Below are 144179 nucleotides of genomic sequence, written 5' to 3' on the forward strand. Positions count from 1 at the left end.
GATCTAATGCCAGTTTTTAACATTTTTAGCTGGGGTCATCTCAAAGCCTGTACCCGACCCAAAGGGCCTGGAATGGATTTGGAGTGACATTAGGCAATTTTTTGGGGGGGTTACATGTGAGATCCCCCATAAAATATATACCAAACCCAAAGAGTCTATGAATTAGTATTGTGTAATTCTACATGTAGACAGTGTGCAGTTTATTGGATTTGTTCCCAAATCAATAGCTATAGTGGGGTTTGTTCTGGAGATCAAAGTTAAATGCTAGGAGGGCTTGAGTGGAAGCTGGAATATTGCAATGCAGAGCTTCAGAATGTCCATTGATTTGATTAGAGATGTAGGTCATTGAAAGAGAAATAAAGTTACAATTGGCAAAGAGACTACTGGCATATCAAAAACCAAATGAAATTTCATGGTTGTTAATTTTTCATATCATCAGTGTGCCATCTGCGACACGTGATTTTCATGTCGCAATCAAAAGTGCCTGATCCAACATGCTGGATTTTGTTTCAAAAAATGAAATAAATTATAGCACAATCAGAGGCGCCATTTTCTTTTTTCGATCGACAGACTGTTCGGTTTTCGACTTGCCTACCAGCATAACCTACAACTCATAGTCCTTAATATTAACCAGAGATATCAGGGTTGTTTCTGAGATTGTGAGTTTATTTATGAGAGCAAACAAGGTGGAGATAAGAAGCATCCTTGTTCCATATCTCTTCTGATATCAGAGGTCCATCTGTATGTGCTTCTGCCTTACTTCTCAGTAGGCACCAATGGACTGCGTATGTTACACAAAAGACCCTCCATGCATCTGTAGCCTTTCATTTTGAGGTTTCTCCTGCATCTTTGCCCACACTTCATAGCCTTTCCTTCCTTTGTGTATGCTCAGTGCAGTCTCATCAATAGGTACAGTAGATACCTGGGCATGCTCTGTTCAGTGCAGTATATCTTGTGATTTGATCTCTGCTCAATACTGATCCAATTCTAGCTTTATAAATAGTAAGTAAGTAGAATAAAGAACACCTGTCATAGAGGTTCCATCCTTTGCTCTAGGCTCTTTACAGTGGTTGTAAAGGTGCAAGGTTTTTTTATCCTAATGCATTCTCAGAATTAAGGTAAAAAACCTGAGCCTCATCTCAATCCAGAAATGTGCATGAGAGCAGAGGCACACCCAGGCCTCTATCTCCTCATTTACTGAGTCAATCATAGCCAGTAAGGAGGGATAAGGGGGCGGGGTCCAGCCATGTTTTTTGTGTCTTATCTCCCTTCCCTCCCTTTTACCATATCCCAGTCTACTGATGCGAATATATGTGTAGCACTGCCCCTTGGGACAAGCTGGAATATATTATGGGTCCTGCGCTCAATAGATCCAACCCTAAGCAAACCCAATCCCTCTGGCACAACTGGTAATGAATAGCAAATACCCCGCCAAGAAATTTGCTGACACAGGGTTAAATGAAACAAGAACAATTTTATGGAGAATGAAATGCAGTGTAGAGGGGTGGGGTTCCCCTTTCAACTTCAAAACCTACTTTTCTTCTTTTATGCAATGCAGTAAATTTGGTCTGCCACTAGAGGGCTTCACAGCCAAGAGTCTCCGGATGGCAGAGTTGCACTTTAAGCAGAATACAACTGATATCAAACAAATAAACTTACTTATACTCTATCAATGAAATGTATTACCCACACCGGGGTATGATTCTGCTTCTGAGGGGCGTTAGCCAAAAATCACCTCAGAGTCAGAACAGAATGCAATAAAGAGGTAACTCTAATAAGGCTACTAAGCCAGATTCCCCCACTCTAGTCCTTGTAACGGTGGAGCTCTAGTTGGTGCACGTTTAGTCCTTACAATGAAGTAAATAGCAGCTGAAGGCTTCTTTGGAGTTTCAGCTGGTGTGGGTTACATCCGATTTCACTAGGTTTCTGGGCTGAGAGGGTCCAACCTCAGTGTCTAAACGCAACACAAAGCACCCCAAGACCAGGGGCAGTTGCAGGATGCAATCTCCCAGTATGTGTCAGTCCCCGGGGCAGACAGTCTCAATTACACTGGTGGTGAGGGGCAAAGCAGGCAGAGGGATCTGTGGCTTGCACAGGGCCCCGGATGGGTGAGATCCCAGCAGTGGAGTGCGGATGTCCCAGTCTATATGCAAAGTGTAAATGGTGTGTCTTACTTTCTCCAGTGGGACAGCTCACCAGACTCTGAACACACAGCAGGGTCCCTCTATCCACGCTGAGTGCTGTAGTGCCTCCTCCTCTGCTTGGACGGGCTCCACGTGTCCCTGTCTTTTCTCCAGCCTCGTGTCTCTCTGTTCTCCCTTTCACTTCCTGCTTCCTCCCCTTCCCAGCGTTCTTTGCTGTGTAGTGGATGAGTCATGAACTTGGCAGAATGCCCAGGTTTTACAAATAGGGGAGAGAGAGGAAGGACTGACTGCTGAACATGTGATTCCTTCTGAATCCTCTTGTACAAGGAGCCTGCTACATATGTCTCAAACTTGCTTCCATATAGAATTTGACTTCACACAATTCTATCAAATGGCCAACAAACTGAATACAATCAGACCTGCTAATCATTATTAATAATTCAGCATTAGATCTGTTTAGACAAGTTGGGCTCCCTTATGATTTTTTTTTCAGTATGTTTATATTTGGTTTATACTTCATAAAATATTTTATTTAGCCAGCTATCTTTGCTCTTTTTTTTTATCTTTTTTTTATCTTTTTACTGTAGTTTAATTTTTGAGCTACTCTAAATTAGTTAAATTTTTTTTTCTGAATTTTTCATTTTGGTGATACCAACATTTTTAGCTTTCCAATGAATTTTCAATAAGGGACATGAGGGTTTAGTTTAGATTAATTCTGTATTGAATGTGAGACATTTTTTTTTTAAAACATCTTTAAATGCCGTTCTGAAATCTTGGTTCCTTAAACTGTAAATCAGGGGATTGAGAAGAGGAAGGATCACGGAGTAAAAGACAGACACCACTTTGTCTCCGACAAATGAATAGCTAGGGCTTGGGCGAAAATAATTAAAGACAACAGAGAAATAAAATATGAAGACCATAGTCAGATGAGGGGTACATGTAGAGAATACTTTACTTCTGCTGCCTTTAACTTGCATTTTCAGAATAGTTTGAAATATATAGACATAGGGCAGGAAAGTCAATATCAGAGACCCACCTCCGAGGAAACAACCAATGAGAAAGATGAGCAAAATATTGATGTAAATGTCACTGCAAGAGATCTTAAGCAACTGGGGCAGGTCACAGAAGAAATTTTCTATAACACGTGACCCACAAAATGTTAATCTGAAGGCAAAAAGTGTGTGGACTAAAGAATTCACAACACTGAGACAGAACACGAAGGACATCAACTGTAGGCACACTCTCCAACTCATGATCTGCACATAATGCAGGGGCTTACAAATAGCAGTATATCGATCGTAGGACATGACAGACAACAGAATCACCTCAGCGGCATCAAAGAACATAAAGAAGAAGATTTGGGATATGCAAGCTGATGTGGTAATCTTTCTTCTCTGGGTGTGAAGGTCGAATAACGTTTGTGGGACAGTGACTGAAGAACAACAGAGGTCCAAACCAGCCAGGTTCCCAAGGAAGAAATACATAGGAACATGGAGGTGAGAGTCGGTAACTATGAGGACAATGATCAACAAATTCCAAATTATTGTCAGAAGGTAGATGAGAAGGAAGAAAAGAAACAGAGGAAGCTGAAGACCTGGAAGGTCGGACAATCCATAGAGAAAAATTTCATTTAAAAATGTCTGATTTCCCATGCAAATACTTGATATTACAAATGAAAAGTGTAAAATGTTCTTGCTACTGTTAACAATGTTAATTATTATAAATTCTCCGATATTGGCCAAAGCATCACAGTCACTGCAGAGGGTATTAAGCAGATTGTAATTTAGATTGATCATCATTAATTAGATTGTAAGCTCCAAGGATCAGGCCCTGTTGGCACTATATACAGTACATCCTGTATAATAATAATCATAATAATAACACTGGTCAACAAAAAAAAACTAACATTTTCCGGCCTGGACGTTTGCAGCTGTTTTAGACTAATTTCAGGGTGCTGATTCCAAATCTGACCTCAGATTTGCTCTATCCCATCTAATTTTTAGGCTATCGGCATACCCCATTTTCATAGATTTTACCCAAAATTAACTCTTTGTCACTTATGATTGCAAGTTGTTGCGAGTCAGTGACTGCTTTAGTGTTAAAATATGGTGCTGTATTTTTAGGATAGCGTGTTTATAATATCATTTTATGTAGATATCCACATTTATTTAATATTTTCCTTCTGCGAGGAGGTCACACTAAATACCCTTGTTTCCTGTGCTACTGGGACAGTAGGGCTACATTAGAACACTGGGTTAAAAAGAACTGGCCACCAAGAATCAGTTTGATACCTGGTGACAAGACCATCAAGAATGAGCTTCTAAATCCTTCACCAATGGTACTTAACTCCAGTCAAGCCCTCTATATACTATCCAAACCTTCCCTCTTCTTGCTGGAGACAATGTGGTGAAACCGGCTCAACGCTGCACATCCTCTGGTCCTGAAAAACAATTAGATCCTACTGGAATAAAGTCTTCCACTTAATTTCTGAAATTTCTGGAACTCTGATCACCCCAAATCCCTCTTTAGCACTTCCACACATCGGAATTGAACAATTTTCACCTAACTCTCGCACCATCATTATACATACATTACTTGCAGCCAAAATTAATATCACAAGATTGTGGATTACCTCCAACGCTCTTTTCACATCCCTGATCCGCGATATTAACTTCCAATGTGACATGGAGAAGAGACTGGCATTAAATAACTCTTCTCAACATAAATTTAATCCCCAATGGGCTCAATGGTTTTGCAATCCCAATTGCTCCATACAACTTTGAGACATAGACTACCATCAACACCATTAAACAATCCCAGACTGGCACTTCCTCCCCCACCAAGTTACATATCCCCCCCTTCCCTTCTTTTCTTCCCTTCTTTTCCCCCCTACCATCTCCTCCCTAATATTCCCCCAATACCCCATACACTCCACCAAGTTCAACACACTACCCAGAATACCTCTGATGACATCATCTTAGAGACCTTACTAATACCCCCCAGTTCCGATGGGGTATAATGTTAATTTCTATATTGTATTATATCACTTCAGTTGAACCGTATACCTCTACCCTGTTATGTCGTAAAAATCTTCAGTAAAAATTATTGAAATTAAAGAATGAGCTTCTGGTTGATAGGAATAAAATTGTATTTTCCCCACTGCACATAAAACTTGGGCTAATTAAGCAAATTTGTCAAAGCTCTTGATCACACTGGAGACTGCTTCAGCTACATATGTTCAACCTTTTCAAGTCTCAGTGACGAGAAGAAAAAGGCAGGAATATTTGATGGCCTTCAAATAAGAACAATCATCAGGGATCCACACTTTGTTACAACAATGACTGCTAGAGCATGGAATGCATTCTCTGATGTGGTGCGGAATTTCCTTGGGAAAAGGAGAGCGGACAACTATCGAGAGATTGTGGAGGAGCTGCTCTTGAGTTTCCAAGCACTTGGATGTAGAATGAGCATCAAGGTTCACTACTTACATAGTCACTTGGGCCAGTTTCCATAGAACATGAGTCACGTGAGCGAAGAGCAAGCTGAACGCTTCCATCAAGACAAAGTTATGGAAGAACGTTACCAAGGCCAATGGGACTCAAACATGATGGCAGATTACTGCTGGTCCTTGATGAGAGACATTCCACAAGCTGTACATTGGAGATCGTCAAAGAAGAGGTTGTTTATGCAGATGCAACATCACTATAGTGATTGACCTTTTTGTACATATTTGTCTTATCTTCACAATTCAATTCTTACATGGTAATATGCATTCACTCACATTGATATGCAGTCACTCACAACTTTGTGCTACGGCTCATTAAATGTTTGTTTCATTATTATTGTATATTGTATCTTATTCTTATATGTATGTCTGTATAGCTATTCGTATATGAGCATAAATTTGCTGTTTTTCTTGAAAATGAAATATTTGATATCTCAAAAACCTGATGTGATACACAAAAATTGATGCCAGATTTAGAATCAGAACCCCAAAATTACCTTAAAACAGTAGGAATACCTTATGCCAGAAAAAGTGGGTTGACCAGTGTAAGTAGACTAAAAAACAATTGTTCTTATAGCACCGGAAAGAAAAACTATGACTGTCTTTTGAGTCAATCTCCAGACAGTTCAGCCCATATGATTAGAACCCCCAAATGAGGTGTTAGCTTTATTTGACTGAAAGGCTCTGATTGTTCGGTCTTAGAAATTAGTGTATTAGTTCATTTAGTAAATTAGTATATATCATATTTTCTTCTCTATAAAGAGTGCAAGTGGCATCTGACAACAAATGATCTTTTACTTTACTGAAACTATTATCAGTATTATACAGGATTTATATAGCACCACCAGTTTGCTCAGCACTTTACAATATCAAGGGAGACAATACAGCAACAATACAGTTCAATACAAGAGGGTGAGGAGCAGGGGTGGACTGACAGCTCATGGGGCCCCCGGCAATAGGGGATCATGGGGCCCCTGTGTCCTTGCCCACATCCAAAAAAGCCTATGAAAAAGCCAATGAAAGGTACCAGGGGCATCTCATGGGACCCTCCGGGCAATAGGGGATCATGGGGCCCCTGTGTCCTCATCCACAACCAAAAAAGCCTATGAAAAAGCCAATGAAAGGTACCAGGGGCATCTCATGGGACCCTCCGGGCAATAGGGGATCATGGGGCCCCTGTGTCCTCATCCACAACCAAAAAAGCCCATGAAAAAGCCAATGAAAGGTACCAGAGGCATCTCATGGGGCCCCCTACAGAGCCTGGGCCCTTGGGCAGTGCCCTAGTGGTTGAATGGTCAGTCCGCCCCTGGTGAGGAGTAAAGGATTTAATTCATCAATGTGCAATCTGTTACATGTGTAATATTTCCTTTTTCAGGCCTATTCCTTTCACCCGATGATACTGCCAATAACAAACTTCATGTCCAAGGTGACCACTCACTCCTCTTACTGTATCAGGACAACAGAACCACCCCCCCTCCACAAAATAGCAGTGCTGGGATCTGTTGTCCTCAGAGGTAGATTTATTTATTTATTCCTGGTACTTATATAGCACCATCAATTTACGCAGCACTGTACATATATATTGTACATTCACATCAGTCCCTAACCCTCAAGGGGTGTAAAATCTAATGCCCCTAACTCACATTCATACATACACATACTAGGGACAATTTAGACAGGAGCCAATTAACCTACCAGCATGTCTTTGGAGTGTGGGAGGAAACCAGAGTACCCGGAGGAAACCTATGCAGGCACAATGAGAACATGCAAACTCCAGGCAGGTGGTGTCGTGGTTGGGATTTGAACCAACGACCCCAGTATTGCCAAGTGGAAGTGCTAACCATTTAGCCACTATCTAGATATAACTAGATAAAATGACAATATAGACAGAGAACATAGGAGGATGCCAACTCACAAAATTTCTTACAGGACCAACAGGTGTAATTTGTGAAGTTGTCAAAAGCTAGGCAGACAGCTATAATAAAATTCTTTCAATGGTATATGTAAAGGGCTTTACCCACATGCAGGCAAACTACTGGTGAGCCATTGGATGCAGACAACCGTTCCCACCCTACAGACCTGGTTGACTGAGGTCAATTCCACTCTACCGTACAAGAAACTTATTTATATGCATAGAGGATGTCCATCGAAGTATAACAAAATATGGGATAGATGGCTGTTTTCCCTCAATACCTAGCTGGCTTGACAAGACAGGGTTGTTGGAAGAGGGGGTTCCTCATCCCTCCTCAAGTCCCGTCCTTCTATAATACTTTCCTGGGCCCCTGGAACTTTGATATTTATTCCTTTTGTCTGACCTGTTTTGCTGTTCATACATTATATTTAAGATGATAGTGAAGCGCTATGCATATAAAACAATTAATTCAATACATACGAAATAAACCGTGATTATATAAAAAAAATATATATAATTCTACTAAAAATATATATGACCATAAATGCACATAAATAAATAAATCAATTCACAGTGACTGGTGCTAATAAAACACACTTAAAATCTCTAGTAGTGGTATTGTGCAAACCCCCAGGTCACATAATGACCTAAAATTGTGCCAAGAAGAACCCCCCAATTGCAATTAGGAGATATAAAGGTGATGTGTCACTCAATATACTCTATATAAAGTGATTGATGCTCAAAACATTGAATATATACACATATCAATATGGCAGAAAATATAGTCCACAATGTAGTGAAAAAATTGGTGTGCAAATATAAAGTGCTTTTGCACTCCAACCATATGTGCTCGTGCGACACTCTGGTGTATCTCAATCCTAAAATGGCTAGAGTGCCTCCTCACCTCCTTATCTCGACCCCTAAGGGCCACAACTCTTTTATCAGCAGGTACTCCACACCATAAGGAAAACAGCTGGCTCCAATGGCTCCCCTTAGTCTCCACTGACAGATCAGGTTCGCCCCTCAAGTACTGGTCCCCGTAGTACAGCTCAAGGATGCATAATATATAACAAGGTCATAGAGGAGTAGACAAAAAAGACCTCCATAGTGTGATACGATATATTTAAATGTCAGCAAAAATAGCCAGATGAACACTCACGGATAGGCAGGTACAAGCAAGCGGTTTCAAATGTTCTATCATGCATTGCTTGTTGTTCTACTCACCCCCTGGACTTGTATCCAAATTGTGACCCAGGTATCTATTTGTGCTGTACTATATGTTCTTCATGTACCATGCTGGTTGTGCTTTTTTCACTCTGTATTGTTTTTTTTTTAAATGTGTTATGTCCTGTCTCTGCTTTTTCCTTTCAATAAAGTGTTTATTTTCAATGTTTAAAAAAAGGGCTTTACCCACAACAACTTGGTAAAAAAATGTTCTATTAGTAAGGAACATATACCCCACATTAATAATTATACTACCAATATTAGTGTGCACCGTAAATTGGCTCTGGCATTGATACAGTTTCTTCTTGCTAGAGGTGGCCATTTTGCTGAAGCCCAGAGCCCCTGAGCAGCAGTGAATCTTTAGGCTGTCAGCAGATCGGCCTCTATAAATCCAACACAGTGCCTACAAATAGAGAGCAATTGAGCATGTGCAGAGCAGGGTGAGAATGTATTTCTGGATTTTAAACAGTATAAACACTTATTTTTAATGTTTTAAATAGCTATACCTACAAAAGGGGCCGGCCTGAAGGGATCTAGCAGGACCTTTTTTTGTTTAACTAGCTGCCGACCGCAGATAGCCGAATGACGGCTGCACTTCGGCCGGCCAGTTCTGAGTGGACGTCATATGACGTCCTCCCAGAACGCGCTCTCCTGCGCGCCCCAGGGGGCGCGCACCCGGCGATCTCCGTGATCGCTGTGTCCTACGGACACAGCTGATCACGTGATGTGGTAAAAGGCCAATCACAGCGGCCTTTTACCACGTGATCAGTGGTGTCCAATGACACGCTGATCAGAGGGAAATGCAAGTGCCGGTTCTCGGCTGCACTTTCCTCACGCTGTCAGATCGTGAGGAAAGTACTGCAGAGAACCGGCAGTTGTCAGAGCGAGGATCGGCACCGATCATCAGGGCACTGATGATCAGTGCCCTGATGATCGGTGCCCAGCAGTGCCACCCGCAAGTTCCGCCCACCTGTGCCCAGCAGTGCGCCCACTAGCTCCGCCCACCTGTGCCCAGCAGATCACCCACCTGTGCCCAGCAGTGCACCCACCTGTGCCCAGCAGTGCACCCACCTGTGCCACTCTGCAGTGCCACCTACCTGTGCCCAGAAGTGCAACCTACCTGTGCCCAGCAGTGCCACCCTACTGTGCCCACCCACCTGTGCCCACCAGTGCCACCCACCTGTGCCCACCCACCAGTGCTGCCCACCAGTGCCACCCACCAGTGCATCCCAGCAGTGCTGCCAGTCAGTGCCACCAGTCAGTGCCCAGGGGTTGTGCCGGTCAGTGCCGCCAGTCAGTGCCCAGCAGTGATGCCAGTCAGTGCTGTCTATCAGTACCCATCATCAGTGTCACCTATCAGTGCCGCCTATCAGTGCTGCATATTAGTGCCGCCTATCCGTGACACCTCATTAGTGCTGCCTATCAGTGCCGCCTATCCGTGCCACCTCATTAGTACTGCCTATCAGTGCCCTTTAGTGCTGCCTATCAGTGCCCATCAGTGCCGCCTATCAGTGCCCATCAGTGCTGCCTCATCAACGCACATCAGTGAAGGAGAAAAAATACCTGTTTGAAAAATTTTATAAAAGAAACTTTTTTTTTTTCAAATTTTTTGCATTTTTTTATTTATAGTGCAAAAAGTAAAGCACCCAGTGGCGATTAAATACCACCAAAAGAAAGCTCTATTTGTGAGAAAACAATTATCAAAATTTCATATGGGTACAATGTTGCATGACCGCGCAATTGTCAATCAAAGTGCGGCAGCGCTGAAAGCTGAAAATTGGCCTGGTAAATAAGGGGGTGTAAGTGCCTGGTAGGCAAGTGATTAACAGGCTGAAAATGGAGCAAATAAGAAAAGTACATTGTTCTGGTTCACCTGAGGCCAGGGGCGGACTGAACATTTGGAAACTCGTGCGCTGCCCGACGGCCCGTGGTCAGTAGGGTGCCCCATGAGATGCCCCTGGTACCTTTTTTCATAGGCCCCATGTGTTGTCAGTCCACCCCTGCCTGAGGCACGATTCAATGACAACCAATATTTTTTAGAATGTGTTAGACATCATTTAGCACAATTTGCAGCTTTAGGAAACAAGAGAAAAATATTACTTTCACTAAATGTAATTTTGATGACGTATAACGCATAAATATTAACACAACCTCTTTTAGTGCGACTACATAACAATTTCCAGTTTAGTCATCTAAACAATTCCTATACAAATTTGACATTTTTGTCATGAATTGTAATGTATTAATGTTTGCTTCCTTATTACAAAACAATGAAGAGTCTATTCGTGACTAAATGACCTCCTGTATGCCTATAACACCAGAACAAGTCCTTCCACAGAATATATATTAAAATACACAGCACAAAATCCCGTGGAATATCCCAGAAAAGTGATCCACCTCCACCCTTGAAGGCTGAACAAATAAAAATTATAAACTTTTCTCTTTATCTAACAATCAAACATCACAATCAAAATTTGAACCAACAAATGTCCAAAACAAATAAACCCCACAGGTGTAAACAATTGTCCAAAATCGTCTTTTTTTCTTTCTTTTCTTTCCAACAACAAGTCTTTTTCTCAATACCCGCAAATCCTGATGGCAATATACCTCAAAAAACAAAAACTTAACATAGTGTCATACCTTAAATAATAAATACACACGTGCCACTCAATGTGCAACATGCAAAAAATAAATAAATAAATATATATATGTGTTCACTCTGTGTACTAATCTCTACACACAAACAAATATTCCTTTGTGTGCCAAAAATATATAAGTAAAAACACTCACACAACGTGTCTATTGCACAAACTGTGAAAAAACAACATGTAACAATGCAGGAGTGTATCACCACACTCTATATTCATCAGTGAACACCTTTAAACCCAAACCAACACTCTCCAACTTATATATTTTTGGTACACAAAGGAATATTTGTTTGTGTGTAGAGATTTTTTCTCACAAATAGAGCTTTCTTTTGGTGGTATTTACTCCCCTCTGGGCGCTTTACTTTTTGCGCTATAAACAAAAAAAGTGCAAAAAATTTGAAAAAAAAAAAAAGTTTCTTTGTTTCTATTATAAAATTTTTCAAACAGGTAATTTTTCTCCTTCACTGATGTGCGTTGATGAGGCAGCACTGATGGGCACTGATAGGCGGCACTGATGGGCACTGATAGGCAGCACTGATGGGCACTGATAGGCAGCACTGATGGGCACTGATAGGCAGCACTGATGGGCACTGATAGGCAGCACTAAAGGGCACTGATAGGTAGTACTAATGAGGTGGCACGGACATATATATATTTATTTATTTATTTATTTATTTTTTTTATTTATTTATTTTTTTGCATGTTGCACATTGAGTGGCACGTGTGTATTTATTATTTAAGGTATGATACTAGATTAAGTTTTTGTTTTTTGAGGTATATTGCCATCAGGATTTGCGGGTATTGAGAAAAAGACTTGTTGTTGGAAAGAAAAGAAAGAAAAAAAAGACGATTTTGGACAATCGTTTACACCCGTGGGGTTTATTTGTTTTGGACATTTGTTGGTTCAAATTTTGATTGTGATGTTTGATTGCTAGATAAAGAGAAAAGTTTATAATTTTTATTTACTTCCACAGAATATACTGTCCCAAATGAGTCTGTAAAATGATTGAAAAGAGTGAGAGTGGTATAATATTTATCAGCTTTGGCCTATCCCTTTACCCACCCCCCCCCCCCCCCGACATTCAAAAGACAAACACATATTACCTAAATATAAAATGACACAACGTAACTGATGTCATCCTATAGTTGCAATTGTTATGAAACAATTTTACTCTAAGCAAGAAAAAGATTTATATTTTTCAATTCTATGTTAACAAACTCTGAGAAACCAACAGTACCTATAAATCAAATAAAACGATCACGCCGGTATACATTTCGAATATACCAGGTAAATTGGCTCCACGTTCATATATTTATAATGCAGACATTTCCCCTGACATCTCTGGAACACACAGGAGAGTGGCTCTGTATACATCTGAGAGTAATCTGAAACACGAATCCTTAGGAAAATTAATCTCTACAGAAAAGAAAGCGTCACTCAAACTAACCGATCCCTAACTGACATTAAATAAATAAATAAATGTGTTTTGCTTTGCTACCTAAAGTGTAACAAAACCCACAACAGTACAATCAGTCTGTAGATGCAGTAAAGCGTGCTTGTTATGCTCACTGTGGAACCTAAGGGGTTAATCCTCTGCATTGTGTAAAAAGGCTGTTTGATCCTGTCTTCTCTGATCCTCCCCTTCTTCTAGTGCCTCCTAAACATCTCCTGATAGAACAGGACAAGCTGCACATGCTCAGGGCCAATCAGCACTCTCCAGACAGAGGTCATGGGTCCTGCATCCTCCTATTGCAGCATGAAAACTCCTCCAATAAGCTTTAACACGTTCTTTGCTGGACACTGATAGAAGTCACAAGGCTGCTATATACTGCTGATGAGAAAAGCTATTTAGCAGTTTATATTTACAAAAATAATTGCACTTCTATGTTCTCTGTACTGTGGGAGAATGGATATAGTGAATGCAGGGTCCAGGGACAGCAGATATAGTGAATGCGGGGTCCTGGGAGAGCGGATATAGTGAATGTGGGGTCCGGGGAGAGCGGATATAGTGAATGCGGGGTCCTGGGAGAGCGGATATAGTGAATGCGGGGTCCGGGGAGAGCGGATATAGTGAATGCGGGGTCCGGGGAGACCGGATATAGTGAATGCAGGGTCTGGGGAGAGCGGATATAGTGAATGTGGGGTCCGGGGAGAGCGGATATAGTGAATGCGGGGTCCGGGGAGAGCGGATATAGTGAATGCAGGGTCCGGGGAGAGCGGATATAGTGAATGCGGGGTCCTGGGAGAGCGGATATAGTGAATGCGGGGTCCGGGGAGAGCGGATATAGTGAATGCGGGGTCCTGGGAGAGCGGATATAGTGAATGCGGGGTCCGGGGAGAGCGGATATAGTGAATGCGGGGTCTAGAGAGAGCGGATATAGTGAATGCAGGGTCCAGGGAGAGCGGATATAGTGAATGCGGGGTCCAGGGAGAGCGGATATAGTGAATGCAGGGTCAGGGGAGAGCGGATATAGTGAATGCGGGGTCCGGGGAGAGCGGATATAGTGAATGTGGGGTCCAGGGAGAGCGGATACATTGAATGCTGGGTCCGAGGAGAGCAGATATAGTGAATGCAGGGTCCGGGGAGAGCGGATACGGTGAATGCAGGGTCCGGGGAGAGCGGATATAGTGAATTCGGGGTCCGGGGAGAGCGGATATAGTGAATGCAGGGTCCAAGGAGACCAGATATAGTGAATGCGGGGTCCGGGGAGAGCGGATATAGTGAATGCAGGGTCCTGGGGGACTGGATATAGTGAATGCAGGGTCTGGGGACCTGATATAGTGAATGTGGGGTCCGGGGAGAGCGGATATAGTGAATGCAGGGTCTGGGGAGAGCGGATATAGTGAATGTGGGGTCCGGGGAGAGCGGATATAGTAAATGCAGAGTCCGGAGAGAGCGGATATAGTGAATGCGGGGTCCGGGGAGAGCGGATATAGTGAATGCAGGGTCCGGGGAGAGCGGATATAGTGAATGCGGGGTCCTGGGAGAGCGGATATAGTGAATGCGGGGTCCGGGGAGAGCGGATATAGTGAATGCGGGGTCTAGAGAGAGCGGATATAGTGAATGCAGGGTCCAGGGAGAGCGGATATAGTGAATGCGGGGTCCAGGGAGAGCGGATATAGTGAATGCAGGGTCAGGGGAGAGCGGATATAGTGAATGCGGGGTCCGGGGAGAGCGGATATAGTGAATGTGGGGTCCAGGGAGAGCGGATACATTGAATGCTGGGTCTGGGGAGAGCAGATATAGTGAATGCAGGGTCCGGGGAGAGCGGATATAGTGAATTCGGGGTCCGGGGAGAGCGGATATAGTGAATGCAGGGTCCAAGGAGACCAGATATAGTGAATGCGGGGTCCGGGGAGAGCGGATATAGTGAATGCAGGGTCCTGGGGGACTGGATATAGTGAATGCAGGGTCTGGGGACCTGATATAGTGAATGCAGGGTCCGGGGAGAGCGGATATAGTGAATGCATGGTCCAGGGAGTCCGGCTATAGTGAATGCGGGTCCGGGGAGAGCAGATGTAGTGAATGGGGGGTCCGGTGAGAGTGGATATAGTGAATGCGGGGTCAGGGGAGAGCAGATATAGTGAATGCAGGGTCCAGGGGAGAGCAGATATAGTGAATGCAGGGTCCGGGGGAGAGCGGATATAGTGAATGTGAGCTCCAGGGACACCGGATATAGTGAATGCGGGGTCCGGGGAGAGCATATATAGTGAATGCGGGGTCCGGGGAGAGCGGATGTAGTGAATGCGGGGTCCGCGGAGAGCGGATGTAGTGAATGCGGGGTCCGGTGAGAGCGGATATGATGAATGCGGGGTCCGGGGAGAGCAGATATAGTGAATGCGGGGTCCGGGGAGAGCGGATATAGTGAATGCAGGGTCCGGGGAGAGCGGATATAGTGAATGCGGCGTCCAAGAAGAGCGGATATAGCAAATGCGGGGTCCGGGGAGAGCGGATATAGCGAATACGGGGTCCGGGGAGAGCCGATATAGCAAATGCGGGGTCCGGGGAGAGCGGATATAGTGAATGCGGTGTCTGGGGAGAGCGGATATAGCAAATACGGGGTCCGGGGAGAGCGGATATAGTGAATGCGGGGTCCGGGGAGAGCGGATATAGTGAATGCAGGGTCCGGGGACCTGATATAGTGAATGCAGGGTCTGGGGACCTGATATAGTGAATGCAGGGTCCGGGGAGAGCGGATATAGTGAATGCAAGGTCCAGGGAGACCGGCTATAGTGAATGCGGGGTCTGGGGAGAGCGGATATAGTGAATGCAGGGTCCAGGGAGAACGGCTATAGTGAATGCGGGGTCTGGGGAGACAGGATATAGTGAAAGCAGGGTCCGGGGAGAGCGGATGTAGTGAATGGGGGAGTCCGGGGAGAGCGGATATAGTGAATGCGGGGTCCGGGGAGAGCGGATATAGTGAATGCGGGGTCAGGGGAGAGCGGATATAGTGAATGCAGGGTCCGGGGGAGAGCGGATATAGTGAATATGAGCTCCAGGGAGACCGGATATAGTGAATGCGGGGTCCGGGGAGACCGGATATAGTGAATGCAGGGTCCGGGGAGAGCATATATAGTGAATGCGGGGTCCGGGGAGAGCGGATGTAGTGAATGTGGGGTCCGGTGAGAGCGGATACAGTGAATGCGGGGTCCGGGGAGAGCGGATATAGTGAATGCAGAGTCCGGGGAGAGCGGATATAGTGAATGCGGGGTCCGGGGAGAGCGGATATAGTGAATGTGAGCTCCAGGGAGACCGGATATAGTGAATGCGGGGTCCGGGGAGACCGGATATAGTGAATGCAGGGTCCGGGGAGAGCATATATAGTGAATGCAGGGTCAGGGGAGAGCGGATATAGTGAATGCGGGGTCCGGGGAGAGCCGATATAGTGAATGCGGGGTCCGGGGAGACCGGATATAGTGAATGTGGGGTCCAGGGAGAGCGGATACATTGAATGCTGGGTCCGGGGAGAGCAGATATAGTGAATGCAGGGTCCGGGGAGAGCGGATACGGTGAATGCAGGGTCCGGGGAGAGCGGATATAGTGAATTCGGGGTCCGGGGAGAGCGGATATAGTGAATGCAGGGTCCAAGGAGACCAGATATAGTGAATGCGGGGTCCGGGGAGAGCGGATATAGTGAATGCAGGGTCCTGGGGGACCTGATATAGTGAATGCAGGGTCCGGGGAGAGCGGGTATAGTGAATGCATGGTCCAGGGAGTCCGGCTATAGTGAATGCGGGTCCGGGGAGAGCAGATGTAGTGAATGGGCGGTCCGGTGAGAGTGGATATAGTGAATGCAGGGTCCAGGGGAGAGCAGATATAGTGAATGCAGGGTCCGGGGGAGAGCGGATATAGTGAATGTGAGCTCCAGGGACACCGAATATAGTGAATGCAGGGTCCGGGGAGAGCATATATAGTGAATGCGGGGTCCGGGGAGAGCGGATGTAGTGAATGTGGGGTCCGGTGAGAGCGGATATAGTGAATGCGGGGTCCGCGGAGAGTGGATGTAGTGAATGCGGGGTCCGGTGAGAGCGGATATGATGAATGCGGGGTCCGGGGAGAGCGGATATAGTGAATGCAGAGTCCGGGGAGAGCGGATATAGTGAATGCGGGGTCCGGGGAGAGCGGATATAGTGAATGCGGGGTCCGGGGAGAGCGGATATAGTGAATGCGGGGTCCGGGGAGAGCGGATATAGTGAATGCGGTGTCTGGGGAGAGCGGATATAGAGAATGCGGGGTCCGGGGAGAGCGGATATAGTGAATGCGGCGTCCAGGAAGATCGGATATAGCGAATGCGGGGTCCGGGGAGAGCCGATATAGTGAATGCGGTGTCTGGGGAGAGCCGATATAGCGAATGCGGGGTCCGGGGAGAGCGGATATAGTGAATGCAGGGTCCGGGGAGAGCCGATATAGTGAATGCGGTGTCTGGGGAGAGCCGATATAGCGAATGCGGGGTCCGGGGAGAGCGGATATAGTGAATGCGGTGTCTGGGGAGAGTGGATATAGCGAATGCGGGGTCCGGGGAGAGCGGATATAGTGAATGCGGGGTCCGGGGAGAGCGGATATAGTGAATGCAGGGTCCTGGGGGACTGGATATAGTGAATGCAGGGTCTGGGGACCTGATATAGTGAATTCAGGGTCCAGGGAGACCGGCTATAGTGAATGCGGGGTCTGGGGAGAGCGGATATAGTGAATGCGGGGTCTGGGGAGAGGGGATATAGTGAATGCAGGGTCCGGGGAGAGGGGATATAGTGAATGCGGGGTCTGGGGAGAGCGGATATAGTGAATGCAGGGTCCAGGGAGACCGGCTATAGTGAATGCGGGGTCTGGGGAGACCGGATATAGTGAAAGCAGGGTCCGGGGAGAGCGGATGTAGTGAATGGGGGGGTCCGGGGAGAGCGGATATAGTGAATACGGGGTCCGGGGAGAGCGGATATAGTGAATGCGGGGTCAGGGGAGAGCGGATATAGTGAATGCAGGGTCCAGGGGAGAGCAGATATAGTGAATGCAGGGTCCGGGGGAGAGCGGATATAGTGAATATGAGCTCCAGGGAGACCGGATATAGTGAATGCGGGGTCCGGGGAGACCGGATATAGTGAATGCAGGGTCCGGGGAGAGCATATATAGTGAATGCGGGGTCCGGGGAGAGCGGATGTAGTGAATGCGGGGTCCGGTGAGAGCGGATATGATGAATGCGGGGTCCGGGGAGAGCGGATGTAGTGAATGCAGAGTCCGGGGAGAGCGGATATAGTGAATGCGGGGTTCGGGGAGAGCGGATATAGTGAATGTGAGCTCCAGGGAGACCAAATATAGTGAATGCGGGGTCCGGGGAGACCGGATATAGTGAATGCAGGGTCCGGGGAGAGCATATATAGTGAATGCGGGGTCCGGGGAGAGCGGATATAGTGAATGCAGAGTCCGGGGAGAGCGGATATAGTGAATGCGGGGTCCGGGGAGAGCGGATATAGTGAATGCGGGGTCCGGGGAGAGCGGATATAGTGAATGCAGAGTCCGGGGAGAGCGGATATAGTGAATGAGGAGTCCGGGGAGAGCGGATATAGTGAATGCGGGGTCCGGGGAGAGCGGATATAGTGAATGCAGGGTCCGGGGAGAGCGGATATAGTGAATGCGGTGTCTGGGGAGAGCGGATATAGCGAATGCGGGGTCCGGGGAGAGCGGATATAGTGAATGCGGCGTCCAGGAAGAGCGGATATAGCGAATGTGGGGTCCGGGGAGAGCGGATATAGTGAATGCAGGGTCCGGGGTGAGCCGATATAGCTAATGCGGTGTCTGGGGAGAGCCGATATAGCGAATGCGGGGTCCGGGGAGAGCGGATATAGTGAATGCGGTGTCTGGGGAGAGCGGATATAGCGAATGCGGGGTCCGGGGAGAGCGGATATAGCGAATGCGGGGTCCGGGGAGAGCGGATATAGCGAATACGGGGTCCGGGGAGAGCAGATATAGTGAATGCAGTGTCCGGGGAGAGCGGATATAGTGAATGCGGGGTCCGGGAAGAGCTGATATAGTGAATGCGGTGTCCGGGGAGAGCGGATATAGTGAATGCGGGGTCCGGGGAGAGCGGATATAGTAAATGCGGGGTCTGGGGAGAGCGGATATAGTGAATGCGGGGTCTGGGGAGAGCGAATATAGTGAATGCGGGGTCCGGGAAGAGCGGATATAGTGAATGCAGGGTAGGAGCTTGTACTGCAGCCCACAGAGCAGGTGAGCCACAGCACCACCAGTGCTGAGTCTTTTCCTGACGGGTGTGGTCGCAAGGTGGAAAGCTCTGCTGAGCTCCAGGAAGGCCCGAGAAGCCTGGGGCTAAAGTGCCCTGCTCAAGCCCATGGAGAATGGCGGATCCTGGGCCTGAGTCCAGCGGTGGGAGACCCCTGGACGGGCCTAGTACCGGTCCTGGCTTCCCATCTGTGGAGGACCTGGGAACAGCCCCAAAGAAGGGGGAAGGATACGCAGAGTATAGAGGCCAGGTAGCTGCCCGGATAAAGACCGTGGAGAAAGAGGAGGCCAAGCTGGTCAAATTGAGCATGGAGCTCAAGAAGATGCACTCCAGTTATGATCGGGTCTGGAGCTCAAAAAGACAGGCCATGAAGCCTGGTCTGGAGGTCTTAAAGCAGCGGGTCTCCTTCCAAGAGAAGTATGTGGCGGCCCTCAAGAGAAAGAGCGGAGTCTTGACGGAGAAATATGCAAACGATAGCCGCTTTAAAGCAGCTAGGAGCAAGTGTGTGGCGGTGGCAAGAGGCCCTGTGGACGAGATCTCCTCCATGGAGGAGCTGTCGGATGTATCAGTGATGGGAGGTGAGCCAGTGCAGGGGCTGGCTTAGCCCGCTGTAGTGATTTCCGAAATGGCGCCGGCTGATACGGAGGACGCCGAGGCCACGAATGAGTCGGGCTCCCTCCCCCTCGGGCAGCAGAGCTCAGATTGGGGAACGCAAGTGGAGGAGGCGGAGACCACGGGAAAGCTCAGCTTCATCCGGGAAATGGAGCCGGCGTTGAGAAGTGATCACTTCCGTTTCGCTTCCGAGGATTCCGGAAATGAGGAAGAAAATGTGCCGCGTAAGCGGGTGTTTTTTGTCCAACTGGGGAGCTCTGTGTCAGTAAAAGATGGCGTGCTGATGGCCGAAGGTGTGCTGCAGGACTCTGCAAAGTCTGGTGGTGACGCACCAATGGACATCCCTGCTGGTAATATGTCTGGGGCTATACCTGTAGTGCAGGCTCCTCCTGCAGTGCATGGTTTGGGTGGTCCAGGTTCCTCTGTCCCCCTGGTGCAGGCTCCCATTGGCTCCGCCCCCTTGAAGGCTGTGGAAGGTGTTGGGGTTGTGTGTGTCCCGTTGGGGTCCCCATCTGGTGGGCTGATTTCCCAAACCCTAGTTCCTGTGGGTCAGACACTGCTTAGTTCCCCTGTAATTGTTTCTGAGGTACAGGTGCAGGCCTCCCAGGGCTCTGCTTTGTCCAGTCCCCCTTCTGGTAGTCTGGGTCCCCAGGTTCAGGGGTCTGACCCAGTGGTCCCTGGTCCTCAGGTTCAGGCTCCTTCTGTTGCCCTGGCTGCGGTCTCCCCGGACCCTGCTCCCTCTGTTGTTAGTATCCCCGCAGTTTCATCCGCTTTAAGCTACTCGGCGGTGGTTAGGGGTGGGCAGGGGCCGGCCAGGCCAATGCAAGCTAGGGCGGGCAACTTACCGACATCAGCTGCCCGCAGAAATGTCGTCCAGTTAAAATGGACAGGGCAGGGCCCCCCTTTAGGTCGGAGGGAAGTAATTGATCGTATTCTTGACATGGGCTATAAAGCAACAGATTTGTTTGCTTTCATTGCCCCAGTCGGTACGGGCAAATACAATGTATCTTTTATGCGGCCGGAATTGCTAGATCTTTTTTGGCAAAGATATGATTCCATCTATGCCCATAGCCCGAGGTGGGTTGGTCTGTCCCCAAAATTGATATCTCGCCAGAACGTGGTCAAGAAAATCACGGTTCTGGTGAGAAATGAGTTGATCCCCCTGCAGATATTGTGGTGTGGCTGGGAAGATATGGGAATGTTATGGCGCCCCTGAGTAAAATTACGGATGAAAGTGGGATCTGGACAGGCGGGTGGACGACCACCGTCCGCTTGAGGGTGGAGGGGAATGTGCTCCAGCATATTCCTTCCGATACCTTCCTTGGCAGGGATAGGTTCATAATTTTTTATCCCGGCCAACCGCGGGTATGTCACTGGTGTGGTGCCAAGGGGCATTTTGCCGCCACCTGTCCTGTGATGTGCTGCTCCTTGTGCCAGGAGATTGGGCACCTGGCCAAGGATTGCAGCGTAATAAGGTGCAACTTGTGTGGTTCTGTGGGGCATTCCTATAATTCATGTCCTGAAGCCCTCCGTAACATCTCAGATAGGGTGATAATAGCTGAATTAGACAGGCTGGATGCCGAGGATGCAGCGGAGGAGGTAGTGAAGGCCAACGTGCCTTCTGAGGCAGGCCTTGGGGAGGTGGAGGAGGTTTCTGTGGTCCCTGAGGTTGCCCTGGTTGAGTCTACAAACCTAGTTAGGATTCCAGTAGTACCATCCGTGGTGTCCATCCCCCTTCAAAAGAAGGGAAAGAAATTGGTGGAGGCAGCCAAAGGGGCTGGGGTGGTGGAGGTTACAGTTGGGCCTTCTGTGTCCATTCCCCTAGTTCTTCTCCCGCTGCGTCGGGATAAGGTGCCTGATAAGGTATCCCAGGCTCCTGTTCAGGGAGGTCAGGTGGGGGTCCAGGTGGAGGAAGGGTGGTCCACAGTTAAGATGGGCATTAAGCCTGTCCTTTCCCCAGTGGGGTCGGTCTCCTCATTAGAGGTAGGGGATCTGGTTCTGGGGAACAAGTTTGGGACTCTGTCTGGGGAGGAGGAGGAGTCAGGTGATCCTACTTCCCCGATGGAGGATGAGGACGAGGGGGGGTCTCTGAAGAGGTCAAGGGACCTTTCCAAGAAAACCAAAAGGAAGGTTAAGAAGCGCCATTCTCAATTTCCTTAATGGCAGTTCCCGCTCCGATAAAGGTGGCAACCATTAATGTTGCCAGCATAAAATCTGTAAGTGCTAGAGAAACGGCCTTATTTTTGCTCAGCAGTATTGATGCTGATGTTTTATTTTTGCAGGAGACCCAGTTGTGTAGCTTGGCTGACATTTATCTGGTCAAAAGGGAGTGGAGGCGTGGTCCATTTTTCTGGTCTCTTGCGGCCGAGCCTTACAGCGGAGTTGTGGTGCTTTTTACCGGTATGGTAACGTGCCGGCGGGTAATTGAGGTGGAGATTGGAAGATGTTTGATCTTGGATGTCCTTGTGAGGGGTCAGGAACTGCGCCTAATCAATATCAATGGACCGCAGTCCAAATGGGACAGGAAATGTCTCTTCACAAAGATCAAGCCTTTCCTTTTTACGTCCCGGCTGGTGGTCTTTGGAGGTGATTTTAACACCGTAACTAGGCCCAAGGACAGGAGGGGCTCCAATGACAGGCTGGGATATGATAGCGTTTTTCTGAATGCTATAGTCAGGGAAGCAGGTCTGGTGGATGCCTTGGTTAAGAGCAGCCCAGACAGCACGGGTTTCACGTTTAGGAGAGGTAATAGTCAGAGTAGGATAGGCAGGTTTTTTTTAAAGGAGGACTCTGCCTTCTCGGCTCCTGAGTGTCGAGTGGTGGAGTTCTCTGATCACCTTATGCTTACTGTGACTTTGAATGTTTCAGACACGCCACTGAGAGGGAAGGGCATCTGGAGAATGAATTTGTCTCTACTGGAAGACGAGGAGGTGAGACGATCTTTCGAGGAGTTCTCTCAGGCTCAGGTGACGTTGCTGGATTTTTGCAACAGTAAGTCAGAGTGGTGGGAGCTTGTCAAGTTGCGGATTGGCAGGTTTTTCAAGGCCATAGGGAAAAGAAAACAGCTTGATAGATATAACGCCTACCAACGGTTGCTGAGGAAGCTCGACCGCCTTGTCTCTAGCGGTGGAGATTCTGGGGCAATCTCGGAGGCTAAGCTTCTCCTCAGGAAGTTCCAATACGACCGGCAGGCCTCTTTGGTTCTGGAGAGAGATTATGGGAAATATCACTCGCCCGACCCTTTTCAGAACTGCAAACAGAGTGCAGCGGTTAAAACGGTCTCTGCCTTAAGGGATAGTACGGGGTCCCTGACAAAATCCAGGTCAGGGATCCTGGAGGTCTCTAGGTCCTTTTATGAGGACTTACTGAGTGTGAAGAGCCTTGACCGGACAAGGATGTTGAGCTTTTTGGAATCTACACCGGGTTTGGAAGGTAATGTCCTGCTGGCAAGTTTGACAGGGGTAATTACAGCAGAAGAGGTGATCAAAGCTATTGACAGTCTGGCCATTAAAAAGACTCCTGGGCCAGATGGTTTGACAGCTGAGTTTTTTAAAACTTTTAAATCAAGCTTGGCACCCCATCTTGCGGAGGTTTATAACAGCTGTCTGGATCAGGGTTCTCTCCCTCCCTCCATGAGGTGATCTGCTGTAATTCTTTTGTCAAAAGGTAAGGATCCTTCGGCTATTGAGAATTGGCGCCCCATTAGCCTTCTCAATGTCGATAGAAAGGTTCTGGCAAAGATCTTGTTCTGGCGCTTGTCATCAGTGGCGGACGGTTTGCTTTCACGGCAACAGCATTGCTCGATCCAGGGTAGGAGTACCTTTACAGTGGTGTTAGCTGTCCGGGAGGCTCTGGAGCGGTGTAAGGCTGAGGGCTGGGGGAAGTACTTGCTGGCAGTGGATCAGGCAAAGGCCTTTGATCGAGTCAATCATCCTCGAGTCAATCAATTTCCTGGTTCCCATCTTTTTGTATGTCAGCTTTGTCTGTCTTTTGCCAGAATCACTCTATATGAGGATCTACAGCTGCTTCTTCCAGATGTTATGGGGAACAGGCTGAACCTTGTCAAGCGAGATGTAACTTACTCATCCAGGCAGGAGGGTGGCCTAGGTATGGTCAACCCGATAGTTTTCTTTTCTCTGATGTTCATGAAACATAACTTTGGTCATATGCTGGCAGAGAGACCGCCTGCATGGGTAGGGCTGTTCCAGATCTGGTTCAGACCCTTTCTGAGCTGTTGGGAGAGTGTCAGGCCAGTGAAAAGCCTGCGGGTCAAGCACGGCAAGCTCCCGGCTTATGTGGCCCCGAGCCTGAAGTTACTCCGGCGGTGGCATGTGATGGCGGAGGAGATCAGATCTCTCCCTAGGAAGCTCCTGGGTGAGAGGATTGTGACAACCGCTTTCCATGCGCCGCTGGCCTTGAAAGATTGCCCAGGCCATATTATGAGGGAGGGTTTGCGCTTAATAAATCTGGAACAGGTCCCCTTAAAATTTAGGGACCAGGCCTGGCTCGCTTTCCATGGTAGGCTCTACGTGAGGGGTAACTTGAAGTACCGTCCTCCGGATGACCGTGGTTGTCCGAGGTCGGTGTGTCTGGGTGAAGTGGAGAGTATGGACCACTTCTTGCTTCAGTGCCCCTTTAACATAGATGTGTATAAAGAGGTGGGTGGGGCTCTGGGTGTTCCTTTCCTGCACCGCATGTCTTATGCGGAGTGGGTGTATGGAGCATTCCAAAGTCGTCTGGATTTTGATTTAGACACTTTGTTCTTAGTCAGTTTAGTAGTCCATTACTACACGTGGAATGCACGGTGTCAGGTCTCCATCCGGCAGAAAGTCCTCCCCGTCCAGGTGGTGGTGTGTGACATTCTTGGTGAGGTTGGGAAGATTCGGGGCCTTGAGAAAGACAGGTGGTGGCAAAAGGCTTGGATGGAGGCGTGGAGGAACATCAGGCCTGTAGCTGCTGCCTGTTGATCTCGGGTGGTGGTATCTGTCCCTATTTTCCCTTTATCACCCCCCTAGATTTTGGAAGTATGTTTCTTTTGATGGAAAGCTGCAGGTATTGAAGATCTGTGTTCCTTAATCTTCCTTAGGTTATGTATATAATGTTTCTTTGGTTTATTTTAAGTCAGCAAGCTTAGTTATTGTAAAGCCTTGTAGTGTTTGGCCATAAAGGCCATTTGTGAAGGATGGAAATTGTATATAGTTTGTGTCTTGGCCATAAAAGCCTGTTAAAAGCAAAAGTTATTTTATTTCCAGGTATGGACTTATCTGTTGCAGGCCATAAAAGCCTGGATTTCTGTGTTTTTTTTCCCAGGTATGGACTTTTGTGTTGTAGGCCATAAAGGCTTTGTTTTCTTTCAGGAAGTTCCCAGACTTTTACGTTTCCTGCATGAAGGATATGCTTATGTTTACGCTTATTTATTCATATTTATCTTTTGTATTTTTATAGAAAATTAATGCTGGTTGGTTTGTAAGCACAAATTACAAATAAAATATTACCAGATATAGTGAATGCAGGGTCCGGGGAGAGCGGATATAGTGAATGTGAGGTCTGGGGAGAGCGGATATAGTGAATGTGGGGTCCGGGGAGAGTGGATATAGTGAATGTGGGGTCCGGGGAGAGCGGATATAGTGAATGTGGGGTCCGGGGAGAGCGGATATAGTGAATGCGGGGTCCGGGGAGAGCGGATATAGTGAATGCGGGGTCCGGGGAGAGCGGATATAGTGAATGCGGAGTCCGGGGAGAGAGGATATAGTGAATGCAGGGTCCGGGGAGAGTGGATATGGTGAATGCAGAGCCCGGGATTTAGTAACACTTTAATTTTTTATTTTACAGATAAGTGTTTATCCAGCTTTAAAAGTTTGAAATCAAAGATTGCAGTGGTGAATGGAAAATAGGATGAACACATTTTTGAAAAAAATAAATAAAATAAATTGTAATTAAATCTAAAATATTTTGTGTGCAAATTCTATGCTGTTATACTGGTGTCGGTGAAGACACCCTTTTTGTGAGTGTAAATCTTTATTAAATTGTTGGATACTTTTATAAAAAAAACTGGCTGCACCATGATTTTCTCTTTCATTCCCAAACATGACCTCGGTGGAGAGATATAAAAAGAGAGAGTGATATAATGCTCCTGGAACCATTATATTGAGTGGTGGATACCTACCTTATGGATGATTGTGTAGCTATTGATCATCACACCTGAGAAGTTGATTCATTGCATCTGCTCCCAGAGCAAAAAGCGTTTTTTGCTGATCTAGAGATTGATCAGCATGGAGCTCTGGTGAGTTACCCAACTTTACTTTGGTGGTGGATTTTGGCACAATTTCTTTGAGAGCACCTGAATTTGAAAAGGATTTGTTTGGACATTTGAAGAAATTCAGAATTGGACATTTTTTTTATATTCACAAATTTAATTATTTAAATTACTTATGCACTAAAAAATAGTTTTGCACATAATTTTGATATTTTTTGATATTAATTGAGAATAGATACATCTTTTGCACTAATGTTTCTACACTAAATTAGGAATAGTTTGTGGTTTTAGCGCATTCCTTTATTTAAGTTATAGCACTAAGAAATTTATTTGGTTTCTTTGAGGTGGAATTGCTGCTTTAAAGTATTAAGGGTGTGGCGCTTTTATTACCCTTGTGATACTTCTTCTTTAACCTCCCTGGCCGTCTACTAACTAATCACTATTTTTGAATGTCAAAGCGGTAGATTGTTTTGCATGGAAATTTGTTGTTTTATATTGTAGGCCTGTAATTCTTAGGAATAACTCACTGAAATCTGTCCAAACAAGAGTCTAGTAAACATCCCGGGGAGGATAAAACTTTAAACACGAAATCATAAATTATAATATAATATAATAAATTTAATTCAATAATATAATCAAACCAAAAACACTGAAATGTGAAATATATCGCCAAGTTCGCACATCGCTGAGCTCAGTCGCAGAATCGTTTTCAGTGTCTGATGAGGAATTTCCCTCACGAATCATTATCACTCAATTCTGCAAGTGGTTCTGATTTACTATCGCTGTTCTCTAGCTGGTCTAAAGCCAGCTAGTTGCTGGATGATAGTCAGTCCCCTGTGTTCCTGGGCTCCTGTATTGCTATTGCTGGACTTCCTGTTGCTGACCCGGATTTCCTTTGACATGTCTTGTCTCTTCTCCTGGCTTGCTCTACTGACTCTGCTGCTGTCTGATTACCTGTGTATGACCCCAGCTTATCCTCCTGACCTTGCTTCTTCCTGATCACCTGTGTTTGGCCTTGGCCTGTCCCTGATCTTGCTTTTTGTACCTGTTTCTGATTGACCTTCTGTGCATGACCACTGTCCTGGCTCCTGACCCTGCTTCCTGCCTGCTGTCAAGTACTGCCTGCCACCTCTGGAGAACATCTGCTCTGCAGTCACTCCTGCTGCCCTGACATCTTCAGGTGATCATCATCTCAGCTCTTCAGGCTGCTACAGCTGACAACCCGTGCTTCTTTGGGCCAAGCATCTCCTGTCCCTACTTCCAGGGGTGTTCTGCACTCAGCCGCAAGGGGAGCCCCTCAGCATTCCAGCCATTGACCAGGTAAAAATTGTCTTGGCAGGAGGGACAAATAGTCCAGTCTTGAAGTGAGTAAATCTTCCTTGCACATAATTCGGTATTCTTTGCCAAATGAACTTTCACCACATTCAATAAACTACAAAAAAATGTACTCGCAAAGTAAACAAACTATTTGCCTTTAGTAAATTATATTCAACTTGTTTTTATTGAAGTTTTACTGGTAAGAAGATAATAAGAAACAAGGATAATATTAGGTTGACAATTGGTATACCTTGGCGAGAGTAAGCCATACGATTATACAATGTTTACAAATATTGTGTGTGAGAGATAAGTACAGATAATAATCTTGGTAGGTAAGTATTTCTGGATCTTGAAGGAGGAGGAGAAGAGGAGAGGGAGGGGGGATAGTAAGGAGGGAGGGAGATATGGGAAAGGGGAGAGAGACAAGTAACTGAAAAAAAGAAAACAAATTAACATTACCAGTCACCAGGGGCGGACTGACAACTCATGGGGCCCCCGGGCAATAGGGGATCATGAGGCTCCTGTGTCCTTGCCCAAACTCAAAAAAGCCTATGAAAAAGGTACCAGGGGCACCTCATGGGGCCCCCTACTGACCCCGGGCCCTCGGGCAGTGCCCAAATTTCCAAAGGATCAGTTGGCCCCTACCAGTCACAGTGTAAATATATAGGTGGGTAACAGGGCTAACTTTGTACTCTCAATGGTGAGTGATATCAAATCTGAGCCTTACAATTGGAATGAAGAGACCACAAGTGCCAGGATCTGTAAAATTTGGGGTAGGACAAGTGGGATATAGCAAATCTCCTTTCCATGTCACATTGGATGTTCAGGTTGGAAATGACTCTACTTATTGACGGGGAGGTTGTAGACTTCCATAGGATTGCGATATTGTTTTTGGCTGCGTATAGCATGTGTATAATAATGCTACGTAATTCGGGGAAGAGTTTGATATTGGTAGTCAATATGAAGTAAAGCTAGTGCTGGGTTAGGTTGTACTATGGTGCCTGTTATTTCTGAAATGATTATAAATATGTTATTCCAGAAGGATCTGATTGATTTACAGGACCAGATAATGTGGAGGAGGGATCCTGTTTCCCCACATTGTCTCCAGCATTGTGGGGAGTGTGATGGATGTATTTTAGTCAGCCGTAATGGGGTGAGATACCATTGGTGTAGCAGTTTAAGATAGGATTCCCATTGCATAGTGCATCGGGAGGCTTTGTATGTGGTGGTGAATCTCTGGTCAGAGATCTTTTGTGATAGTAATGACTTCCAATTCATCAATGATGTGATTTTTAAAGAGAATTTTGAATGCCTTTAGTAAATTAACCCCATTGTCAGTGCAGGTGTTTTACTAATTGATCCTTTACTCTTTTTGAAAATAGAAAGTGAATTAACTATAGTGATATTTCATCTGTTCTCAGATAAATTTGTCTTCTAGGCTTCTAGGTATCTGAATAATAATCTACTGTAGCTTCTTGAAACATTTTTTATAGGAAAAAAAGGAAAACATTTTTCCTAGAGATACATTTCAAAGTAGACAGCTTTTCTGAGTTATGGACATAGGCCAAATAATGATACTTCCGTGTCCTGCTAATAACTACAAATGAGAATTTTGTTTCAATGAATTTTCTATTTTGAGACAATCTTCCTAAAAACATTGTGAAACGCTGTTCTGAGATCCTGGTTCCTCAGACTGTAAATCAGAGGATTGAGGAGCGGAACGATCACTGCGTAAAAGACAGACGCTACTTTGTCCCCAGCAGAATGTTGGTTAGGGTTTGGCCGAAAATAATTAAACGCAGAAGAGCAATAAAACATGAAGACAACTGTCAGGTGAGAGGTACATGTAGAGAAAACTTTACTCATTTTACCTTTAACTTTCATTTTTAGGACAGTTCTGAATATATAGACATAGGACAGGATGGTCAGTGTTAGAGAGCAACCTGCAATGATGCCTCCTAAGATAAAGATAAGCAGAATGTTGATGAATGTGTCACTGCAGGAGATCTGAAATAACTGGGGAAGATCACAGAAGAAACTTTCTATAATATCCGATTCACAAAATGTTAAATTTAACCCAAAAAGTGTGTGAATTAAAGCATTAGTACAAGCAAGGCACCACACAAAGGAGGCCAACTGTATACATACTTTCCAATGCATGGTCTGTGTGTAATGCAATGGCTGACAAATGGCGGTATATCGATCATAGGACATGACAGCCAGAATTAAAAATTCAGAAGTTGCAAAAACAAAAAAGAAAAAGACTTGGGTCATACACGCTGTAATGGTAATCTTTCTTCTCTTGGTGTGAAGGTCAAACAACATTCGTGGAACAGTTAATGTAGAATAAAAGAGGTCCAAACTGGCCAGGTTCCCAAGGAAGAAATACATAGGAACATGGAGGTGAGAGTCGGTGACAACGAGGACAATGATCAGCAAATTCCAGATTAATGTCAGAAGGTAGATGGGAAGAAAGAAGAGGAACAGAGGGAACTGAAAATCTGGAAGCTCGGACAATCCAGAGAGAAATAATTCATTCAAAATTGTTAGATTTCTCATTTCAGAATTTTTCCTTTTATATGATAAGTAAATAAAAATGAACAAAAAGCAAACATAAGTAAAAAATAACACTTTTCAGTAATTCCTTGACAGGTTTAACATAAGTTGATAATATCCAAAATAGATATTCTCCTACAAAATTTAAAAAATATTGATTAATGTCTACAGAAAACATGATCCAGTTTCTTGAAAGTTACTATGAGTGGCCTCATTTCATCAGAATTCTCAGGTAGTCACTGAAAAATGCAGGATGCATGGAGCTCAGTGTAGTTTAGTTTGTTTAGCATCGAAGAGACGGACAAAAGACAATTATTTCCTAAGCATTGAGAAATGTATGCCGTTGACCAGATATCTCAGTCTGAATGATCAGGACCCCAAACTAGGCTTCCAAATATGTGATTGTAAATGTCCTAAATGCAATATATGACAATGATGACCTGTGTCAACGGGCTTTTTTTTGTATCAGAAATGCTTCTCTTCCCATACAATAAATAAGAATTCAAAAGCAGCTCAGAGCAGGCTGAGGTAGTTTAGAAGGAGAGGAAATGCCGATCAAAAGGAGATCAATTGATGTCAAGTGCACCTGTCAGCAAATTCTGAATGACCTTGGAAATGCCTCAAACTGCTGTGAAATGGCGCAAGAATGCATTTGAAACACTGCACACTGCATTTCCCCATTGACACAAGCCCAAAGCTCATTGACACAGACCCCAATTAAGTCTGGAGTATGTTTCCTCTTTTCAAAGCTTTATAGAACTTACTATTAGAAAAGCTGCCAATCATCAATCTGCAATAGAAATAATGGACCTTAGATTGTGTTAAAAGCAGGGGCGGACTGACCATTTGGAAACTCGGGCACTGACTGAGGGCCTGGGGTCAGTAGGGGGCCCCATGAGATGCCCCTGGTACCTTTTTCATAGGCTTTTTTGAGTTTGGGCAAGGACACAGGGGCCCCATGATCCCCTATTGCCCGGGGGCCCCATGAGTTGTCAGTCCGCCCCTGGTTAAAGACATGCCTAGATACTTCTTCCTATATATATACTTTAAGATACTTAATTTTTATGTGACTTTACATGGGCTCTGAGGATCTTACTACCAAGCAATTATATCTTTTCAATATTGCAGTGATATGAGTCCATCTTGGTCTTTGTAACCCCCCCTTTTTTATTGAAGGATAAGGCCCCTTCTCTGTAATTAACATTCTGGATGGCTGGATGCATTCATCACCGGGAGCATCACCTTGTTTCTAACTTGTAACACATACAAACTTGTATGCTATTTTGTGATATTGTATAATACAAATATGCTGCAATTTACATTGCAGATTACTGACCCCCTATTATTCCTGAAGAAGTGGGGGGGGGGGGGGTAACCTGATAAACACATTGAATTTTGGATATCCCAACCCATACTTGCATTGAATAATGAAAGGATACATGGTGAATGTATTAATATAGTTATTGGGGTATTGGAATATTGGTATATGCAGTGGGGCGGATTTATGCAAAGATGTGCACGACTGAAAATGTGGGGGGGGTCATATTAATTTGTTAAGCAAATCATTTTATTTCATCATATCCGTTACGTTAGAATGATTCGCTTTTGGAATTCATTTTGAATATTCTAATTTGTTTTTTTATATTCGTTTTCATCCATTCCTATTTTTGGAAGTTATTTCAGAAGATTGTCTATATTTCCTTTATTGGGGTAATTCTTTGTTTAGAAAGATTACTTATTATTACACTCTGAGTCATCCCTGCTAGTCCAACCCACAAGGAGAAATGTAATGAACTGATTGGATGATATTGACTGGAGTTGCATGCATTTGAAAGTAACAACAATAATTTCAGATTAATTCATTATGTTATACAATATATTCCCATGAGCAGTTAACCTCCCTAGCGGGAGTGTAGCTCGGGGTAAAGTTTTAATACCAAAAGTGGTAACCCTGAGCTACACTCGTGCTTACCATGCGGCGTTGCTCAGGGATTCACTGCAGCACTTACCTTGTCCTTCGCTCCCGCGATGTCCCTCCTGCAGTCATCTCCTCCGGCCGATGCCGGCATCCGGCTTCCGTGTTCCAGTCCCTGTGACGTCGGGACGTATGGGCGCCGGAACCGGCGGCAAATTTGAAGTTTTTAAAAAATGTCATTTTTTTAAAAATGATTTTTACATAGTAAAACATTGCTGTTTCAAAGCATTTCACATACATTTTGTCCCGAGTGTTTTGTCCGGCGCCCTGTCTGCATTTTGACTGTTCTTTCTGCCTGGAAACTGAGAAACATCCATGGCGTCCAAAAAGCGTCCCTTTAGGTCAGACGCGGTTTTAGACCGGCTAGAGAACAGCGATAGTAAATCAGAACCACTTGCAGAATTGAGTGATAATGATTCGTGGGGGAAATTCCTCATCAGACACTGAAAACAATTCTGCGACTGAGCTCAGTGATGTGCGAACTTGGCGCTCTATTTTACATTTCAGTGTTTTTGGTTTCATTATATTATTGAATTACATTTATTATTATTATATTATTTTTTTATGATTATTTATTCAAAAGCGGTTTTAGACCGGCTAGAGAACAGCGATAGTAAATTAGAACCACTTGCAGAATTGAGTGATAATGATTTGTGGGGGAAATTCCTCATCAGACACTGAAAACGATTCTGCGACTTTGCTCAGCGATGTGCCAACTTGGCGCTATATTTCACATTTCAGTGTTTTTGGTTTCATTATATTATTGAATTAAATGTATTATTATTATATTGTTACTTTTTATGATTATTTATTAAGTAAGTAATTACTAAGAATTGCAGGCCTACAATACATAACACCAAATTTCCATGCAAAAAAATGGTACCGCTTTTGGTACAAAATTCCTGACATAATCATACCACCAAGGAGGTTAAAAAATATGAAATCATCAATCAATAAACCAACTTATTGATGAATTAACTAAGAAAGCTGCCCACACGTGCACATACCCATATAAATGTGCTAAAGTACAAATAAATAAAATAGCAATGTCACGCTTTACTTAAATGATATACATCGCCCTTATATCATCCCCTCAAAACAAGATACTTCACAAAAAACATAAATAGTCTCTATATAATGCACTGAGTCTCTTTTTAGTGTTTCTTCTTAGCAATCCCCAAAATAATGAATTGCATTCCCAGGATTACTACATATCTTCTTAATATCACTTGTGTTACTCCACCACCAGAACACCTGATGGACCTTCACCTGGAGCTTTTGGCCTCACTCAAAGTTTGGTCCAGAAACGCTTGTGTCCCTTGAAGTGGACATAGGATTAAGATGTCTCTTGAATTTAGAATCTTCCTTCAGTGATTAATGTCCTCATTATTTCAGGTACTTATATAGCGCCATCAGTTTACGCAGCGCTTTACATATATATTGTACATTCCCACCAGTCCCTAACCCTCAAGGGGTGTACAATCTAAGGTCCCCAACTCACATTCTTACATCCACATACAATGGACAATTCAAGGGATCCAATTAACCTACCAGCATGTCTTTAGAGTGTGGGAGGAAACCCACACAGGCACATGGAGAACATGCAAACTCCAGGCAGGTATTGTTGTGGTTGGGATTCAAACCAACAAACCAAGTACAGCCAGGCAGAAGAGCTAACCATTTAGCCACTGTGCTTCTCCTTAATATCTCATCCTTCACTCAGCATACATATATCAGAAAAATAAGTAAAAAAAATAGTGTTTATCCTTTAAAAAACACTTTTATTAAAATGTTAAAATCGGCCACTCTCATTGTGTATGTGCTCCATCGCACCTGATATCATGCACATATGTTATGATTCAGATATTCTGATAGATCCAACCCAAACACAATAAGCAGGAATCATCTTGTGTCAGTGTTATACCTTACTGTGTTTTTTGCAATGTTTCCATTTCATATGTAGTGCATGTTTTATAATCTATTTATTAGAGGTTGTTATATAGCTCCATCAATTTAGGCAGCACTTTACATATGTAGTATTGCCTTCAATGGATGTACAATCTAAGGTCCCTAACTCACATTCATACATACACTCACCAGCCACCCAGGGGCAGACTGGCAACACACAGGGCCCCCGAGCAATAGGGGATCATGGGGCCCCTGTACCCTTGCCCACACTCAAACCACACCCAAGAAAACCTATGAAAAGTACCAGTGGCGTCTCAAGGGGCCCCCTAATGACCCTGACCCCTTGGGCAGTTCCCGAGTGCTGGAATGGTCAGTCTGCCCCTGGGTCCACCTGTTCAATTGCTTAGTAACACAAATTGCTAATCAGTCAATCACATGGCAACAACTCAATGCATTTAGGCATCTAGGCATGGTGAAGAAGACTTGCTGAAATTCAAACCAAGCATCAGAATGGGAAAGAAAGAGGATTAAAATGACCTTTAAGGTGGCATGGTTGTTGGTGCCAGGTGGGCTGGTCTGAGGTTTTTTTTTTTTTACTGGTCTAATAGCCAAAGGTAAAAAATATATTTTTTTTTCTCGAGGTGATTGTAGCCGTATTAGTGCACTTGTGACAGAAACAATTCTTTTTTTATTTGCAATAACATACAATAACATACAATTTTGAGGACAAGCTTTCAGGGTATGTCCCCTTCTTGTGGAAGACCTCAATGTTTTAGTTCTTAAAGGAAATTTCAAATCCATTCACGAAAGAAAAACTTTTGAACCAAGAATGATAATTTTTTTCTCATCCCCCACATCTCTAACATTCTGCTAAAACTTTGTAATAATAGTACTGCTTGGACCTTGAAGAAGGGGACACTCCCCGAAAGCTTGTGCTCAAAATTTTATGTTAGTGTAAATAAAAAATTTATCACGTCAGTACTCAGTTTTTTTCTCAAAATTGTTGGCCTTTTTTTTGTTTATAGAGCAAAAAAATAAAAAAAATGCACAGGTGATTAAATATCACCTAAAGAAAGCTCTATTTGTGGGGAAAAATGATGTAAATGTAATTTGGTTGCAGCATTGCATGACTGTTCAATTGTCCGGTAAAGTAACTCAGTGCAGTAATGAAAAAAATGGCCTGGTCAGGAAGAGGGGGGGGGGGATCCTCAGGAGGGCGAGGGGTTCAAGTCCTGCAGCTTTTTTCTCTGTTAGGGTTTCTGTGTATGCAGTACATTCAGTTCAGGATCTGGTAATATTATGCACAATGCCCTCCCATGTCACTGAGTGCAGAGAGCTGCATAGGAAGTCAATGCAAGAAGAATTCTTATGTGGTTTTCATGCGATGTGAGGAGGATACTAGAGAATGTCACTTGAGTGACAGCGCGGAGTTTGCTGGGGCTGCTGACATCACATCCAAGACCCAGCGGCAGTCTCGGGGCTTTTGGTTGCCTCCACATGAAAGACTTTTACAGACTAATAACATTCCTAGAACATGCTAAATGCACATGTAACCTTATGGAAGATTGATGTACAAATAATCGGAATGGCAGCGGGGTCTCTATGGAGGAACCCGAATGGTAAGCATTGTCTGCTATGGTGTTGTAATATTTTATTTAGTATTAATGGTTAAACTACGAGCTGAATACATTCTAAGTACCACATTCTATATGTATATAACACAGAAGGTCAGACTTTTAAAGTGTCACTAAGCCCACAACAGTCTAATCAGTCTGTAGATGCAGTAAAGCATGCTTGTTATACTCACTATGGAACCTAAGGGGTTAATCCTCTGCATTGTGTAAAAAACGATGTTTAATCCTGTCTTTTCTGATCCTCCCCTTCAGATCCTTGGGGGCAAACTGTACATGCTCATACTCATTGGTCTGTACTGCTAGAGAGTTTTTTTTTTGGGGGGGGGGAGTGCATGTGATCAGCACAGGACCAATCAGTGCTGACCAGACAGAGGGTCAGGGGTTATGCAGCCTCATAGGACAATGAGATCAGAATACAAACTCCTCTGTTGGCTTGATGTACTTGTTACTCTCAATAAATGCCTCTTAATCTTCCATCAAAAGTGCATTCTTTTGGACACCAGGCTCCTTCTTTTCTATTATTCCAGGTAAATGCATGGAAACAACCTCCCAGAAAGGCAGCAGCCCAAACTCTAAGAAGGTTTACCACCAATATCCACCATTGGCTACAACTGACTAGAGGGACATCTCCCTACTCACACATGCAACCACCCACCTACCACCAGTGACTGATTCAGACAGTCCAGTGCAGTCTTTAGCACAATGTCCACCATTGGGTACAACTGACTAGAGGGACATCTACCACCAGTGACTGATCCAGTCAGTCCAGCACAATCTTCAGCACATACATTTAAAGGATCTGGGCATTTTTTAATGTTTCACTTCATGCATTTAAGGTATGCTTTAAAGTGAAACTTTAGATAAATAATAAAAATGAGTAAACAGGCAGAAATTTTGATGCAGAAGAGACATGAAAAGACTGTCTTATCAGCATTAAAAATTAAAATTACTTACCTGCCTGTCCGCCACTATACAGTGAGCCTCGCATGTGCAGCTCACTTTACAAATTCGGCAATGCCGAATCTGACTGAACTCCCACGCATGCACAGGAGTGACATCATCCCCACCCAGCCAATGACAGCGGCCAGAGGTTGGGATCTAGAAGCCAGTCATTTGAAGATGTCAGTGGCCAGGCGGGGAGCAGAGGGACACTACAACGCTGGAACTGAGGGGAGTATCGTTCTGCTTTAAATGAATAACAGAGGAGTGTCAGAAATACTTCCCCCTGTACCTGTTATGGATCAGCAACTCAAAATCATATTCAAAGCATCATCATAATGGTCAGGGGACCAACATTTTTAACCACTTCCCGACCGGCCGTTGTATATAAATGGCCGGATGGTGGCAGTGCAGGGGTGGGTGGCCGTTTCTAAATGGCCTCCCCGCACCCTGCTTGTGCGCGCTCCCCGGGAGCGCGCAGCACTGCGGTCCAGGCCCCTGCTGTGTCCTCCGGACACAGTGAAACACCGATCGTCGGACGAGACCTCTGTACGAGGTCCCAATCATGTGATCACTGATTGGCCAATCAGTGATCACATGCAAAGTAGTAAGCAAGATGTCACTTGTGACATCATTGCTTACTACGTGTGAAATCTGTGAATGATCACAGAGATCACATGGCATAGGGCTATTCACAACAGCCTTGTACCATGTGACAAGCTGTGACCAATCACAGCTCACTCAGTAGTTTTCAATGGCTGCAAGAATGCAGACAGAGAGAAAGAGAAATGATTGCTTTTACATCCTATATGGGTGTAAAAGCAATCAGTGTAAAAAATAAAAAAAATCTTCATCACCCCCCAAAAGTAGTACAGTGTCACCATGTTGACACTGTACTGCTAGGGTGACAATATGTAAAAAAAAAATAATAATAATAAAATAAATAATAATATAAAAAAAAATGTAAAAAAAATAATTTTTGGTTATTAACTAATTTGTTTTTGTTTTTTTTACTAAAAAGATAACGGAATAAATTTTGGCAAAGATTTATGAAGAAAGATTATTTATTTGCAAAATTTTATAAGAAAAACACTTTTTTTCAAAATTTTTGGACATTTTCATTTACATAGCAAAAAAAATTAAAATCCCAGCGGTGAATAAATACCACCAAAATAAAGTTTTATCTGTCTCAAAAAATGGTAAAAAATTCATACGGGTACAGTGTTGCATGACCGCGCAATTGTCATTCAAAGCGTGATAGCACTGAAAGCTGAAAATTGCCCTGGACAGGAAGGGGGTAAAAGTGTCCGGACTGGAAGTGGTTAAAGAGGGAGCTCAGCAATGGCAGGCTCCAATATTCTCTTATGACAGGTTCCCTTTCATTTTAGAATGTCTGAAATAGTATTAATCATCAATGTTTACAATCTGGTGAGTCAGGGCCAAACTTGTATTTATATTAATAATATTTTTAAATGTATCAACACTTAACTCTTTATTAACATCAGAGAAAAATCAACCACAGGAAACAACTAGGCTAGATATAAAAATGATCTTAAATAAAACATTTCATAGATCATTCATTTCTGTTTCCTTAAATTAAAGAAACACAATGGGGTTTATTTACTAAAGCTGGAGAGTCCAAAATCAGACTCCCTTCTGCATAGAAACCAATCAGCTTCTAACCTCAGCTTATTCAATGAAGTTTTGGCAATGAAACCTGGAAGCTGATTGGTTTCTATGCAGAAGGGAGTCTGATTTTGGACTCTCCAGCTTTAGTAAATAAACCCCTGTGTGTAGAGAGTGACAACAGCATCACTTTGATCAGCTTGTACATAACACAAAATGTGACTCTACCTGCCCTGTATCTAAATATATATATATAGTTTCTTTTTTTGTTGTTTTTTTTTTATATGTAATATGTGACTTGATGCAAACTAAATTTATTTGATCAGTGTCCAGTATAATAAAATAATTTAGCTATAATTAAAAAAAAAACTATTCTGTATCCATTTTTTTTCATTCAGATGTACATGCAACTAACTATGAAGATAATTAATATATACTGTACATTATTAATGAATAAAGAAGTGATTTCTTTAACGGTGTCAGTAGTTAGCCTCTTATTAATGTAATCAGGGAAATATTAACATATTTACATATATGTATATTGTATATTCACATCAGTCCCTAACCCTCAGGGGGCGTACAATCTAAGGTTGCAAACTCACGTTCATACATACACATACAAGGGCCAATTTAGACAGGGGACAATTAACCTCCCAGCATGTCTTTGCAGTGTGGGAGGAAACTGGAGTAGTTGGAGGAAACCCATGCAGGCACAGGGAGAACATGCAAACTCCAGGCAGGTGGTACCATGGTTGGGATTTGAACCAATGACCCGAGTACTGCCAGGGTGGAAGCGCTAACCATTTAGTCACTGTGCTGCCCTTAAACAAAATGCTTCATAGATTATTAATATATGTTTCCATCAAAGAGACACATACAATGTGTCTCTTTGATGGAAACATATATTAACAATATATTAACAACAAAGATACAGGATACAATGTGTAGGATCATATTTATTGGTTTGCACAGAAAATAAAATGTGACTCTTTACCAAAATACATTTTGCCTCAATTAAGAAAAAATAAAAACAAATCAATACAATCATTGTTTTGTCATATGTAAAAATGTTACAGTAGATGTAAGGGGAAAAAATATTCTGACTGATTATATTTCATCTCTGATAAAAAAAAAAAAAGTTTACAACATTTGGAATTGGTTGGGTTTTACAAATAAATATCGTCCCTGTAAAACAAATATTGAGGGAAATAAATACCTGTGAATGGCCTGATGGGTAAAATGAAGAATTTTCCTTGTTTTAGCTCCTAGTTGTCAGTGATCCCCCTGGCAGAGGTACATTCTGATAGGAGAGGAGTGAGGGGGGGTCACCTCTGGAAGGGTCAGCTCATTGGTAGAAGTCTGATGTTGATACATTTTGCTGAAGAAACTTAAATGAATACAACGGAAAATCTATGTGACATCTATGTGGTGACAATAGCATTTCAACCTCCACACATCCATATATTTATAATACAGAAATTTCCCCTGACATCTCCGGAGCACACGGGGGTGTAGATTGGCTCTGTGTTCATCAGAGATTTATTTACAACATGGATCCTCTGGAAGATGAATCTCTAGAGAAAACCAACCATCATCTGAATTATTGATCCCTCAGCGACACACTCCTTGGGCCTTTGGAAATAAATAACTGCTTTTATATTTTCCAGACTTTGCCCTTTCATCTCTCATTTTACTAATAAATGATTCCCCAATTTTATAAAAGTTTGAAATGGGGAGTCGTGATACTGGAAAGAATCAACTATACAATGGTTCAAAGTTGAGCCATTGGAGAACAAATCTAGTAACATAAAAATTCTGGGAAAAGGTAAAAAAAAGGGAACAAAGATGACAAGTTTAGGAAGGTTTGTTCTCCAGCTGCCCCCCACATACATTTTGATCATTTTTAAATTTACAATGATATAAATTATTGTCCTAATTTTTAAATAACTAGAATAAATTTTTCTTTTTCTTTTAGTAAAACTACAGAAAAAGAGCAGAGAAATTTCTCAAGCAGCTTTGTGAAATGTCAGAACTATGGAAAACAATATTTCTCATGATAAGTAATGGTGTCAAAGTAATTCCATTCTTTTAAATAGACTTTTTTTTTTTTTACATCCCCAATCTATGGAGTGATTGACAGACACTGAACATGATGCACTGTGAAGTATACACACAATACTGGAATACAATAGATGTTATTTTTGGTGATCCCAAAATGTGAATAAATCCTAAATCTACTAATTCCAACTTTTATCAAAACACTTGAAAGGTTCTAAACTTTAAGGTTTGTGCTTGGATGTGAATGATTGAGGTGAAGACACTTTGTTTTAAATGTATAGATCATAAAGGTAATGAAAACCATTGTTGTAAACCTTCTAAAATTGTGACCATCATACAAATATTGGATTAACAACTTGACAACCGGGCTATAACCGAATTACAGCTACAACGCGGTTGTCCAGTTCTGGGAGGGCATCATATGATGTCCTCCCAGAACATGCCCTCCTCAAGCCCCCAGCAGCACACACCCGGCGATGTCTGTGAACGCTGTGTCCTATTAATGTAAATTCAGTTGCCGGTTATCTACACCACTGTCCTCACACTGTCACAGTATGAGGAAAGTACTGCCAATAACCAGCAAGTGCCACAGGGGATATCTGCACTGATAATCAGGGCACTGATTATCAGTGCCCTGATTATCAGTGCAGCCCCACAAATTCCCAGCAGTGGCACCCATCAGTGCCCAGCAGTGCCACCTATCAGTACCCAGCAGTGTCACCCATCAATGCCCATCAGTGTCCAGCAGTGCCGCCCAGCAGTGCCACCCATCAGTTCCACCCAGCAGTGCCACTCAGCAGTACCCAGCAGCTCCTCCCATCAGTGCCCATCAGTGCCGCCCATCATGTCGCCAGTCAGTGCCACCAGTCAGCACCTATCAGTGTTGCCTATCAATGCCCATTATTGCCACCTATCAGTGCCCATCAGTGCTGCATATCAGTGCAGCATCATCAGTGCCTCCTCATCAATTCCTACCAGTGCTGCCTTATCAGTGCCCATCAGTGCTGCCTATCATAGCAGCCTCATCAACATACATCAGTGAAGGAGAAAATGTACCTGTTTGCAAAATTGTATAATAGAAACAAAGAAAAACTTTTTTTTTCAAATGATTTGATCTTTTTTCATGTATAGTGTAAAAAATAAAGTCCCCAGTGGCAATTAAATACCACCAAAAGAAAGCTCTATTTGTGTGGAAAAAAATGCTAAAAATGTCATATGGGTACAGTGTTGCAGAACCGCGCAATTGTCATTAAAAGTGCAGCAGCACTGAAAACTGAAAATTGGCCTGAGAAGAAAGGGTAGGCAAGTAGCTAAAACAATGTGTTGAGGGAAACATTTGGCTCTTTAGTTTACAGTTAAACTTTAATTGTTAACCTGAAATATTGAACCATAGAGTGATTAGTAGGGATGAGCCAACAACTTGATCTGAACCTAGAGTTGGACTAAACTTGGGCATTTCGGGCATCCCTACTAATTGTCAAACGTTTGCCAATATGGAAGGTATTTCTAGCATTTCTATATATGACATCTTCACATCAACCATTGACATCACTGTTACATTGACGTATGTTACCTGGAATCCCCAGTGTAATGCAATGCTGGATGCAATAACTAAAAGCAATAGTCACACACACAGGTACGTTTTACCAGTGTTTACACCGTTAGTTATTCTAAGCATGTGAAAGACCCACTACGGGATGAACATCTGCCCTGGCACATCATAGAATTCACCCAGAACTCCAAGAAATAACAGAATCCAACTGCAATATTCTTGCACTGTCAAAACCTCAACTTTTATTATCACACGACACACAGGAGGATATATCTTATAGTCATCACAATCTGCATAATAACACACACCAGTAATAATGTGAGCATTACAGCATGAAATAGACACATCATTTGACAGCGTCGCAGCATAAAATTAATTCATTACCAAAGCTCTGGAAAGATGGGAAAGAACAGACCTCATCAGAACCATAATGCACAGGAGGTCACGGGGAAGCTGTAAACGCAACCAATCGATGAGCACATATATCCTTGGCAAGATGCCCAGTGTCAGAGTGTCCCCTTTCATATAGGAAGGCTGCTCCCGATTGATCCCGCTTAAGATTGTTGTTTTAAACACTTTTTTGGGTAGCTTTCCCGAAGTGGACGGATGCCACACTTTCCAATATCTCGAAATGAGGGTTTCGCTAAGGTGAGTTCTGTGTTTCAGTTGGAAGGTGAAAAATGTTCCTATAAAAAAACATTGTGAAAGGCTGTTCTGAAATCTTGGTTCCTTAGACTATATATCAGAGGATTGAAGAGAGGAACAATTATGGTGTAAAAGACGGACACCACTTTATCAGCAGCAAAGTGATTACCAGTGCTTGGGCGAAGATAATTAAAAAAACCAGAAAAGTAAAAAATGAAGACCACTGTCAGGTGAGAGGTACATGTAGAGAAAACTTTACTCCTTTTACCTTTAACTGTCATTTTCAGAACAGTTTTGAAGATATAGACATAGGGAAGGATGGTCAGTATCAGAGACCCAACTCCAAGGGTTCCACCCAGGAGAAAGATGAGCAGAATGTTGATGAAGATGTCACTGCAGGAGATCTGAAACAACTGTGGGAGGTCACAGAAGAAGCTTTCTATAATATGTGATCCACAGAAAGATAACCTTTGGGCACAAAGAGTGAGAACTAAAGAATAGGCAAAACCGAGACACCACACAATGGATGCCAACTGTACACACAGTTTCCAATTCATGATCTGTGTGTAATGCAATGGATTACAAATAGCAGTATATCGGTCATAGGACATAACAGCCAACAGAAAAATTTCAGAGGAGGCAAAGGATATAAAACAGAAGACTTGGGTTATGCAAGCCATGATGGTAATATTTCTTGTCTGGGTCTGAAGGTCAAATAACATTCGTGGGCCGGTGACTGAAGAACAACAGAGGTCCAAACCAGCCAAGTTCCCAAGAAAGAAGTACATAGGAACATGGAGGTGAGAGTCAGTGACTATGAGGACAATGATCAGCAAATTCCAGATTAATGTCAGAAAGTAGATGAGGAGGAAGAAGAGAAAGAAAGGGAAATGAAGAGCTGGAAGCTCAGACAGTCCAGCGAGAAAAAAATCAATTGTCTGATTCCTCATTACAATATCTGTGTTCATATTTTTCCTTGATGAAACCATACAATAATGCATCACATTTTGTGTCGTCTAATCTTTTTAGGACTTGATTTCTAACAATCTAAAGTATAAAAAAAGAGAAAAAACCCTCCAAAAGTTGACTCAAAATTTGTTGCAGAAATCCTGAACCAGTTTCCTATTATTATCAGCATTGCCAAATGATAAAATTCTTTACCAGAAATCTCAGAATTCTGCTCAAAAAAGCAACATTTCTGCAGAATACATAAAGCAGAGAGTAATTTAATTTGACCAATATAAAAGATACAGAAAAAAGTCAGCTTTTACTGCAGCATTAGAAATAAAAATACAACTTTTCATACATTACATATTTATTTGTATTTGTGTGGTAGTTCTGGGAGTCCAGGCTGTAGTAACAGGACCACAAATTAGGTTCCAACATTTTTATTGAAATACAAAATGTTCTATATATGACAATATTCAGTGTGGAGATAAAAATATATCCTATTTTTTCAGCTCTGAATTCAAGAGGCTGCAGAGACTTCCAGCAAGAAAAATATTTTTTACAGGAAAGTGAGATAAAGGCCCCGGGTCCCTGACCTGCAAGAACAGTTACTGTAACATGCAATTAAGGCATCCTAAAGTGGCCTTGTAAAGTATGCGTCCAGATAAAAACATTTTCTCAGATTTAGATCTGGGTAAGTATTAGTACCCACCTGGTATTTAGTAGTAGTATTTAGGCTGGGTAAGTATTAGTACCCACCTGGTTTTATATGCTCTTCGTGGCTACATTAGGGTAAGTAAGTGAGGGGAACTCATTATTTTGTTTTTACTATTTTAGGTGAAGCAGCAGAACTGTTTGTGAGATTGTTATTTCTGTTGCTGATATTTCCTGCAGGGTTTCCCTCATTACCTGTGTGGTACATCCATTGTCACTGAGACAAAAGGTGAGAGTAAACCTCTAATGGAGGATTGCAGGGAATCCTGAGAGGGTTTTAATTATTCTTCGACCTTATCCAAAACTGAATAAAGAAATAGTTTTGACATACTGTATACTTTTGTTCCAGGATGATGTGAAATCACCATTACCAGATGCAAATAATATTGTAATCAGGAATATATTTTAGTTAGATTTTGATAAATGTGAGTTAGTATTATGTCTTCTGATAGGTCTGTTTTCTGAAGATGGAGGGTAATTGTTCACCAGGGGGAATATTCTATTCATTACTACTGTAAGAAGGCTTTTCACAGAGAATTCGGCACCTGAGTTTGTTTATCTTAACAACGGGACCCAAACCTCTTTGTTCTCCATACATCCACTTTGAAGGATCTCCTTGTTTAGCTGCTTCCCATCCGCCCTATAGTAGAAGTACTGCTACAGGGCGGCAAGGTTGCGCAAAATCACGTATATTTACTCTGCTGCAATTTGCTGCCTTGGCTGTCAATCAACAGGTTCCGGCCGGTGATTACTCATCGGCGCCTGGTGATTGCCAATCATCTTCAATGGGGAGGAGAACTGTTTGTAAACAAATCAGTTCTCCCCTGTGAGCTCCTGCACACTGCTTTACATGGCTGTGCATAGCAATGTGCTTACAGTGAAGTACAAACACAGCCCAGTATGTAAAATGGCACACAGCACACAGTTAACCCTTTGATGCCCCCAAATGTTAACCCCTTTCCTGCCCAGTGCCATTAGTACAGTGTCAGTGCTTTTGATTAGCACTGATCACTGTATTGGTGTCACTAGGGATGTCATTGACACCAAGTCAGTTCTCCCTCCCCAGTGTCAGAATGCCCACCACAGTCCTGCTATAAGTTGCTGATCACCGCCATTACTAGTAAAAGTAAAATAAATGAAAAAATCCCAGTATATACCACCATTTGTAAATGCTATAACTTTCACCAATTCATTTACACGTATTGGGATTTTTTTTCAGAAAAAACAGAGCAGAATACATTTTAGCATAAATTTATGAAGACATTTGAGTTTTACTGAACATGTTTAATAACAAAAAATCAAAAGTATTGTTTTTTTTCTCAAAATTGTTGGTCTTTTTTTTTTTCAAACTCAAAAATTAAAAACGCACAGGCGATCAAATACAACCAAAATAAATCTCTATTTGTGGGGAAAAAAGGACGTAAATGTAATTTGGGTGCAGCATTGCATGACAGTGCAATTGTCACTTAAAGTAACACAGCGATGTATCACAAAAAATGGCCTGGTCAGGAAGGGGGGTAAATCCTCAGGAGGGCGAGGGGTTAGATATGCAATGAGGGTGGCCATCCTTTCATGAATAAGTAATTCCCATTTCTAAAAAGGTGTACTAAGATTTGCATTAAAGGGGGGTGATTTATGCTAAATACAGGTGATTGGAAATTAAGGATGAGTTGAAGTTGAATGAGTATATCTGAATAAAGGGAATAGATATGCCCACCAATCAGAGCCACTCCATGAAAGTGAATAGAGGAGAGGCCTATGACAGTACTCACACTAGAGGATGAAGTTGGATGGGGAACTTAGGAGAAGTCTTTGGAGCAACAGTTACTAGAATGGGGCCCTCACGTGCGGATTCATGGTAGTTGTGGAATATATCCTCTTGCACTTAAATCTAAATGCTTGTCTAGATAGATTGTATGCATTGTATTTTTTGTTAGTTTTAGACCTTCATACTATTTAACAATACATATCTGTTTTTCTGTTAAAGCGTTCACTCATGGTCTAAGAACTCTCATTAACCAAATCATATCAGAGAAATATTAAATCTCAGAATATACAGTGTAGACTTTGGGCAACACTTTTATGAGCTTTAGATAGTTATTGAAACATATACATTACTACACAATTTTAAGTACACATGGTGTGTGTGTAGTACATCCTATCCTTCTGTCCCATCCTCCTAATATTTGCCACAGTTCCCAGTCATTAAAATGACAGAGGGGGTTTGCTGTGTAATTAAAGCTCCTCCTGTCCAAATGGGACCTTCTGACAAAATGTTTATAAACATTGTTCAGACACAAGATAGAGAGATACAAAGTAACATTGATTATAGACATTGACCAGATGGGAGATAGAGAGATACAAAGTAACATTGTTTATAAATGTTGATCAGGTAGGAGACAGAAATATACAAAGTAACATTGTTTATAAACAATAATCAGACAGGAGATAGAAAGGTTTAAAGTAGCATTGTTTAGAAACATTAATCAGGCAGGAGACATGGAGATACAAAGTAACATTGTTTATAAACATTGATCAGACAGGAGATAGAGAGAAACTAAGTAACATTGTTTAGAAACATCGATTAGATGGGAGATAGAGAGATACAAAGTAACATTGTTTATAAACATTGATCAGACAGTAGATAGAGCTAAGCCAAAAATATTTTTTTCGAAATAAAATGCCTAAGAAAATCTTTTCCTAGTTAACGCTATTCAGTCCTAATTAACTTATGCTTCCCCTTATCCCGTCAACTTTGATATTTCTGATCCTTTTCTTGTTTATTTCTGTTTTTTCTAACCAACAATATTCAAACATGTTTGTTTTGTTTTTACTCATTTTGTTTGGTAATTTTTTTAATGTATTAAAAGTTCAACATTTAAGAATCCTTTATTTCATTTGTAAATATCATAATAATACATACATAAAATATATATATATTTTTACCAGAATCATAAAATTTTCATTTCATTTTAAATAGGCCAAAATATTATTTTTATCTACAGTATTTTGTGCTAACATTGATATATATATATATATATATATATATATATATATACATATGACATTCAATTATATTATTTGTCTATGATTTGCATAAAAATGATTATGGTTTGGCGTTAGCTGCAGCATAATAAATTTTACAATATTGCTAAACATGCTGACAAGTATGTACAAGTATAAATTCAAACACTTGTAGCATGAGCAAATATATATTTAATTGTTAATCATCTTAATACTTTACATAGAAAATAATGAACACTAATATTTAAAAAGAGGCATGTTCTTCTTAACTTAGTAATACCTTTATTCTTTATTAATTATTAATGTAATCAATAAAATATGCAGTATGGGAATCCATGTTATTAAATCATTTAATAGCTTGTTAAGTTTACTTTTCTTTCAAGGCTAAATATAGATAAACATATAAAATGCGTTTAAACAGTGACAATGTCATCACATTTACTGTATCATTACAAATTTAAATGAATACCTGAGAAATTCCAGACTATAAAAATGATGAATTTTCTTTGTTTTGGCCTCTTTCCTCTAATACTTCCAAGTAAATGCTGATACAAGAGGAGTGAGGGGAGTTTCTTATGGAAGGGCCAGTTCAGAGGCAGCAGGTCTGATATGAATACATTTTGCTGAAGAAAGTTACATTACTATGACAGAAAATCCACATGAAATTCTCTGTCACAATTAAGTTTTACTGGAAGCATAAACATATATATATATAATACAGAAATTTCCCCTGACATTTCCAGAGCACACAGGAGTGTATATTGGTTCTGTATTCATCTAAATTATTTCTACATAAACCATCACTGGGATTCATTTGTTCCCCACAGACACACAACTTTGCCCTACTGATAATTAAGTAACTTTAAGTAAAAGTAAACTTGCTCAAGTTTGAAATTGGAAGTTTTGATGCAGAAAGAAAGTGACAATAATTGTAGAAAAGTAGAAAAACTGACCAAAAATGGAAGCACATTGAAAGAAAATATACACAAAAGGTTAAAATAACAATTCTTCAGAACATCAATCTTCTTTTCTCTCTGTCAAAATTTTTCTGCATTTTGTCAAGTTTAGGATAATATAGTATTATAGAAAATCTTGATAAATAAAAAATAATGTTTTTTTTAAGTATTTGTTTTCTTTGCATATTTTGTATACTATTATTATTATTATTATTATTATTATTATTATTAATAATAATAATAATAATAATATCAATAATATTAATAAAATTATACTAATAATAATGTTAATATTATTATAATAATTATTATTATTATTGCATTGTAACTGTATTGTCTCATGTTGTAAAGCACTGCACAAACTATTGGCTCTAGATACCTTCTGAATAATAATAATAATAATTATTATTATTATTATTATTATTCAGAAGGCATATAGAGCCAATAGTTTGTGCAGTGCTTTACAACATGAGGACAAACAATACAGGTAAAATACAATTCAATAAAGGAGGGATCAGAAAACCTTGCTTGTTAGAGTTTACAGTCTAAGAGGGAGGGTCGAGAGATACAAAATGTAAAAACCGTGGGGAATGAGGTGATGGAGAAAGTGGAAATACTATTGCTAGATGGGGGTGGGATAGGCTGCTCTAAAGAGAAGGGGTTTCAGGGATCGCAGTGAACAGAGTAGGAGATAGTAGGAGATTGGGCCATCAAAATGTAAGTTTGGCCATCTGATGACCATTGGTTCTTGAGGGGATGCCACATAGAATACCTTAAAAATCACAACCTTACATAGCAATATGGGGGAGGGTTCTGTTGGATAATGGGATAGAAAAAGAAGGATGCAAAGACCACCTACATTCATACTGTATATTCCCAACCAGATAATAATGCAAGTGATTTCTAATCAAAGATTACTGGTAAAGAAAGGTTGTAGGGATACACCACAAGCACTGACCGAGTCCTCAGTTCAGATGGAGACGTTACAGTGGCATGAGACTAGTATGGGAAAATATAATATTCTTTTACTAGCCGGAGATGTGATCTAAAAACCCAAATTATGAGTTCTTTGCTTCAGGATTCTCATACATTTTCTTAGAACTGCCATCTACAGCCTTAAATGTTGTTGGGTTTGGACAACTACAGCTGATAAGCCTTTTTCCTGCTTCATTCCTGAGAGTTTATAGCAGAAACATCTCGCTGATCAGGATGTTATCCTTTACACACTGGCAATAAATCAAAATTGTTAGTCTATAAGTAATTTTAGAACTATAGATCAGCTGGTGCAGAGCTTAAAATGGATTTCAAGCATCTGATAAGAACATAGAGCACTAGCATGAGCTCTTCTGTTGTGTTTTCCTCAGAATGCACCTTATGTTACCTCTGTAAAGCAGTAGATGCGTTTCTCTCGCACAGTGCAACAATATGTAAATAAAAAGTCCACAGGGCACAGATGAGGGAGCTGTGTGTAGAGGCGTGTGTGTGCGTGTTGGGAGGGGGGCTATGTGTACAGGCTAGGGGGACTGTATGATTACAAGTAAAGAGGTATGTGTGCACAGGTGGGGGCTGGAGGAGCTGTGCGTGTACAGGTGATGGCTGTATGTGTATGCAAAAGGGAAAATAAGCTGTTTAGGGGGGGGGTTGGTGGGGGCTGTAAGGTCGGTTCCATGGAGTACAGTTTCTCATCTTCATCCCGAGCATCGTATGACCTTGCACTGGCACTGGCAAGGACCCACTGAATATCTGTATATCTGCGCTGTACTTGCTGATTAGAGGTTCGTGTGAATGCTCCTGCAAATTTCTTGAATTCATTTGGGAGTGAAATAAATCTTTTGGCTGCAAGGACACTGCACATGTAGAGCTTTTTATTGATCACATACTATTCAGACAATCCAAGGTCTTCTGAAACTTCCAGCCATGAGCTCCATCACCAACCATGTTGAGCAGGCCTTATATGTGCAGAAGGCTTCTACTGGGTTACTCTCCAGTGCTTCAAACCTGCCCTACTTATGAGAGAAATTTGTTAAAGAAATCCCTTATAATTACACCAGGTTGGTGCATTTTTCTCTTCTTTTTATGTGCAAATTGCTGACTATTTCTGTCACCTTTGAGCTGTAACACCTATGTTTCCTTCAACATTCAGCATTGGGGAAATTAGCCTCTGAGTGTTTGTTCATATAAAAAGACTGCAAAACTGCAATTTTTGGCTCCTTACCCTCCTCTTTTACATATTCCACTAACTGTAATTCTGGAGGCTTGGAGGACCACTGTACTTTTTCTGCACATTAATGATACATGGTGCCCCAGGTGAACATACTTGAAGATTCTCTATCTGCTGTGCAATCTAACAACATGCCTACTGTTTCAGTTAGATGGCAGATCAGCAGGTTTTGACTGGTTTTGCCCCCTGAACAGGCGCAGTACAGCCTCAGTTGATGAAGCCATGGTAGTTCAAGCTTTGGAAGCTAACTGCAGATATTATTTGTGCATTCAAAGCATTAGAGTTTGTGTAAGATCAGGAAGAGGAAAGAAACAGAAAGTATGTCACAGGGTCTAAGGGCATAGTTTTCAACTTTGGAACTTGATAAAGAAGCACAAAATCCAGGGAATTCATAAAGGGTTTCATAGACAGCTTTTAGAAATCCATTGAGGTGCAGCACTGAAAATAACACTGAAAGTATCAGAGACAAGTACACAAATCTGTTGATGCCAACACTGAGATCAGATGTCCATACTGGGCAAAGGAGTTACAGCACATGGCAGTTGGCGGATCCATAGTTTTTCTTGTGGATCATTTGCTGTTATTTCTTTTTCTTTAAGTGCTTTGAGAGGGTAACTTTAAAGGCGCTATACAACATAAAGTGTATTTTAATTCTAATAATAATAATTATTATTGTTGTTGTTATTATTGTTGTTATTTTTATTATTATCACAATTTCTAGGCATATATTTTCTGTGTGGACAACCCTGGAGCATAAGCTGACATTGTCTTGTATAACTGTCTATACTGTACAATGAGCAGTGGACATTTGTTAGGATTTTTAATGACCTTTAAAGGCTTCCCTTTCATAATTTTAAAAGTAATGTTTTGTATATGGGCAATGGACGTGATAATACATGTGTATTAATTATTATTGTTGGGTCTTTCAATACTGTAAGTTTATGATTCATTTTAAATTCAGAGACTGTATAACTAATTCCCTCGCATCTTCACTGCTGGGAATTATCATGGTAATTGCTAAATTAAACCTTTTATTTTGTTAATTTCAAAGTTACAAGTAGAGATAACCTCAGGAGTATGACATAGTTTTAACAAACTTCATACATCTGTTAATGAATAACTTAATTAGAGAGTTTTGTTGGTGTGCCGCCAGAGGATTGGGATCCTCTAATGATTTCTATTACATTCAAACTAATAATACAACATAAACAAGGCATATTATGCGGTTCATTGCATCAATAATGAAAAAAAGGTCTTTTAAAACTTCTACACTAGTAAAAGATGAATGAACCAGTTTGATATATAATATAAGGGAAAAAATACTGACCCTCCAATACAAATATATGCAAGCAGATATTGGCTATGAAAGGAGGCTATAATTATTGGTGTCAATTTTATTTTTCATAGTAAAGTTGAAACACAGTCATTAACTGAAAATAAACAACTGTGTAGGAGGCCTAAAACTGGGTGGGGAACAGCAAAACTCTGCTACTAAAGTGAGCATTGACCTGGGAAAGCACACATTGCCGCTCAAAGCAAATTGTATGGATTATTCCCCATCAGTGCCCAGAGTTAGGGATCAGAATGCCAAAGACAGAACACCGCTGATATAGGTCTATGGCTTAGCCCTTGTGGGTGGGGTGAAACACATCACAGGCTGGTGGAGAAGCACTGGCTGAGGCCAAGCATTGGGTTGGTTGAGTGGTGTCTTCAGCTTACTAAAGTGAACTTTTGAAGACAGTTTTATGTCACAGGTCAACCACCATGGCAAGGCGGAGCACAGCAACAAGACACAAGGTAGTTATAGTGCATCAGAGAGGTCTCTCTCAGGCAAATATCTCAAAGCAGACTGGGGTTTCATACTTTTTTTAAAAAGCACAAAGAAAAAGTCAATATTGAGGACCATAGATGCAGTGGTTGACCAAGGAAACTTAATGCAGAAGATGAAAGACACATTATGCTTACTTCTCTTTAACATTGGAAGATGTCTAGCAGTGCCATCAGCACAGAACTAGAGAAAACCAGTGGGACCAAGGTACACCCATCATCTGTCCAGCAAAGTCTTGCCACTGTGGTCTTCATGGAAAAATTGCAGCCAAAAAGCCATACCTCTGACATGAAAACAAGGCTATGTGACACAACCATGCATGAAAACATAGGAACTGGAGAAAAGAAAAATGGCAGAAGGTGCTCTGATGGAAATTTGAAATATTTGGCTGTAGCAAGAGGCAGTTTGTTCTTTAAAAGGATGAAAAGCAATACAATAATGAGTGTCTGCTGGTAACAGCGAAGCATGGTGGAGGTTCCTTGTCAGTTTTGGGCTGCATTTCTACAAATGGAGTTGGAGATTTTGTCAGGCTCAATGGTGTCCTCAATGCTGAGAAATAAAGGCAGATAGTTATCCATCATGCCATAGCATTGATCCCAAATGCATTCAGCAACAGGACAATGGTGCCAAATATACAGCCAATGTCATTAAAGGTTAAAGAGATTCTAAAGGTTCTTTTTTTTTTTTTTTAAATAACAAACATGTCTATACTTACCTGCTGTGTGTAGTGGTTTTGCACAGAGCAGCCTGGATGCTCTTCTTCTTGGGTTCCCTGCAGGCTCTCCTGGCTCCTCCTATCTGTTGGGTGCCCCCACAGCAAACAGCTGGAGCACCAGGACAGTGGAAACACCCACAAAATGACCCCATTTTGGGAAGCAAACATCCCAAGGTATATTTTATAAGGCATAATGAGTCTTTTGAACATGGTATTTTTTTCCAAATGTTTTTAGAAAATGTGGAAAGAAAAATGACAGCTTTTTTTTCACACAAAGTTGTCAATTTATAAGATATTTCTAACACATGTGAGACATTTCCACAGCCTGGCCACATACAGAGAACCAACATCCAAGTAGCACCTTCATGCATTCTAGGAGCATAAAAGGGGCATAGATTACACATCTAATTTCCTGACTACCTATCGTAGTTTTGAAGGTCCCCGGCACCAGGACAATGAAAAAAACAAACAAAATTACCACATTTTGGAAAGAAAACACTCCAAAATATCTTCTTTGAGGTATAATGAGTCTTTTGAAGATGTCATTTTTTTCCACAAGTTTTTAGAAAATGTGGAAAGAAAACGAAAAAGTATTTTTTTTACACAAAGTTGTCAATTTATTATTTACTCGAAAATACATTTTACTACTCCTCCTGAACAGGACACTACCACATGTGAAACTTTTTCACAGCCTAGCTAAAGAAAGGATAAGCAAAAGATTACCTGTGGTTTGAGGAGAGCATTGGACCAGGAAGCAGGCAACTGCCACAGAATTCTCCCAGGCAGCAGGCAGGAATATGGTGGATAAACAAGCCAGGGTCAGAACAGGCAGCAGGCTGAGATCCAGGCAGAAGGAAGAAACATGGTCCATAAAAAGTCCTGGGTCAGTACAGGTAGCAGGCAGTTATAGTCAGCACAGCCAAAGTATTGGTCTAGGCAGCAGGCAGGAACATGGTCTGAAAAATTTTTGGGTCAGTACATGTAGCAAAAGGAGATATGGTCAGCATGGCCAAAGTATTGGTCCTGGCAACAGGCAGGAACATGGTCCATAAAAAGTCCTAGGTCAGCACAGGCAGCAAGCAGAGATATGATTAGCACAGCCAAAGTATTGGTCCAGGCAGCAGGCAGGAACATGGTCCGAAAAAGTCTTGGGTCAGTACAGGTAGCAAGAGAAGATATGGTCAGTGCAGCCAAAGTATTGGTCTAGGCAGCAGGCAGGAACATGGTCTGAAAATTTTTTGGGTCAGTACATGTAGCAAAAGGAGATATGGTCAGCATGGCCAAAGTATTGGTCCTGGCAACAGGCAGGAACATGGTCCATAAAAAGTCCTAGGTCAGTACAGGCAGCAAGCAGAGATATGATTAGCACAGCCAAAGTATTGGTCCAGGCAGCAGGCAGGAACATGGTCCGAAAAAGTCTTGGGTCAGTACAGGTAGCAAGAGAAGATATGGTCAGTGCAGCCAAAGTATTGGTCCTGGCAACAGGGAGGAACATGGTCCATAAAAAGTCCTAGGTCAGTACAGGCAGCAAGCAGAGATATGATTAGCACAGCCAAAGTATTGGTCCAGGCAGCAGGCAGGAACATGGTCCGAAAAAGTCTTGGGTCAGTACAGGTAGCAAGAGAAGATATGGTCAGTGCAGCCAAAGTATTGGTCCAGGCAGCAGGCAGGAACATGGTCCATAAAAAAGTCCTGGGTCAATGCAGGCAGAGATATGATCATCACAAAGTACTGGTCCAGGCAGCAGGCAGGAACATCAGGCTTAGGGCCTTGGTCAGGTAGGACCGAGGCACAGGGGTAGAGGCCTCATCCTACCCAATCTCTTTGAAGCCTCCGGACAAACAGACCCTGTTCCGGGAATCACAAAAACTGGAGAAAACCAAAAACAGTTTTTTCTCTATTCTGAAGCCCCTCACATATGTGAGACCCCTGTGTTATCTTGAATCCCACTACCGCAGTAGCAGGGCAAAAGATCAATCCAAGCAGCAGGCAAAAAACACTGTTGATTTAACAGGCCGAGGTCAGTCCAGGAGGAAGGCATAAATGTGGTTGATAATCCAGACGGCAGGCAGAAGCATAGTCGATAAACAAGCCATGGTCAGTTTCGGTGGAGGGCAGAAATGTGGTTTAGAAGCAATTCAGACGACAAGCAGAGGCATTGTCAGTAAACAGGCCAGGGTCATTTAAGGTGGAAGGCAGAGGCATGGTCAATCAAGGCAGCAGGCAAAAGATCAGCACAGATAATAAAAATGGGGAAATTGCAGGCTGTTAAAAATATGGGGAACTAATATCTTACTAAAGTGTGATAACGTCTGAAGCAGTCTCCAATGCATAGTTCTGGTTGGGAGGGACATTGGGGACAATGAAAACTAGTGTCTCTCCTAACTCCCCCTCTGTTGCATACCTTACATTTTTTTCGGCATCTTCTTCCTGTTTCTGATGGTGGAATACTCTCAGGGAAATGGCGTTCATGAAATCTGCTGACACAATCGGAGTAAATGGTTTGTGGTGGAGATCCTTTCTGATAGATTAGGGCAGTGATGACATCTTCTATAAATTTGAGGAAGGGGTAGGTCTTTCCATTGATTTTTTTATAGGTGATGTATGCATAAAAAATGGCCATGTGGAAAAAGTATATAGCAACTTTTTTTGTACCAGTAGAGGGACTTCCTTGTTGATAAGTATGGCTGCAGCATCTGATAGTTTAAATCCATCCCCCCCATGAATTGATTATAATTGTGGATACACTCTGGCTTTTGGATGGGACCTTGTCTTCTATGAATTTCCACCATGATGTCATTATGGATAGTGGACTGGGCATAAACATCTCTCCTATCCCTCCACTTCACGGCCAGCACTTCCTCATTCCTCAGACTTGCAGATTCCTCTCTTTGTAGAATTGTGTTCACTAAATTTTGTGGGAAGCCCTTCCTGTTTGTTCGGGTGGTACCACAGGCCACCATTTTCTCAAGGTACAGGTGGCGGAAAAGCGGCAGGCTTGTATAATAATTGTCTAGGTAAATGTGATACCCCTTTTGGAAAAGTGGAAAGGCCAGATCCCAGACAATTTTTCCACTTGTGCCAATGTAGGTTGGGCACCCAGGGGGCTAGAGGTGGGAGTCTTTGACTTCATACACGCGAAAAGCATATCCCATGACACTTTCACAAAGCTTGTTGAGCTTCAGTCCATACCTGGTCCTTTTATTGGGAATATATTGCTTGAATCCTATCCGGCCATTAAAGTTAACAAGAGATTCGTCCACACAGATATTTTGGTCAGGTTCAAAAATATTTTAGAAAAAAAATTAGTTAGGGGGCAAATTTTATACAGTTTTTCATAGCCTGGCTGATCTCGGGGAGGGCACTGGGAATTATCACTGAAATGCAGGAAGCACATTATCATGTCATAACGTGACCTGGACATTACAGATGAAAAGATGGCAATGTGATGGATGGGGTAGGTGGACCAATATGAATGTAATTCATTTTTTTTGTAAGCCCCTTGTTGATCGTAAGGCCCAAAAACAATTTAAGCTCCTCTACTGTTAACCGTCTCTACTCGAATGGATGGGCATAGCATAAATTGGGGTTGTCTATGATATATTGTTGGGAAAATAGGTTAGTCTGATCTACAATTGATTGAAGGAAATACATTTAAAAAAATCAATTGGGGAAAAACTTTCTGTGTTGGGCTGCATGCCTGGTTGTGTGGTGAAAGGGTGGATTGTAGCTGATCCTGAGCTAGAAGGCAGCCACAGAGGGTTTTCCAGAGTGTCTGGGAGGTATGTTTGGGCCCAGAATCTTGGGGTCTGGAGTGATATTCCAGTGCTGGTACTGGGCCTGTCATCCTGGGGTCTAGCTCTGTTGGCATTTGCTGACTGACCATTTGGGTGTAATGGCATTGGTACATTGGCGCTGCTCATGGTTGCTTGGTCTTCAGAGGATCTTAGTCTTTTAGGAGGGACTGTTTCCTCTTCCAATTTGGTCACTAATCCACTGCTTTCTATTGGCTCTTCATCCAAATCGGAAGCGGACAGTGAGAGCTCCCCGCTGCTCTCGTCCATCACGCTGAGGATTTTGAAAGCCTCCTCATTAGAGTAATATTTTTTTGACATCTTGGCAGTATGTTAGGCAACTGTGATGGGTACACTGCTGATGGGCTGCAGTGATGGTGGCTCTGTGATGGGTACTCTGATTAGGCTGATGACAGGCTGATGACAGGTACACTGACAAGCTGCACAGGTGTATGCGCTGACAGGTGCACTGATAGGCTTCCCTTATGAATGTGCTGACAGGTACACTGATGGGCTGCTGGACAGGTACACTGCTGGGCTGCTGGATAGGTACATTGATGGGCTGCTGGACAGGTACACTGATGGGCTCTGCTGGACAGGAACACTGATGGGCTCTGCTGGACAGGAACTCTGATGGGCTCTGCTGAACAGGTATGCTGATGGGCTCTGCTGGACAGGAACTCTGATGGGCTCTGCTGGACAGGTATGCTGATGGGCTCTGCTGGACAGGTACACTGATGAGCTCTGCTGGACAGGAACACTGATGGGCTCTGCTGGACAGGTATGCTGATGGGCTCTGCTGGACAGGTACACTGATGAGCTCTGCTGGACAGGAACACTGATGGGCTCTGCTGGACAGGTATGCTGATGGGCTCTGCTGGACAGGAACTCTGATGGGCTCTGCTGGACAGGTATGCTGATGGGCTCTGCTGGACAGGTACACTGATGAGCTCTGCTGGACAGGAACACAGATGGGCTCTGCTGGACAGGTATGCTGATGGGCTCTGCTGGACAGGTACGCTGATATTCTCTGCTGACAGGTACACTAATGGGCTCTGCTGACAGGTATGCTGATGGGCTCTGCTGACAGGTATGATGATGGGCTCTGCTGACAGGCATGTGATGGGCTGTATGACAGGTACACTGACAGACTGGTGACAGGTACACTGATGGACTGGCGTCAGGTACCAGGAAAGCTGATGGGCTGGTGACAGGTACACTGATGGGCTGGCGACAGGTCCACTGATGTGCTGGTGACAGATAGGTTGATGGGCTGGTGACAGGTAGGTTGATGGGCAGCTGTGACAGGCAATCCGGGCAGTGTGGTGTACAATACTGATAGCTGTAACTCAGTGTTCCCCTTCTCCTCCTCATACAAGATCCGTGTGTGAGGAGGAGAAGTGGTAGCAGCAAGTTACCGCTATTTGTTTATAGCTGTGATTGGCCGTGATAGGACACAGCTGATCGCAGGGTAAACAGCCAACTTTATTAGCTGTTTACCCTCATCAAGGATGTGCTGTGTCCATGAGACACAGCCGACGTTAGACCGGCACGCTGCACGCCAAAGGGAGCGCACTCTGGGGTTGTGTCCAGGAGGATGCCATATGGCGTCCTCCCGGAGGGGCGAACTGTTTTGCCGGCCGCCTTTGTGCCATCGGCTGGGTTAAAAAGTAACGGTCCCAACACTGAACCTTGGGGCACATCCATGTAGGTCCTTGGTCAAGCAACTATTTTGGAGGGACAACTCTCTTCCATTTGTGTTCCTGCATTGTCACCTTCTCTCTTTGCCCTGTGGTGGAAACCTCTTTGCTGACACACATAAGACAAACATAGCCCACTATTGTGACCATCAGGATACCTGTCTAATAATGTGCATCTGATTCTGGAGTGAGTACATGAAGTCAAGAAGAGGCTAAAAGAGACCGGAGGAAACCAGAGATTAGGTTAGAGTTAAAATTGGGGTTCTTATTAAAAAACAAACATAATATTAGAGAGAATATTGATTTTAAATGAGAAAAATATGACAGCTGTACACAGTGCACATAGACATCTAAATGTCATATAGTTGGAGTTTAGATCTACATAAAGTGTGCTAAAGACGTGGCAAACTGCAGACCCAGAACAAACATGCTTTAACCGCTTCCATGCTGCCCTATAGCAGAAACACTGCTACAGGGTGGCACGAGTGCAAAAAAATCATGTATATATATATATATATATATATATATATATATACGTAATTTTGCAGTCCAGGTAGGGGGCACCTGTGCGCCGCATGCACCCTACCCGCACCGCCATTTGCGGCCTTGGTTGTCAATCACTGGGTGATTCCCCGCTGGCACCCGGCGCTCTCCAAGGATTTCCAACTGGGAAGAGACCTGTATGTAAACAATACAGATCTCTCCCTTGGCAGCTCCTGCACAATGCTTTTTATGGCTCTGCGTGATCGTCAAGAGCTGGAACATTTATTTTGGGTTGTTCTTTAGTGGTAGGTTATGACAGTAACAAGAAACACACAGCTAACTTAAGAAATATATATATTTTTTACTATTTTGGGACAGATTTCCTTTGATATTGAAAAAAAAAACAGGAGATATTCATTACCATTTACCACCAAATGAAAGCCCAATTTGTCCTGAAAAAAAAAAACTTGGTATAATTCACCTGGATGTACAAAGTAGTTGTGATGATCTGTACGGTTTTACTAACACATGTCAAAGTTGTAAAATTTTACTTAGGCTTTAAAATTTGTTTTACCCTTAGGTGTGAAGGGGTTAAAATAATACCGAGAAAGTGATCCTTAGAAATAGTTCTCTTCTGACATCCCAGCCTATGTGTCATTACAGGTCATTGTACATAATGACATGTACAGTACACACTATTATTATTTTTTTTATTATACAGTATTTACATAGTGCCAACGGTTTGCACAGCGCTGTGCATTATAAATGTACATTATACATACACATATGTAAAGGGAGCAGGCATGACATGTAAGAGATAAGTTAGGTAGAGTCCTATCCGAGATTCCCCAACACCATCTGCAGTAAGATTCAGATCTGTTTGGATATCTACTCCATTATTAAACATTTGTCTACATTATACCATATTTCACTATCACCTTCCCAGCCCTTTACATATGTGTACTGTACACATCATTATGTACGATGACTTGTGATGACACACAGGCCGGAGATGTTTGAAGAGAGATATTTAGAAAGATGGGATCACTTTGTCACCATTATTTACCTTGGAAGAAACTATTCGCACATTTTTCCAAATTAAACATTTACTCTGGGTCCGTTCTCTTCTCAGTTTTCCATATTTTGACAAAGGTAAAAACATTCCTGCAAAATGTAATATACAGTTTACAAAAGTTTAAAAAAACGTTCCTTTTACTTTTTATAAAAATCTAAATTTCTCAAGAATCAAATGTCAGCAGAGGGCAGATGGAGAATACTTTCCTAAGATCTCTCCTTTCTTTATTATTTAACATTTCTGCATTTTATTTGGTCAGTTGCTTCACTTTTTAGTCTCCCTTTGAAACTTTCTTTTTCTAACTTGAATAGTTTTCTTTTACCTAAAGTTACTAAATTATCAGTAGGACAAAGTTGTGTCTCTCTGAAGGATACATGAATTCAGCTGAGGTTTGATTTTCTGTTTTACAATAATTTCAGATTAAATCAGAGCTAATGAACACTCCTGTGTGCTCCGGAGATGTCAGGGGAAGTTTGGTATTATAAATACAGTCATGGCCGAAATTGTTGGCACCCTTGATATTTCTCCAGGAAATCATGTATTTCTCACGAAACGTATTGCATTAACACATGTTTTGCTATACACATGTTTATTCCCTTTGTGTGTATTGGGACAAAACAAAAAAAGGGAGGAAAGAAAGCAAATTCGACATAATGTCACACAAACCTCCAAAAATGGGCTGGACAAAAGTATTGGCACCCTTTCACAACTGCGGATAAATAAGAATGTTACAAGCATGTGATGCTCCTGTAAACTCACCTGGGGCAAGTAACAGGTGTGGGCAATATAGAAATCACACCTGAAAGCAGATAAAAAGGAGAGACGTTCACTTAACCTTTGCATTGTGTGTCTGTCTGTGCCACACTAAGCATGGACAACAGAAAGAGGAGACGAGAACTGTCTGAGGACCTGAGAACCAAAATTGTGGCAAAATATCAACAATCTCAAGGTTACAAGTCCATCTCCAGAGAACTAGATTTGCCTTTGTCCACAGTGCGCAACATTATCAAGAAGTTTGCAACCCATGGCACTGTAGCTAATCTCCCTGGTCGTGGACGGATGAGGAAAATTGATGAAAGATTGCAACGCAGAATAGTCCGGATGGTGGATAAGCAGCCCCAAACATGTTCCAAAGACATTCAAGCTGTCCTGCAGGCTCAGGGAGCATCAGTGTCAGCGCGAACTATCCGTCGACATTTAAATGAAATGAAACGCTATGGCAGGAGACCCAGGAGGACCCCACTGCTGACACAGAGACATAAAAAAGCAAGACTACAGTTTGCCAAAATGTACTTGAGTAAGCCAAAAGCCTTCTGGGAAAACGTCTTGTGGACAGATGAGACCAAGATAGAGCTTTTCGGTAAAGCACATCATTCTACTGTTTACCGAAAACGGAATGAGGCCTACAAAGAACAAAACACAGTACCTACGGTAAAATATGGTGGAGGTTCAATGATGTTTTGGGGTTGTTTTGCTGCCTCTGGCACTGGGTGCCTTGACTGTGTGCAAGGCATCATGAAATCTGAGGATTACCAAAGGATTTTGGGTCGCACTGTAGGGCCCAGTGTCAGAAAGCTGGGTTTGCGTCCAAGATCCTGGGTCTTCCAGCAGGACAATGACCCCAAACATACGTCAAAAAGCACTCAGAAATGGATGGCAAAGAAGCGCTGGAGAGTTCTGAAGTGGCCAGCAATGAGCCCAGATCTAAATCCCATTGAACACCTGTGGAGAGATCTTAAAATTGCTGTTGGGAAAAGGTGTCCTTCCAATAAGAGAGACCTGGAGCTGTTTGCAAAGGAAGAGTGGTCCAAAATTCCGGGTGAGAGGTGTCAGAAGCTTATTGATGGTTATAGGAAGCGACTGATTTCAGTTATGTTTTCCAAAGGGTGTGCAACCAAATATTAAGTTAAGGGTGCCAATACTTTTGTCCAGCCCATTTTTGGGGTTTTGTGTGACATTATGTCATATTTGCTTTTCTGCCTCTGTTTTATATTTGTTCCAATACATACAAAGGGAATAAACATGTGTATAGCAAAACATGTGTTAATGCAATACCTTTTTTGTGTGAAATACTTGATTTTCAGGAAAAATATCAAGGGTGCCAACAATTTCGGCCATGACTGTATATATGTGTGCAGATAATACAACTGTATTGTGACCCAGCATGTCACACGTTCTCTATTACATTAACTTCATTCTGTTCAGCAAAATGTCTTCACCTGCTGTTCCCCTCACCCCTCCTTTATCAGAATTTGCCTTTGTCAAGGATATCAGAGATAAAATCTAGAAAGAAGACAAAACAAGGAAAATTCAACATTTTTATTCTAACATATCTAGAAACCTACGGGTGATTATTCCCTCTTATTTCTTAGGTTGGTTTAGTTTGATTTTACTTTGTATTATCTCCTATTGCCTCTCTTTCTTTCCTCTTTCTTTCCTTCTTTCCTCTCTTCCTTCCTTCTCTTTATTCTCTCTCTCTCCTTCCTTTCTTTATCCCTTTCTTCTCTTTCTTCTCTCTCTTTCCTTCATCTCTTTCCTTCTTTCCTCTCTTTCTTTCTTCCCTCTCTTTCTTCCTTCTCTTTCTCTTTCTTTCCTATCTTTCTTCTCTCTCCCTGTCTTTCCTTTCTTTCTTCTCTCTCTTCCTTTTCTTTCTTTTTTCTCCCTCTCTCTTTATTTCCTTTCTTTTTCCCTTTCATCTCTTTCTTTCTTCCTTCCTTTCTCTCTCTCTCTTTCCTTCCTCTCTTTTCTTCTTTCCTCTTTCCTTCCCCCCCCCCCTCTCTCTCTCTCTCCTTTTTGAAACCCAATTTTTAAATACTGGAATGTATTCCCTAATTATTGAATAATGAACAAAATAAGCTACACTCTGATCCCTGCATCTTGCATTTTTCAGTGATTTTATGAATTTCATGAAATTATGTCTTTGATAGTAACAACAAACTGGCTCATGTTTTCAAGTTTATCAATGAATTAATGAGGTGTGTTGTTATTTATTTATTTATGTATGTATGTATTTATGTATTTATTTATGTATGTATGTATGTATGTATGTATGTATGTATTTATGTATTTATGTGTGTCTTCTTTCATTATTTTTATGAACTTATCTCATCATATAAAATGAAGATCAAGCATATTGGAATGGGAAATCAGACAATTTTAAAGGAATTTATTCTTTCTGGACTGTCTGACCTTCCTTCTTTTCAGCTCTCTTTGTTTCTATTCTTCCTCCTCATCTACCTTCTGACATTAATCTGGAATTTTCTGATAATTGCCCTCATAGTCACCAACTCTCACCTCCATGTTCCTATGTATTTCTTCCTGGGGAGCTTGGCTGTTTTGGACCTCTGTTGTTCCTCAGTCACCATCCCACGAATGTTATTTGACATTCATTCGAAGAGCAGAAGTATTAACATAACAGCTTGTATAGCCCAATTCTTCTTCTTTATGTTCTTTACCATTTTTGAGAATTTTCTGCTGGCTGTCATGTCCTATGATCGGTACACCGCCATTTGTCAGCCATTACATTACACACAGATCATGCACTGGAAAGTGTGTGTACAGCTGGTGTCCATTGTATGGTGCCTTGCTTTGACTAATTCTTTAGTTCACACACTTTGTGTCTTAAATTTAACATTTTGTGGATCAGATATTATAGAAAGTTTCTTCTGCGACCTTCCCCAGTTGCTTCAGATCTCCTGCAGTGACATCTCCGTCAACATTTTGCTCATTTTTCTCTTTGGTGGCATCCTTGGAGGTGGGTCTCTAATACTGACCATCCTGCCTTATGTCTATATATTCAGAACTGTCCTAAAAATACAGGTTAAAGGTAAAATGAGTAAAGTTTTCTCCACATGTTCCTCTCACCTGACAGTGGTCTTCATATTTTATTGCTCCTCTATGTTTAATTATTTTCAGCCAAGCCCCAGTCATCATGCTTCTGGTACCAAAGTGGTGTCTGTGTTTTACACGGCGATCGTTCCTCTCCTCAGTCCTCTTATTTACAGTCTGAGGAACCAGGATTTGAGAACTGCATTTCACAAGGATTTTAGGAAGATTGTCTTGACTATTAAAGAAAATGCATTTAGATTAAATCCTCATTATTAGCAAGATATTAGCAAGACAAAGAATAACCTTTATCTGACCCATAATTCAGTGAAAAATCTAAATGGTTTCCTAAAAACAAAGTGGTCTGGTCTCTCCTATGTGGAAGTCATGTTGTCTATGACAAAACATGTCAGAGGGGAGTCTACATGATGTCATCACGCTGGAAGTTTGAGGTCAGCCATCTTACTTGCTGTATTATGGATGGATGTTTATCCTTAAGGGGGCAATTTGTCTTTTGATGAAACAGGCAATTATTCCTGTGCACTGAAGTAGTGCACTATGTGTGTGAGTAATAATCTGTCTATTTGTTAATAAATCTGCATCATTTGGAATACTACTCTATGGGAGATCTTGTATTGCTTTCTTCTTTATTGGATAGGATACTATTTAAATTGCTGAGCTGCTGACAGGTTGGTGCTGGTATTTGGTGAAGAGTGAAGGATCATAACCCATAATATTGGGAAAGCTCATGTAGACCCTACCTTGAGAGTGGGTCAATAAGTGGAGGCAAGCGGCAGCATTGACGGGAGGAGGCGCACGGTGGTGCAACACGCGGATATTTTGAGCATGCTTATTATATATATTTGTGGGCACTGTATTACAAGCACGTGAACTAAGGATATTCACATCAAAAGTGGAGGAGTGTTCTGCAGATTTATCTAAGAACTTGATCTATGTTCACTTTTTAGTATGTGGTCACACACTTTTTTCACTATGACATTAGTATATTTTATGTTTGTGTTCAGTACATTTAGTTTTTGGGATTCTTTTTTGCATGATTTATGCATTATGTGTGGTACAATTGCACATTTATTAGATCTTGTTATCATATATCATTAACCACTTGCCGACCGCGCATAGCCGAATGACGGCTTCACCGCGGCCGGCCAGTTCTGAGTGGACGTCATATGACGTCCTCCCAGAACGCGCTCTCCTGCGCGCCCCAGGGGGCGCGCACCCGGCGATCTCCGTGATCGCTGTGTCCTACGGACACAGCTGATCACGAGATGTGGTGAAAGGCCGATCCCACCGGCCTTTTACCACGTGATCAGCGGTGTCCAATGACACGCTGATCACAGGAAAATGCAAGTGCCGGTTCTCGGCTGCACTTTCCTCACGCTGTCAGATCGTGAGGAAAGTACTGCCGAGAACCGGCAGTTGTCAGAGCGGGGATCGGCACCGATCGTCAGGGCACTGATGATCAGTGCCCTGATGATCGGTGCCCAGCAGTGACCCCCGCAAGTTCCGATCAGCTGTGCGCCCACTAGCCCCGCCCACCCATTCCCAGCAGTGCCCCCACCTGTGCCCAGCAGTGCCCCCACCTGTGCCCAGCAGTGCCCCCACCTGTGCCACTCTGCAGTGCCACCTACCTGTGCCCAGCAGTGCCACCTACATGTGCCCAGCAGTGCCACCCACCTGTGCCCACCCACCTGTGCCCACCAGTGCCACCCACCTGTGCCCACCAGTGCCACCCACCTGTGCCCACCCACCAGTGCTGTCCACCAGTGCCACCCACCAGTGCCACCCACCAGTGCTGCCAGTCAGTGCCACCAGTCAGTGCCCAGGGGTTGTGCCAGTCAGTGCCGCCAGTCAGTGCCCAGAAGTGATGCCAGTCAGTGCCGTCTATCAGTACCCATCATCAGTGTCACCTATCAGTGCCGCCTATCAGTGCTGCATATCAGTGCCGCCTATCCGTGACCCCTAATTAGTGCTGTCTATCAGTGCCGCCTATCCGTGCCACCTCATTAGTACTGCCTATCAGTGCCCTTTAGTGCTGCCTATCAGTGCCCATCAGTGCCGCCTATCAGTGCCCATCAGTGCCGCCTATCAGTGCCCATCAGTGCCGCCTCATCAACGCAAATCAGTGAAGGAGAAAAAATACCTGTTTGAAAAATTTAATTTATAGCGCAAAAAGTAAAGCGCCCAGTGGCAATTAAATACCACCAAAAGAAAGCTCTGTTTGTGAGAAAAAAATGATCAAAATTTCATATGGGTACAATGTTGCATGACCGCGCAATTGTCAATCAAAGTGCGGCAGCGCTGAAAGCTGAAAATTGGCCTGGTAAGGAAGGGGGTATAAGTGCCTGGTAGGCAAGTGGTTAATGTGGAAACACACAACACCAGCTAGCAGCAATCTCTATTTATAATTTTGATTTTGTACACAATATTCACAAATTTCAATTGGAGAGCACAGGACAGTTCGGGATAGAAAGTGCTCTAGGAACTGACTGAAAGCCATTAAAGTGAATTCAATTTCTATTACAGAAAGAGAAGAGGATTCATTAGTAAAACCGATATACTGACAATTCGGTTATTTACTAAAGGCAGTCTGTTTATTTTGCAATGAAAATTTGGCAAAGGAATTTTCTGCTTACTACATTTTGCTCATTAAATGTGATGAAAATTCACTTTGCAAAGATTATCATGTGCAAGAAAATGTTAAAAAATGAATTTCTACTTGGAAATGACTGGATGATAGAGATTAACACAGTTTAACCTCATTTGCTGAGCTATATTAAAATTACCTTGCAAAATTCAAAGTCTTTTGCAAAGTGAACAGCTTAATTGCCTTTAGTAAATAACCTGCAATATCTCTATTAAAAAATATCTAAATTACTTTCTGAATTTGGAAAATTCCTCTGACAATTCTGCTTTTTATATGTATGTTGGGTTATAATGTTGAATAATTCTGACAGTACTCGGGTTGTAGGTTTGAATCTCAACCTTTGCACTACCTGCTTGGAGTTTGCATGTTCTCCCTGTGCCTATGTGGGTTTCCTCTGGGTACTCCAGTTTCCTCCCACGCACCAAAGACATGCTGGTAGGTTAATTGGCCCGAGTATATGAATGTGAGTTAGGGACTTTAACCGCTTGCCGCCCTGCCACTGTGTATATACATGTGCAGGGCGGCAGTGGAGCGCAAAACCACGTTTTAAAACGGGTTCCGCGCTCCCGACACTTTTGCCGGCAGGGGGCGCGCGCGCGCGCTCCCGCCGACCCACGGGTGACACTATTTGATCCAGGAGGGATCAATCATTAGATTTCAGCCAGTGATTTCTGGCTGAAATCACATGATCGGTCCCTGTCCTATCCTGTCCTGTGTTGACATACACAGGGCAGGATATGATGTCATTCTTCTCTGCCTGGACACATTCCGTTCCAGACAGAGAAGAAGACATCCAAAAAGTGAGTACACAAGCACTGCACTACAGTTAGAACTCACCTAGGACACATTTAACCCCCTGATCGCCCCCCCCTCCAGTTAACCCTTCACTGCCCTGTCACCAGTGTTACTGATCAGTGAAGCGATTTTTACTGATCAGTGTCGCTGGCGACTTCCGATAGAGTTAGCGCCCCTCCCAGATAGCGCCAGATTGCCCGTCAGTACACCAGTAATCCCGTTTAACCCCTTGATCGCCCCCCCCCTCCAGTTAACCCCTTCACTGCCCTGTCACCCAGTGTCACTGATCAGTGAACCAATTTTTACAGATCACTGTATCAGTGTCACTGGCGACTTCCGATAGAGTTAGCGCCCCTCCCAGATAGCGCCAGATTGCCCGCCAGTACACCAGTAATCCCGTTTAACCCCTTGATCGCCCCCCCCCCCCCCTCCAGTTAAACCCTTCACTGCCTGTCATCCAGTGTCACTGATCAGTGAACCAATATTTACTGATCACTGTATCAGTGTCGCTGGCGACTTCCGATAGAGTTAGCGCCCCTCCCAAATAGCGCCAGTTTGCCCGCCAGTACACCAGTAATCCCGTTTAACCCCTTGATCGCCCCCCCCCCCCAGTTAACCCCTGCACTGCCCTGTCACCAGTGTCACTGATCAGTGAACCGATTTTTACTGATCACTGTATCAGTGTCGCTGGCGACTTCCGATAGTGTTAGCGCCCCTCCCAGATAGGGCCAGATTGCCCGCCAGTACACCAGTAATTCCGTTTAACCCCTTGATCACCCCCCCTCCAGTTAACCCATTCACTGCCCTGTCACCAGTGTCACTGATCAGTGAACCGATTTTTACTGATCACTGTATCAGTGTCGCTGGCGACTTCCGATAGTGTTAGCGCCCCTCCCAGATAGTGCCAGTTTGCCCGCTAGTGCACCAGAAATCCCATTTAACCCCTTGATCGCCCCCCTCCCCCCCCCAGTTAACCCCTTCACTGCCCTGTCACCAGTGTCATTGATTACAGTGAACAGATTTTTACTGATCACCGTATTAGTGTCACTGGTGACTTCCGATAGTGTTAGCGCCCCTCCTAGATAGCGCCAGTTTGCCCGCTAATGCATGGGATTTTTTTTACCAAAAACATGGAGCAGAATACATTTTGGCTTAAATTTATGACTAACTTTGAGTTTACTATATATTTTTTATAGCTGAAAGTAGAAAATATTGTTTTTTTTCAAAATTTTCGTGGTTTTTTTGTTTATAGCGCAAAAAATAAAAAGCGCACAGGTGATCAAATACCACTAAAAGAAAGCTCTATTTGTGTGAAAAAAAGGACGTAAATTTTGTTTGGGTGCAGCATTGCATGACCGCGCAATTATCATTTGAGTTAGTGCAGCGCTGTATAGCAAAAAAAGGCATAAATTACAGTATCTATACCATAGTTTGTAGACGCTATAACTTTCACACAAAGCAATCAATATACACTTATTGGGATTTTTTTTACCAAAAACATGTAGCAGAATACATTTTGGCTTAAATTTATGACTAACTTTGAGTTTACGATATATTTTTTATAGCTGAAAGTAGAAAATATTGTTTTTTTTCAAAATTTTCGTGGTTTTTTTGTTTATAGCGCAAAAAATAAAAAGCGCACAGGTGATCAAATACCACTAAAAGAAAGCTCTATTTGTGTGAAAAAAAGGACGTAAATTTTGTTTGGGTACAGCATTGCATGACTGCGCAATTATCATTTGAATTAGTGCAGCGCCAAACAGCAAAAAAAGGCGTGGTCATTAAGGGGGGGTATATCCTCTGGGGCTCAAGTGGTTAGATTGTACGCCCCTTGAGGGTTAGGGACTTTAGATTGTACGCCCCTTGAGGGTTAGGGACCTTAGATTGTACGCCCCTTGAGGGTTAGGGACTGATGTGAATGTACAATATATATGTAAAGTGCTGCGTACATTGATGGCGCTATATAAGTACCTGAAATAACAAAATAAAATAAAATAAATATGTTTTTCTTCTCACAACGTGTGAGTACCACATAAGCCAACCTCACACTTTTATTCCAGTACAATTTTCTGTCATTTCTTTGGTGTAGTATCAGTACTGACACCCGGAGATGTAAACATATGTGTATTGTTTCTGACATGCATGTGTTACATTGTGCTCTAATAAATGCCTTCTGAAAACATGTGTCTTTAGTTTTTACTCTGAAATTGTATTTGCTTTCCCGCCACCCTATAGCAGATATACTGCTACAGGGCGGCAGGGATGCACAAAATCAAGTATATACAGTCATGGCCGAAATTGTTGGCACCCTTGATATTTTTCCTGAAAATCAAGTATTTCACACAAAAAAGGTATTGCATTAACACATGTTTTGCTATACACATGTTTATTCCCTTTGTATGTATTGGAACAAATATAAAACAGAGGCAGAAAAGCAAATATGACATAATGTCACACAAAACCCCAAAAATGGGCTGGACAAAAGTATTGGCACCCTTAACTTAATATTTGGTTGCACACCCTTTGGAAAACATAACTGAAATCAGTCGCTTCCTATAACCATCAATAAGCTTCTGACACCTCTCACCCGGAATTTTGGACCACTCTTCCTTTGCAAACAGCTCCAGGTCTCTCTTATTGGAAGGACACCTTTTCCCAACAGCAATTTTAAGATCTCTCCACAGGTGTTCAATGGGATTTAGATCTGGGCTCATTGCTGGCCACTTCAGAACTCTCCAGCGCTTCTTTGCCATCCATTTCTGAGTGCTTTTTGACGTATGTTTGGGGTCATTGTCCTGCTGGAAGACCCAGGATCTTGGACGCAAACCCAGCTTTCTGACACTGGGCCCTACAGTGCGACCCAAAATCCTTTGGTAATCCTCAGATTTCATGATGCCTTGCACACAGTCAAGGCACCCAGTGCCAGAGGCAGCAAAACAACCCCAAAACATCATTGAACCTCCACCATATTTTACCGTAGGTACTGTGTTTTGTTCTTTGTAGGCCTCATTCCGTTTTCGGTAAACAGTAGAATGATGTGCTTTACCGAAAAGCTCTATCTTGGTCTCATCTGTCCACAAGACGTTTTCCCAGAAGGCTTTTGGCTTACTCAAGTACATTTTGGCAAACTGTAGTCTTGCTTTTTTATGTCTCTGTGTCAGCAGTGGGGTCCTCCTGGGTCTCCTGCCATAGCGTTTCATTTCATTTAAATGTCGACGGATAGTTCGCGCTGACACTGATGCTCCCTGAGCCTGCAGGACAGCTTGAATGTCTTTGGAACATGTTTGGGGCTGCTTATCCACCATCCGGACTATTCTGCGTTGCAATCTTTCATCAATTTTCCTCATCCGTCCACGACCAGGGAGATTAGCTACAGTGCCATGGGTTGCAAACTTCTTGATAATGTTGCGCACTGTGGACAAAGGCAAATCTAGTTCTCTGGAGATGGACTTGTAACCTTGAGATTGTTGATATTTTGCCACAATTTTGGTTCTCAGGTCCTCAGACAGTTCTCGTCTCCTCTTTCTGTTGTCCATGCTTAGTGTGGCACAGACAGACACACAATGCAAAGGTTAAGTGAACGTCTCTCCTTTTTATCTGCTTTCAGGTGTGATTTCTATATTGCCCACACCTGTTACTTGCCCCAGGTGAGTTTACAGGAGCATCACATGCTTGTAACATTCTTATTTATCCGCAGTTGTGAAAGGGTGCCAATACTTTTGTCCAGCCCATTTTTGGAGGTTTGTGTGACATTATGTCGAATTTGCTTTCTTTCCTCCCTTTTTTTGTTTTGTCCCAATACACACAAAGGGAATAAACATGTGTATAGCAAAACATGTGTTAATGCAATACGTTTCGTGAGAAATACATGATTTCCTGGAGAAATATCAAGGGTGCCAACAATTTCGGCCATGACTGTATATATGTCATTTTACATTTCCGGGTAGGGGGTAAGGCACCATCCTTTATTTAAGTTGACGGCCTGCAACACGGCGCAATTGGCAGTCCCCTCTGAAGACACATAAGGAGGAGCCAATTATACCGTCGGAGCATCGTGGAGCTCTGGTGGCCATCTTATCTTGTGGACGTACTGATCTTCTAGACGCCTAGTACCAGTCCCAAGCCTCCAGAGAGGGAGCCACCTGTTAACCCTTTGTGAGCTGCACCCATCCATTCCCTAAGGGGAGCTCTGGATGCCCCTGGATCACCCTTTAAGGCCCTGGGATCCATCCATCCTGAGAGGGAGTAATCTTTACACCTGACCTGGCCCTGATGACCCTATCGGATGACACCTGGATACATTATTTAAACTCGCATAATTACTGCGCATCCCGTGAGTGCGCATTTCTTCTGTTCACAATAGCACAACCACCGATCTGAGCCATCAGGACTTTATTAACACATTTACATCACTTTATGAACTACTTATTATTTTACCATATTTATTATTTATGTTTTATGAATTATTTACCACAATATCATTGCACTTTATTAATAATTAATGATATTCTACTATTTTAATAGCGCTGCACTTTTATATATTTTGTGTCTTTTTAAAGGGTTTATTTTGGTTACCTTAGTGTACAGCTGCTGATATACTGTGTTTATATTTTGAGAGCGCTCACATACATTTCATATTTTTTAGGGGGTGAAAGAAAGCTCTATTCGTGGGAAAAAAGGACGTAAACTTGATTTGGGTGCAGCGTTGCATGACTGTGCAATTGTCAGTTAAAGTAACGCAGCGCCGTAATGCAAAAAAAAGGCCTGGTTAGGAACGGGGGGGGGGGGGGAATCCTCAGGAGGGCAAGAGGTTAAAGAAAAAAATGCCACCCTAAAAAAAATCTATCAGTTGTAAATATCAGTCCCCTGCAAGTTCCATTGTAAAAACATCGTACTATATAGAAGCTTCCAGGTATTCATTTTCTTTCTAAGAATTATGGGTACTCCCAAACACACACCCTGCCTTCATCTTTTTTTTCTCCCTAAAAAGAATAGAACCATCTTTGTTGGATCATGATCTAGGCTCACTTCCTGGAATAAGATGCTGCATTCAGAGACCTGAAAGAATAAGAAAAAAAAAACCTCACCTGGTTTCCCTGAATGGTGGAGGACACTAAGTGCTGAATCTTTTTGCGCATATGCACTTTTCATGGTGGTTGATTCGGTTATAGGGACACTGACAGAAGATTGATTTTAGGTTTTGCACCTTTATGAACTTCCTTTTGATGAACGTTTGGACTTTCACATGAATTTGTTCATGATATATATTTATTCATGAGAGACTTTTATCTTTTGATGAACTTTTTTGCACTCCATTCCTTCGAGAGAGATTTCTATATTTTTATGAGCTTTCGATTAACATTTTGCCTTTATCTATAATTGGTAATTATTACTTATGTTAAGGCGTATTATTCCACTATCGATTTTGAAGCACGGTTGCTCTATTATACACTTTATAAAGTAACACTGTTTTTTTTTGTAGCTACTCTGTTTTATTCATCTGCAGATCAATGGATACGCCGCAGTCTGCATAAAATTTCAGTTAAAGGAACAACCTTTTGGCCACACTTTATAATAGGCAAGAAAATATCAGAACTGCATTAGCACTATGGATACAATATATCTCTTCTGAGCAAAACATAAACACCATAAGGAATCTGAAACCCTTATCCTTCCAGACCTCTCAAGCTCCCATTATTTCTCAACTCCCCCCCCCCCCTTTTTTCTCTTTATTTTCTCCTTCTCTGTTACCTCTCCATACATTCTCCCTATCCTTCTCCTCCCTCTTTCTTCTTTCCCCATATCACTTACCTCCCCCTTCTACCAACGTCCCCCTGCCCCTTAAAGATGCTACACTTTCTATATATCTCATTTCCTTCATGCATTTACAAAACCTTCATTGTAGCATCACACAACCTATCTTCCTCTAACCATTTTTGTATTTGTTATTGAACTAAAAATTGATCCAACAGGAGATAGAGAGATACAAAGTAACATTGTTTATAAACATCGATCAGACTGGAGATAGAGAGATACAAAGTAACATTGTTTATAAACATCGATCAGACTGGAGATAGAGAGATACAAAGTAACATTGTTTATAAACATTGATCAGACAGCAGATGGAGAGATACAAAGTAACATTGTTTATAAACATCGATCAGACTGGAGATAGAGAGATACAAAGTAACATTGTTTATAAACATTGATCAGACTGGAGATAGAGAGATACAAAGTAACATTGTTTATAAACATCGATCAGACTGGAGATAGAGAGATACAAAGTAACATGGTTTATAAACATCGATCAGACTGGAGATAGAGAGATACAAAGTAACATTGTTTATAAACATCGATCAGACTGGAGATAGAGAGATACAAAGTAACATTGTTTATAAACATCGATCAGACTGGAGATAGAGAGATACAAAGTAACATGGTTTATAAACATCGATCAGACTGGAGATAGAGAGATACAAAGTAACATTGTTTATAAACATCGATCTGATATGAGATAAAAAGATACAAAGTAACATTTTTTATAAACATTGATCCAACGGAAGGTAGAGAGATACAAAATAACATTGTTTATACATATTGATTAGACTGGCGATAGACTGGGGCAGCACAGTGGCTAAATGGTTCCCCCTGGCAGTACTAGCGTCATTGGTTCGAATCCCAACCACGGCACCACCTGCCTGAAGTTTGCATGTTTTCCCTGTGCCTGCGTGGGTTTCCTCCAGGTACTCCGTTTTCCTCCCACACTCCAAAGACATTCTGATAGGTTAATTGGATCCTGCCTGAACTGGCCCTAGTATGTGTATGTATGAATGTGAGTTAGGGACCTTAGATTGTACGCGCCTTGAGTGTTAGGGACTGATGTGAATGTACAATATATATGTAAAGCGCTGCGTAAACTGACAGCGCTATATAAGTACCTGAAATAAATAATTAATAAATAGATATAGATATACAAAGTAACATTGTTTATAAACATTGATCAGACAGGAGATAGAGAGATAAAAAGTAACATTGTTTATAAACATCAATCAGACAGGAGATAGAGAGATACAAAGTAACATTGTTTATAAACATTGATCAGACAGGACATAGAGAGATAAAAAGTAACATTGTTTATACATATCGATTAGACTGGAGATATAGATATACAAAGTAACATTGTTTATACATATTGATTAGACTGGAGATATAGATATACAAAGTAACATTGTTTATAAATAGAGATGAGCGAAGAAATGAAAAATTTGATTCGACTGATTCGGCGAATTCGTGGACAATATTCGATTCGAGTCGAATAAATTCGCTGTGAATTTAACTTAAAAAAGGGTGTTTCTAGGCTTCAGAGAGACTTAATATTAGTGCAGAACACTGTACCTTTAATTTAAATGCCCTTGGAGTCTGCTGGGGAAGAGAAATAATACTGTCTGTCAGTATGACATGCAGATGAGTGCCGTCGATCTTAGAATCACTGCACACTTCACTCCTTTGGCCAGTCACGGGGCCAAAACCAGTGTTTGGAGCCACAGTGTGGCGGTGGAGGCAGCAGCAATGGGAGGCCATACAGCAACCTATGACAAAATGGAAACCAGCAGGAGCGTGAGGAGACCTGAAAGTGGCACATGGCAGAGTGGGAGCAATGGGAGGCGGTACAGGGACCCAGGTCACACTGTGGGCCCAGCAGCAGCGTGACCAGGCGGTACGGGGGCCCATGGCCGATATGGGGCTTGGTGGCACCTATGGAAGGCCTGTAATCTGCCAGCAACCTATGACAAAATGGACAACCGCAGGAGTGTGAGGAGATTTCAAAGTGGCACATGGCAGAGTGGAAGCAATGGGAGGCCGTACAGGGACCCAGGTCACACTGTGGGACCAGCATCAGCGTGAACAGGCGGTACGGGGGCCCATGGCCGATTTGACCTCATTCATCCCATAGTCCTGCCGACTCACGAATAGCGTGGCCTCCTCAAAGGGCCTGAGCAAGCGCAGGTGTCACACATGAGCTGACAATGGCTGACATCTAAGTTACACAGGGAGTACCTTTATCCGCTTTTAACATCAGGAAATCTGTGATGGCCTTTAGCTGTTCGTAAAGGCGGTCTAACATATGTAGGGTTGAATTACACCTTGTTGCAACGTCACAGCATGAGGAGTCGGTACGGGGGCCCATGGCAGATTACATGTCTGGCAGCAGCAATGGGAGGCCCGTAATCTGCCAGCACCCTATGTCAAAAAATTTAACACACCAGCAGTGTGAAGAGACCTGAAAGTGGCACATGGCAGCAGAGTGTGGCGATGGAGACAGCAGCAATGGGAGGCCGTACAGGGACCCATGAGAGACTCTGGACTTGGCAGCAGCATGAGGAGGCGGTATATAGGGGCCCATGGCAGATTAGGGGCCTGGCAGCAGCTATGTGAGGCCCGTAATCTGCCTGCACCCTATGTCAAAAAATTAAACACACCAGCAGTGTGAAGAGACCTGAAAGTGGCACATGGCAGAGTGTGGCGATGGAGACAGCAGCAATGGGAGGCCGTACAGGGACCCATGAGAGACTCTAGACTTGGCAGCAGCATGAGGAGGCGGTATATAGGGGCCCATGGCAGATTAGGGGCCTGGCAGCAGCTATGTGAGGCCCGTAATCTGCCTGCACCCTATGTCAAAAAATTTAACACACCAGCAGTGTGAAGAGACCTGAAAGTGGCACATGGCAGCAGAGTGTGGCGATGGAGACAGCAGCAATGGGAGGCCGTACAGGGACCCATGACAGACTCTGGACTTGGCAGCAGCATGAGGAGGCGGTATATAGGGGCCCATGGCAGATTAGGGGCCTGGCAGCAGCTATGTGAGGCCCGTAATCTGCCTGCACCCTATGTCAACAAATTTAACACACCAGCAGTGTGAAGAGACCTGAAAGTGGCACATGGCAGCAGAGTGTGGCGATGGAGACAGCAGCAATGGGAGGCCGTACAGGGACCCATGACAGACTCTAGACTTGGCAGCAGCATGAGGAGGCGGTATATAGGGGCCCATGGCAGATTAGGGGCCTGGCAGCAGCTATGTGAGGCCCGTAATCTGCCTGCACCCTATGTCAAAAAATTAAACACACCAGCAGTGTGAAGAGACCTGAAAGTGGCACATGGCAGCAGAGTGTGGCGATGGAGACAGCAGCAATGGGAGGCCGTACAGGGACCCATGAGAGACTCTGGACTTGGCAGCAGCATGAGGAGGCGGTATATAGGGGCCCATGGCAGATTAGGGGCCTGGCAGCAGCTATGTGAGGCCCGTAATCTGCCTGCACCCTATGTCAAAAAATTTAACACACCAGCAGTGTGAAGAGACCTGAAAGTGGCACATGGCAGCAGAGTGTGGCGATGGAGACAGCAGCAATGGGAGGCCGTACAGGGACCCATGAGAGACTCTGGACTTGGCAGCAGCATGAGGAGGCGGTATATAGGGGCCCATGGCAGATTAGGGGCCTGGCAGCAGCTATGTGAGGCCCGTAATCTGCCTGCACCCTATGTCAAAAAATTTAACACACCAGCAGTGTGAAGAGACCTGAAAGTGGCACATGGCAGCAGAGTGTGGCGATGGAGACAGCAGCAATGGGAGGCCGTACAGGGACCCATGACAGACTCTAGACTTGGCAGCAGCATGAGGAGGCGGTATATAGGGGCCCATGGCAGATTAGGGGCCTGGCAGCAGCTATGTGAGGCCCGTAATCTGCCTGCACCCTATGTCAAAAAATTAAACACACCAGCAGTGTGAAGAGACCTGAAAGTGGCACATGGCAGAGTGTGGCGATGGAGACAGCAGCAATGGGAGGCCGTACAGGGACCCATGACAGACTCTAGACTTGGCAGCAGCATGAGGAGGCGGTATATAGGGGCCCATGGCAGATTAGGGGCCTGGCAGCAGCTATGTGAGGCCCGTAATCTGCCTGCACCCTATGTCAAAAAATTAAACACACCAGCAGTGTGAAGAGACCTGAAAGTGGCACATGGCAGCAGAGTGTGGCGATGGAGACAGCAGCAATGGGAGGCCGTACAGGGACCCATGAGAGACTCTGGACTTGGCAGCAGCATGAGGAGGCGGTATATAGGGGCCCATGGCAGATTAGGGGCCTGGCAGCAGCTATGTGAGGCCCGTAATCTGCCTGCACCCTATGTCAAAAAATTAAACACACCAGCAGTGTGAAGAGACCTGAAAGTGGCACATGGCAGCAGAGTGTGGCGATGGAGACAGCAGCAATGGGAGGCCGTACAGGGACCCATGAGAGACTCTGGACTTGGCAGCAGCATGAGGAGGCGGTATATAGGGGCCCATGGCAGATTAGGGGCCTGGCAGCAGCTATGTGAGGCCCGTAATCTGCCTGCACCCTATGTCAAAAAATTTAACACACCAGCAGTGTGAAGAGACCTGAAAGTGGCACATGGCAGCAGAGTGTGGCGATGGAGACAGCAGCAATGGGAGGCCGTACAGGGACCCATGACAGACTCTAGACTTGGCAGCAGCATGAGGAGGCGGTATATAGGGGCCCATGGCAGATTAGGGGCCTGGCAGCAGCTATGTGAGGCCCGTAATCTGCCTGCACCCTATGTCAAAAAATTAAACACACCAGCAGTGTGAAGAGACCTGAAAGTGGCACATGGCAGAGTGTGGCGATGGAGACAGCAGCAATGGGAGGCCGTACAGGGACCCATGAGAGACTCTAGACTTGGCAGCAGCATGAGGAGGCGGTATATAGGGGCCCATGGCAGATTAGGGGCCTGGCAGCAGCTATGTGAGGCCCGTAATCTGCCTGCACCCTATGTCAAAAAATTTAACACACCAGCAGTGTGAAGAGACCTGAAAGTGGCACATGGCAGCAGAGTGTGGCGATGGAGACAGCAGCAATGGGAGGCCGTACAGGGACCCATGACAGACTCTGGACTTGGCAGCAGCATGAGGAGGCGGTATATAGGGGCCCATGGCAGATTAGGGGCCTGGCAGCAGCTATGTGAGGCCCGTAATCTGCCTGCACCCTATGTCAAAAAATTTAACACACCAGCAGTGTGAAGAGACCTGAAAGTGGCACATGGCAGCAGAGTGTGGCGATGGAGACAGCAGCAATGGGAGGCCGTACAGGGACCCATGACAGACTCTGGATTTGGCAGCAGCATGAGGAGGCGGTATATAGGGGCCCATGGCAGATTAGGGGCCTGGCAGCAGCTATGTGAGGCCCGTAATCTGCCTGCACCCTATGTCAAAAAATTTAACACACCAGCAGTGTGAAGAGACCTGAAAGTGGCACATGGCAGCAGAGTGTGGCGATGGAGACAGCAGCAATGGGAGGCCGTACAGGGACCCATGACAGACTCTAGACTTGGCAGCAGCATGAGGAGGCGGTATATAGGGGCCCATGGCAGATTAGGGGCCTGGCAGCAGCTATGTGAGGCCCGTAATCTGCCTGCACCCTATGTCAAAAAATTAAACACACCAGCAGTGTGAAGAGACCTGAAAGTGGCACATGGCAGCAGAGTGTGGCGATGGAGACAGCAGCAATGGGAGGCCGTACAGGGACCCATGAGAGACTCTGGACTTGGCAGCAGCATGAGGAGGCGGTATATAGGGGCCCATGGCAGATTAGGGGCCTGGCAGCAGCTATGTGAGGCCCGTAATCTGCCTGCACCCTATGTCAAAAAATTTAACACACCAGCAGTGTGAAGAGACCTGAAAGTGGCACATGGCAGCAGAGTGTGGCGATGGAGACAGCAGCAATGGGAGGCCGTACAGGGACCCATGACAGACTCTAGACTTGGCAGCAGCATGAGGAGGCGGTATATAGGGGCCCATGGCAGATTAGGGGCCTGGCAGCAGCTATGTGAGGCCCGTAATCTGCCTGCACCCTATGTCAAAAAATTTAACACACCAGCAGTGTGAAGAGACCTGAAAGTGGCACATGGCAGCAGAGTGTGGCGATGGAGACAGCAGCAATGGGAGGCCGTACAGGGACCCATGAGAGACTCTGGACTTGGCAGCAGCATGAGGAGGCGGTATATAGGGGCCCATGGCAGATTAGGGGCCTGGCAGCAGCTATGTGAGGCCCGTAATCTGCCTGCACCCTATGTCAAAAAATTAAACACACCAGCAGTGTGAAGAGACCTGAAAGTGGCACATGGCAGCAGAGTGTGGCGATGGAGACAGCAGCAATGGGAGGCCGTACAGGGACCCATGACAGACTCTAGACTTGGCAGCAGCATGAGGAGGCGGTATATAGGGGCCCATGGCAGATTAGGGGCCTGGCAGCAGCTATGTGAGGCCCGTAATCTGCCTGCACCCTATGTCAAAAAATTAAACACACCAGCAGTGTGAAGAGACCTGAAAGTGGCACATGGCAGAGTGTGGCGATGGAGACAGCAGCAATGGGAGGCCGTACAGGGACCCATGAGAGACTCTAGACTTGGCAGCAGCATGAGGAGGCGGTATATAGGGGCCCATGGCAGATTAGGGGCCTGGCAGCAGCTATGTGAGGCCCGTAATCTGCCTGCACCCTATGTCAAAAAATTTAACACACCAGCAGTGTGAAGAGACCTGAAAGTGGCACATGGCAGCAGAGTGTGGCGATGGAGACAGCAGCAATGGGAGGCCGTACAGGGACCCATGACAGACTCTGGACTTGGCAGCAGCATGAGGAGGCGGTATATAGGGGCCCATGGCAGATTAGGGGCCTGGCAGCAGCTATGTGAGGCCCGTAATCTGCCTGCACCCTATGTCAACAAATTTAACACACCAGCAGTGTGAAGAGACCTGAAAGTGGCACATGGCAGCAGAGTGTGGCGATGGAGACAGCAGCAATGGGAGGCCGTACAGGGACCCATGACAGACTCTAGACTTGGCAGCAGCATGAGGAGGCGGTATATAGGGGCCCATGGCAGATTAGGGGCCTGGCAGCAGCTATGTGAGGCCCGTAATCTGCCTGCACCCTATGTCAAAAAATTAAACACACCAGCAGTGTGAAGAGACCTGAAAGTGGCACATGGCAGCAGAGTGTGGCGATGGAGACAGCAGCAATGGGAGGCCGTACAGGGACCCATGAGAGACTCTGGACTTGGCAGCAGCATGAGGAGGCGGTATATAGGGGCCCATGGCAGATTAGGGGCCTGGCAGCAGCTATGTGAGGCCCGTAATCTGCCTGCACCCTATGTCAAAAAATTAAACACACCAGCAGTGTGAAGAGACCTGAAAGTGGCACATGGCAGAGTGTGGCGATGGAGACAGCAGCAATGGGAGGCCGTACAGGGACCCATGAGAGACTCTAGACTTGGCAGCAGCATGAGGAGGCGGTATATAGGGGCCCATGGCAGATTAGGGGCCTGGCAGCAGCTATGTGAGGCCCGTAATCTGCCTGCACCCTATGTCAAAAAATTTAACACACCAGCAGTGTGAAGAGACCTGAAAGTGGCACATGGCAGCAGAGTGTGGCGATGGAGACAGCAGCAATGGGAGGCCGTACAGGGACCCATGAGAGACTCTGGACTTGGCAGCAGCATGAGGAGGCGGTATATAGGGGCCCATGGCAGATTAGGGGCCTGGCAGCAGCTATGTGAGGCCCGTAATCTGCCTGCACCCTATGTCAAAAAATTTAACACACCAGCAGTGTGAAGAGACCTGAAAGTGGCACATGGCAGCAGAGTGTGGCGATGGAGACAGCAGCAATGGGAGGCCGTACAGGGACCCATGACAGACTCTAGACTTGGCAGCAGCATGAGGAGGCGGTATATAGGGGCCCATGGCAGATTAGGGGCCTGGCAGCAGCTATGTGAGGCCCGTAATCTGCCTGCACCCTATGTCAAAAAATTTAACACACCAGCAGTGTGAAGAGACCTGAAAGTGGCACATGGCAGCAGAGTGTGGCGATGGAGACAGCAGCAATGGGAGGCCGTACAGGGACCCATGAGAGACTCTGGACTTGGCAGCAGCATGAGGAGGCGGTATATAGGGGCCCATGGCAGATTAGGGGCCTGGCAGCAGCTATGTGAGGCCCGTAATCTGCCTGCACCCTATGTCAAAAAATTAAACACACCAGCAGTGTGAAGAGACCTGAAAGTGGCACATGGCAGAGTGTGGCGATGGAGACAGCAGCAATGGGAGGCCGTACAGGGACCCATGACAGACTCTAGACTTGGCAGCAGCATGAGGAGGCGGTATATAGGGGCCCATGGCAGATTAGGGGCCTGGCAGCAGCTATGTGAGGCCCGTAATCTGCCTGCACCCTATGTCAAAAAATTAAACACACCAGCAGTGTGAAGAGACCTGAAAGTGGCACATGGCAGAGTGTGGCGATGGAGACAGCAGCAATGGGAGGCCGTACAGGGACCCATGAGAGACTCTAGACTTGGCAGCAGCATGAGGAGGCGGTATATAGGGGCCCATGGCAGATTAGGGGCCTGGCAGCAGCTATGTGAGGCCCGTAATCTGCCTGCACCCTATGTCAAAAAATTTAACACACCAGCAGTGTGAAGAGACCTGAAAGTGGCACATGGCAGCAGAGTGTGGCGATGGAGACAGCAGCAATGGGAGGCCGTACAGGGACCCATGACAGACTCTGGACTTGGCAGCAGCATGAGGAGGCGGTATATAGGGGCCCATGGCAGATTAGGGGCCTGGCAGCAGCTATGTGAGGCCCGTAATCTGCCTGCACCCTATGTCAACAAATTTAACACACCAGCAGTGTGAAGAGACCTGAAAGTGGCACATGGCAGCAGAGTGTGGCGATGGAGACAGCAGCAATGGGAGGCCGTACAGGGACCCATGACAGACTCTAGACTTGGCAGCAGCATGAGGAGGCGGTATATAGGGGCCCATGGCAGATTAGGGGCCTGGCAGCAGCTATGTGAGGCCCGTAATCTGCCTGCACCCTATGTCAAAAAATTAAACACACCAGCAGTGTGAAGAGACCTGAAAGTGGCACATGGCAGCAGAGTGTGGCGATGGAGACAGCAGCAATGGGAGGCCATACAGGGACCCATGAGAGACTCTGGACTTGGCAGCAGCATGAGGAGGCGGTATATAGGGGCCCATGGCAGATTAGGGGCCTGGCAGCAGCTATGTGAGGCCCGTAATCTGCCTGCACCCTATGTCAAAAAATTAAACACACCAGCAGTGTGAAGAGACCTGAAAGTGGCACATGGCAGAGTGTGGCGATGGAGACAGCAGCAATGGGAGGCCGTACAGGGACCCATGAGAGACTCTAGACTTGGCAGCAGCATGAGGAGGCGGTATATAGGGGCCCATGGCAGATTAGGGGCCTGGCAGCAGCTATGTGAGGCCCGTAATCTGCCTGCACCCTATGTCAAAAAATTTAACACACCAGCAGTGTGAAGAGACCTGAAAGTGGCACATGGCAGCAGAGTGTGGCGATGGAGACAGCAGCAATGGGAGGCCGTACAGGGACCCATGAGAGACTCTGGACTTGGCAGCAGCATGAGGAGGCGGTATATAGGGGCCCATGGCAGATTAGGGGCCTGGCAGCAGCTATGTGAGGCCCGTAATCTGCCTGCACCCTATGTCAAAAAATTTAACACACCAGCAGTGTGAAGAGACCTGAAAGTGGCACATGGCAGCAGAGTGTGGCGATGGAGACAGCAGCAATGGGAGGCCGTACAGGGACCCATGACAGACTCTAGACTTGGCAGCAGCATGAGGAGGCGGTATATAGGGGCCCATGGCAGATTAGGGGCCTGGCAGCAGCTATGTGAGGCCCGTAATCTGCCTGCACCCTATGTCAAAAAATTTAACACACCAGCAGTGTGAAGAGACCTGAAAGTGGCACATGGCAGCAGAGTGTGGCGATGGAGACAGCAGCAATGGGAGGCCGTACAGGGACCCATGACAGACTCTGGACTTGGCAGCAGCATGAGGAGGCGGTATATAGGGGCCCATGGCAGATTAGGGGCCTGGCAGCAGCTATGTGAGGCCCGTAATCTGCCTGCACCCTATGTCAACAAATTTAACACACCAGCAGTGTGAAGAGACCTGAAAGTGGCACATGGCAGAGTGTGGCGATGGAGACAGCAGCAATGGGAGGCCGTACAGGGACCCATGACAGACTCTAGACTTGGCAGCAGCATGAGGAGGCGGTATATAGGGGCCCATGGCAGATTAGGGGCCTGGCAGCAGCTATGTGAGGCCCGTAATCTGCCTGCACCCTATGTCAAAAAATTAAACACACCAGCAGTGTGAAGAGACCTGAAAGTGGCACATGGCAGAGTGTGGCGATGGAGACAGCAGCAATGGGAGGCCGTACAGGGACCCATGAGAGACTCTAGACTTGGCAGCAGCATGAGGAGGCGGTATATAGGGGCCCATGGCAGATTAGGGGCCTGGCAGCAGCTATGTGAGGCCCGTAATCTGCCTGCACCCTATGTCAAAAAATTTAACACACCAGCAGTGTGAAGAGACCTGAAAGTGGCACATGGCAGCAGAGTGTGGCGATGGAGACAGCAGCAATGGGAGGCCGTACAGGGACCCATGACAGACTCTAGACTTGGCAGCAGCATGAGGAGGCGGTATATAGGGGCCCATGGCAGATTAGGGGCCTGGCAGCAGCTATGTGAGGCCCGTAATCTGCCTGCACCCTATGTCAAAAAATTAAACACACCAGCAGTGTGAAGAGACCTGAAAGTGGCACATGGCAGCAGAGTGTGGCGATGGAGACAGCAGCAATGGGAGGCCGTACAGGGACCCATGACAGACTCTAGACTTGGCAGCAGCATGAGGAGGTGGTATATAGGGGCCCATGGCAGATTAGGGGCCTGGCAGCAGCTATGTGAGGCCCGTAATCTGCCTGCACCCTATGTCAAAAAATTAAACACACCAGCAGTGTGAAGAGACCTGAAAGTGGCACATGGCAGCAGAGTGTGGCGATGGAGACAGCAGCAATGGGAGGCCGTACAGGGACCCATGAGAGACTCTGGACTTGGCAGCAGCATGAGGAGGCGGTATATAGGGGCCCATGGCAGATTAGGGGCCTGGCAGCATCTATGTGAGGCCCGTAATCTGCCTGCACCCTATGTCAAAAAATTAAACACACCAGCAGTGTGAAGAGACCTGAAAGTGGCACATGGCAGCAGAGTGTGGCGATGGAGACAGCAGCAATGGGAGGCCGTACAGGGACCCATGAGAGACTCTGGACTTGGCAGCAGCATGAGGAGGCGGTATATAGGGGCCCATGGCAGATTAGGGGCCTGGCAGCAGCTATAGGAGGCCCATAATCTGCCAGCACCCTATGTCAAAAAATTCAACACACCAGCAGTGTGAGGAGACCTGAAAGTGGCACATGGCATGAGACACTGTGGACCTGGCAGCAGCATGAGGAGGCGGTATATAGGGGCCCATGGCAGATTAGGGGCCTGGCAGCAGCTATGGGAGGCCCATAATCTGCCAGCACCCTATGTCAAAAAATTCTACACACCAGCAGTGTGTGAGGAGACCTGAAAGTGGCACATGGCAGAGTGTGGCGATGGAGACAGCAGCAATGGGAGGCCGTACAGGGACCCATGAGAGACTCTGGACCTGGCAGCAGCATGAGGAAGCGGTATATAGGGGCCTATGGCAGATTAGGGGCCTGGCAGCAGCTATAGGAGGCCCATAATCTGCCAGCACCCTATGTCAAAAAATTCAACACACCAGCAGTGTGTGAGGAGACCTCAAAGTGGCACATGTTTGAGGCATGATTCATGGCGGATTTAGTCAGTTGTGTCAGGAACTGGTGGTTTGAAATCCAGACTAATCCACGCCTGATTCATTTTCACAAACGTGAGTCTCTCCACACTTTGGGTGGACAGTCGTGTCCTCCGCGGAGTTACAATACCTCCTGCCGCACTAAACACGCGCTCCGATGCCACGCTACTGGCCGGGCATGACAGCCTTTCAAGGGCAAATTCAGCTAGTTGGGGCCAAAGGTCAAGTTTCGTTGCCCAGTAGTCAAGGGGATTGTCTACCTCGGTTGGCAGGGTGCTGTCCAAGTAGGCCCAAGCCTGTTGTTTGAGCTCCTGCTCCAGGTCCACCTGATGCTGCTGCTGCTGCTGCGGCTGGTTAGTAGTTTCCTCACTGCGCTGGTGAAGAAAGCTACTCATCATCGACTGCAGACTGAGGCAGCCACTGCTGGTGGAGCTGCCACTGCTCCTACCACCCCACCCCTCCCCTGCTGCCATGCCAGCGGAACGCGAGCGCACAGGGCCCACAGTGTCTGAGGATGGACGTTGGCGCACAAAGGCAGAGACCAACTGACTACATAGGTGGTTTTTATAGTACGTAATTTTGGCCTCCCTCTCAGCAGGTGTGAAAAAGGCCACCATTTTGGACCGGTAGCGAGGGTCCAACAAGGTGGACAGCCAAAAGTCATCCCTCTGTCTGATGGTTATTATTCGGCTGTCGCTACGCAAGCAACCGAGCATGCTATGGGCCATTTGTGCCAAGGAATGCGAGGGACTCCCTGCCTCCATCTCCACAGCATACTGCCACGGTGCGTCTGGGTCCTCTGTCTCCTCCTCCTCCTCCTCTACCAGATGCTCCTGCTCCTCCACTCCTGTCCGCTGAGTGGAAAAACCACCCATTTCACTCAATAATTCCTGAGCACAAATGTCCTCCTCTACCTCCTCCTCTTCTTCCTGTCCTGCCCCCACAGGGGTCATGTGGCGTTGAGATCTGTGCGCCACGTCTACCGCACCCTGACCAGCCATTGTTAACAGCATTTGTTCCAGGACGTGCAACAGAGGAATGACGTCGTTCATCCCATAGTCCTGCCGACTCACGAATAGCGTGGCCTCCTCAAAGGGCCTGAGCAAGCGGCAGGTGTCACGCATGAGCTGCCAATGGCTGACATCTAAGTTACACAGGGGAGTACCTTTATCCGCTTGTAACATCAGGAAATCGGTGATGGCCTTTCGCTGCTCGTAAAGGCGGTCTAACATGTGTAGGGTTGAATTCCACCTTGTTGCAACGTCGCAGATCAGGCGATGCTGTGGAATTCCGTTCTGCCGCTGCAGCTCAATGAGGGTGTTCTTTGCGGTGTAGGAATGGCTGAAATGCATGCACAGTTTACGTGACATTTTAAGGATGTCTTGCAGTGGGATGGTGGATTTTAGGAACCGCTTGACAACCAGATTGAACACGTGAGCCATGCATGGCGCATGGCACAACCTTCCTTGACGCAGAGCAGACACCATGTTCTTTCCGTTGTCAGTCAACATGGTTCCGATTTTTAGTTTGCGCGGAGACAGCCATCTGTCGATTTCTCTGTTCATTACACTCAGCAGTTCCTCCCCTGTGTGACTACGTTCGCCAAGGCATACCAGGTGCAGCACAGCGTGACACCGTTGCGCCCTGCACATGTGATATGCCGGTCGGGTAATGGGACTTGGCACGGGGGTGGCGGCTGAGGACACGGCGGAAAAAGAGGTGGTAGAGGCGGACATGCTTGCTGGACCAAGGACGTGCAAACGTGGAGGCAAAAGCGTCGTGACCTGTCCAAGTTGCTGGTGCGGCTGTGCCGGCACCACGTTCACCCAGTGGGCCGTAAATGACATGTACTGTCCCTGACCGTAGTTACAGCTCCACACGTCGGCGCTGCCGTGCACTTTGGCAGAGACCGACATGCTCAAAGACTGGCCCACCATCTCTTCTACATGTGAATGCAGGGCTGGCACTGCCTTTTGGGCAAAGAAATGACGGCTTGGCACTCTCCACCGCGGCGCGGCACAAGCCATCATTTCTCGGAAAGGTGCTGAGTCCACCAGTTGGAAAGGGAGGGACTGCAGCACCAGCAACTTGGACAGGAGGACGTTCAGCTTTTGCACCGTCGGGTGCGTGCTCGCAAACTGTTGTCTCTTGGATACGGATTCCAAGAAAGACTGTTGACGGAATCCGAGAAGAGGAGTAGCAGGAGAAGGAGCATCTGAACGAGCGGAAGATGCCAATGAGCGACAACTCCCCTCAGCAGAGGTGTTGGAGCCTTGACTGGCTGATAGAGGGCGATTGACGACGTCGGGTGACGGAGCAAGTAACGGAGCGGGTGATGGAGCGGGGGCTGGGGCAGGCAGAACCGCCGTATGTTTATCACGGTTTTCCCAGGCCACCGAATGGTGACGCTGCATATGCTGACGCAACGCTGTAGTCCCAACATGGGCCCCCTGGCCACGCTTGCATTTCTGGCCACATAGTCGACATACGGCTACGTTTACTTCCTCGGGCGGCTTGAGGAAAAATTGCCACACCACCGAGTAGGAAACTTTGCCCCCGCTACTCTTCACTGGCTGACTGCTACTTCCTCCGTGCGCACCGGCACCACTACTGGCCGTGGTGGTAGGCTGCAGTGGAGCTGGTGCTCTACTCCGTGGACGTTTGGCTCCACTGACACTGATGCGACCCTGCTGCTGTCTCCTGGGCAACCCACCGACTGTTTTGCTCGCTGCCAAGCTGCCACCCTCTTCTCCTGATGATGCGGAAGAAATTGCCTGATGACGACGAGGCTGCCAAGTGCGATCAACCTCCTCATCATCAAGTAGGGTCTCCGCCTCACTACTAGCCCCCTCGGCTGCGTCTGGGTCAGGAGACAGACCTGTCTCTAGACCGGCTACCGAGCCACTCTCCTCGCCAGTACTTGTTCGCTTGGCTGCTGAAAAGGCCGATGTCTCCCCCCGTTCCTGACCGCCCTCTGTTAGCTCTTCCTCACTGTACAGTGGGGCTGAGCCCACAGCATGCGATACTTCGCTTGGTGAGGGAACAGCAAAGGACAGGGGCAGGTAGAGGACACGTGATTTCAGTGGGCTTGGTCCCGGGCCATGCCAACTAACGGTTGTGTCTGACGTACCCACCGACCGTTGGCTGTAGGTGTCAGAGGTGGCCTGGGAAGAGGAAGACGACCGAGCCAACCAATCAATGACGGCAGGGTTGTCGGTGGAGACACGACCGCTGGATGACACCGGGAGCACTGGCCTCTGGCTGCGAATACTGCTGCCTCGACCCCTTCCTCTGCTGCCACGTCTGCTCGCTCCTAAAACATTGCCTCCTCTGCCACTCCTCTGCATGTTGTCTGACATACTATTTAATTCAACGATTAGGTGTCCCTGAGTAACAATTCTCTGGCACTCAGTAACAATTCTGTCTGTCCCTGAGTATGAATTCTGTGGCCCTGAGTAACAATTCTGTGTCTGTGCGAGTAACAATTCTGTGTCTGTGCGAGTAACAATTCTGTGTCTGTGCAAGTAACAATTTTGTGTCTGTGCGAGTAACAATTCTCTGGCACTCAGTAACAATTCTGTCTGTCCCTGAGTAACAATTCTCTGGCACTCAGTAACAATTCTGTCTGTCCCTGAGTATGAATTCTGTGGCCCTGAGTAACAATTCTGTGTCTGTGCGAGTAACAATTCTGTGTCTGTGCAAGTAACAATTTTGTGTCTGTGCGAGTAACAATTCTCTGGCACTCAGTAACAATTCTGTCTGTCCCTGAGTAACAATTCTCTGGCACTCAGTAACAATTCTGTCTGTCCCTGAGTAACAATTCTCTGGCACTCAGTAACAATTCTGTCTGTCCCTGAGTAACAATTCTCTGGCACTCAGTAACAATTCTGTCTGTCCCTGAGTAACAATTCTCTGGCACTCAGTAACAATTCTGTGTCTGTGCGAGTAACAATTCTGTGTCTGTGCAAGTAACAATTTTGTGTCTGTGCGAGTAACAATTCTCTGGCACTCAGTAACAATTCTGTCTGTCCCTGAGTAACAATTCTCTGGCACTCAGTAACAATTCTGTCTGTCCCTGAGTAACAATTCTCTGGCACTCAGTAACAATTCTGTCTGTCCCTGAGTATGAATTCTGTGGCCCTGAGTAACAATTCTGTGTCTGTGCGAGTAACAATTCTGTGTCTGTGCAAGTAACAATTTTGTGTCTGTGCGAGTAACAATTCTCTGGCACTCAGTAACAATTCTGTCTGTCCCTGAGTAACAATTCTCTGGCACTCAGTAACAATTCTGTCTGTCCCTGAGTAACAATTCTCTGGCACTCAGTAACAATTCTGTCTGTCCCTGAGTAACAATTCTCTGGCACTCAGTAACAATTCTGTCTGTCCCTGAGTAACAATTCTCTGGCACTCAGTAACAATTCTGTCTGTCCCTGAGTATGAATTCTGTGGCCCTGAGTAACAATTCTGTGTCTGTGCGAGTAACAATTCTGTGTCTGTGCAAGTAACAATTTTGTGTCTGTGCGAGTAACAATTCTCTGGCACTCAGTAACAATTCTGTCTGTCCCTGAGTAACAATTCTCTGGCACTCAGTAACAATTCTGTCTGTCCCTGAGTAACAATTCTCTGGCACTCAGTAACAATTCTGTCTGTCCCTGAGTAACAATTCTCTGGCACTCAGTAACAATTCTGTCTGTCCCTGAGTATGAATTCTGTGGCCCTGAGTAACAATTCTGTGTCTGTGCGAGTAACAATTCTGTGTCTGTGCAAGTAACAATTTTGTGTCTGTGCGAGTAACAATTCTCTGGCACTCAGTAACAATTCTGTCTGTCCCTGAGTAACAATTCTCTGGCACTCAGTAACAATTCTGTCTGTCCCTGAGTAACAATTCTCTGGCACTCAGTAACAATTCTGTCTGTCCCTGAGTAACAATTCTCTGGCACTCAGTAACAATTCTGTCTGTCCCTGAGTAACAATTCTCTGGCACTCAGTAACAATTCTGTCTGTCCCTGAGTAACAATTCTGTCTGTCCCTGAGAATGAATTCTGTGGCCCTGAGTAAGAATTCTCTGGCACTCAGTAACAATTCTGTCTGTCCCTGAGTAACAATTCTCTGGCACTCAGTAACAATTCTGTCTGTCCCTGAGTAAAAATTCTGTGGCCCTAATAACGTTTCTGTGGCCCTAAGTAACAATTCTCTGGCACTGAGTAACAATTCTGTCTGTCCCTGAGTATGAATTCTGTGGCCCTAACTAGCGTTTCTTTGTCCCTAAATAACGATTCTGTGGCCCTCATTAACAAGTCTGTGTCCCTGAGTAATGGTTCTCTGTCCCTAAGTAACTTCTCTCTGTCCCCAATTCTCGTTTCTGTGGCCTTAACTCTGTCCCTGTCCCTAGTACAGAGCGGTCTGCCTCTGTTCAATGACTGCAGGCAAATGAAGATTTCCAAAATGGCCGCTATATATACCTCGACCATTACACAGTGCTGGCTGGCTGGCTGCTGATTGGCTGATGCGATCACATGTCGTTGAGGAATGCATTATGGGGCAGCGCGCCTTGTCTGTGCGCCTTCCCCGACATCCCCGCTCCGTCGCCGCACATGTCAGCCGCCATTTTCGGAAAAATTTCGATTCGCGCGTCCGAATTAGGCTGTTTTTCGGATTCGGCACGAATCGAAATTTTTCCGATATTCGACTCGAATTCCACTTCGGATACTTCGATTCGCTCATCTCTATTTATAAACATTGATCAGACAGGAGACAGAGAGATACAAAGTAACATTGTTTATAAACATTGATCCAATGGGAGATAGACATATACAAAGTAACATTGTTTATAAACATTGATCCAATGGGAGATAGATACAAAGTAACATTGTTTATAAACATTGCTCCAATGGGAAATAGAGATATACAAAGTAACATTGTTATAAACATTGATCAGACTAGAGATAGAGAGATACAATGTAACATTGTTTAGAAACATTGATCAGACTAGAGATAGAGAGATACAAAGTAACATTATTTATAAACATTGATCAGACGGGAGATAGAAAGATACAAAGTAACATTGTTTTTGCCCTCTTGTCTCCCTGAACATATTTTTTTAATCCAATATTTGTATGATGTCACAATCTCAGAAGGTTCACAACCAAATATTTCATTACCTTTATAATCTCTAAATTAAAAACAACGTTCCTTCACCTCAATCACTCACATCTAAACACAAGCCTCAGAGTTTCAAACCTTTTAAGTGTTGTGATAAAAATTGGAATTAGCAGATTCAGGATTTACTCACATTTTTGGGGCACCAAAAATAACATCTATTGTATTCCAGTATTGTGTGTATACCTCACAGTGCACCATGTTCAGTGTCTAGCAATCACTCCATAGATTTGGGGCACCAAAAACAAATATCTATGTTATTCCAATCAGAAAATACATCTGAGAGGAGGTTAGAAGGATATAATATAAACTACAGAGCCATATGCCTCCCTCAACACATTTTCTAGTCCAGTGTTTGTATGATGGTCACAATCTCCGAAGGATCACAACCAAGGGGTTCATTACCTTTATAATCTCTAAATTACAAAACAAAGTTCCTTCACCTCAGTCATTCACATCTAAACACAATCCTCCAAGTTTAGAATCTTTCAAGTGTGGTGATAAAAATTGGAATTTGCAGATTTAGGATTTACTCACATTTTTGGGTCACCAAAATCAAATATCTCTGTTTTTTCAGTTAGAGAATACATCTGAGAGTGCATGTATTGTGTGTACTATACTTCACAGCAGGGGCGGACTGACAACTCATGGGGACCCCGGGCAATAAGGGATCATGGGGCCCCTGTGTCCTTGCCCACACTCAAAGCACACCCAAAAAAGCCTATCAAAGGTACCAGCGGCATTTCATGGGGCCCCTTAGTAACCCAGGGCCCTCGGACAGTGCCCGAGTGCTCGAATGGTCAGTCCGTCCCTGCTTCACAGTGCATTGTATTCAGTGTCTAGCAATAACCTCATACATTGGGGATGTAAAAAAAAGTCTATTCAAAAGGATGGAATTATGGTGACTCCATTATTTTCCATGAGAAAAATTGTTTTCCAAAATTTTTGTCATTTTACAAAGCTGCTCAGGAAAACCTCTCTGCTCTTTTTCTGTAGTTTTACTAAAATGAAAATAAAGTTTTCCTTTAGTTATTTGAAAATTAGTACAATCAGTGTAAATTTCAAAAGTTTCAAAAATTTTTGTGGGGGCAACTGGAGAACAAACCTTCACAAATCTGTCATCATTGTTCTTTTTTTTTAACCTTTTACATAATTTTTATTTTACTAGATTTGTTCTCTCCAATGGCTCAGGTTTATACCAATTTACTGTTGATTCTTTCCAGCATCACAACTCCCCATTTCAAACTTTATTAAAAAGAGAAACATCTATTAGTAAAATATGAAATGAAAGTGTAAAGTCTGGAAAATCTAAAAACAGTTTTTTTTTCTAAAGGCCCAAGGAGTGTATCGTTGAGGGATAAATAGTTCAGATAATGCTTGATTTTCTCTAGAGATTCATCTTCCAGAGGATCCGTGTTTTAAATTATTCTCAGATGAACACAGAGCCAATCTACACCCCTGTGTACTCCGGAGGTGTCAGGGGAAATTTCTGTATTATAAATATATGCGTGTGCGGAGAATAAAATTGTATTGAGAGCCAAAATGTCACAAAATAATTTCTGTTGTATTCATTTAACTTTCCTCATCAAAATGTCTCCACATCAGACCTGATGTCACTAAGCTGACTCTTCCAGAGGAGACTCCCCTCCCCCCTCTTCTATCAGAATTTACCTCTGTTGGGGGGGATCACTGACAAAAGAGCTAAAACAAGGAAAATTCTTCATTTTACCATTCTGGCCATTCACAGGTGTTTATTTCCTTCATTATTTGTTTTACAGGTGCAGGCTATTTCAGTCATTGTTTAATTTGTGAAACCCAGCGCATCCCAATTGTTGTAATCTTCTGGGGGGGTTTTTGTATCAGAGATGGTTTTGCATATGCATATATTGTGTGTGTATATATATATATATATATATATATATATATATATATATTTGGACATATATGCATATACAGTATATTTTAATATATTGTATGTCCAAACAGAAAAAAAAAATATGCAGAATATTTTTTTTCTTACATCTACTGTTTCATTTTAACATAATACATGACTGATTATTTTTATTTTTTCTCAAATCAGGTAATATGTATTTTGGTAAAGAGTCTCACTGTATGTACAATCTGATGATGTTGTCACTCTCTACACAATGCTGAAGTGTTTCTTTCATTGATGGAAATATAAACAAATAATCTATGAAATGTTTTATTTAGGGTCTTTTTTCACTTAAAAATTTTATTGATTTCAACAAATAGGTGATACAGAGTAATAAAAGCGTTTAGAACTGCTGTACTTACATTTCTGAGCAGATGACATTCAGGTAACACACTACAGTGGTATATATAGGATACACACCAGGAAGAGATGGCGTGACTCCTGACCCGGGGATCAACCAAAACAAAGATACAATTTAGGGTCATTTTTATATGTTATTTGGTTGTTTCCTCGGTATGATATTTCACAAGGAAATCAAGTCACCTCTTTACTCACTAATAATTATTATATTAGTTTTATTCTTCGTTGGTTATAATACAAGACTCCATTTAAATGAATGTAGATGGCATTAAGTTACACAACATATTTCAATTTTTTTCTTTTTTTTATACAGGGCAGGTAAAGAGTCACATTTTATGTACAAGCTGATAAATATGATGCTGTTGTCACTCTCTACACATTGTATGCTCATGTGTTTCTTGATTGACGGAAACATAAAATAATAATCGATCATATTTTTTGTGCCCTTTTTGTATCTCATCTAATTTCCTAGGTTTGATATTTTACCGGATTATGTTAACCTCTTGGCACCGGCCGAACGCAAATGTGCGGCCTCCCAGCGTCTGGGCCTAGACGCCGAGCGGCCGGACATTTGCGTTCTATTAAAAAAAAACATACGTGCTAAGAGAACGCGCCCTGTGACGTGTCACGGTGGTCACATGACCCTAAACCCCGCCTCCTGGCTTCTGAAACCCTTAAAGGGCCGGGAGGTGCCAGCGCCAAGGGGCTAATAAAGAGTCAAGTATTGATACATTTAATTATATTTTTTGTAATTGTAACTATCACTCTGGTCCTGACTCTTCAAATTACAAACATTGATAAATACTGTTTCAGACATTCATGTCCTGAGAGAATATTGGAGGCTGCCATTGCGGAGCTCCCTCTTTAGGAATATTGGTTCCCTGACCATTATGATGATGCTTTTAATTCAGTTCTGAGTTGCTGATCTATAACGAGTAGAGGGATAAGTATTTCTGAAACTCTGCTGATACTCATTTAAAGTGTACTTTTAAATGCTTAAAGTGAAATATTACAAATGCCCAATTCCTTTAAATAACATGCCTGAGAGGTGCTACTACTGACTCTTCACATCTATGTGATCTACAAAAAGTGCTGTGAAGTGTTTTAAATTGCCAGCAAATTACATTTGCCTGCTGGTTTCTTTAAAATAAAAAGCACACCCCGAGGCTTTGTCACTACTTTAGGTCTCTCCCCATTCCAGTCCCATGATTAGTGTTGGTGAAGTTCCAGTCCTCAGTGAATAGGTATGTTTTGGTGTAATAAAGGTCATCCTGTTTTATCCCAAAACAAGGGGTGGGTTGGGTTTTCCCAATTTTCACCGTTACTTCCAGGCAGCTCACCTGACCTAACTATCAGTAGTTTACTCGAGATGTGCAAAACCAGATTGCGTTTATATGGAGAGAGCAGCAGTCCTGGTATTATATGCTGGATTACTTACTATGGTGCTCTCCCAGGAAACATCCATCTATTTTGGTCTGACGCTTTCTCAGTCGATCGACTTGTAGAATAAGCTCTGAGATAATCCTGACTTTTGTCCGCTGGCCCATATCTTTAATAATCCTGAATTTCCAACAGGGTTGGATATCAAGGCATTTAAATGGTGGCGGGACAAGGGGTTGTACAGAATTGGACATTTTTTTTTACACATAGAGGGCCTTTCATGTTACACCACTGTGTGGAGGCGCTGAAAATGCCCCCATCAAAACAATTTTGCTTTTTCAAGATATCACATATGCTTTCTGCTGCTCAGTAAACAGGAACCATATACAGTTACTTCATACGAAAAGTGGTGGACACAGGACTTGGGCCGAGGTGGTGGTGGGGGGGGGGTTATACTGTATCTCTAATATATGGTTCTAGGTTTGCCTTCTAACTTGTCTTATATGGCTGACTGGGAGAGAGATCTTGGGGAAAACATATATGTTGGTGAATGGCACAAATGCTTTCTTAGATCTTATTCGGGGAATATGAATGTTGCTTTGACCAAAGCCAATGTGAAAATACTCACAAGATGGTATTTGGTTCCCACACGCCTAGCTAAAATGTACCCATCCACATCTCCTCTCTGCTTCCAAGGGTGTGGTTTTCAGGGTTCTATGTGTCACATCTGGTGGGAATGCCCAAGGATTCATAAGTATTGGAATGGAATCTTTGCTCTGTTGCGTAGAGTCATGGGGGTGTATGTTCCCCAGACCCCTACTATAGGTCTACTTAACGTGTTAGTGGAGGGCGTCCTCCATCACTTACAATGCTTGATTTTTTTAATATCCTGGAGCAAAGATGTCTATAGCTAAAGCCTGGAAGCAGCCCTCCATGTCCCTGGCTCAAGCAAAGAATAAAATGACATGGATTATCCTCCATGAGAATGCAGTCAGTATACTCCATGATACAGTGGCAACATTTGAATTAACGTGGGAAGCCTGGGCTAAATATATGAATGTTGTTGTATGTGTCCTTCTCTTGGGGGATGGGGCAGACGTCCCCTCAAAGTTTACTTCTGCACTTGGCTTACTGTTTCTTTTCATTTCCTATTTTTCCTGTTTTTCTCTTTCTTTTCTGTTTGTTCTTTTGCTTCCGTATGATATTGCTGTTAGTTTCTGGTACTGAGATATCTCAAAGAGCTTTTGATAGTGACTTTTCTTTTGTTCGGGGGAGAAATTGGTTGGGGGAATTCATGGGGAACTGTGTGATTCCTCGCCCTATCATACAGTATGTGTTTCTCTATGTAATTTGAGTTGCTATGAATATGGAAACTATGAGATTTTGTACTCTTTCTTGTTCTCTCACAAACTTCTTTCTTATGTTCCAGCTTGTTTTGATATTGTTATTATCCATATAATTTGCTAAGAACTCAATAAAAAATCATTAGAAGGAAAAAAAAGCACGCAGACCCCTCCAAAATGCATAGCAGGCCTTCAACATAGAGGGGCACCTTGCCAGGGATGGGTGCATTGCCATATCTTTAGCCCACTTTACTGTAGATTTAAACTACAACTGTATAACTCTTAGGTTTCTATGTGCACTGTGTACAACTGTCATTTTTTTCTCATTTAAAATCTCCATTTTCATTATTAATATATTTGTGTTTTGATAGTAACCTTAACTCTAATTCTAACCCATATCACTGAACTTCTCCAGTCTCTTTTATCCTCTTCTTGTCTACATGTACTCACTTCAGCATTGGCTGCACATTATTGCTCTAGACAGGTATCCTGATGGTGGACAATGGTGGACCATGCTTGTCTGATGTATGTCAGCCTGGCCTCTTGATATTTCCACCAGACAATACTTATAACAGGGCTCAAAATTCCATGTGCTGGGCTACTCACCAGGCCTTAAGAGTTACTTGCCACAAATTGCCCTGCCCCCAATTCCATTTCTAAACATGCCCTCGTACATTATCTCATGAAATTACACTATTAAATGTTCCCCACATTACATCAGGGTCCCCAGAGTCCCCCACTTTACATCAGGGTCCTCAGAGTCCCCCCACATTACATCAGGCTCCTCAGAGTCCAACCACTTTACATCAGGGTCCCCAGAGTCCCCCCACTTTACATCAGGGTCCCCAGTGTCCCCCACTTTACATCAGGGTCCTCAGAGTCCCCCCACATTACATCAGGCTCCTCAGAGTCCAACCACTTTACATCAGGGTCCCCAGAGTCCCCCCACTTTACATCAGGGTCCTCAGAGTCCCCCCACATTACATCAGGGTCCCCAGAGTCCAACCACTTTACATCAGGGTCCTCAGAGTCCTCCCACATTACATCAGGCTCCTCAGAGTCCAACCACATTACATCAGGGTCCCCAGAGTCCCCCCACTTTACATCAGGGACCCCAGTGTCCCCCACATTACATCAGGGCCTCCAATGTCCCTCTAAATACTCCAATTTACTTAGACCATACAACCATAACCCCTCATAATCTCTCACTCACCAAACCATAACTCTACCAAGAATATCCTACCTTCTATTCAATCCAGCAGTACCTTAAATGCCCCATACTCTACCACCCATAATAACCACATAATCCTGTCCCAACCACCCAAATGCTTACACACACATACAGTGACACACTCACCAAATGCGAGCAGGCGAGTGGAAATGTTCAGGCCTTTTCAGTAATGTTATTAAAGATACCACATCCACAATTGAATATATACAAAGAAACCCTAACAGAAAAAAGGTACAGGACTTTAAAGGTACAAAGTCATAACAATATTAAGTAAAATCACATGTTTTTATTCATACCATTAGAAGTATTGGAAGTAAGACACTTGTTAAATGCTGTTTCATGTAAATATAGACATAATATACCTAAATCCAACATAGACACCTCAGTACTCTTTATTAACTATATTAATTAACTAAATGCATCATTCAATTACTATATTCAAGTAATTATTGTGATATCAGAAATTTAACACATTTCTCCGATCAATGCTCACTTCTTTAGGAATAATAGGGGAACAGTAATCTGCAATGTAAATTACAGCATGTTTGTAACATACAATATCAGAAAATAGTATATCATTTTGTATAGGGTTCAAAAGACCTACCTCCTCAACAGCAATAACCTAATAATACAATTGTTAAAAACAAGATGATGCCTCCAGTGATAGCCCCAGGCATCCAGCATGCTAGCCACAGAGGAGGGGCCTCATCATACATTCAAAAGGGGGGGCATGGACCAAAATGAACTCATATATCGCCATAATATAGAAAACATATAATTGTTTGGTGGTAAAATCCTCAGAGCCCATCTAAAGTCATATAAAAATAAAGTATCTTAAAGTCCCATAGAGGGGTGAGTATCTAGGCATGCCTTTGCTGCAGTTTGAAGTCCATTAAATGCTATTGCAGATTCATAGTTCTTCTAATAGTAAGGTCTAGTCAACTCTTTGGTGTGAAATGAGAAAACACACTAACCTCCGAACTGAACTGGGGTCTGTGTAAATGGGCTTTGGGCTTGTGTTAATGAAGAAATACAATGAGCTTTCAGGTGCATTTTTGCGACATTTTAAATCAGTTTGAAGCTCTTCTGAGATCATTCAAAATGCACTGACAGGCATACCTGCCAATAATTGACCTCCTTCTGATCAGCATTCCCTCTTCTTTTGTATACCTGTAAAAGAGAAGCATTTTTGACACAAACAAAAGCCCATTGACACAGGTCTTCATTGTCATATATTGCATTTAGGACATTTTATTCACGTATTTGGAAATGTAATTCAGGGTCCTGATCATACAGGTCGGGATTTCTGGTCAACGAACAATTATTAGTAAATAATTTTCTTTTGTCAGTCTCTTTGATGATAAACAAACTAAACTACACTCGGCTCCTTGCATCCTGCATTTTTCAGTGAATATCTGAGAATTTGAATGAAATGAGGCCATTCGCAGTAACAAGAAACTGTCTCATGTTTTCTGTAAACAATTTTAATCAACATTTGTTAACTTTGTTGTAGAATATCTCAATCGGATATTATAGACATAAGCCAAGCCTGTCAATGAATTGCTGAAATGTGTTGTTATTTACTCATGTTTATTTTTTATTAATTTTCATTTATTATCTTATCATATAAAAGGAAACATTCTGCAATGAGAAATCAGACAAATTTGAAGGAATTCTTTCTCTTTGGACTGTCAGATCAGCCAGCTTTACAGTTCCCTCTGTTTCTTTTCTTCCTTCTCACCTACCTTTTGACAATAATCTGGAATATGTTGATCATCGTCCTCATTGTCACCGAATCTCACCTCCATGTGCCTATGTATTTCTTCCTTGGGAACCTGGCCAGTTTGGACCTCTGTTATTCCTCATTAACTGTCCCACGAATGTTGTTTGACCTTCACACCCAGAGAAGAAAGATTACCATCACAGCTTGTATGACCCAAGTCTTCTTCTTTTTTGTCTTTGCCGCTTCTGAATTTTTTCTGTTGGCTGTCATGTCCTTTGATCGATATACCGCCATTTGTCAGCCATTACATTACACACAGATCATGTGTTGGAAAATGTGTGTACAGCTGGCCTCCATTGTATGGTGCCTTGCTTGTACTAATGCATTAGTTCAAACGCTTTGTGGCTTAAATTTAACATTTTGTGGATCAGATATTATAGAAAGTTTCTTCTGTGACCTTCCCCAGTTATTGCAAATCTCCTGCAATGACATCTTCATCAACATTCTGCTCATCTTTCTTTTGGGTGGCATCCTTGCAGGTTGCTCTCTAACACTGACCATCCTGCCCTATGTCTATATATTCAGAACTGTCCTGAAAATGAAAGGTAAAGGTAATATGAGTAAAGTCTTCTCTACATGTACCTCTCACCTGACAGTGGTCTTCATGTTTTATTGCTCCACTGTATTTAATTATTTTCGGCCAAACCCTAACCAACATTCTGCTGGGGACAAAGTAGCGTCTGTCTTTTACGCAGTGATCGTTCCTCTCCTCAATCCTCTGATTTACAGTCTGAGGAACCAGGATCTCAGAACAGCGTTTCGCAATCTTTTTAGGAAGATTGTCTCGACCACAATAGAAAATTTGTTGAAATTAAATCCTCATTTGTAGATATTAGCAGGACACGGAAGTATCTTTATTTGACTCTTGTGGATAATTTATTGAAAAGCTGTTTACTTTGAAATCTCTAGAAAAAGCTTTTTTTTTGATAAAAACTGTTTCTAGAAGCTACTGTACAGCAGATTATACAAAAAGATAGAAGGTTCCCTAGAAAACAAAATAATCTGGAAAGTGACTGAATATCATTCAAGTAAACTGATTTTCAGAAGGAGTAGAGGATCCATTAGTAAAGCACCTATACTGACAATGGATGATTTTCACTAAAGCCAAATATGCTGTTCACTATGCGAGTGAATTCTCCATAGCTTAATGAATGTGGTGAAAATTCCCTTTGCAAAGCATACCCAGTTATGTGCTTAGAAGATTAAAAAACAGGGTCTTTGCTTGAACATGATGGGATGATAGACGTTAGCATGGCTTTACCTTGTCCACTAAGTTACATGAAAATTCCCTTGCAAAGTGAATACAAAAAAAATAAACAGCCTAATTGCCTTTAGTAAATCAATCCCTATTTCTCCATTAAAATTATCCAAAATCACTGTTTGAACTTAGAACTTTAGTCTGACAATGTTCTTATACTGCTATTTATACCAGTTTTGTGTTTTTAAACTGAATGAATCTGTCAATGCAATGTTAAGAAAAAACTATTTTACCTTTAAAACATGTACTCATTGCATCATTCAACCTCATAGTCATGTTTATTCAAATAACATTTTCTATCATTTCTTTGTTGTGGTATCATTTTTACAACCCACTGGTGGAAACATGTTTCTGTTGTTTCATGCATCCATACATATCAGGAATGAGGTGCCTTAATGAATGTCTTCAGTGACACCCCAATTTTTGTGCTGGGAGGGTGCTGTGCGGAACGCTCCCAGCAGAAAGACAGGTACGCAAATATGTGGCCCCAAAGAAAAAAGCCCAGTTCTCTGAGGCCGCATATTTGTGTGACATCAGCACAAAGGGCCGCAATATTGGCCCTAGTATTTGTATGTATGAATGTGAGTTAGGGGCCTTAGAATGTAAGCTGGAAGACAAGGAAAACTCGGATGGCTGCACTCCAACAATCCACTTTAGTCAGTATAAACATAAAACCAAATGACAGATGTAATAAGTACAGTGGGGACAAGCAGGTAGACGCGTTTCACACTGAAGTTAGTGCTTTATCATTAATCATAGAATGTAAGCTCCTGGAGGGTAGGGACTGATGTGAATGTAATATACAAATATACACGGCTCAAAAAAATTAAAGGAACATTGAAAACCCATCAGATCTCAATGGGGAAAATCTCCTGCTGGATCTCTATACTGACATGGACGGGGGATGGGTGAGGAACGTAAGGACGCCCCATCGTTTGATGGAAATGAAAATGATCGACCTACAGAGGACTGAATTCAAAGACACCCCGAAAATCAAAGTGAAAAAATGATGCAGCAGGCGAGTCCATTTTACTGAAATTTCATTGCAGCAACTTAAATTGGTCCTCAGTCCCCACATGCTTGTATGCATGTCTACTGAGATGATGGATGGTGTCCTGGGGTATTTCCTCACAGATCTGGACCAGGGCATCACTGAGCTCCTGGACAGTCTGAGGTGTAACCTGATGCCATTGGATGGACAGAAACATGATATCCCAGAGGTGTTCTATTGGGTTTAGTTCAGGCGAACGTAGGGGCCATTCAATGGTATCAATTCCTTCATCCTCCAGAAACTGCCTGCATACTCCCCACATGAGGCCGGGCATTGGGAGAAACCCAGGGCCCACTTCACCAGCATAGGGTCTGACAATGGGTCCAAGGATTTCAACGGCAGTCAGGGTGCCATTGTCTAGCCTGTAGAGGTCTGTGCTTCCCTCCATGGATATGCCTCTTGAGACCATCACTCACCCACCACCAAAACAGTCATGTTGAACGATGTTACAGGCAGCATAATGTTCTCCACAGCTTCTCCAGACCCTTTCACATCTGTCACATGTGCTCAGGGTGAACCTGCTCTCATCTGTGAGAAGCACAGGGTGCCAGTGGTGGACCTGCCAATTCTGGTGTTCAATGGCAAATGCCAATCAAGCTCTGTGGTGCTTGGCAGTGAGCACAGGGCCCACAAGGGGACGTTGGGCTCTCAGGCCACCCTCATGAAGTCTCTTTCTGATTGTTTGGTCAGAGACATTCACACCAGTGGCCTGCTGGAGGTCATTTTGTAGGGCTCTGGCAGGGATCATCCTGTTCCTCCTTGCACAAAGGAGCCAGCCCTGCTGATGGGTTAAGGACCTTCTATGGCCCTGTCCAGCTCTCCTAGAGCAACTGCCTATCTTTTGAAATCTCCTCCATGCTCTTGAGACTGTGCTGGGGGACAAAGCAAACCTTCTGGTAATGACACGTACTGATATGCCATCCTGGAGGAGTTGGACTGCCTGTTCAATCTCTGTAGGGTCCAGGTATGGCTACCAGTAGTGGCACTGACCCTAGCAAAATGCAAAGTTAGTGGAACAAATTCCGAAAAAATTAGTAGGGAAAAAAGTCAGTGGCCTCCACCTGTAAAACCATTCCTGTTTTGGGGGTCATTTCACTGTTGCCCATCTAGTGCACCTGTTGTTAATTTAATTAACACCAAAGCAGCTGAAACTGATTAACAACCCCCTCTGCAACTTAACTGACCAGATCAATATTTTTGAAGTTTAACATTGAAGAACTTTATTGTATATAAAAGAAAACATATACAAAAGAAATACAAGGAAATAAAAATAACATGGCACATCAATAACATATATTACTACAGTAGGAAATTTCTCAGGGTACAATTGGGAACATATCCAGGGAGTGAGTAGAACAATGAAAAATGCATGGACAGAAAAACATATCACAGGTCAAACAACTTTAGTAAATACAATAATACTGAGTGCCTGGGAGTAGAGCCGTATAAAGTCAAGCGGGGAGGGGAAGGGAGAGACGGGGAAAACACTACTCCCTGCACCTCCACCACGTCAAGCCGCTTAGGTGGCAGGGGAAGACATATTCTGATTAAAAAGTGCCCCTTTAATTTTTTTGAGCAGTGTATATACCATTAAGGGGTGAGCTCTGCCCCAAGGAACGTGCACAAGGGCCAACATTTTAGAAGCTGATTGGCTCCCATGCACAGCTGCACCAATTTCTGAGTGCTCCGGTTTTATTAAATCTCCCCCTATTGTTTAACATTGTACGGAGAGGGTTAGTGAGGCCACAAATCAGCAAAATAGAGGCCATTCAATTTTGGCCCCATCTAAGCTTGAAAAGTAATTGAATTCCTAATCTTGGGTAGTATGAACAATTTTTCCCAATTTTTCCACCTTTGCAGCTCCTTTGACGGATCAGGTCAGTAGTGATCAGTCAAACTGCCCTGGGTTCAGTTCACCAGGGTTCCACAATCTCATTCGGATGCTGATTGCATACCCCATTGATATCAATAGGAGCCAAATCTTTCAAAAATTATAAATGCCCACTTTCTGGGACAAATAAAAACAAGTTTTTACAAATTCCATTCAGGCAGAAGCAGAATTTTTTTTAAATGCTTAATAACATCCTTGGGGGTGTCCTAACCCTGTCTGTGAAAGGGCCCATCTATGTGATGCACAGAAAGTGCTGCTGAGGCATTGTCCTTTAGACTGCATTCACACTTTGGTGATTTGTACTTTGAACCTCGAAGTTCAAAGCTCCAAACATGATCAGCCTTAAAAATATCAATTGCTGTATATGGTGCCTTTTCTCTCGGTCAGGTGTGAACAGGCACCATAGAGAACAATTGATTTTTTAAGTCTGAGCATTTTTGCAGCTTTGAGCTTCAAGCTCTAAATTGCTTAAGTGTGAATGCAGCCTAACAAGGGACACAAGTTTTAATATTTCTAGCAAAATGACATTTCACTGCCAGCTTCTTTGTTTATTTAAAAAAAGGACACAAACATCTCCAAGGGTCTGTTATTTATCTTGGGTGACCATTAGAGGGACTTGTTTAAATTGTAGCATTTTTTTTTCATGGAATTTTAGGGGAGATTCCACACACACAAAAAAAAGAAAAAAAAATGCATGAGGTCTCACTAAAATGCGATGGCAAACCCTTAATCTGAGTAGTCTAGGCAGACAAGGGGGAGATTATTGCATGCCCCCCCCTTTCCTCCTAAACCAAACCAGGCCACAAGTCCTTAACATGCCAGATGTGCTTTTGCCATGTTGATGAGGACAAGGACCTCATCCCCATAACCCTGGCTGACCTCATCCCCATAGAAATACCACTTCTATATATGATGAAAGCCCAAACCTAGGTTCAGACCTAACCATCAGCTCACCTCTTTGGTCAAAATTCAGTCATGGTAGAATGGAACCCAGAGGCTGAGAGGGATTTCATGCTGCTCCCGTCTACACTTTTCAACATCCAGTCCTGGTAGCTTCTAATTACTCCAAAAAATGTGTTGTTCAGACACCTCTGACATTTGATAAGGAGCAGTTCTGTCTTGGCCACCCAAATGTTGACTGTAGCTAGGAAGAACAACACTATTGTAGGCCAAAAATGCCTGACATTAAAATGGACTCTGGACTTCAACTGGTATTACCTCTTGGGAAGAAAATTTGAATGAATTCTCCAGAATAAGTTCCTTTGGGTGACCCTGTGGTTTCTGGCACTCCTAGAGCCAAAATTTGTGGTGGAGTACAGATCTGGGAGACAGCATCCAAATGCTGTTGCATTTACTTTGTCCATTGTCTGGGATCCTCTAGTGTCTCCATCCCCAGTCAGTCAGAAATTCAAATTCTTTGGCAGATATAAACAGCTCCTATATGTGTATTTCATCTGTTTGTCTAGAGTTCTGCTTCAGCTAAATTTAGTTAATTATATTTACTGTACAATGTAGCATCCTTTTTAACCCCCTGTCTACCACTTAACTCATATGCAGCAGCAGGAGAAGGTTTGCTTTAACACCCAGATATCACATATACGAATCACGAGGATGGGTGTTAAGAGCACACTAAGGGCCGGTTCACACCAAAGAGACGCAGTCCACATGGGTTCCAGACAGGGGAGGACTTACCATTCGAGCACTTGGACACTGCCCGAGGGCCCGGAGTCAGTAGGGGGTCCCATGAGATGCTCATGGTACCTTTCATTGGCTTTTTCATGGGCTTTTTTAGGTGTGGGTGAGGACACAGGGGACCCATGATCCCCTATTGCCTGGGGGCCCATTGAGTTGTCAGTCTGCCCCTGGTTCAAGATACATTTCCACATGCACATTTTCATGTGTTTTTGATGCATTGTGCATTTTTAAGCATTTCAGTGCATTTATTCCCCTCTTGTTTTTTCTTTCCAACATTTCCTGGGCTTTGGTTGCTAGGAGCCGGCTCCCTCCTGCATTTTAACAACCAGTGACTTGGCTTTGCTGTCAGGAGCAAGGATAAGTCATCAATTGGTAGGAAACTGACATCCGCCTGGATCCTAACCGCCATAAGTCGTCCCTACTGTCAGCAGCAGCAGCATTCACCAGCTTCCTAACAATGGTGAGTTATCCCTGCTGTCAGTGGGGATTCCTGCTGACAGCAGAATGTAAACAAAATAGCCAGCATTAAAAAAAAAGCAGCATGGGAGTCCCCTCAACCCTCACCAGGCCCTTTAGGCCTTTGGGTCTGGTATGGATTTTTAAGTGGACCCCACACTAAGAAAACTAAATGTGTAGGGTCCCCCAAAATCCATACCAGGCCCTTCAGTCTAGTATGAATTTTAAGGGTAATCACACACAAAAAAAAATTGGCATGGGGTACCCCCCCAACATTCCCCACAAAACCCATACCAGACTCTTAAGTCTGTAGGCAATGATTTCACCTGCCCCCCTAAGTCATAGGGGCGGGGTCACCTGGTGACATCACCAAGGGACCCTGCCCCTATGACATCATGGGGCTGGAATCTTCAAGTGATGTCATGAGGCGGAACCACCCAGTGACATCACCAGGTGACCCCACCCCATGTTAATTAAGCAGCAGGGGGGAAGTTGCTGCCAGCAAGTGTTATTGCTGGTAGGTTTTTTTGTGCAACTGGCATTCGTCACGATGGATTCATGATGGCGTTCATCATTTGAACATCTGGACAATCATTTTTATCACTGTAAATGTAAAAAGATCAAAAATGAATGTAGGAAGACGTGGAGAACAAGCCTTCCAAAATCTGTCATCATTGTTCTTTTTTTACCTTTTTCCAGAATTTTTATTTCACTAAATTTGCTTCTCAGAATTGCTCAACTTAACAGTATTTTATTGTCGAATGTTTCTATCTTCACAACTTTCCATTTCAAACTTTTATAAAATAGAGAAACATCTATTAGTAAAATGAGAGATGAAATGATAAGGTCTGGAAAATTTCAAAGCAGTTGTTTATTTCTAAAGGCCCAAGGCGTGTGTCGGGGGATACATTATTTCAGATGATGCTTGATTTTCTACAGAGAATAATTTTCCTTGGGATCCATGTTTTAAATTAATCTCAGATGAATACAGAGCCAATCTGCACCCCTGTGTGCTCCGGAGATGTCAGGGGAAATTCCTATAGTATAAATATATGTGTGTGCGGAGACTGAAATTGTATTGTGACCCAAAATGTCACATACCGGTATGTCTTCTGTTGTTTTCATTTTTCTTTCTTTATTAAAGTTTCTGCCTCACCAGACTTCCACCACTGAGCTGACCCTTCCAGAGGAGACTCCCCTCCCCCTTCACCTATCAGAATTTACCTCTGCCGGGGGGATCACTGACAAAATCTAGGCTAGGAGCTAAACCAAGGAAAATTCTTCATTTTATCAGTCTGGCCATTCACATGTATTTATTTTCTTCATTATTTGTTTTACATGTATGGGGCATTTCAGTCGTTGTTGGATCATCCCAAATAATGTGATTTTTGTTTTGATATCAGAGATGGTTTGCATATGCTGTACGTTTCTATAGAAACAATAAATGAGGTTTGTTTTCCTTACAACCAAATTCTTTCATAATACATGACATTGATCACATTGATTTATTTGATATCAGTTCAGGTAATGTGTATATTTATTTTCATACAGGGCTGATACATATGATGCTGTTGTCACTCTCTCAGTGTTTCTTTGACTGTTGGAGAAATAAATGAATAAGCTATGAAATGTTATAATTATGGTCATGTTTCTATCTCATCTGCTGGTTCTCTGGATTTGATATTTCATTGATTATGTTAAAAAAGAGCTAAGTATTGATACATGTAAATGGTTCACACCACTCCCTGATTCCCCGTCATTTATAAATATGAATATTTCTTTGTATGAGTACGGTTAGTTTCATTGATAAATATAAATAACGCTTTGATCAGCAGATTACAGACTTTGATAAATACTGTTTCAGACATTCTAAAATGAAAGGGAACATGTCATGAGAAAATATTGGAGGCTGCCATTACTGAGCTCCATCTTTAAGAATGTTGGACCCCTGACCAGTATGATGATGCTCCAAATTTAAAGTTGAGTTGCTGAAACATAACATGTAAAGGGAGACATCCTACATGCCATACACCCCGTACACCTTGTACATCCCATACACACCATACAACCATACACCCCATACACCCTGTACATCCCATACATCCCGTACACTCCATACATCCTGTACATCCCATACATTCCGTACATCCCTCACACCCCATACATTCCATACACCTCATACATCCCGTACATCCCATATATCCCGTACACCCCACACATCCCATACATCCCGTACATCCCGTACACCCCCTACATCCCATACATCCCGTACACCCCTTACATCCCATACACTCTGTACATCCTGTACACCCCATACATCCTGTATATCCCATACATCCCATACATCCCGTACACCCCTTACATCCCATACACTCTGTACATCCCGTACACCCCTTACATCCTGTATATCCCATACATCCCATAGATCTCGTACACCCCGTACATCCTGTACATCCCATACACCCCATACATCCCCTACACCCAGGGGCGGACTGACCATTTGGAAACTCGGGCACGGCCCGAGGGCCCGGGGTCAGTAGGGGGCCCCATGAGATGCCCCTGGTACCTTTTTCATAGGCTTTTTTGAGTTTGGGCAAGGACACAGGGGCCCCATGATCCCCTATTGCCCGGGGGCCCCATGAGTTTTCAGTCCGGCCCTGCCTACATCCCGTACATCCCATACACCCCGTACATCCCATACACCCCATACACCCTGTACATCCCGTACACCCCGGTGGTACAAAAGATAATAACTGTTGGGGATGAACTGATAGGAGGAATATAAGATTTGGTTATAGGCGATAGTCAGATATATTGGGATAGAGAGTTCCAGAGGATCGGGAGGCTCTGGATAAGTCCTGGAGACAAGCATCGGAGGAGGAGCCAAGGGAGGTAGAGAGCAGGAGGTTGTGGGAGGAGTGGAGAGGATGGTTTGGGTGATATTTGGAGACAAGATTGGTGATGCAATTTGGAGCAGAGTTATAAATGGCTTTATATGTTATTGTTAATGTTTTACATTTTATCTGTTGGGCAATGGGAAGCCAGTGGAGGGATTGGCAGAGAGGGGTGGAGGACACTGAATGGAGGCCAGTGGAGGGATTGGCAGAGAGGGGTGGAGGACACTGAGTGGAGGCCAGTGGAGGGATTGGCAGAGAGGGGTGGAGGACACTGAATGGAGGCCAGTGGAGGGATTGGCAGAGAGGGGTGGAGGACACTGAATGGAGGCCAGTGGAGGGATTGGCAGAGAGGGGTGGAGGACACTGAATGGAGGCCAGTGGAGGGATTGGCAGAGAGGGATGGAGGACACTGAGTGGAGGCCAGTGGAGGGATTGGCAGAGAGGGGTAGACGACACTGAGTGGAGGCCAGTGGAGGGATTGGCAGAGAGGGGTGGAGGACACTGAGTGGAGGCCAGTGGAGGGATTGGCAGAGAGGGGTGGAGGACACTGAGTGGAGGCCAGTGGAGGGATTGGCAGAGAGGGGTGGTAGATACAGAATGGTTAGTAAGGTGGATGAGTCTGGCAGCAGCATTCATGATAGACTGAAGAGGGGATAGCCTGCGATGAGGTCGGCCAATGAGGAGGGAGTTACAATAGTCAAGGCGTGATATAACCAGGAAGTGAATAAGTTGCTTAGTGGTTTCCGAGGTTAGGAACGGGTGTATCTTGGAGATGTTCTGTGTAGATAAAGGATACATTGCACCAAACTCCCAGACTGAAATTTTTGCCATCTATGAAAATGTTTTCATGTCGTTCTAATCTTTGGAACATTTCTAGGGTCTCTATCATAACGGTAACACTAATTGAAATTATTATTTTTTTTACAGGTAAAGACTTATTAGGCCTTTTTCACAGAACGCTTTGCGTTTTTGCACACACGTTTTTGACAAAATCACGTATATATACATGATTTGCATTTCTGGGTTGGGAGCACATGCAGACATGTGCACTGCCCTACCCGCACCGCCTTTGGCGGCTAGGGATGTCAATTGCCTAGTAAAGCTGAGAGGGGAGCAGGGGTGGACTGACAACTCATGGGGCCCCCGAGCAATAGGGGATCATGGGGCCCCTGTGTCCTTGCCCAAACTCAAAAAAGCCTATGAAAAAGGTACCAGGGGCATCTCATGGGGCCCCCTACTGACCCCGTGCCCGAGTTTCCAAATGGTCAGTCCGCCCCTGGAGGGGAGAGATCTGTATGTAAACAACGCCGATCTGTGTCCTGCCAGTAAGGACATGCTGCTTTGTGTCTCTCTGCACAACATGTCTCCCTAGTAATATACACACAGCACACAGTTAACCCTTTGACCGCCCCAGATGTTAACCCCTTCCTGCCCAGTGCCATTAGTACAGTGTCAGGGATTTTTTTTATTAGCATTGATCACTGTATTAGTGTCAATGGAATGTCAGTGGCAGTTAGTCAGTTCTCCCCCCAGTGTCAGAATGCCCACCGCAGTCCCGCTATAAGTCGCTGATCGCCGTCATTATTAGTATAAAAAAAATTCAAATCCCAGTATCTACACCCCCATTTGTAGACGCTATAACTTCCATGTAAACCAATAAATTTGCACGTATTGGGATTTTTTTTTTGCAAAGACATGGAGCAAAATACATTTTGGCCTAAATTTATGACAAAAAATTTTTTTTATTTTTTTTTTTATTGGATAGGTTATATAGTAAAAAGTCAAAAATATATATTTTATTCACAATTGTCTGTCTTTTTTGTTTATAGCACAACAACTAAAAAACGCAGAGGTGAACAAATATCACAGAACGAAATCTCTATTTGTGGGTAAACGAGAACATAAATTACATTTATGCATAATGTTGCATGACCGTACAATTGTCAGTTAAAGTATCATAAAAAATGGCCTGGTCTGGAAAGGGGGGTAAATCCTCTGGAAGGCAAGTGGTCAATTATAATTGTAAATGAACATTAGATTTTATGAATTGTGGTTGTGTTCCCTTTCACTGCCAGTAAAGTCCAGTATTTCCCATTTATTTTCTATGTATACGTATATGGATGTGGCAATTGAGCGATGGAATATATAACATTCGCCATCACCGACAGTAATAGGAAACGGTTAATTGTTTTCTGTCTACACATTCACAAATTCAGTCAGCGTTTGAAATTTTGCTCATAGAATTTCTCTATTCAATATTCTAGATTGTCAGAAATCAAGTCTCCCTTTAAGTCGCAGAAAACAAAATTTGAATTGTATTTTTGTCTTTTATTTATAATTATTATTTATTGCTTTTCTAATCATAAAAAGGACAAGTTTACAACTTAGGGAAAGCTATTTTTAAAGTATTTTGGATGATTTACAACTGAATTAATATACAAATATATATATAACAAATATTATATAGTATTTCTTATAAAAAAAAGCAAGTGAAGTTATTGCGATGAGAAATCAAACAGAACTGAATGAATTCTTTCTCTCTGGATTGTCTGACCTTCCGACTCTTCATCTGCCCTTCTTTTTGTTTTTCCTTCTCATCTACCTTCTGACATTGATCTGGAATTTGCTGATCATTGTCCTCATAGTCACCAGCTCTCACCTCCATGTTCCTATGTATTTCTTCCTGGGGAACCTGGCCAGTTTGGACCTTTGTTATTCCTCATTAACCGTCCCACGAATGTTATTTGACCTTCACACCAAGAGAAGAAACATTTCCATTACAGCTTGTATAACCCAAGTCTTTTTCTTCGTTTCCTTTGCCACTTGTGAGATTCTTCTGTTGACTGTCATGTCCTACGATCGGTATACTGCCATTTGTCAGCCATTACATTACATACAGATCATGCGTTGGAAAGTGTGTGTCCAGTTGATGTCCATTGTGTGGTGTCTCAGCTTTACCTCCTCTTTGGTTCACACACTTTATGCCATCAAATTAACATTTTGTGGATCACATATTATAGAGAGCTTCTTCTGTGACCTTCCCCAATTGTTTCGGATCTCCTGCAGTGACATCTTCATCAACATTCTGCTCATCTTTCTCTTGGGTGGCTTCATTGCAGTTGGGTCTCTAATACTGACCATCTTTTCCTACGTCTATATATTCAAAACTGTTCTTAAAATTCAAGCTCAGGGAAAAAGGAGTAAAGTCTTCTCTACTTGTACCCCTCACCTGACAGTGGTCTTCATATATTATGGATCGCTTATGTTTAATTATTTTGGCTTAAGTCCCGATCGTCATATTTCTGGGAACAAAATGGCGTCCGTCTTTTACACGGCGATCGCTCCTCTCCTCAATCCTCTCATTTACAGTCTGAGAAACCAGGATTTTAAAAAATCATTTCAAAGTGTTTTAAAGAAGAACTTCCTACCAAAATAGAGATATAGAAAGATACCGAAGTAACTTTTTATGACCTGTATACACTCACCGGCCACTTTATTAAGTACACCTTGCTAGTGGCATTACACCACCACCAGTGGCCTGAACCGTGGATACAAGGCAGGATGGATCCATGCCAAATTCTGACCCTACTATCTGAATGTGGCAGCTGAACCAGCCTGCCCATTTTCCTCTAACGTCTGACATCGACAAGGCATTTTTCTCCACACAACTACCGCTCACTGGATATTTTCTCTTTTTTGGACCATTCTCTGTAAACCCTAGCTAGATCCTTTGTTTTTGAAATACTCAGACCAGCCTGTCTGGCACCAACAACCATGCCACATTAAAAGTCATTTAAATTCCTTCTCTTCCGCATTCTGATGCTCGGTTTGAACTTCAGCAAGTCGTCTTCACCACGTCTAGATGCCGAAATGCATTTAGTTGCTGCCATGTGATTGGCTGATTAGAAATTTGTGTTACTGAGCAATTGAACAGGTGGATCTAATAAAGCGGTCGATGAGTGTAGAACCTCCATTGTTTTGCTGTTTATTTTAATGTACATCTCTAATAAGAACCTTTTTTAAAATTTTAGATAGAGAAAGGATTCGTTTAAACTTCTTATCATGTTTTTGTTGTGTCTTTTGGGGAAGATTTTCCTACATTTCCAGGCTTACACATACAACAGGATTGTGAGTGAAAATCTCTCCAGGGAGAGCAGAAATCCTCTTGAAGGCTAGGTTCACACCTATGCAGTTTGCATTTGACCTGTTTCTGCATTGCATGTTGCATTTTTATCCCTGCATTTTTGTGGGGGGGTTTTTTGTTGCTAGGCAGAAACATAAAAAAAGCATCAATAACGTGGCAAAAATGCATAAAACATACAGCAAATACGCACTACATGCTTTTCTGCAGGGCTTCCATTAAAGTCTATAGAACTAAAAACGCAATTTTTTGCGTTCAAAAAAGTCCCTGACCTTTTCCAAAAAATGCAGCGGGTGAAAAAGCGGTGATGTGAATCTGTCCCATAGGAAATCATGTTAAACGCTAAGGTATGAACCTGGGGTTAGACAGTTGTCATTGGAAAAGGTGTTTTCGTGTGAAGATTTATTTTGCCTCCTGTTCTAGTGATAATGTTTAGCAGAACTAATAGAGAGGGTGAATCTACCAAGTAGGCAAACAGACAGCAATTAAGTCGTAAACAAAAATGGAAATTCTAGGAGATAAATTATCAAATGAGTATTTTAAAGATGTGGGCTGATGCCTTAAAATATATGTTGATCTGATTACTTCATTACTGTGAGACAGATCAGAAAATCTATTGCACAGCCTTGTCTGGGAGTCACATGGACTATTCCCCAGCTTCCTACTTAGGGCCTATTTAGATGGTGGACTAATTTACAGATTTTTGTAGATGGTGGACTATTTTCACAGATTTTTGTAGATGGTGGACTATTTTCACAAATTGTTTAGATGGTGGACTATTTTCACAGAGTTTTTAGATGGTGGACTATTTTATAGATTTTTGTACATGATGGACTATTTTTACAGATTTTTGCAGATGGTGGACTATTTTATAGATTTTTGTACATGATGGACTATTTTTACAGATTTTTGTAGATGGTGGACTATTTTATAGATATTTGTAGATGGTGGACTATTTTACAGATTTTTGTAGATGGTGGACTATTTTACAGATTTTTGTAGATGGTGGACTATTTTATAGATTTGTGTAGATGGTGGACTATTTTACAGATCTTTGTAGATGGTGGACTATTTTCACAGATATTTTTTTAGATGGTGGACTATTTTACAGATTTGTGTAGATGGTGGACTATTTTACAGATCTTTGTAGATGGTGGACTATTTTCACAGATATTTTTTTAGATGGTGGACTATTTTACAGATTTTTGCAGATGGTGGACTATTTTACAGATTTTTGCAGATGGTGGACTATTTTTACAGATTTTTGTAGATGGTGGACTATTTTACAGATTTGTGTAGATGGTGGACTATTTTACAGATTTGTGTAGATGGTGGACTATTTTACAGATCTTTGTAGATGGTGGACTATTTTCACAAATTTATTTCACTCTCTCCATTGGGTATTAGGATATTGGCATGTGGACAACAATTCTACCCATGATGATGATATCGGGCATGTATATCTGACGCTAGTGCAACTATGGATGGCGTCACATGGTGAGACTCTATCACCTATCACTTTATCTATTATGTGCTTATTTTAATATATCAATACAAATCTAAATTGCATAAATATTCATAACTAAGATTAAGCACATGCAAAACAGCATCTGGGAATTGTATCTCCTGTCTTTGTATCTGTTGCGGACAACTGATTCTTTATCTATGTCCACACAAACTATTTGCTATGTATTACCACTTGCCAAGGAATATTTGACAATTTCCACTCTCTCTGCTTGTGCCACCAGAATCCTTACCAGCAATATTCATAACAGTCATAAATATACCTTTAGTGCTGATTGACACGTGTGCAGCATCATGTACCTGGTGAAGACTGGAATGTTATGGAGGCCTCTCTTGCACCTTTTGCCCAACACTCCTGAAGGTGGAGACAGAGAGTATGAGGGAAAAAGAGTGGCATGAGTGCTGGAGTAGTTGGCTGGTGGTGTCCACTCTGTAGGTGGGTAGAGCTGGTAGTCGCAGTCTTTGGAATAGAGTGCAGGAGCAACTTGGCACCAGAGCAGAAGATGCAGCAAGACCAGAAGACAGGCAGCATACTGCAGTGACCAGACAGGGAGGAGCCGAGTCAGCAGGCAGAACAAGTCCAAGAGGCAGGCCAAGGTCAGTAACAGCCGGGCACCACAGTACCGAAACAGTAGGCAAAGGCGGGTCCAGTAAACAAGCCAGGGTCAGAGTAACCAGGTGAACAGAGTTTAAGCAGGAGCCGAAGTGAAGTCCAAAGGCAAGCCGGGTCATACACAGGTAAACAGGTACAGCGGATCAGGTCACAGGAACAAGCTGAAGACCATTGATCAACTGCTCATAATGACAGACCAGTTTAAATTTTCATAAGTCTTCACTGGTTCTCTGGTGCTAGAAATTTGGTTTCTCTTACATGTGGTGAAGCTCAGGTTTTTCACAGCTAACTGACACAGTAGTTGTTCACTGGTTCAGGTCAGGTTTACATCAGATTCAGGACAAGATCAGCTTAAGATTTTATCCTGTTCACACATGTCAGGTTTAGAAATTGTTTCAAAACCCTGTAATCCGCACCGGAACTGGACTGCACTGCTCAGAAATCGGACATGCTTTTTTTTTAAACCACACTGAACCTGCACTCAATCTGAACCGGCAGTGCACCGTACATATGTGAACAAGCACCATAGGAAGCAATGTTATTTCACGTGTCATGCAGATTGGATGTGGTTCAAACCGCATCTAATCTGCATGTATGTGAACGGGCACTCAGTGCTGATTCACACGTGCAGTGCGGATTGAAGCTCAGGTTTCACTACTAATTGATACAGTAGTTGTTTAGAGGTTCGCATCAGGTTTACATCAGGATCTTGTCAGGATTTCATCCTGTTCACAACTGATGGCATGTGCGACGTAGAAACAGTTCCCATAGAAGTCAATAGCCTGTAATCTGCACCTGAACTGGACCGCACTGCTCAGAATTCGGACATGGCACTTTTTCAATCTGCACTGCCAGTGCACCAGACTTATGTGAACAGGCACCATAGGAAGCAATGTTATTTCACATGTCATGAGGATTGGATGTGGTTCAAACCACATCCAATCCACAAATATACGAACCTGCACTTAAACTATAATATGGTGTCCTGTTTGAGACTAGAGATCATATTTAAGTACCCGGGTGGGTTTGGTGAACTTTACAAACCTTCGGGAGCAGAATTTAAACCCCATTGAAGTCAATGAGAGTTGAATGTTAAAAGCCAGTGTCGGACATTTTTTATAGTAAGAGACAATTGATTGTCAAACAAATGGATCTGAGCACTGCCTTGGGATACATGTACCAAAGAAAAATAAATTCTGCTTGGCAGCAATCGGTAATTTTAATACTGCGAATTGCACAAAACAAAAATTCTAAATTCCTGAAAAAAATTATTGAAATTTTTAAAAAATGACATCCCCGGCTGCTTTACTCCTGTTTGCAAACAATTGACCGGGGATTCTTTTCGACAATAAGAGACTTTTATCTTAGAAAAAAAATGTGAGGTTCCCTAAAAATCCATGTCAGATCCTTATTTCCAAGGGTAAGTTGTGGGAACCCCCTAGGTTGCATGTTGATGACCCTGACCAAGTGAGGGAATCTTGAAGGTCCCTTTAACCACCTCAAAACCAGGCACTTTTACCCTCTTCCTGCCCAGACCAAGTTAAGTTTTCAGTGCTGTCACACTTTGATTTACAATTACTCAAGCATGCAACACTGTACCCAAATGACATGTTTTGAGACTGATAGAGCTTTCTTTTCATAGTATTTAATCACCACTGGGATTTTTTGCTAAATAAATAAAAAAAAATCTAAAATTGTGAAAAAAATGTGTTTTCTTAGTTACTGCCATAAAACTTTGCAATTAGCTAATTGTTCTTCAGAAATGTAGGCCAAAATGTATACTGCTACTTTTCTTTGGTAAAAATACACCAATCAGTATATAATTAGAGATGAGCGAATCGAACTTGGCGAAGTGGAATTCGTTTCGAATATTAGGAAAAATTTGATTCGCACCGAATCCGAATATTAGCAAACTTCGGATGCGCGAATCGAATTTTTCCCGATCGGCCGATTTTCATCCCTTCTACAGCCGGCAAAAAGTGTCCCTGCAGAGAGCTCCGCTATTTCTGACAGTTCTCTGACAGTTCCTTCACATTTACAGCGGTTGAAACATTGTATCTATTTGTTTTCATTTAGGATACAGATGTTTTTATTCGGAAACAAATAGATACAATGTTTCAACCGCTGTAAATGTGAAGGAACTGTCAGAGAACTGTCAGAAATAGCGGAGCTCTCTGCAGATACACTTTTTGCTGTACTGGAATTCCTCTTCTTTTCATTCTTCTTCTTCTTTTCATTCTTCTTCTTCTTCTTCTTCTTTTCATTCTTCTTCTTCTTTTTATTCTTCTTCTTCTTCTTTTCATTCTTCTTTTCATTCTTCTTCTTCTTCTTTTCATTCTTCTTCTTTTCATTCTTCTTTTCATTCTTCTTCTTCTTCTTTTCATTCTTCTTTTCATTCTTCTTCTTCTTCTTTTCATTCTTCTTCTCATTCTTCTTTTCATTCTTCTTCTTCTTCTTTTCATTCTTCTTCTTCTTCTTCTTCTTCCTTCTTTCATTCTTCTTCTTCTTTTCATTCTTCTTCTTTTCATTCTTCTTCTTCTTTTCATTCTTCTTTTCATTCTTCTTCTTCTTCTTTTCATTCTTCTTCTTCTTCTTTTCATTCTTCTTCTTCTTCTTTTTTTCATTCTTCTTTTCATTCTTCTTCTTCTTTTCATTCTTCTTCTTCTTCTTTTCATTCTTCTTCTTCTTCTTTTCATTCTTCTTTTCATTCTTCTCATTCTTCTTTTCATTCTTCTTTTCATTCTTCTTCTCATTCTTCTTTTCATTCTTCTTCTTTTCATTCTTCTTCTTCTTCTTTTCATTCTTCTTTTCATTCTTCTTCTTCTTCTTTTCATTCTTCTTCTTCTTCTTTTCATTCTTCTTCTTCTTCTTTTCATTCTTCTTTTCATTCTTCTTCTTCTTCTTTTCATTCTTCTTCTTCTTCTTTTCATTCTTCTTTTCATTCTTCTTCTTCTTCTTTTCATTCTTCTTCTTTTCATTCTTCTTTTCATTCTTCTCATTCTTCTTTCTGTTCTTCTTTTCATTCTTCTTCTCATTCTTCTTTTCATTCTTCTTCTTCTTCTTTTCATTCTTCTTCTTTTCATTCTTCTTTTCATTCTTCTTCTTCTTCTTTTCATTCTTCTTCTTCTTCTTCGTCGTGCCCCGTGACTGCCCAAATGAGTGAAGTGTGCGGTGATTCTAAGATCGACGGCACTCATCTGCATGTCATACTGACTGACAGTATTATTTCTCTTCCCCAGCAGACTCCAAGGGCATTTAAATTAAAGGTACAGTGTTCTGCACTAATATAAAGGCTCTCTGAAGCCTAGAAACCCTTTAAATAAGTTAAATTCGCAGCGAATAAATTTGCATCGAATCGAATTTCTGCCGCAAATTCGGCGAATCAGCCGAATCGAATTTTTGAATAATTCGCTCATCTCTATGTATAATCTTTAGTGTGTGTGAAAATTATAGAGTCTAAAAACTATTGTAAATATATTTGAAAACTAATCAATCAAAATGTACTGACAGCCTATGTCATTTCTTCAGGCTCTAAAATGCCAGGACAGTACAAATACCCCCCAAATTTGCCCATAGGATTTAGTAAGAGGCATGGTACATTTTTTGAGGTTTTAATTGTTTTCCATAATTCTTTGGAAAATTATTAAATTAAATATTTTCTCCACAAAACTGTCATTTATTTTATTGTCAAGTTATTTCTCACTCAAGGCATAGACACACTTGCAATTACACTCCAAATCAAATTCTGCTAGTCCTCCTAATTAGGGGGATATACCAATAGAGGGGCCCAAAAATCTAAGAAGCATCATTTGGGCTTTTAAGAAGAATAAAGTACACATAGATTATGCATCTAACTTCCTGACTACCTATAACATTTCTGAAGGCCCTAGAGCACCAGGACAATGGAAGCACCCACAAATTACTACATTTTGGGAAAAAAAGCACCCCAAAGTATTTTCTATGAGACATAATGAGTCCCCAACATCCAAGGAGCACCTTCAGGTTTTCTAGGGGCACACATTACACATCTTTTGGAGGCCCTGGAGCACCAGTACAGTAGAAAAACCCACAAAATTACAACATGTTGGAAAGAAAACACCCCAACATATTTTCTAAGAGACATAGTAAATAAATTGGCCAGGGTCATACATCAGCAGACAGAAATCTCAGGCTTCTAAAGAAATAAGTCCTCCTGCGCTCTTATGTAAATGAATAAGATTTAGTGTTGATAACAAAAAAGCAGCTCACTTCCAATCCTGCATCATGTTATTATATATGTGATTAAGGCTTCTAAAGGCTTCTTCCCACCCAAAGCTCCTCAAAGCCTCTGTACTCCAAACCCTAATCCAGGAATTACAAACCCAAAATCTTAGTTTTCTCCATTTGGAAAAACTACTCTGAAGCCCCCCTAAGAAGCATCATTTGGGCTTTCAAGAAGAATAAGTTACATATAGATTATGCATCTAACTTCCTGACTACCTATAACATTTCTGAAGGCCCTAGAGCACCAGGACAATGGAAGCCCCCACAAATGACCACATTTTGGAAAAATAGCACCCCAAAGTATTTTCTATGAGACATAATGAGTCCTTTGAACATATCTTTTTTTTCCACAAGTTTTTGGAAAATGTGGAAAGAAATACGAAAACATATTTTATAAAACAAAGTTGTAAATTTTTAAGATATTTCTAACACACAGCATGGAAATACCAATGAATACAACTCAAAATACATTCTGATACTCCTCTTGAGTATGGCAATACCACATGTGTGAGACTTTTTCATCCTAGCCACATACAGAGGCCCAACATCCAAGGAGCACCTTCAGGTAGAGGCACACATTACACATCTAATTTCTTGACTACCTATCACATTTTGGAGGCCCTGGAGCACCAGTACAGTAGAAAAACCCATAAAATTACAACATTTTGGAAAGAAAACACCCCAACATATTTTCTAAGAGATGTAGTAAATAAAATGGCCAGGGTCAGACATCAGCAAACAGAAATCTCAGGCTTCTAAAGGCTTCTTCCCACCCAAAGCTCCTCAAAGCCTCTGGACTCCAAACCCTAATCCAGGGATTACAAAACCCAAAATCTTAGTTTTCTTCATTTGGAAAAACTACTCTGAAGCCCCTCACATATATGAGACCCCTGCGTTGTCTAGAATCCCACTATTACAGTGGCAGGGCAAAAGATCTGTCCAGGAAGCAGGTACAAAATGGTCTATTAACAGGCCAAGGTCATTTATAGGTGGAAGGCAGAGGCTTGGTCAATTAGGGTCAGTGTCAGGGAAGGCTTGCCCATAATGCAGGTGAAAGTTTGCGGCACACAAATATAATTATGCGCAGACTAGCAAATGGCCAAACAGATGTGCATGGACTTGAGCATAGGTGTGTACCTGTCACTAATGCTGACGCCAGATGGGCTATTTAAATGGGTTGCAGTATTATCCCATTCCTGTTTGGTCTGCAGCTTCTGTGTGTATATCCTGATTCCTATGTTTGATCGCTTATCTTGACCCTGCTTGCTCCTGACCTCTTGTCTGCTACCTGCCCTCACCTTGGCTTGTTCTCCAGGTTCCACCTCTGCCCCCTGCTTCTGCCTGATCTACCTCCACCATTACTGACATTTGGCTTGTGACCTGACATCTCTTCTGCCTGACGTCTATGCCTGATCTGCCCACCTGTTACTGACCCGGCTTGTCTGACCCTGGACACTACTCTGCTATGCCACCGCCTGCTGCCAGCCACCTGCTACCAGCCTTCTCTGCTGTGACATCAACTTACATCTGCTCTACTCTAGTCATCCACCAACTACTTCTGCACAGACTACCAGACTGACCAGGAACTCATTTCCCACCGTGCTCTCGTGGTTGCTGTTCAATCTTCAGTAGCCCTTGAGCTGGAGCTGTACGAAAGATTATCTTCTGTACGTTGGGCTCACTACCAGGTATATGACAGTCAGTTCAGGCAGCAAACAGAGGCATGGTCAATTAACAGTCTAGGCAGCAGACAGAGGCATGGTCAATCAACCTGTCTGGAGGTATTCCCAAGTGTAGCTCGGCGTAAAGTTTCAGCACCACAAGCGGTAACTCCGAGCTACACAAGGAATACCATGCAGCGTTGCTCCGGGATCTCTTCTGCACTTACCTTGTCCTGCGCTCCCGCAATGTCCCCCCTGCAGTGTCCCTGGCGATGTCCACTGGGCCGATGCCGGCATCTGTCTTCCGGGTTCTGTTCCCTGTGACGTCGGGAAGTACGGGGGACAGAACTGGCGGGAAATTTGAAAATTTTAAAAGTGACATTCACTAAATTCACTAAAATCACATAGTATAACATTCCTGTATCAAACCATTTCACATATATTTTGTCCCGAGTGCTTTGTCCGGCGCCCTGCCTGCATTTTTATTGTTCTTTCTGCCTGAAAACTGAGAAACATCCATGGCGTCCAAAAAGCGTCCCTTTAGGTCAGACGCGGTTTTAGACCAGCTAGAGAACAGCGATAGTAAATCAGAACCACTTGCAGAATTGAGTGATAATGATTGGTGGGGGAAATTCCTCATCAGACACTGAAAACGATTCTGCGACTGAGCTCAGCGATGTGCAAACTTGGCGCTCTATTTCACATTTCAGTGTTTTTGGTTTGATTATATTATTGAATTAAATGTATTATTATTATATTATTATTTTTATGATTATTTGTTATATTATAATTTGTGATTTTGTGTTTCAAACGTTATCATACCCGGGATGTTTACTAGACTCTTGTTCAGAGAGATTTAAGTGAATTATTCTAAAGAATTACAGGCCTACGATAAAAAACAACAAATTTCCATGCAAAAAAATGTACCACTTTGACTTCAAAAATTTTGACATAATCAGACCACCAGGGAGGTCAATGGAAGTTGCTGCCAAGTTGGATCCTCATCTATATTGATGTAATTTTAATCTGACATTAGCATCACAGTAGTACTCAAGTTGTATGAAAGTCACATCAAGAAAATACTCAAGTTGCATCAAACCTTCAGCAAATCACCAGGATGTTGCCTGGCAAAGTCACACCATAAGTCATGTGACTTTCAAGTTGTAGCAGTGTGAACCAAACCTAAATCATGAGTGAAACAAAAGTTTAAAAAATCAATTGGTGAGGAATGTTCTGTGTTGGCCCAGACACCTGGCAGTGAGGTAAAAGGGGGGATGCTAGATGATCCTGAATTAGTGGGCAGCCATACTGGGTTTGCAAGTGCCTCTGGGAGCGTGGTATGGGCCCAAAACCTTTGTGACTGAGGCCAACTAGTATCTGGATTTTCATGCAGGGGTACTGCGATGCTGATGCATTCCATTTCACTATCGCTGGTGGTTGCCTGTTCTTCTCCTTAATGCCTCATCCTTTTTTTGTGGACACCTTTTCCCATTTTACTGCACTGCAAGTCTTTTCCCTTTGCATGTTGCTTACCTGTGGGGATTGCTGGAGCTCTTTACTGGGCATCTAATGGAAGATCTGTGGAGGCCAGGCGGCTGTGCGATCTTGAGTGCTTGATGACCATATTTTCATTGAAGGACATACTTTGGCTTCACATGCACTTGCGGTGGACGTTTGTTTGATGGGCTTCTTGTTTACATCTGGCGAAAAACTATTATTGATGAATTTCCCCGTTTTGATTAACAGAGGCTTGTTTTCTGTGTGAACATTTGGGAAGATTGACTTTTTCTCTTTGATTGCATTTTACATTAAGTGGGTTTTGAGACCATTTTCTTTCAACATGGACACTTTGTGATTGTATATTGTTGTATTTAATGATCTTATATACTTTTTATGTATATGTAATTTAGTACTGCACACCATTTACACATAAATAAAGTGTCACTATGTAAAGTTGAGAAAAAAATAAAATAAAAATACATAAAAAAATTAAAATTGAAAAGAAAGCAGTGTGATACACTAAAATTCACTTGGCACTGCTCCTTGGCAGAGCTGACATTACACTAGATTTTCCATACAGGCAAGGGTCAACCTAACATTAAAAATTGGGGAAGCATTTACCTATCCCTAAAATAAAACATGAACTGATAAAACAAAACACAGTCAATTTATTTATTTTTTTTTAGTAAGGGATCAATTAATTCAACTGATGCTTTGTTTTCTCCTGGTAATTCATTTTCCTAAAGAGTTGTGTTTTAGATTAATCCCAGATGAATAGAGATCCATCGTACACTCCTGTGCATGTGTAGATTAATCCCAGATGATTGCAGATCCATCGTACACTCCTGTGCATGTGTAGATTAATCCCAGATGATTGCAGATCCATCATACACTCTTGCAATATAAATATTAGTATGTGGGGCATATTAAACCATTATATCCAATATTTACACCAGCCTGGGTATTTAGTATTTGTTTCACAGGTACTCTTGGTCCCAAATATTATTATTATTATTTATAAAAACACAGCTCAGAATGATTAATATAATAACATAATATAATATAATATATCCTGTTTTTTGAGAGTTTGTTTACATGTACAGATTTATATTTTTACTAATATAAAACTCTTTTCTAACACTCTAAACCATATGATCATATCCATTATTTTGTGTTGTTTCAGCTTTAGGTAATATGTCTTTTAAATTCTGGGCAGGTAAAGGAACACATTTTATATCAGGTCACAATTGATAAATGATATGTCACTGTCACTCTTTACAATTTGTATGCTAATTTTTATTTTAATTGATACAAATATAAATTCATAGTCTGTTGAATGACTTGTTTTTTATATACATACTCATAGCTCATTGAACCATGAATAGACTGTTTTCTTAATTATTGTGTGATGATGAACAGTTGATACATTTATTGATGATAACACTTTCTTACACTAATTTAGCTTTTTGTCATATGAATTGTTTATATGATTAAAATACATAACTAATTGTTTCCACCTGCTAAACTTTGTGTTTGTATCCATAGATTTACATTGAGGGCTCATGCACACCGGGGGTTTTTGCAGCCACTTTTTGTTGTGTCAGGTTGTTTCTTTTTTTTATGACTGCTTCCAAACAGCCCTCTATGAAGCTTTAATAAGACTATAAGACCTATAAGACTTTTAGAAGCTTTTAGTAGCAGTAGCGTTTACCAGACGGAAAAACCCCCACGGTCAGTAAGTCCAGGAGCGGCAGCATTTGGGCCGAAAAACCGCTTGACACGACTACACGAGTCTAAATATGCCCAAACGTGTCTAAACACTAGGCCAGAGGCGCTTGAGCATTAGTTCATTTCAATGGCCAGAATAAATTATCATTCTGGCCAATTAAATGAATTACACTGTTCAACAGGTAAAAAGTTTTGGGCATAAAATTAGCTAATCTTACATAATTTTGGGGTGCTGAAAACGAAAATGACCCTAAAAAATGTTGATTGGCTCTAGTTTCCATGATATATTCACCCATCTAATGACGTAAGCCATTCAAAATTATGATGCAACTTCAGCTGCATATTGCGCAATTGATACTGGTGACCAATAGAAAATTGCATGTATACTGAGATGATGCAATATTAGCCTTTAATTGCATCACTTCACTGCATAAAAGCTGCAGTATCTGTAGCTGATTGTAGTTCGTCTTTACATTTCGTTTTATGCTTATATAGGCTACTCAGTAATGCCTCGAACTTGTGTGAATAAAGCAGATAATTTCTGCTATATCTGCGGTGAAATAACTTTTATCTCACAAAAAAGGAGGATAACAGGAATGATTAAGAAAGCCTACAACTTGTATTTTGGCTGCAAGATAGGAGACCAGGACAAGAGCTGGGCACCACATATATGCTGCAATTCTTGTGGGACGGCACTGGAGCAATGGTTGAATGGAAAAAAGGCATCTATGCCTTTCGCTGTGCCAATGATTTGGAGAGAGCCAACAGATCATGTTAGTAATTGTTACTTTTGTATGGTGCCTCCAATTGTAAAAGGTGCTAAATAAGAAGAAAAAGTTATCTGTGCACTATCCAAATATTCCATCGGCAATACGTCCAGTTCCTCATGGAGAGGGGCTACCAATTCCTAAAGCACCAGAATCCTTTGTGGTTGAGTCAAGTGAGGAAGAACCTGAAGCGTGTAGTCACGTGCAGTTGTAAGAGATAGCCCTTTCCTCGAATACAAGAGAAAAGCCAAGAGAAGCAAAACCGACACAAACTGAAGACAAAACTAGTGAGAATCCTAAGTATTAAAATGATTCAACTTAGCTTATGGCTATAATTTTTCTTGGTAATCCTATGCAATATATTCTGCCATTTAGGCTTTGTTATGTAGTCAATATCACTTGCTTTATATTTGTGGAAAGACATCTATCTATATAATTATTGTGCATTATGTAGTCATTACGCCTATAGTAGAAAACTTTCCGTTTACAGAAAAACTAGAGCCAATTGACAAATTTCATTGTTATATTTGAACTCAGAATGTGAAATTCATTATGAAATGGATCCTTTTGTTTCCAAAACTGGCAAAAAATAAAAATTTGTTGAACAGTGTTAACGCCCCAGAGCTCGATGCTTGTAAACATGCCTAAACTCTCGTAAAAACTCTTTTCCAAGCATCAAGCTTTTTTTCTACAAAATGCTGCTGCCAGGAGGACATATTCTAGAAGATTTTTTTAACTTCCTGTGTGTATGAGGCCTTATAGGAAAAAGTAATACCTTAGCCTTGATTTATATTTTTATTAATTTTATTAATTTATCTTTTTTTTCTTTTCTTACATACAAAAACCTTTATATATACAGCACCTTAGAACACAATTCTCAGCTAATCCACCTCCCTACCCAACACCCTTAAAACAAAAGAGAAAAAAAAAGGAAAAAGGAATTAGATTTAAACTTCATTTTACTTCTCCCCCTGGTACACATCTCTACTATCTATTACCTCTTTAAGAAATCTTCCTTTGCTCTTCTCACTCTTTCTGACCACCATCAACTCCATATATGTTTGGGTTTTTTTTTTTAACTTAAACCACCCTTCCCATATCTTTGATCATTTTTCCATCAAATATCCACTTAAGTGATATCGTTTTCTCATGGTTCAAATACAGTCCACCCTCCTTAGCCAATTGACCATTGAAAGAATCTCTTGCAAGCCCCAAAGCTTTGGAATACGTCCTTTGGATGCATTTAATAAATGGAGAATTAAATGTTTTCCTATACCAGGGGTAGGCAACCTGCGGCTCTCCAGCTGTTGCAGGACTACAAGTTCCATCATGCCTCTGCAAGTCATAGCTGTAACTGTCAGTTTTGTAATGTTGCAATGCCTCATGGGAAATGTAGTTCCACAACAGCTAGAGAGCCGCAGGTTGCCTACCCCTGTCCTATACTGTCCTATTGAACTAGCTGTACCGTGGAACAAACACATCCATGGATCCCTAGATACTTCAGTGCCAGAAATGTCCTTGATTTATAAAGCTGCACATTGTGCTAAATGGTGATTAACACATTTTAAAATATTGGTGGTTAGGTAATTTTAGCATGCTTTATATGTGAACCCTAACAATGAATGTTTCTGATTTGTATCCTTTTGGTCTGGTAAGTATAACATTGAAAGTATTTTGTTATAGCTGGCTGTCTATACATTGACAAGTGCAAAAAGTGCAAAAAAAAAACATGCAAGAAATATTATGAACTGATAACTTTCTGTGATATCTGCCTGCGTTGCAGTGTTATCAGTGACATTGTTTTCAGTAACCTCTGAGACCAACAGAAGCCCCCATCTCTGTGTTATGGAGATGAGGAAGAGAAGGTTTCTGTAGATCTGTCCTGTTTCTGTTGTTCTGTTACAGAAAGTTCAGTGAGCATTACCACCCTAGGACAGTGAGTAGATTTACTAAAACTGGAGCACAGAATCTGGTGCAGTTGTGCATGGCAGCCAATCAGCTTTTAACTTCAATTAAGCTTTGGCAATAAAACCTGGAAGCTGATTGGTTTCTATGAAAAGTTGTGCCAGATTTTGCACTTTCCAGTTTTAAGGAATAAACCCTGATGTGTTAATGGCAGGATCACCAGGAAAAATCACACTGAATAAGAGCCTGAAAAAGAAAATAATCTAAAAAAAAAACCCCAAGAAAAAAGAAAAGGGGTAAACTCAATGAACCACTTAGTCTTTTTTTCTTTTTTTCATTAAATTTCTTTCTCTGTAATGAAGAAAGAAAATATACTAATCCCTCAGACTGAACAATTTTAGAGTATTTTAGACAAAATAGCTGTTACCAAATTTGGCTTTCCTTTTATATGGGCTGGGCTGTCTGAGTAATGACACAAAGTCATAGTTTTTGTTTGTGATGCCATAGGAAAAAATCTTTTTCAGTCCAATTATTGATGTCCAATCTAAATTAAGTTGGGTACACACTATAAAACAATGGACAAACATTTCCATATGAGGAACAATCGTACAATATTCTGGATTTTTTGCCAATTCAGACCTTCCAAATGAAAAGTTCTGAAGGGACAAACTCCAATTTTTTTTCTTGTACGTGAACAGAACTAACAATTTTCATTTAATGTGTACTGTTTTCACACAAGAAAAATCTGATACAGAAGACTTTCACATGATCGGAAATTATAAACAACATTATAATCTACATACAACATTTCTATGTCGAGCAAAAAAAGCCTTGTTCGAGAATTTTTACACAGTTAGTACCACCGTCGAGTGCAACATGCTGCAAACAATCGAGGAAAACCAAATGATTGCTTGTCTGATTTTCTTATAGTGTGTACCCGGCGTTACATGTGGCCTAATATATATTGCAGAAACTTTGATGATTCCATATTTGAGAATTTTAGTAAATAATTTGAAAAACTCACATTGCTAACAGTAACAAGAATCTTTCTGATACTTTTGTAATATTGCAGAATTTTTGAGCCTTCATTTGGAAACAATTCCGTATTCTGTCTGAATTAAAATAAAGTCATCCTGTTATTTGTACAAAAAAAAAAAATTACAACTATTTCATATATATCTTAATTTTCTTGCTTTAAAAGCAAATAAAATAGTTGTAATGGGAAATCTGACATTTTTAAATGAATTACTTTTCACTGGTTTGTCTGACCGTCCGATTCTTCAGCTTCCTCTCTTTCTCTTCTTCCTCCTCATCTACTTTCTGACATTAATCTGGAATTTGCTGATCATTGTCCTCATAGTCGCCGACTCTCACCTCCATGTTCCTATGTATTTCTTCCTGGGGAACCTGGCTGGTTTGGACATCTGTTGTTCTTCAGTCACTGTCCCACGAATGTTATTTGACCTTCACACCCAGAGAAGAAAGATTACCACAACGGCTTGTATGACCCAAATCTTCTTCTTTATGTTTTTTGATGCCTCTGAGACAATTCTGTTGTCTGTCATGTCCTACGATCGATATACTGCTGTTTGTAAGCCCCTGCATTATGTTCAGATCATGAGTTGGAGAGTGTGCCTACAGTTGATGTCCTTCGTGTTCTGTCTCAGTGCTATGAATTCTTTAGTTCAAACACTTTTTGCCATCAGATTAAAATTTTGTGGGTCACATATTTTAGAAAACTTTTTCTGTGACCTCCCCCAGTTGCTTAAGATGTCTTGCAGTGACATTTACATCAATATTTTGCTCATGGTTCTCTCTGGTTGTTTCCTCGGAGGTGGGTCTCTGATACTGACCTTCCTGCCCTATGTCTATATATTTCAAACTGTTCTGAAAATGAAAGTTAAAGGCAACAGAAGTAAAGTTTTCTCTACATGTACCCCTCATCTGACTATGGTCCTCATTTTTTATTTCTCCATCATGTTTAATTATATTGGGCCAATCACTAATCATCCATTTGTTGGTGCGAATGTGGTGTCTGTCTTTTACTCCGTGATCCTTCCTTTTCTCAATCCTCTCATTTACAGTCTGCGGAACCAGGATTTTAGAACAGCATTTCTAGACGGTTTAAGGAAGATTGTCTCAAATTCAATGAATAATTAATCTAAACTTAACCCTAATGTCCCTTGTTGAAAATTCAGTGGAAACCTAATAATGTTAATAACCACCAAAATGCCAACACACTGAAAAATATGAAGCTGAAAAATGACATTAAAGTATAAAAAAAAGTTATAAACAAACATAGTCAAGGATCACTTTTGGACAAATAAAATCAGATTTTATGAAATTAAAACCAAATAGATATCAGCTGAGTAAGGATCATGATGGGACCTGATTTATTAATAGAAATTAGCATGTTAGTTCAGTTTGTAGGTCATTTGACAAACCCTGCATGAAGCTTATGAATCCCCACTCAAAATTGAACCCTCTGAAGTATCTAGGGGACAAATCTAGCCAATTTTGTCTATTTTCAAGGGATTGTCAAAAAAGGCATTAAAGTGGTTGAGAAGGCATTCTATGCATGAATGTAAAAACCTTTAGTGTGCAGCACCTCCGCAGCCCCTCCAATACTTACCTGAGCCTGATACAGCGATGTGTACAAAAGCCAAGGCTCTCCTGGGTCTCTCTCTCTTCATTGGATGAGACACAGCAGCAGGAGCACCTTCAATCGTGGCCTCACAGCCGGGTACCACTGCGCATGCGCATGTAGCGCTGCGCTACCTGAATTGTCCTGTAGTCTTCTGGGACCTGTCACGTGTCCCAAAAGACTACAGGGAGGGAGTGAGGGAGGACACCTTCCGCTTCCGATCACCTAGGTCAGTGGTCGGCAAGCCGCGGCTCGCGAGCCACATGCGGCTCTTTACATGCTTTAATGCGGCTCTTGTGTGCCGGGCGCCCACTCCCCTCCCTCCTCTCGGGCGGCAGGGACTCTGCAGCGTGATCCAAAAAAAAAACAGCCAGGGCAGCATGCTCAAATGCAATGATTGGCCAGTCTCGCTGCCACTCACATCCTGATAGCCAGTGATTGGCTGTCAGGATGTGTGTAGGCGAGGCAGCGTGACGAACGTGAGAGGAGCTAGGCTCCTCTCACAGTCCGCCCTTAAGACCGGAACGGCGCGGGAGCACGGCGAGAGGAACGCGCGGAGCAAAGGTAAGTGAATTGACACAGGGGGGACTTGGCTTACTACTTGCTACTTACTTACTACTACTATATGAGGGATGAATTAATATGGGGGATGAATTACTATGGGGGATGAATTACTATGGGGGATGAATTACTATAGGGGGGATGAATTACTATATGGGGGATGAATTACTATGGGGGATGAATTACTATAGGGGGGATGAATTACTATGGGGGATGAATTACTATAGGGGGGATGAATTACTATATGGGGGATGAATTACTATGGGGGATGAATTACTATATGGGGGATGAATTACTATATGGGGGATGAATTACTATAGGGGCAATGAATTACTATGGGGGATGAATTACTATATGGGGGATGAATTACTATGGGGGATGAATTACTATGGGGGATGAATTACTATGGGGGATGAATTACTATATGGGGGATGAATTACTATAGGGGGGATGAATTACTATATGGGGGATGAATTACTATGGGGGATGAATTACTATATGGGGGATGAATTACTATGGGGGATGAATTACTATATGGGGGATGAATTACTATGGGGGATGAATTACTATAAAAACTTATTGAAACTAAAAACAGTGTACCATCCTATGTATTTTCAGTTTTAAAAATGTGGCTCTCAAAATAAATTTCAATCGTGGTTTTGGCGAGATTTGGCTCAGTTGAAAAAAAAGGTTGCCCACCACTGACCTAGGTGATAGGACTGGAAGTGGGAGCAGGTACCTGTAAAATTTGGGTACCTGCTCCGCCCCCCAAAGGTGCCAATCCTTAATGGGGAGCGGGGGAACAGTCCTTAAAGCAGAACTTCCCCTTTTGGGTGGAGCTCCGCTTTAAGCCCGGGTTCAAACTGGTGCGGTGCGGAATTCGCAGGTGTGTACGGGATGTATGGGGTGTACGGGGTATATGGGTTGTATGGGGTGTATGGGATGTACAGGGAGTACGGGATGTATGGGGGGTTCAGTGCGAATTCTGCACCTCATCACAATCGCGAACCGCTGCGAGTGTGTATGTTAAGTTAACAACCCCCCCGAAATCAGTCCACAAAACACAATGCGATGTGCAAAATCAGATCGCATAGGTGTGAATACCCATGCAATCCGATTCTAGTGTGGACCAAAAAAAGGGTCCTGTACCTTTTTGGTGCGGTGCAAATATCAAATCAAATTGCATGTGGTGTGGTTGCTGTGCGAATCACATGGGATTTACCGTACCGCTGTAGTGTGAACTAGTATAACTAGAATAACCAGGACATGGCCTTATTTACCCTTTATTTTACTACCTAACTTTCAGTAGAGCACCCTGTATAAGCACCATTTAACAGTTTCATCTCCTTTTCCATGTTTCTATTTTAAAATATTTGTTCGAAAAAAAAAATATATTTTAAAGAACATATATACATTGTTATCGTTAAGGGTTTACTGTTACAAAATACATTGTTTGGGGTATATCTGTATTATATTAAATCAGTAAGAACTTTATATTCCTGATGCATTAAGAAAAAAATGAATTATATGCAAAATGTACCAAAAAAAATATTTCTTTTGTAAATAATTCTAACATGCTTTGTACCAAAAATGTAATTTTAATGTTGCCGTAAATATAACAAGTGGCAGAATAAAATGCACATGTTTTCCCCGCTGTAATAGTACTTGTGTTTAAACTATTCCTGATTAAATTTGAAAAAACTAAAAATTTTAACTTTTTTTCATTTTTATAAAAAGAGATAAGAAAAGTACTTTTTTTTGCAGGTAAAAAAGTGCATTTGTAATTTTTTGCTGCAGGAGCCTGAAAACCATTGCTCCAGTGATCAGCAGATTGCTGATGCCATGCAGGTCTCCTGCAGATCTGTCAGTATATCTGCTTGCCCGTATGAGGTGTACGAGATGTATGGGGTGTACAGGGTGTAAGGAATATACGGGATGTATGGGGTGTATGGGGTGCATGGGGTATATGTGATGTATGGGGTGTAAGGGATGTATGGGGTGTATGGGGTATACGGGATGTATGGGGTGTACGGGGTGTAGAGGATGTATGGGGTGTACAGGGTGTACTGGGTGTATGGATTGTAAGGAATGTACAGGGTATATGGGTGTACGGGATATACGCGGTGTATGGGACGTACGGGGTGTACGTGGTGTAAGGGATGTATGGGGTGTATGAAGTGTAAGCAGTGTACGAGGTGTAAGAGATGTATGGGATGTACGGGGTTTACGGGATGTACGGGATGTATGGGGTGTACGGGGTGTACGGGATGTATGGGATGTACAGGGTGTATGAGTGTATTGGATGTTCGGAGTGTACGGAATGTATGGGATGTGCAAGGTGTAAAGGATGTACGGGATGTACAGGATGTACGGGGTGCACAGGTGTATTGGATGTACGGGGTGTACGGGATGTACAGGATTTATGGGATGTACAGGATGTACGGGGTGTATGGGATGTAATGGATGTAAAGGGTGTATGGGTGTATGGGATGTATGGGATGTATGGGATGTGTGTAGTGTATGGGATGTACAGGGTGTACAGGGTGTATGTGATGTATGGGCTGTATGTGATATATGGGCTGTATGTGATGTATGGGCTGTATGGGATGTATGAGATGTATGGGGTGTAAAGGGTGTATGGGTGTATGGGATGTACGGGGTGTACAGGGTATACAGGATGTACGGGATGTACAGGTGTATGGGGTGTATGGGATGTATGGGGTGTACAGGATGTATAAAATTTACGGGATGTATGGGATGTATAGGGTATAAGGGATGTATGGGATATACAGGGTGTACGGGAAGTATAGGGTGTAAAGGGTGTATGGGATGTACGGGATGTATGGGGTGTATGGAATGTATGGGGTGTAAAGGGTGTACGGGATGTACGGGATGTACGGGGTGTACGGGATATACGGGATGTATGGGGTGTAAAGGGTGTATGGGTGAATGGGATGTACAGAGTGTATGGGATGTACAGGGGGGAACTGGGTGTATGGGATGTGCAATGTGTACAGGTTGTATAGGGTGTAAAGGGTGTATGGGGTGTACGGGGTGTATGGGATATACGGAGTATACGGGATGTACAGGATGTATGGGATTTACAGGATGTACGGGGTGTATGGGATGTATGGGATGTAATGGGTGTATGGGTGTATGGGATGTACGGGATGTATGGGGTGTACGGGATGTACGGGATGTATGGGGTGTATGGGGTGTACAGGACGTATGGGATGTACGTGATGTATGGGATGTAAAGGGTATAAGGGATGTATGGGATATACAGGGTGTACGGGATGTACGAATGTACGGGGTGTACTGGATGTATGGGATGTACGGGGTGTACGGGATGTATGGGATGTACAGGGTGTATGAGTGTATTGGATGTTCGGAGTGTACGGAATGTATGGGATGTGCAAGGTGTAAAGGATGTACGGGATGTACAGGATGTACGGGGTGTACAGGTGTATTGGATGTACGGGGTGTACGGGATGTACAGGATTTATGGGATGTACAGGATGTACGGGGTGTATGGGATGTATGGGATGTAATGGATGTAAAGGGTGTATGGGTGTATGGGATGTATGGGATGTATGGGATGTGTGTAGTGTATGGGATGTACAGGGTGTACAGGGTGTATGTGATGTATGGGCTGTATGTGATGTATGGGCTGTATGTGATGTATGGGCTGTATGGGATGTATGAGATGTATGGGGTGTAAAGGGTGTATGGGTGTATGGGATGTACGGGGTGTACAGGGTATACAGGATGTACGGGATGTACAGGTGTATGGGGTGTATGGGATGTATGGGGTGTACAGGATGTATAAAATTTACGGGATGTATGGGATGTATAGGGTATAAGGGATGTATGGGATATACAGGGTGTACGGGAAGTATAGGGTGTAAAGGGTGTATGGGATGTACGGGATGTATGGGGTGTATGGAATGTATGGGGTGTAAAGGGTGTACGGGATGTACGGGATGTACGGGGTGTACGGGATATACGGGATGTATGGGGTGTAAAGGGTGTATGGGTGAATGGGATGTACAGAGTGTATGGGATGTACAGGGGGGAACTGGGTGTATGGGATGTGCAATGTGTACAGGTTGTATAGGGTGTAAAGGGTGTATGGGGTGTACGGGGTGTATGGGATATACGGAGTATACGGGATGTACAGGATGTATGGGATTTACAGGATGTACGGGGTGTATGGGATGTATGGGATGTAATGGGTGTATGGGTGTATTGGATGTACGGGATGTATGGGGTGTACGGGATGTACGGGATGTATGGGGTGTATGGGGTGTACAGGACGTATGGGATGTACGTGATGTATGGGATGTAAAGGGTATAAGGGATGTATGGGATATACAGGGTGTACGGGATGTACGAATGTACGGGGTGTACTGGATGTATGGGATGTACGGGGTGTACTGTGTGTACGGGATGTATGGGATGTACGGGGTGTACTGGGTGTACGGGATGTGTGATGTGTACGGGATGTACGGGATGTATGGGGTGTAAAGGGTGTATGGGATGTACGGGATGTATGGGATGTATGGAATGTATCGGGTGTATGGGATGTATGGGGTGTATGGGATGTACGGAATGTACAGGATGTATGGGGTGTAAAGGGTGTATGGGTGAATGGGATGTATGGGGAGTATGGGATGTACAGGGGGGAACTGGGTGTACGGGATGTGCGATGTGTACAGGATGTACGGGATGTATGAGGTGTAAAGGGTGTATGGGTGTATGGGATGTACGGGGTGTATGGGATGTACAGGATGTATGGGGAGTGCGGGATGTATGGAATATACAGGGTATACGGGATATACGGGATGTATGAGGTGTACGGGGTGTATGGGATGTATAGAATGTATGGGATGTATGGGGTGTACGGGATGTATTACAGAGTTAGACTCATGAATAGACACATAGCGGAAATGTGAAATATGGTTTGGTCCATAGGGGGGTAAACAGGTGGGAGAGTCAAAGCGGTTAAAATGAGAATGTCAAAAGTTCTTCCATCTTGAAAAGTAATTAGCTCAGTGATTGCATGGAACTTGGATGAACCAGAAAAGAGATGCCAATACATCTGCAGAAATTTCTATATTCATTTCCATTTTAGTATTTTTTTCTGCCTTCAGTTATCTGGTCATGCCCAAGCCTAGTGAGATCAATGTAACTTTGCTCAATGAATATTCTCTTTTCCTCCAGTAAATGAGCCCCATTGTTTTCCAGCACTCCTTATAATAACAGGCAGATTTGTATGCTGAAGTCAGTCAAAGTCCTCTGGCTAAAGCTTCATTTTCTGATCCATGAAGATTATTGTTTGTAAAAAGTGAGCAGCTGCCTTTTAGGTTGATCTCAGAAGAATTGCAATGTGATTGTCCTGACAATGCTAATATGTACTCCGCTGTGCTGGGGAAAGCCAAGGGACCATTTAGCTTTACAAATAATTGGTTTATGTAGAAAATAAAAAATGCATCAAGGCATGAAAAGTCACACACAGGTTTTGTATTGCATTGCTTTAACAATTATCTACTTTCTCTGCATCTAGTTGTGACTCTGAATGGACTCTGGGTCATGGTAAATCATACAAAGCACTACAGTATACAGCAACAACATATATGACAGTTCAGATCAGGGGTGGACTGACAAATCATGGGGCCCCCGGGCAATAGGGGATCATGGGGCCCCTGTGTCCTTGCCCAAACTCAAAAAAGCTTATGAAAAAGGTACCAGGAGTATCTCATGGGGCTCCCTACTGACCCTGGGCCCTCGGGCAGTGCGCGAGTTTCCAAATGGTCAGTCCGCCCCTGGTTCAGATGCATGTATCAGAAACTAAATTGGAGGATTCCGCCTGTTTATTTTCAGTCTTCATAGATATACAGTAATAATAATAATATTACTACTACTAATAATAATAATTATTATTATATGTAGCCAATGTGATAATCTGGTATATATATATAATATTTAACCAATTCAATACCGGGCACTTTTACCCCCTTCCTGCCCAGACCATTTTTCAGGTTTCAGCGCTCTCACACTTTGAATGACAATTGCGCGGTCATACAACATTGTACCCAAACTAACATTTTATAATTTTCTTCACACAACTAGAGCTTTCTTTCTGTGGTATTTAATCACCTCCAGGGTTTTTATTTTTTGCTAAATTAACAAAAAAAGATAAAAAATTTTGAAAATAAACACGTTTTTCTTTATTTTGTGTTACAAAATACAATAAGTAATTGTTCTTCATAGATTTAGGCCGAGATGTATTCTGCTCCATGTCTTTGGTGAAAATAACCCAAATTAGGATGTATTATTTAGTTTGTAGGAAAGTTATAGAGTTCACAAACTATGGTATAGATCTGAATATTGATCAATCCTGAAGTACTGACAGCCAATCTAATTTCTTGAGGTCCAAGAATGTCAGAACAGTACAGATATCCCCCAAATGTCAGGACAGTACAGATATCCCCCAAATGTCAGAACAGTACAGATATCCCCCAAATGTCAGGACGGTACAGATATCCCCCAAATGTCAGGACGGTACAGATATCCCCCAAATGTCAGAACGGTACAGATATCCCCCAAATGTCAGGACGGTACAGATATCCCCCAAATGTCAGGACGGTACAGATATCCCCCAAATGTCAGGACGGTACAGATATCCCCCAAATGTCAGGACGGTACAGATATCCCCCAAATGTCAGGACGGTACAGATATCCCCCAAATGTCAGGACAGGACAGATATCCCCCAAATGTCAGGACAGGACAGATATCCCCCAAATGTCAGAACAGTACAGATATCCCCCAAATGTCAGGACGGTACAGATATCCCCCAAATGTCAGGACGGTACAGATATCCCCCAAATGTCAGGACGGTACAGATATCCCCCAAATGTCAGGACAGTACAGATATCCCCCAAATGTCAGGACAGTACAGATATCCCCCAAATGTCAGGACAGTACAGATATCCCCCAAATGTCAGGACAGTACAGATATCCCCCAAATGTCAGAACAGTACAGATATCCCCCAAATGTCAGGACAGTACAGATATCCCCCAAATGTCAGAACAGTACAGATATCCCCCAAATGTCAGGACAGTACAGATATCCCCCAAATGTCAGGACGGTACAGATATCCCCCAAATGTCAGGACGGTACAGATATCCCCCAAATGTCAGGACAGTACAGATATCCCCCAAATGTCAGGACGGTACAGATATCCCCCAAATGTCAGGACAGGACAGATATCCCCCAAATGTCAGGACAGTACAGATATCCCCAAATGACCCCTTTTTGCAGAGTAGACAGTCCGACGTACTTCATAAGAGGAATGGCGAGTTTTTTGAAGTTGTATTTCTTTTGTCATAATTTTTTGGAAAATGAAAAAATTAAAAAAAATATTTTCAGTATTTTTTTTTACATCCTGTCACCAGTGCAGTACAGCGTCATCATATAACTGGCATGGCGGTGATCAGGGACACTGACTGGTGACAGAATGAAAAAATTATATATATAATTTTTTTTTTTTCATTTTTTTAATTATTTTTAATTTTTTTATTACTTTTTTTTCAGATTTTTTTTCATATTTCACTATGCGCAAAGTAGTACAATGTTGCCATAGTAACATTGTACTACTTTGGGGAAGTGGTCAGTATTTTTTTTTTTTTTTTACACAATTTGCTTATAGCAAAGAATTACTTTGCTATAAGCAAGCATTTACCTGAATGACATTGATCATTCAGGGTTTTTTTTTTTTTTTTTTTTTTTGTGCTTAGCTGTGATTTGGCCACGGCTAATCACATGACACAGCTGGGCTGTGATTGGCCCAGCTTGTGCATGTGATCGCTGTGACCATTCACAGCTAAACATTAGTATACAATGGATGGCATGAATGAAGCCATCCATTGTATACAACTGTCATGTGACCGGCTGAGATTGTAACAGCAGGTCACATGGGGCCGGTACTCAGATCTGTCATTGGCCGTGTCCGAGGTACTCTGCAGGTGCGCAAACTGCGCATGCCCGGGAGGACGCCATATGGCGTCCACCCAAAATGCTAAAGGATTTTGCCGGCTGCCAAACGGCCATTGGCCGGGCAGCTAATGGTTAAACTCACTGTTAGTACAGTATCTGTATCTAGATGTTAAAATATCTAAAAAAAAAATAAATACATCTTTAAATTTTTACTTTCTTTTTTACATTTGGATTCTAGAAATGTAAAAGGTTACACTTTGAATGGTATTATATTAACATTCTTTCTGAATGTTTACTTTACATTTCCAAATATTTAAACAAAAATACATTCTATGGATATTCCACTAAATAGTATGTAGGTATACACTGAAAATAACCTTGTTAAGGTAGAAACTATAAAAAAAAACAAACAATTATATGACTAGGATGCCAGACATTTGAAAAAATTACATATTTAAAAAGCAAATGTTTTTTGCTTATTTGATTTTCAGTATTTGGAATAAAAGCAAATTCACATGTTTAGCTTGTTCTATTATTATATATATATGTCCAAGGATCAGGCCCTCCTATCCCTCTTGTATTGAACTGTATTGTTGCTGTATTGTGTCCCGTTATATTGTAAAGTGCTGAGCAAACTGTTGGTGCCACAAATCCCGTATAATAATAATAATAATAATATGTTATGCACGTTATTATTATATATAATTATTATTTTTCTAATACCCTGTATGGGAGCCAGATTGTAAGGAAGGATTCATGGACTAAAACAAAAGTGAAAATTGCCAAATAGTTTTCTAAACAATATTGTTAAACTTTTTTTTTTTTTTTAATTTCCCTGATGCTGAATACTTAAAGGATAAGTTCACCTTTGGAACATGTTACACATTTTTAGGGTGGGACATGTAACATATGTTCATGTTCATGTTCCCATAGCCATAATGTCATCAGACCGGTGCGGCCAGAAACTGTGTTCATGATAGTTAGCCTCACCAGTCCCAGTGTCACCAGAGCCAGAGCAGCTATCAACAGTGTCCTTGATCATCGCCACATCAGTACAGTGTCACCAGATCCAGTGCAGTCGGCAACAGTGTTCCCGATCACTCCCACACCAGTGCCTGCCTGACTCCTGACCTGATCCTGGCCTGTTTATTGACCACATTTCTTCCTGCTGTCAGGACAGATTCTTTGTCTGTTTGCTGACTGTGTCTCTGCCTGTCACCTGAACTGACCCATCTGCACATCCAACTGACCACATTCCAGTGAGGCACCAGTCCCAGCCATCCCCTGTGGACAACTGCACTCCTGGAATTACAGGAACTCTTTTGTTCTTCCTTTCTTTAGTCTCTTGTGCTTTCTGGGCAGTGAACATGGTAATCCTGGGGCAGCCATGTACCAGCAGGTTAGGCTTGCTTGGCTTATAGGAACAAGGACTTCTTTAGGTGACACTACACTAAGCTATATTCCCTGACCACTCATATAGAAGTGATCATTACAGTTCACTGTTTTGATACAATTGATTGATTTTTGTGATAGACAAGATACAATGTCAGGTACATCATCAGTTCAAACATGTGCTATCATAGAAGAATATATGTTGGGTTGTAATTCTGAGTATGCCCATGCTGTATGTGAGAAATATCTTACTGTATTGTGTACAAAATACATTTTTAATTTATTTTCTTATTTCTCAAAAACTGGTGGCAAAAATGAAGTCTTCAAAACAATCACCGTGCCTCTTAAAAATACATTGGGGTGTTTGCAAACGTGGTCAGTTTCTATTCAGAATTGAGCTTGGTTTGCACTCTCCAGCTTTAGCAAATAAACCCCAGACTGGTCACTATCATATCATTGTGTTATCATTCTAGGATATCATTTCATTGCATGTTATGGATGACTAGATGGCCAAACATGAGTCTCATGACAATGCCGCTCATCCTTGAGGATTCCTAATTCTCACTTGTTTCTGTGTTTGTTGTCTGATAAGTGCTCCCCGGAGTGCGGTGTTCGCATTCCCAGCTTCAGTCGCATTTCTTGTTAATTAAGATCTAATAATGAATAGAAATGGAATCAAAATGAACTCTCTGTGGAGAGGATTGATTATAAAAAGGGATTCAAAGAATTTCATAGAACTCCTTCCCATAGGAGGTGATCATCGTGTGCTGGCAGAGATCTCCTCATTCTTCAGGGATAGGCATGTCACTTCTGTCCCATCCCGGGATATTGGCTGTTATATTCATTATATTGTCATTGTGATGTGCTGGTTTTTTTAATTTCTTTTGCCTAACAGGTTGTTTAGAATTGTGTTTTTCTGTTGCCTCTGTGATTGAATTATACCAGATAGTTAATATTCTATATATTATCAAACGGGGTTATTTAAAAGAAGGTTTTAATTTTTTATTTACATATGAACAAAACATGTACTGGTAATGTAAGAAACTGCAATGAATATCTAAGCTGTTGTTGATAATATATCTGTGAAAATTCCTGTAACTTGGTTAATATGTTGATCCTCTGGTTTGGTATTTGGCCAGCAAAAAGTATATGGCCACACCGCCTCTGGGTCAGGGATAGAAATCATAAGGATCTGATTGGTGCTTGATAATGAGCTTTTTGATGCATTAACTTGTCTTATTATTACACTTTTATATATCTCTCACATATACCACAGTGCTAAGCCAGTCACATCAGTCTCTGCACTAGCAGATTTTATACTCTGTCTCCCCACAATCACACACTATTATTATTATTATACATTTATATAGCTCTGACATATACTGCAGCGCTGTACAGAGATCACAGAGCCAGTCACATCAGTCTCTGTACCAGAGGAGCTTACACTCTAATGCCCCCCCCCCCCAGTCACACACACTATAATTATTATACATTTATATAGCTCTGACATATACTGCAGCGTTGTACAGAGATCACAGAGCCAGTCACATCTGTCTCTGTACCAGAGGAGCTTACACTCTAATGTCCCCTCCCCCACAGTCACATCAGTCTCTGTACCAGAGGAGCTTACACTCTAATGTCTCCTCCCCCACAGTCACATCAGTCTCTGTACCAGAAGAGCTTACGCTCTAATGTCCCCTCCCCCACAGTCACATCAGTCTCTGTACCAGAGGAGCTTACACTCTAATGCCCCCTCCCCCACAGTCACACACTATTATTATTATACATTATATAGCTCTGACATATACTGCAGTGCTGTACAGAGAACACTGAGCCAGTCACATCAGTCTCTGTACCAGAGGAGCTTACACTCTAATGCCCCCCCAGTCACACACACTATTATTATAATTATACATTTATATAGCTCTGACATATACTGCAGCGCTGTACAGAGAACACTGAGCCAGTCACATCAGTCTCTGTACCAGAGGAGCTGACACTCTAATGCCCCCCCCCCCACAGTCACACGCTATTATTATTATACATTTATATAGCTCTGACATATACCGCAGTGCTGTACAGAGAACACCGAGCCAGTCACATCAGTCTCTGTACCAGAGGAGCTGACACTCTCATGTCCCCTCCCCCACAGTCACACACTATTGTTATTATACATTTATATAGCTCTGACATATACCGCAGCGCTGTACAGAGATCACTGAGCCAGTCACATCAGTCTCTGCACCAGAGGAGCTGACACTCTAATGTCCCCTCCCCCACAGTCACATCAGTCTCTGCACCAGAGGAGCTGACACTCTAATGTCCCCTCCCCCACAGTCACATCAGTCTCTGTACCAGAGGAGCTTACACTCTCATGTCCCCTCCCCCACAGTCACACACTATTGTTATTATACATCACACACTCTGCATAGGTGTGAACCTAGCCTTAAAGAAAAGTCTTATGCAGATCAAAGGGAAATCCTTTGTGCTACATTTGAAAAAGTAAATACAATGTAACAGTATGTACAGTTACCCCTATTACTTCATGCCAGTTGCACAGTATCTGCAAGAGTCATTATGCACAGGACCGGCTACATTTTGATACAACTGCAGTTGTCATTTCACAACCAAACAGTGCCGATAATAATGGAAGGCATGAAGGATCAGGTTGTGGGAGATATGCCGTAGAAACTTTGTTGAAAATTAGGACATATCCCACATCTAAGGCCCTCCAGGGGTTGTTATTATAATTATTATTATATTTAAATAGAAGTTTTTGATATCTGCCTGTATTTCTACTTTTTAGGGAGTTATTAAAATTCCTCTTTTGGATAATGGATCAGAATATTGTCCAGCTTGAGTGATCAAACACTTTAAATTGGTGGCTGAGTCCAATCTTGTGGCGGAACACCATCTACTCTAAATTTCCTGCATCTAATTTGTCTTACTTTGCTCTGGTGTTCAGAAATCTTTGTTACTTAAGAGAACATTCATATTAGCAATATTTATTACAAAGTATTGAGTGACAGATTGATCTTTCTCAGATATACTGCTTGTGTGAGGAACATTTTGTGTATACATGCATTTTTGCTAATTTGCTCAGATTTCAGTGCCGTGGTCTCTAGGTCAAGCACCTGTAAGGGTCAAATTAGTGATCTTTCAGTATTTTTTTTCAAGATTTTAGCAATACAGCTCATTTGTTTTTAATCTAAATATTTGACAAACAGATTTAGAACTTTTAATTTTTTTGGAAGACTTTTCTGGACTTTTGGCCACACTGGACATCCCATAAACTCTAAACTCCATTTTTTTTAAACGGAATTCATAGTTGTATAAAAAGGCAAATACTGTAAAGTATGCTTATGCAAAATGGAACAAGGTTTTTTCTCCTAGGATTCTCAGATCTGTCTTTTTCTATTCAGATAATCTTAGTGATTTTCTTCCTGGTTGCTTATATCCTGTCCTTAATGGGGAATGGTCTCATTATCTTGGCCATTACATTTGACTCTCATCTTCACACACCAATGTATTTCTTCTTGAGGGGCTTGTCCATGCTAGAAATTTGTGCCATCAACGCTATTGTTCCTAAAGCTTTGGAAATCTTCCTGTCCACAGATAGATCCATCTCTTTCATTGGCTGTGCCACTCAGATGTACATCTTCTCTGCAGTTGCTGGGTCAGAATGTATCTTCCTTGGTATAATGGCCTTTGACCGGTTCATAGCTATCTGCCACCCACTACGTTATACTTCAGTGATGACCTCTAACTTGTGCTATCAGTTGGCCACTGGACCATGTATTGCAGGGTTTGTGATGTCTTTCATTCACACCAGTTCAATTTTCAGGTTACCATTTTGTGCGTCTCATCACATAGCCCACTTCTTTTGTGACATTCCACCTCTTCTTCACTTGGCGTGTGTCAACACCTTTCAAATTGAGCTGTACGTCTTCAGTGTTTGTATATGTGGAGCGACAATTCCATTCTTTCTTATACTCTGTTCTTACAGCAAGATACTGTGCTCTGTGTTTCTTCTACGCACTAAGGAAGCCCGCCAAAAGGCCATGTCCACATGTTCTGCCCACCTGGTCTCTGTTTTCATATTCTATGTCACGGTCATGTATGTCCACCTTCGTCTTAGGACACCTTTCTCCTCATACCAGGACAGAATGACGGCCCTTTTCTATTGTGTCATAATCCCAACAATCAATCCTCTGATCTACAGCCTGAAGAACAAGGATATGAAAGCTGCACTTATAAAAAAATAACTTGCATAATTCTCCAGTGCATTAGTACTGGACTTTTCATTAGATGGCTGATAAAACATATAAAAAGAAATGCTGTCTTTAAATGTTTGCACATTGAATTCATTAAAAAAAAACATCTCCTGACAATTTGTCGAAGCTCATAGTTAATATTTGGCCCTTTGATTTTTCTTTTATCAAATAATATAATGATGCATTCATACATCTTCATAGGCACAGGTGCTATTTGTGCATTAGTTCTATGAGTTACCTGTCCAAAAGATGTTCTTATCCTGCTGCTGACCTATGACAAACCCTGGCATGCCAGTCATAGACAGGGACAATACAGAACTTCCTGTGCAATGTATTTATATTGTTAAATATTCAACTAGGCAAACTGGAGCAATCCAATGGTGAGCAAAAACAACTCACATTTCCAGGAACAGAGCAGAAGAGCTAAGCCACTGGCAGAGAGCTACTGCAGTTGCCAAATTACTATTTTCATAGATAAGTAATTCAAAACAGTTCTAAGCACATATATGTGCACTAGGAGTCGCTGAGCTTTGGGTCCCCCTAAACTATGCATGGCCAGGCAGCACACATTTTCCACACTTTGCACAATGCAGTCAAAAAACCATCATTGAACTTTGTTTTGTAACTTTATTAAGGGGTTAAGAACTTGTATGGGGTCCTGGGGTATATCGGATGCCCGAGGAACTGCAGAACTTGAGAACAAACTCCTTAGCAACTATGTGCAAAAAATATGGCTAGCAACAGTGTCACGATCAGGGGTCAGGCTCGAAGACCAGTTGCTATAGCAGTGGAAAGGCTCACACTGAAACCAGCAAGATAGGTACACAGGCAGGTCACCATGGTGGAGGAATGGGCTCATCTGAGGTGAGGAGTCTAAGTACTAACTGGTGTTCACCAGAACTCCTGAAGGTGGAAATGGATTTTGTTGTGTGTTAGCACCAGGTCGCGGTCCTCAGGATCACCCCACCAGGAGGTGAGCAAGCGGAGGTCCAGTAGCATATTAAGCAGGTAAGAATCAAACAGAAGCGTAGTCCAGAACAAG

The 144179-nt window shown here is 42.8% G+C and overlaps 7 protein-coding genes and 1 pseudogene across 7 annotated transcripts; 5 read left to right on the forward strand and 3 right to left on the reverse strand.

Moving 5' to 3' along the window:
- Positions 1 to 2848: 2848 nt before the first annotated feature.
- Positions 2849 to 3796, reverse strand: LOC149459540 (olfactory receptor 5AR1-like). Its single transcript, XM_089680956.1, has one exon. The coding sequence runs from the start codon at positions 3794 to 3796 to the stop codon at positions 2849 to 2851; it is 948 nt and encodes a 315-aa protein (XP_089537082.1).
- Positions 3797 to 28822: 25026 nt separating this feature from the next.
- Positions 28823 to 29911, reverse strand: LOC149459541 (olfactory receptor 5B12-like). The gene has a single exon (XM_089680971.1). The coding sequence runs from the start codon at positions 29909 to 29911 to the stop codon at positions 28982 to 28984; it is 930 nt and encodes a 309-aa protein (XP_089537097.1). The 3' UTR covers positions 28823 to 28981.
- Positions 29912 to 42261: 12350 nt separating this feature from the next.
- On the reverse strand, positions 42262 to 43195 carry LOC149459542 (olfactory receptor 5A2-like). The gene has a single exon (XM_089680972.1). It carries the CDS (start codon positions 43193 to 43195, stop codon positions 42287 to 42289), a length of 909 nt encoding a protein of 302 aa, XP_089537098.1. The 3' UTR covers positions 42262 to 42286.
- Positions 43196 to 62841: 19646 nt separating this feature from the next.
- Positions 62842 to 63807, forward strand: LOC149459543 (olfactory receptor 8G17-like). Its single transcript, XM_089680957.1, has one exon. The coding sequence runs from the start codon at positions 62842 to 62844 to the stop codon at positions 63805 to 63807; it is 966 nt and encodes a 321-aa protein (XP_089537083.1).
- A 34972-nt stretch (positions 63808 to 98779) lies between these two features.
- LOC149459544 (olfactory receptor 5B12-like) lies at positions 98780 to 99797 on the forward strand. Its single transcript, XM_089680973.1, has one exon. It carries the CDS (start codon positions 98780 to 98782, stop codon positions 99743 to 99745), a length of 966 nt encoding a protein of 321 aa, XP_089537099.1. The 3' UTR covers positions 99746 to 99797.
- Positions 99798 to 110667: 10870 nt separating this feature from the next.
- On the forward strand, positions 110668 to 112194 carry LOC149459545 (olfactory receptor 5AR1-like). The gene has a single exon (XM_089680974.1). The coding sequence runs from the start codon at positions 110668 to 110670 to the stop codon at positions 111598 to 111600; it is 933 nt and encodes a 310-aa protein (XP_089537100.1). The 3' UTR covers positions 111601 to 112194.
- Positions 112195 to 127484: 15290 nt separating this feature from the next.
- LOC149459546 (olfactory receptor 8G17-like) lies at positions 127485 to 128426 on the forward strand. The gene has a single exon (XM_089680958.1). The coding sequence runs from the start codon at positions 127485 to 127487 to the stop codon at positions 128424 to 128426; it is 942 nt and encodes a 313-aa protein (XP_089537084.1).
- Positions 128427 to 142219: 13793 nt separating this feature from the next.
- Positions 142220 to 143271, forward strand: LOC149459547 (olfactory receptor 5F1-like; annotated as a pseudogene).
- The last annotated feature ends 908 nt before the right edge of the window (positions 143272 to 144179 follow it).

This window comes from Staurois parvus, unplaced genomic scaffold, assembly GCF_062004578.1.
Source record: "Staurois parvus isolate SC_StPar_1 unplaced genomic scaffold, SC_StPar_1.0 ptg000254l, whole genome shotgun sequence".
NCBI classification, from domain to species: domain Eukaryota; kingdom Metazoa; phylum Chordata; class Amphibia; order Anura; family Ranidae; genus Staurois; species Staurois parvus.

What these genes read in the sequence shown, in the direction of transcription:
- LOC149459541 (XM_089680971.1), bottom strand. Translation starts at nt 29,911, where the DNA reads ATGAGAAATCTAACAATTTTGAATGAATTATTTCTCTCTGGATTGTCC.
- LOC149459542 (XM_089680972.1), bottom strand. Translation starts at nt 43,195, where the DNA reads ATGAGGAATCAGACAATTGATTTTTTTCTCGCTGGACTGTCTGAGCTT.
- LOC149459543 (XM_089680957.1), top strand. Translation starts at nt 62,842, where the DNA reads ATGGGAAATCAGACAATTTTAAAGGAATTTATTCTTTCTGGACTGTCT.
- LOC149459545 (XM_089680974.1), top strand. Translation starts at nt 110,668, where the DNA reads ATGAGAAATCAAACAGAACTGAATGAATTCTTTCTCTCTGGATTGTCT.
- LOC149459540 (XM_089680956.1), bottom strand. Translation starts at nt 3,796, where the DNA reads ATGGGAAATCAGACATTTTTAAATGAAATTTTTCTCTATGGATTGTCC.
- LOC149459544 (XM_089680973.1), top strand. Translation starts at nt 98,780, where the DNA reads ATGAGAAATCAGACAAATTTGAAGGAATTCTTTCTCTTTGGACTGTCA.
- LOC149459546 (XM_089680958.1), top strand. Translation starts at nt 127,485, where the DNA reads ATGGGAAATCTGACATTTTTAAATGAATTACTTTTCACTGGTTTGTCT.